This window comes from Nicotiana tabacum, chromosome 4 (genome assembly GCF_000715075.1).
Source record: "Nicotiana tabacum cultivar K326 chromosome 4, ASM71507v2, whole genome shotgun sequence".
NCBI lineage: Eukaryota > Viridiplantae > Streptophyta > Magnoliopsida > Solanales > Solanaceae > Nicotiana > Nicotiana tabacum.
Genome location: NC_134083.1, coordinates 48,486,940 through 48,631,118, shown reverse-complemented (window position 1 = coordinate 48,631,118; position 144,179 = coordinate 48,486,940). Strand labels below are relative to the sequence as shown.

The window sequence follows — 144,179 nt, the reverse complement described above, 5'->3', positions numbered from 1 at the left end:
CCAGCATTGGTTCCCGCCAAGGTATCATGAATGGAGCCAACAAATGCGTTGAAGGCCCCTACTTATTCTTCGCCGACTGAGCCGTCCTGATCTGACTCATCATCGTCAACAGTTTGTTGAGCATTGATTTGTGTGTTGGGGCATTGATTGTTCCAATGTTCCCCACCGCAATGACGACATTCTGATGGGGGCTTTCTCCCCTGATTGTTGTTGACTGATGCAGCAGTGTTGCTGCTTGAGGAAGGAGTCTTAGATTTGGATGCACCTCGATCTCCTCTGTTTCTGTTGGGGCCACCGTTGCTAGGTTGGCTCCCGTTGTATCCCCCTCGGACAGGCGTCTGGGGCCTATCCTTCTGAGTTTCCAACTGATAATCCCCAAGGCACTCTGCAGCTTGAATGGCCTTGGGCAGGGTATCTACCCGTTGTCTTTGCAGCTCCATACGAGCATGAGGTTTCAAACCTTCTATGAATGCGAACAGTTTGTCTTTGTCCCCCATATCCCGTATGTTTAGCATGAGTGCGGAGAATTCACGCACGTAGTCCCGCACCGACCTGGTGTGGCGGAGTTCACGCAACTTTCTCCGTGCATTGTATTCCACGTTTTCGGGGAAGAACTGCAGGCGTATGGCGGCCTTCAGTTCTGCCCATGTCTGGAGAGTATCTTCACCGGCCCTGATGGCTTCGTATTTGACTCGCCACCAGAGTTTTGCATTGCCTTGAAGATACATGGCAGCAGTTGCTACCTTTTTGGATTCTTCCAACTGTCCAACGGCATCGAAGTATTGTTCGATGTCGAAGATGAAGTTTTTCACTTCTTTAGCATCCCGGGCTCCGTTGTATGGCTTGGGCTCCGGAATTTTCAGCTTTTGTGGCATGGGGCCAATGTTCATGGCACCCCTGATGTGGTTTTCGCCTCTTTTGAGCAGGCTTTGAAGGGAAGCATTGACAACATTGAGCTGGCATGTCAAGTTGTCTATGGTTTGCTGCATGACGGTCAGTCTGTCTGCCTCTAGTTCCCGATGGGCTAAATCCTCGGCACGCTCCTGTTGGAGGTCCTCGAATTTGCCATGAATTTTGGTTGCCTCGACGACAGCCGTTTGCCGGTCTTCCTCAGAGTCTTGACTGATATTTGCTATGTCAACTTCGGCCTGCCGCATTCTGCGGTCCAGGTCGTCCAACCTTTGCACTAGGTTGGTTTTTAGATCAGGCAACGTATCCACGATGGGCCGTAATGCATCAACCGTCTCTTCTAGGTTCGTGATGCGATCCCCGTAATTCACCATGGTCAGAAATGGAGATGATGATGGCAATGAGTTCCCTCGTCCGATGTCGAGCCTAGGCTCTGATACCAACTGTTACGCGGCGCCTTCCTGAAGTTCCTTGGAAGGGCGACGTAAGGCTAAGTGTGAACACCTAATTTTTGACCACACCCAAATTCTATACTATCTAGTGTAAATATTTCTTTTAGGTCTAATTTTGATATTTTAAACTTTTATCTTACTCTTAATAGGTTTTATTTGAAAACAAAAATTAAAAAAATTAAAAAAAAATAATACTTCATGTTCATATATATATATATATATATATATATATATATATATATATATATATATATTTTCTTTTAATTAGAATTGTAATAAGTAAGCTATAGAATTTTCTTAGTATCATTTAAAGTACGTGTAAATATTTAGTTTTCCTATATTATAAGAAATGTTGGTTAATCTTCTTATCTTTATAATTTAATTTATCATTTTAAAATTAAAAAAACAAAAAAAAAATCTCTGATTTATTATCTTTAAAAATTAAAAAAAAAAAAAAAAACTCTCTCACGTCTCCTATCCACAACTAACCCCCACGATTCCCTCCTCCCATCCCCATTACCCACTCTCTCACGTATTCCCCCCACATATCCATCCCACACCCCAACTTCCTCACATGATAGAGCACACACTTGCACTCTTTATTTGGAAGAACCCAAAAAAATATAGTCCCGGCAAGTAACGGACACGATCACTTTCTCACAGACACTGTCTTACATAGACTCTATAAAATAACCCTTACACACATTATTTAAGGAGGGGGAGAAATCTAAAAAAAAAAAAAAGAAGGGTGGTAACCAAGGCAAGATTCAAAAGAACAATTTGGTTGAGTTTTGAAGTTCCGGTTATGGTTCTCTGTTGAAGTTCCAGTATCGTTTCTACTGTAGCTGAGTTTTGTATTTTGCTGGATTAATTTTCAAGCAAATTTTCGCCTAAAGGTCTGTTTCTTCAATTAGTTTTAGTTTTTGAATGCTTGGGTTATTTACTCTTCATAACTATGTGTGAATGAAGGTATAATTTTAGTTTATTTTAGTTTAACTGATTCTCTATCTTCTTTGTGTTAGGATTAAAGTTTCTTTCATGTCTTTCTCGTTGATGTTTATCCTTAATTTAAAACAAAGTATCAGCTATTAAGTTTAGTCATTTCTTTAGTTTAGATCTTTGAAATTTGAGTAGATAACATTTCTCTATATGTATAACTTTAAAGATCTTTTGAATTCACTGTCTTACTTAGTTTAACTAGGAATATAAGTCATAAAATTAATTTGTGTAATACCATATCCGTAATTTTCCTCTTTTATTAGTAAAATAAATCTTTTGATGTATAATGGATAGATATGAAGAGAGTAGGACCATATGAGGTTTAGCTTGGACCTAAAATGAAGGTCCGTTAATCTGATTTTTTCTAATATTGAGTAGGTTTTTTTTTTTGAATTTAATTATATTTTACTCTTCTAGTTCTTGCTAAGGTAGCCTAGTAATAATCACAAGAGGCCATATCATGCATTTTGGGCGAATATTTATTTCATTAACATTTTGTTTGTGTAGCGTTAAATGTATTTACTTTAAACGTGAATGTTTGAGCTATATTTGTATCTTTACTTGCTAAATTTTTTTTATAGTTAAGTATGACTTGACGGGGATGTAGATACTTATTGGATTTTTCATCATTATAAGGCCATTAATCACTTAGTTGAATTGGATAATTCAGGCCTCGAAAGTTCAAGTTACCCACGACATTTGGCGGGCAACAAGTTTTAATTGTTAGGACAAATTATGATATAATTGATTTTATAAGTGTTGATAACCTGTAAATCCTTATAGTTAAATCACACATTTTCTCCATAATAATATTCATTCCATAATTTCGGATTTACAATAAATCTCAAATTAGTTTAGAAAAAAAAAACTCTTAAAATAGCTAGAAGAGCTTTACACGCGTTTAATGCGCTAGAATGCTTTAGGCGCACTCTTAATTAATTGAATCATCATGATTATGTATACGTTCGCGTGACATAATTATGATTCCCAAAATTAAAGGCAAAGTATACATTCGCGCAACTTTGACAGAACAATCTTAAAAATAATAAAGTGTTATTAATTGTGTACACGTACGCGTGACATGATTCATGACACACCAAACAAAATGAATACACGTACGCGTGATTCGTTTCAAGATAATTCCATAATTATAAATAATCAAGAAATTAAAAGTGGTTTAAGATGAAAGTGCACAAAGTTCCCTAGAACATAAAATATCCAGAATTGGTTATGCCAAGTATAATTATTAAAAGCGACCGTGCTAAAATCACAGAATCCGGGAGTGCCTCACACCTTCCCCCGGGTTAACAGAATTCCTTACCCGGTCTTCTGTGTTCGCGGACCATAATTCGGAGTCAAAACTTCCTCGATTTGGGATTTAAAAATAAACTGGTAGCTTGGGACACCATAAATTATTTCAAGTGGCGACTCTGATTAAATAATCCCATTTCGAATAATGTCACTTAAATTGAAAAAACTCTCTTCTTCCCTATCCCTAGGGAAAAAGGAGGTGTAACAGCTCTGGCGACTCTACTGGGGAAAAGAACCCAGAACTTTTGGTTCAGGGTTCAGAATTTGAGCTTGTAATGTGATTTATACTTGGCTTTATTGATTGTATGATATTATTGTGTTTGTGGGCCTAATGTGCTAATTGTTGCTTATTTACCGCTTTGATACTATTTGAACTGTATTAAATTTTCTTCTTACGCCTCCCTTCTGAGTCTTCTGAATTTATGGTGCACACGTGCGCGTGGCCCACTTTTCTGTTAGAAGTCATACCAATTAGAACGAGGCTGGGTCAATAACTAGGCCGGGTAGACTTTCGTGCTCTCGGTACGTTACCCCCACCTCGGCTCGAGCTGTCCGCTTGGGTAAGCCAGGTCTAAAACACTCCCCTTAGGATTTAAACCTAGAATAACATAGCCTCATGCCGGATCCCTAGTAGGTACGTTTGTTTGCATCACGTGCATTTGACTTTGGGGACTCAACACAGGGGTTGGGTCCGTCTAGGACAGGTGTACCCGAAATTACAAGACCATCCTGATGCATCTTATGTGTTACTTGTGCATTATGTTTGATTTGGTTTGTGCATGTTGACCGGTTTCTAAAATAAAAATAAAAATATAAAAATATTGAGGGAAAACCAGAAAGAAAAAAATATGAGGGAGAAAATTTACCCGATTTTCGAAAATCTCGAAAATCTCAGTATTTACCCCCCAAAAAAAAAGAAGCCTGAATTTTTCAAAAAAAATGTCATCCTATTCCTGAAATATTTACGAACTACGCGGGTCTGATTCTCACCGGATGTGAGATACGTAGGCAACCTTCATAGGGTTCGGCCCCATTTTTATAAAATAACTAAAAAAAAAAAAGAAATGTGTAGTGTTTTTTTTAATCAAAAAACAAATAAGCAGACCCAACTTCGGTTAATCTCAAATCGTTCCTGTTAGGATAGCCTTAGAACATCTTCAAAATTGTTGAAGGGCTGTTCTCGCAAGAACGGACGTGTCTGTCAATTGGGAATCACTTTTGCCATAATGCCCTTCCCCCGGCCCTAAAGCTATCCTTGAAAGTAAGAAGGGGTCATAGTTGCAAAAATAACCACCCTTTCTTCGGTCACAATTGCAAAAATAGCCCCCATTTTCGTTGATTTTTCTTAAAATTGAGTTATTTACAAAAGATTGTTTGCAAAAAAGAGTGCATTGGTTCTGTCTCTTGAGACTAGTGTCAACCCTAACCTTAACCACCCACAGGTACAAAATGAGCACTGTCCAGAACACACCGTTCACAGTTGTAGACGAGGCTCCACTTCAGCTTCAGATGTGGTGGTATGATTTAGGAGAAGATGGTCAGAAATGGGTCACCAAGCATCTGGGAGCCCTCACAGATATTATAAAAATTAAACCACGGGACGATTTGATTGAGGCACTAGTGACTTTTTGGGACCCTGTTCACAATATTTTTCGCTTCTCCGATTTTGAGCTAACTCCCACTTTAGAAGAGATAGCTGGATATTCCGGGTTTGGCAGGGATTTGAGAAACCAGGAGCTCATATTCCCGAGGGCTCTTTCTGTACACCGATTCTTTGATCTTCTGAACATCAGTAAGCAAATTAGAAAGACCAACGTAGTCAAAGGGTGTTGTTCTTTCTACTTCCTATACTCTAGGTTCGGGCAGCCAAATGGGTTTGAAATGCATGAAAAGGGCCTTAACAACAAGCAGAACAAAGACACATGGCATATTCATCGTCGCTTCGCCTTCATAATGGCGTTTCTGGGAATTATGGTCTTCCCAAACAAGGAGCGAACAATTGATACCCGCATAGCCAGGGTTGTACAGGTCCTCACTACCAAAGAACATCACACTCTTGCCCCGATCATTCTATCAGACATTTATCGGGCGTTAACTTTGTGCAAGTCTGGGGCAGAATTCTTCGAAGGGTGCAATATTTTGTTACAAATGTGGTTGATTGAGCATCTCCGACATCACCCCAAGTTCATGAGCTATGGTCTGAGCAAGGACAATTTCATTGATAGTTACGAAGAAAGAGTAAAAGATTACAACTCTCCAGAAGGGGTGGAAGCCTGGATATCCTACCTAAGATCTTTAAATGCAAGTCAAATTGAGTGGACTTTGGGATGGCTCCCGCTAAGAGAGGTGATACACATGTCTGTCCTAAAAAGTCATTTGCTGTTGTTGGGTTTGAGAAGTGTCCAGCCGTATGCGCCACACAGAGTTCTAAGACAGCTAGGAAGGTACCAAGTAGTACCTAAAGATGAAGATTTGAGTGTGCAAGTTATTGAGCTACACCCCGAAGCCCCACTCCCCGAAGCTTTAATCCAACAAATTTGGAATGGTTGTCGCTACTTGAAAGATGATACTCAGGTGCCAGATCCTGTGAGAGGTGAGGTAGATCCGGGTTATGCTATATGGTTTAGGAAGAGGTCTCGCGTGGATGATGTGCCAAAGCCCAAAAGGCCCACAAAAAGACCACTTGTTCAAGCCTTTGATGATAAAATCCAAGAACGGTTGGCCTGGGGTGAAAGGGAAAAGGGATACAAAACAACTATTCATGCCTTAGAAGAAAGGCTGAGAAACCTCAATTTTGAGAAAGACTTGCAAGAACAAGAGGCCGAAGGGGAAAAGAAGAGTCTGATCCACAAAAATGAAGCCCTTCATGCTCAACTTCAACAGATGAAGAAAGCCTCTGAAGTGCCAGTGAGAAGTTGGAAAGACCAGAGAACCATTGCCAATCTGATGGAAAAGGTGCAAGATTATGATTCCCTCTTGGCAAAGACTGAAAAGGCGTTGGACAAAGCCAAGGAAAAGATCGTACAGCTAAATGAGAAGGCTGAATCAAGTAAGGATCACCAAGTAACAAAATTTGAAGAAGAGAGGGCTCAATTCGAGAGAGAGAAGGCCCATTGGGTACGTTCAGAAGCTCAGCTCCATGCACAGTTGGAAGAAATGAGAAGGTACAATAGAGAATACCAGCATGCAGATTTTGATAGGGAGATGGCTCAGGCGAGACTCGAGCAGGCTAGACTTCGGGCTCAGTTGGAGTCAGCCTTAGATCGTGAGGGCCACATAAGGGAGATAGCCACCACTCGCCAGCAGCAGTTACAAGATCGAGACCAGAATTTCCAGTACTTCAAAGAGCAAGTCCATAATTGGGCTGTTTATACCGCTCAAAGTTATGTGAACTGCCAAGGGATGGATTATGAGAAGTTTTTGGAGCATGCACCTACTTTTGCCCGTCATCTTGCAGCAGAGTTAGAAAGGATGTACCGTACATTAGGGGGTCAACCAGGGCAAGCCCCACCATGAGCAGATGTTCCAGTGTTTAAAAGCAAGAAGATTGGGGAGTTGAATTATAGTCGTAGTTGTTAGAACTTTTTTGATGTAGTAGTTATGTTTTAGTTTGAGTCATTGTTGAATCTTTAAAATCGTTGTCTTTTAGTCTTGTCAGAGTTTGGTAAGTCATTTTCAATGTAATGTCCTTTCTATTATTGTATTATTTCATTTTGTTAAAAAAAAAAATCTACTATTATTGTTTTCCCCTGAACTACGTAATGGTCTGATTCATGCGGCGTCATGATACGTAGGCAATCCTCATCGAATGCGATCATAACCATAATTAATCTAAAAAAATGAAAAAAAAAACTTGTTAAATTCAAGATGAAAATAAACCAATAAATCAATAAGCCGGGATGAAACATAAAACCTTCCAAGATCATTTTAGAAATGAAAATGGCATTAGGTGCATAACATATAATGTGTGATTAATATCTGCAAAATGCCTAACTCTAACATGTTTGTTGTTTGTCATTTTAAAAGATAAAGTAAAACAGAGGTGGTTGGTTTGTGGTTTAAACTGGCGACTCACCCTTACAACACGAGATCAAAAGGAAAAAGTAGAATGGCAAACAACAGTGAGAATGAGTCAGATAATGATGATATCCATGGACAATTGGTTGAACAAGGTTCAGGACTGGTTGAAGAAGTAAGAGTGTTGAAGCAACAATTGGCAGAGATGTACCAAGCATGGGTGAATGGACAAGCACCACCCTCACTATCCATAGGGCCTTCGGATAATCTCCATAATGTGTCAATTGCCACTCAAGTGCCTATCTCCATAACAAGTAACCCATTATACCAACCTGGATTCAGTCCGAGCATTAACCTTCCCACTATCCCCAGTACCTCCATTCCACGTCCTCCAATCGCATCTCTCACAAATGACCCACCTACTATACCCATTGTCCATACTTTCACTGTCCCTCAACCGGCTCTTGCTCAAAAGTCCAATAATGATCCACAATTGAATGCTCATGATGCCCAACATTACTCTCCAGAACTGACTTTAAAGGTTCCAGATTCATACAAGCACACTCCTCATAACGTGTTCCCAATTGAGATCGAAAAGCCCAAAAAGAATATGGAACAAGAGGAAATGACCAGAAAAATGAAGAGCTTGGAACAAACCATGAGAAACATACAGGGTTTGGGGGGCCACAAGAGTGTTTCGTTTAACGATCTATGCATGTTTCCCCATGTTCATTTGCCACCCGGCTTCAAGACCACCAAGTTTGACAAGTATGATGGGCATGGTGATCTCGTTGCCCATTTGAAGAGGTATTGTAACCAACTAAGGGGAGCGGGAGGCAAATAAGAATTGCTCATGGCTTATTTTGGGGAAAGTTTGACAGGAATTGCTTCAGAGTGGTTCATAGATCAAGACATCTCTCACTGGCACGTTTGGAATGACATGGCTCAAGATTTTGTCCAACAGTTTTAGTACAATATTGATATAGTGCCAGACCGCTCCTCTCTCGTCAACATAAAGAAGAAACCAACAGAAAACTTCAAAGAATATGCAATCAAGTGGAGAGAGCAGGCTGCTAGGGTCAAACCACCAATGAAAGAGGCAGAAATGATTGACTATTTTCTCCAAGCTCAGGATCCTGATTACCTCCATTACATGCTTGCCGCCATCGGTAAACCTTTTGCTGAGGCGATTAAGATTGGTGAAATAGTTGAGAATGGCATGAAGTCAGGCAAAATTGTGAGTCAGGCGGCCCTTAAGGCAACCACACAAGCAATTCAAAGCGGGTCAGGCAATTTCGGAAATCGAAAAAAGAAGGAGGAAGGATCCATGATGGCATCTGGGTTCGGAGGAGTTCAAAGAGGAATAACTCCTTCTTACGTGCAATTCCAACAAGGACTATCCAATTCTCTTCAACATTGTTATCCGCCTCAAGGTCCCCGATACTCAGTTCCCCTGCAACAATACACAGTGTTTAATGCTCAGGCTTATGCTAGGCCTCCCAATCACCAACAATGGCGGGCACCGATTCCACAAGGCTCCCGTCAACTCCGGCCGAATTTTCAGGCACCATATAATCCTCGTCCCCAACAAGAATATGTGAGAGAACAGGAGCCAAATAAAGAGTTCACCCCAATTGGAGAATCGTATACAAGCCTATTTCGAAAGTTGATGCAGTTGAAGTTGATTGAACCTATTATGCCGCGCTATGTGAATCCAAATTCAAAAGGTTTTGACTCAAATGCAAAATGTGAGTATCACTCTAACACCCAAGGGCATAGTACTGAAAACTGTTGGACATTAAAGAAAGCCATTGAAAATTTGATTGAAGCAAAGGCAATTGTGGTAACAAACAATGAGGATACTCCTAATATCACAAACAATTCGCTCCCAACTCATGATAATACATATTTTATTGGGATGATTTGTGATGATCGGGATTATAAGCAGTCTGGCAAGACAGAGATGGTTGTTAGAACCATAGGGTCAGAACCAAAAGTGATAGTGAGCCCGCCGCAATTGGCACCATTGATGGTGAAAGGTGCGAATTCTAGTTTGAACTTGGCATGTTCTAAAAAAATGATTCTCTATGTTCCTGGAAGCACAAAAAAGGTTGAGGTTCAATTGGGTGGGCCAAAACTTTACATCCCCGGGGGCATTCAAAAGATCATTCCGAATAATGGTTTGAGGAATATAACAAAGCCAGTCGTGATCCGACCTGTTGCCCAACTCATAGTGACAAACACAAAAGCTATTCCCTGGAATTATAACAAGACTGTCATGACATACAAAGGAAAAGAGATAGTTGAAGAAACAGGTGAAATAGGGGGCTTGACCCGCTCTGGAAGGTGTTATTCACCAGAGGAATTGAGAAAAGCTAAGCAAGCCAGAGAAGGTCATTTGCCAGTGAAAGAACCCGTTGCAGAAAAAGAAGCGGAGGAATTCCTTAAGAAGATGAAATTGCAAGACTACTCAATTATTGACCAACTAAGGAAAACTCCTGCTCAGATATCTTTGTTATCTCTGCTTTTGCATTCAGAAGAGCATCATCGTGTGTTGATCAAAACTTTGAACGAGGCATATGTCTCAGAAAAGACAACGGTGAATCAGCTAGAAAAAATGGCTGAAAGATTCTTTGAAGTAAATAGAATTACTTTCAGCGATGATGATTTGCCTGAGGAAGGGGCTGGCCACAATAGAGCTTTGCATCTTATGGTCAAATGTGAAGGGCACTACGTAAAAGGAGTCATGATTGACGGAGGCTCAAGTATAGATGTGTGTCCTCTTTCTACTCTACAACAGCTGAACATCGATACTAACAGAATTCGAACCAGTAATGTCAGCATCAGAGCTTTTGATGGTTCAAAAAGAGACACTATTGGGGAAATCGAACTCACCATGACAATCGGCCCGGTTGATTTTAACATTGTCTTTCAAGTGTTAGATATGGAAACTTCCTATAATTTTCTTTTGGGAAGGCCGTGGATCCATATGGCCAGAGCTGTACCATCCACCCTACATCAAATGGTCAAATTCGAGTGTGACGGGCAAGAAATTATTGTTCATGGGGAGGACGACTCATCCGTCTATAAAGACCCGTCCATTCCATATATCGAGGCCAAGGAAGGATGTGAATCTATCATATATCAAGCATTTGAGCTGATTGAGGTGGACCAAGTGGAAGAAGGAAAACCAATTCTGCATCCTTGTCTTTCAGCCACATCTATGATGGTAGCTTCGCTGATGTTGAGGAACGGCTATGAACCAGGAAAAGGATTGGGATCCTCTCTACAAGGAATTGTGAACCCCATTGCTCCATTTTCGAAGAAAAATACCTTTGGCTTGGGCTTTAAACCAACATCAGCTGACATAGACAGAGCCAAGGCCCGCAAAAAAATGGTTGGAATCTGTCCAAACCAATCCCTCACATTGCCTACTCTTTTGTCAAGCCACAATTTGAAGAAGTCCAAAATCCTTCTACTCAGGATGACATTGACGGAGTTTGCCAGGGTCGCAAGGAGATGTTCTATGAGATCAATATGGTTCAAGTTGGGGAGGGCCCTAGCCGTGCAAGTGTTCAACTGATTGGTCCAGATACTTCACTCAGCAACTGGGAAGCAACTCCTCTTCCCATCAGGAAGGAGTCTGGGTAGCCTGTTTTGTTATTTTTTTCTGTATTTGGAATTTTAAGGGTTGTAATCCAGATATTTTAGTTTAATTACTTTGCTGTGATGTTAACCCTTCTATCCTTTCAAATTCAATGAAATGAAGTTCCATTTTCGTAGTAAAATTCTATCTTTTTATTTCCCTAATTTTTGTTAATTTCTTATCATTTTCAGTTTCGATAATGCTGGCTTTAAATACATGACATGCACGCGGAATTCATGCCCAGATCTTAAAAAGCTGTTTAATCTCAAAATAATGAATCAAGAAGTTGAGTATGACGAAGATGAGTCTTTTAGAGAAATAAAAAGGGAATTGGATCAATTTGAGAATAAGCCTAAGCCTAACTTAAATGAAACTGAGGCAATTATCCTGGGAAGTCCTGAAGAAACTAGAGAAACAAAAATAAGCATTCATACTGAACAAAAGACGAGAGATGCCATAATTCAAGTTTTGTTTGAGTACAGAGATGTATTTGCTTGGTCGTATGATGACATGCCGGGTTTGAGTGCCGATTTAGTGGTCCATAAGCTTCCCGCATATCCTAATTTTCCACCAATCCAGCAAAAACAAAGGAAGTTTAAGACAGATATGAGTGATAAGATTAAAGAAGAAATCACGAAGCAACTAAGTGCAAATGTGATTAGGGTCGTCCGATACACTACATGGTTAGCAAATGTTGTGCCAGTGCCAAAGAAGGATGGGAAAATCAGAGTTTGTATTGACTATAGGGATTTAAACAAAGCAAGTCCAAAGGACAACTTTCCCTTACCCAACATTCATATCCTTGTTGATAATTGTGCTAAACATGAGATCCAATCTTTTGTGGATTGTTATGCCGGATATCACCAAATTCTGATGGATGAAGAAGATGCAAAAAAGACCGCCTTCACAACTCCATGGGGAACTTATTGTTATAGGGTCATGCCATTCGGTTTGAAGAATGCAGGGGCAACTTACATGAGAGCCATGACTACCATGTTCCATGACATGATGCACAAAAAGATTGAAGTGTATGTTGATGATGTGATCATTAAGTCGAGAACACAAGCTGACCATGTGCAAGACTTGAAAAAGTTCTTTGAAAGTCTACGAAGGTACAATCTCAAACTCAATCCAGCCAAATGTGCATTTGGAGTTCCTTCTGGGAAGCTTTTGGGTTTTATAGTTAGTCGAAGAGGCATTGAGTTAGATCCCTCCAAGATAAAGACCATTTGAGAGCTGCCTCCCCCGAAGAACAAAACAGAAGTCATGAGTTTACTCGGGAGGTTGAATTACATCAGCAGGTTCATCGCGCAGCTTACAACCACATGTGAGCCTATTTTTAAGTTGTTGAAAAAGAACGCCGCTATCAAGTGGACAGATGAGTGCCAAGAAGCTTTTGATAAGATCAAGGAATATTTGTCAAATCCCCCTGTTTTGGTCCCGTCAGAACCTGGTAGGCCTCTGTTTTTATATCTGTCAGTAATGGATAGTTCCTTTGGTTGTGTTCTGGGTCAGCATGATGTCACGGGAAAAAGAGAACAAGCAATATATTATTTGAGCAAAACGTTCACCACTTATGAGGCCAAATACACTCTTTTGGAAAGAATATGTTGCGCCTTAACCTGGGTCGCCTAGAAGTTTAGGCATTATCTTTTGGCCTATACAACTTACCTCATATCCCGAATGGATCCCCTGAAGTACATCTTTCAGAAGCCGATGCCAACTGGCAAATTAGCAAAATGGCAAATCTTGCTCACAGAGTTTGATATTGTTTATGTCACTCACACTGCCATGAAGGCACAAGCTTTGGCTGATCATCTAGTAGAAAACCCGGTTGATGATAAGTATGAGTCTTTGAACACATATTTCCCAGATGAAGAGGTTAATTTAGTTGAAGAAGTAGTCCAAGATGACAGTCAAATTTGGAAACTATACTTTGATGGGGCTATCAACATCAAAGGCTTAGGGATTGGGACAATTTTGGTATCACCTACTGGGCAACATTACCCTGCTACGGCGCGACTTTGTTTTTTCTGTACAAACAACACAGCAGAAAATGAAGCTTGCATCATGGGTCTGAACATGGCAATAAATCTAAATATGCATGAACTGTTGGTGATGGGAGATTCAGATTTGCTTATTCGGCAGGCTCAAGGTGATTGGGAGACTCGAGACATCAAGCTCATTCCATATAGACAATGTGTGGAGGATCTTAGCAAAAGGTTCAAGTCCATCGAATTCAGGTACATTCCCAGGTTTCACAATGAATTAGCTGATGCCTTGGCCACCCTGGCCTCAATGCTTCCATATCCGGGTAATACTCACATTGACCCATTAGAAATTCAAATTCGGGATCAACATGGTTATTGCAATACAATTGAAGCAGAACCAGATGGTGAACCATGGTATCGTGATATTAAACAGTTTCTGAAAACAAGAGAATATCCGGAACATGCTAATAGGGATCAAAAGAGAACTGTTAGGCGACTCTCTAATGGTTTCTTTTTGAGTGGGGAAATCCTATATAAAAGAACTCCGGATTTGAATTTGTTGAGATGTGTGGATGCCAAAGAAGCTGAAATAATTATGAATGAGGTGCATTCGAGAGTTTGTGGCCCGCACATGAATGGATATGTTCTAGCAAAGAAAATCCTTCGGGCAGGATATTATTGGCTTACTATGGAACGAGATTGCTTTCGTTTTGTTCGCAAGTGCCACCAGTGTCAGATTTACAGTGATTTGATTCACTCGCCTCCTTCAGAGTTGTATCCTATGTCGGTTCCTTGGCCTTTTGTTGCTTGGGGAATGGACGTCATTGGCCCAATCGAGCCAAAAGCTTCAAATGGGCACAGATTCATCTTGGTTGCAATTGATTACTTCACCAAATGGGTGGAAGCTATTACATTGAAAGCAGTTACCAAGAAAGCAGTAGTAGACTTTGTTCACTCCAACATTATCTGTCGTTTCGGTATTCCAAAAATCATTATTATAGATAATGCTGCTAATTTGAATAGTCATCTGATGAAGGAGGTATGTGAACAATTTAAAATTGAGCATCGCAATTCTACTCCTTACCGTCCCAAAGCTAATGGAGTTGTTGAAGCTGCGAATAAGAACATCAAGAAGATTCTTAGGAAGATGATCCAAGGGTCTAGACAATGGCACAAGAAACTGCCTTTTGCTCTTTTGGGATACCGGACAACTGTCCGTACATCAGTTGGCGCAACGCCCTACTTATTGGTTTATGGAACTGAAGCGGTCATACCTGCTGAAATTGAGATTCCCTCTCTACGAATCATTGTTGAAGCAGGGATTGAGGACATTGAATGGGTGAAGTCCCGATTGGAACAGTTGAATTTGATTGATGAAAAGCGTTTGGCGGCAGTTGGTTTTGGTCAGTTATACCAACAAAGAATGGCACGCGCTTACAATAAGAAAGTGCGCCCAAGACAATTCGAGGTAGGACAACTTGTTTTGAAACGTATCTTTCCGCACCAGGAAGAAGCAAAAGGAAAGTTCGCCCCAAATTGGCAAGGTCCTTACCTCGTCAAGAAAGTATTGTCAAAAGGAGCTCTACACTTGGTAGATATAGAAGGAAAGGTGACTGATATATCCGTCAACGCAGATGCGGTCAAGAGATACTATGTATGACATGGCTATGTTGGGGCATTCTTATATTTAGCATTCTCAGGTTGGGATGACGAAAGGCTATCATTCTCGCTACCGAAACACTGGTCAACCCTAGTTATCCCTTTGAAGCCTTGTTTATATTTCTTTGTTTTCCCCTCTTTTGGAACCAATGTACTAAAAAAAAAAAGAAAGAAAAGAAAACTCAAAAAAAAAAAACCATCAAAACAAGTTCATGTTATTTGAACTACGTTCGACCTGATTCCGAAAGGATACGTAGGCAGCCTCACTCTGGGGTTCGGTCACACCAAAATAAAAATCCATATTTTTCCAGTATTTAAAGAAACTGGGGCATGATTTTATTTTATTTTCGATGGTTGTTCCATCAAAATGGTTTCAAAAGTTGTAATTCAGTTGAATAGTTCTTTTTACCTTTCCCTGCTAAGACCTTCTGATCAACTTTCGAGAATGCTAAGTCAGTATACTACGGGTAATGCTTCAGCCATTGAAGAGAGAAAAAATAAATGAGAGAGTCTTATTAGTGAAAACCTTCACGGGCACTATAAGGCAATTGTGAGTTGAGAGAAAGGCAAATGAGAGAGGTCAATTGGTGAAAACCCACAAAGGGCATCATTGATCGATTTAAGGCTTCGTACATCCCGACACAAGCATGGTCAAGGCAAAGAACTTAGTTTCAAAGTTAAGTTTACAATAGATTTTGAGAATTAGACGGTTCAAACGGATCAGGCATCCAGTCCAAAGTGCATGTCATGTTCATTGAAGTCAGCATATTCCTCCAGATAAGTCCTTTCTTATTTTATTTTATTTTATTTTATTTTATTTTTTATTATTTTTTATTTTTATTTTTTTTTCTTTTTTTCCTAAAAGGGACACTTCTTGATTAAATCATAATACCTGTTAGTTCACCTTCTTGTTTTCGTTCGCATTACCTTTTTGAGTCCCTTTCAGTCTAATTTTGTCAAAGCAAAGCAAAGAAAAGGCCGCAAAACTGGTTACAGTTTTCCCGTTATATAAAGCAAAGATTGCTGGGCATAAACCGTATGGGCAAAGGCATAAAGCCATCTGTGATTTTTCCTGACGAACAAAAGGCTTGAAGGAATGAACAATGCTTCAAGGTTCAACAAAAGTTACTCAGTTAAAAGTTGTTTTGGGAGCAAGGTTGTTTGCATCATAAACACAAGTGGTGATAGGCGCAAAATAGTCTGGTTTTGATGTTGAGAAAGAAGATCTCCAGAAAGTAAAGACAGAATCTCCCGGCGATTTGTACGACCATCGACAGAGTCAACATTTCTAACAAGTGTAATGGACTCGAGGTCAAGTCACCCAAGAAATCAAGGCCACAAACTGACCACCATTTTAAAACTAACGAATCTTTCTTTGTTCAGAACAGGAACATAACAATTTTAGGAAACAGTTCGTGAAAAGACAAACACCACCAAGTGAAGTTCTCAAATACTTGATTTCCTTCCAATATACATGTAATCATGTTATTTTTAGTTTCATCATAGGGAATCAATACCCTATCTTTACCTCAGGGTACTACATCCCCTGGTTGCATTTCTTATTGCTAACATAGGGTACGACATTCCCTAGTAGCATCTCAGAGAGCCACATGCCTCATCGTTTTGCCAACATAGGGTACGACATTCCCTAGTAGCATCCCAGAGTGCCACGAGCCTCATTTTTATTGCCAACATAGGGTACGACATTCCCTAGTAGCATCTCAGAGAGCCAAGAGCCTCATCTTATTGCCAAACACAGGGTACTACATCCCCTGGTTACATTTTAGTGCCAACATAGGGTACAACATTCCCTAGTAGCATCTTAGAGTGCCAAGAGCCTCACCTTATTGCCAACACAGGGTACTACATCCCCTGGTTGCATTTCTTGTTGCAAACATAGGGTACGACATTCCCTAGTAGCATCTCAGAGAGCCAAGAGCCTCACCTTATTGCCAATACAGGGCACTACATCCCCTGGCTGCCTTACTTTCTGCCAACATAGGGTACGACATTCCCTAGTAGCATCTTAGAGCCACGAGCCTCATCTTATTGTCAACATAGGGTACTACATCCCCTGGTTGCCTTCCTTCTTATTAACATAGGGTACGACATCTTTTTTTCAATTCTTTATTCTGCAATAGCAAATATAGTTTAATGAATTTTCAATAACTCACAAAAATTTCCTAGAGCAAACTGGAGCAGAAAAGTTTTGTTCGTTTTGTTTGTTTCTGATGGCTTGCAGGTTTTTCTGCAAAGTATGGATTGGATGTGCAAGAAAAGACTCCATCTCTCGCCAGAGAAAGTGGAACGTTTGATCTCAATACCATCCGCAACCAGCTTTGACATAATGCATGCAGAGACATAGGATCTCAAGATCCATCTTCTCATCATCTGATCAAGAATCAAGCCTCGGAGAATATTTCATAATTTGTTACATCGAGAGCATCAAGTTTCAGTCTAAAGTCAATGAGGGAAGCAAGTCAAGAATCAAGACAAGACTCCAGATGACATTTAGATAGAAATTTTGTAACTCTTAGATTTCAAGAGTATGTAATTTTCTTTTCATTTTGATGTAATAGTAGGAACCGCGGATCTGAACCTCGACGGAACTTCACTCGACTCTCCCTCTAAGCATACTCCATCACTCTTCTTTCACTTGAACTATACGTGACCTGATTTTCTTATAACCCGGGATATGTAGGCTGCCTAAAACTAAGGCTCGGTCACATACCTTTCTTTTATCTTATTTTTTATTTTAAATAATAGTGAGGTCAAAAATCAGTCACATTGTTCATTTTTCTTTGCTTGAAAACACTTCATGTTTTCAAGCAAAGAGGGGCATGCTGTGAACACCTAATTTTTTACCACACCCAAATTCTATACTATCTAGTGTAAATATTTTTTTTAGGTCTAATTTTGATATTTTAAACTTTTATCTTACTCTTAATAGGTTTTATTTGAAAAAAAAATTAAAAATATATATTCACTTCATGTTCATATATATATATATATATATATATATATATATATATATATATATATATATATATATATATGTTTTCTTTTTAATTAGAATTGTAATAAGTAAGCTATAGAATTTTCTTAGTATCATTTAAAGTACGTGTAAATATTTAGTTTTCCTATATTATAAGAAATGTTGGTTAATCTTCTTATCTTTATAATTTAATTTATCATTTTAAAATAAAAAAAATAAAAAAAAAATCTCTGATTTATTATCTTTTAAATTAAAAAAAAAAAAAAACTCTCTCACGTCTCCTATCCACAACTAACCCCCACGATTCCCTCCTCCCAGCCCCATTAACCACTCTCTCACGTATTCCCCCCACATATCCATCCCACATCCCAACTTCCTCACATGATAGAGCACACACTTGCACTCTTTATTTGGAAGAACCCAAAAAAATATAGTCCCGGCAAGTAACGGACACGATCACTTTCTCACAGACACTGTCTTACATAGACTCTATAAAATAACCCTTACACACATTATTTAAGGAGGGGGAGAAATCTGAAAAAAAAAAAAAAGAAGGGTGGTAACCAAGGCAAGATTCAAAAGAACAATTTGGTTGAGTTTTGAAGTTCCGGTTGTGGTTCTCTGTTGAAGTTCCAGTATCGTTTCTACTGTAGTTGTATTTTGCTGGATTAATTTTCAAGCAAATTTTCGCCTAAAGGTCTGTTTCTTCAATTAGTTTTAGTTTTTGAATGCTTGGTTTATTTACTCTTCATAACTATGTGTGAATGAAGGTATAATTTTAGTTTATTTTAGTTTAACTGATTCTCTATCTTCTTTGTGTTAGGATTAAAGTTTCTTTCATGTCTTTCTCGTTGATGTTTATCCTTAATTTAAAACAAAGTATCAGCTATTAAGTTTAGTCATTTCTTTAGTTTAGATCTTTGAAATTTGAGTAGATAACATTTCTCTATATGTATAACTTTAAAGATCTTTTGAATTCACTGTCTTACTTAGTTTAACTAGGAATATAAGTCATAAAATTAATTTGTGTAATACCATATCCGTAATTTTCCTCTTTTATTAGTAAAATAAATCTTTTGATGTATAATGGATAGATATGAAGAGAGTAGGACCATATGAGGTTTAGCTTGGACCTAAAATGAAGGTCCGTTAATCTGTTTTTTTCTAATATTGAGTAGATTTTTTTTTTTGAATTTAATTATATTTTACTCTTCTAGTTCTTGCTACGGTAGCCTAGTAATAATCACAAGAGGCCATATCATGCATTTTGGGCGAATATTTCTTTCATTAACATTTTGTTTGTGTAGCGTTAAATGTATTTACTTTAAACGTGAATGTTTGAGCTATATTTGTATCTTTACTTGCTGAATTTTCTTTATAGTTAAGTATGAACTTGACGGGGATGTAGATACTTATTGGATTTTTCATCATTATAAGGCCATTAATCACTTAGTTGAATTGAATAATTCAGGCCTCGAAAGTTCAAGTTACCCACGACATTTGGCTGGCAGCAAGTTTTAATTGTTAGGACAAATTATGATATAATTGATTTTATAAGTGTTGATAACCTGTAAATCCTTATAGTTAAATCACACATTTCCTCCATAATAATATTCATTCCATAATTTCGGATTTACAATAAATCTCAAATTAGTTTAGAAAAAAAAATAACTCTTAAAATAGCTAAAAGAGCTTTACACGCGTTTAATGCGCTAGAATGCTTTAGGCGCACTCTTAATTAATTGAATCATCATGATTATGTATACGTTCGCGTGACATAATTATGATTCCCAAAATTAAAGGCAAAGTATGCATTCGCGCAACTTTGACAGAACAATCTTAAAAATAATAAAGTATTATTAATTGTGTACACGTACGCGTGACATGATTCATGACACACCAAACAAAATGAATACACGTACGCGTGATTCGTTTCAAGATAATTCCATAATTACAAATAATCAAGAAATTAAAAGCGGTTTAAGATGAAAGTGCACAAAGTTCCCTAGAACATAAAATATCCAGAATTGGTTATGCCAAGTATAATTATTAAAAGCGACCGTGCTAAAATCACGAAATCCGGGAGTGTCTCACACCTTCTCCCGGGTTAACAGAATTCCTTACCCGGTCTTCTGTGTTCGCGGACCATAATTCGGAGTCAAAACTTCCTCGATTTGGGATTTAAAAATAAACTTGTGGCTTGGGACACCATAAATTATTCCAAGTGGCGACTCTGATTAAATAATCCCATTTCGAATAATGTCACTTAAATTGAAAAAACTCTCTTCTTCCCTATCCTTAGGGAAAAAGGAGGTGTAACACTAAGCAACCGATGTCAGTGTGGTTGCTATGCGCCAACCGAGGTCCTCGCCGTACGCTAGACTAGATTATCAGTATCGTACGGAAAAACCAATGTCGTGAGCAATTGAGCAGTGAAAAATGAGCAACTGATGATGAAAGCTGATGATTGTATTGATGATGATGATGATGAAAGCTATTACAAGATGCAATGCGGTGTCGGGGGGGAGAGACACCAATACAGAGAATTGTTTGAATGCTTGAATGTTTGAATGCTTTGGTCCCCCTTAATAATGCTTAAAAAAATAAATCAAAGTTACATGAGTTGACCTAAGAAAGCTGTAGAAGCACACTGAAAATGAATGAAGTAAAACTACTCTATAATTACAATGAAAAGGACTTAGTCTTCTATGGAAGCAAAGTCCGATAGCAGCAACTTTGTCTTGAGCATCAGGGTCTGCGCGCGTATTGCTGTGGGCGCGCGTGGCACTATTTGGATCTGCCAGCGGCGGGGCGCTGTTGCTTGGCATTGAGTCTGCGCTCGCGGCATTGTCGGTGCGCGCGACGCTGATGGCATTCGCCAGCCGCTGGGGGCACTGATTATCGGTAGGGCGATAGAGGCGCATGCTCGCTTGTCACTTGGCGCTACTGAGACCACGGGGCCGACCGTGGCGCTAGGCGTTGGGAGGCTTGCCGGGACGCCACGGGGCGCGTCCAAGGGATCATGGGTCGATGATGGAAAGCAGCCCATGACATAAGATATGATGAAGAAGCAAAAGAAAAAGGTAGACAACCCAAATCAATCATTTTTGCTAACTCCTCGCGATCCTTCATTTTATCATATTTCATAAGTCCTCAAGTACTAGGGTTTAGAGCTCCTTGATTTTCATCTAAATCAAAGCCACATTCTATAAGATGAGTAATTCTCATATGTCTACTAAGTGTTCCAGTCCCCCCAAAACTTCCTCCAGTCTTATGTTTAAATTCATCTTCACAAATCTTGCATCTAACTCTATCAGTATTCTCTATTTCGTCAAAATATTTTCAAACTTTACTTCTCCTTCTTCGATTACTAGTCGGGGCCACATGTGGTCTACTACCAGTGCCACGACCACCACCCCTGCTACCAACTCCAATACTACTAGCTGTAAGTAGTGTCTCATCTTCAATTTCTAATTCATTATCTTTTATACCGTAATCTTCCTGTAATTGTTCATAATCTATATTATTATTAGGTGATGTTCCATAAACATGTGTAAAGTCATTTATATTACTACTACAAGTTGAAGTAGTATCTCTTTTTCTATTTCACTGATTATCCTGATTAGCAACCTTATTACAAACTCGTTTTGTAGCATTAAATATATTGTAAAAATTTAACTACTAATAAAAATTAAATATACAAATAAAATATTAAATAAGAGAAAGAGTTGGAATAAGTGCACCGAATTCCGCAATAAATTGAACACTTGATGATTTTTGAAGTCTTGAAATTGAATTTCGCAACTCTGATGTTACCACGAAGAAACGTTAATTGTTCAAAGTTCAAACTTCAAATAATACCATAAATAAAATTTCAAAAAAAAATGAGAGCCAAATAGTTGATTGCAATTTAGGTGAAAAATGAGAAAATGACAATTGAGAATTTGGGTTTGAGAATTGAGAGATGAGTGAAGAAATAAAGAATAGGGGGGGTTTCTATTTATAGTTTTTTAAAAGGTTAAATTAGTAAATAATAAAAGTATTATTTTGGGGGGAAAATGCCCAGAAAGGGCTATTCTTGGATATTAGCCGTTGGGCAACGGTCAAAATGGCAGCTGATCGTTGCCAACGGTCAACTTTATTATAAAATAAAATAAAATTTGAACTAGTCGTTGAAACGGTGCGGTTAAGCGGTTCCAAATTGACTTGACAGTAATGGGTCGTACCAGTCCGGCTAACCGGTATCAAAATTCTACTCGGCACAGGCCGGTTTCTATCCCAATCCAGCCCTGCTCGGCCCCCTTACTGTCGGGCCGGGCCGGGCCGGTCTAAAACCGGTCATGGTCGTTCTAGATCCGGGCCAGCCCGCCTTGTTTGACACCTTTATGCACTACCATATCCATTCCCCTTCTCGTGAGAGTTTTGCAACTTGCAAGGTGGGAGCTGCTATCTGTCCAGTTTAGATTTTATGTTTTTTATAGGTATTGTGTGTAAAATTCTCGTTATTTTATTTATTTATTGGAAAATTTTCTTCTCAATTATCAACTCCTAAAGATAACAAGAATCAGATAAAATGCAATTCCATACTTACTGGATCCATTGAGCCCATCGGAAGTTCCCTACCTTTATTTAATTTATAGAAAAGGGCCAAAAATGCCCTTGAACTATTTGAAATAGTTCAAAAATGTCCTCCGTTTGTTTTTGGTACCAAAAATATTCTCGTCGTTTATATTTTGGACCACAAATGCCCTTAAACCACTAGTCTTGCCATTGAAGGTAACATGGCAGTCCAACTGGGTTAGATTTGCTTACATGGCCATCCACCTAAGCAATCCAGCATGGCAAAAATATTTTTTCGGAAAAATTATTTTTCCGATTTTTTTTAAAATACAAAATCAACACTTATTCCGAAAAAAGTAAAAATATTTATGAAAAATTATTTATTTCGGAAATTTTTATTAAAATACAAAATCAACACTTATCCGAAAAAAGTAAAAAATTTCAAGAAATTTATTTTTTTCGAGAATTTTTTTACTTTTTTCGGAATAAATGTTGATTATGTATTTTAAAAATATTTCCGGAAAAATAAATTTTTTTAATTTTTTTTTTACTTTTTTCGGAATAAGTATTGATTTTGTATTTTAATAAAAATTTCTGGAATAAATAATTTTTTCGAAAATTTTTACTTTTTTCGGAATACGTGTTAATTTTATATTTTAATAAAAATTTCCGAAAAAAATAATTTTTCCGGAAATTTGTTAACTTTTTTGAGAATAAGTGTTGATTTTGTATTTTTTTTAAAAATTCCGAAAATAAATAATTTTTCTGAAAATTTTGTACTTTTTTCAGAATAAGTGTTGATTTTGTATTTTTTTTTTTTTTAAATTCCGAAAAAATAATTAGGTGGATGGCCATGTAAGCAAATCTAACTCAGTTGGACTGTCATGTCACATTCAATGGCCAGACTAACGGTTTGAGGATATTTGTGGTCCAAAATATAGACGGCAGTGATATTTTTGGTACCAAAAATAAACAAAAGACATTTTTGAGTTATTTCAAATAGTTCAATGACCTTTTTGGTCCTTTTCCGTTTAATCTATTATCATGAGCAGAAGAAAAAGTGCACAACTTCAACTACATGACATTACCAAATTGCATTATACAAGTTGACTGAGCCTGACTTATGCATCAGGGTTTTGACTATTTGGAGAAGAATATGTTTGATCAAGTTCTTGTTCAACAAAATGAGTAATTTTGTTTTCTAAGAAATTAAATCTCATATGATGGCATGTGAGGTTCTTTCCGTTAAAAAACTAACAGATGTTTGGATGGAGACTAAAAGTATCCACTTTATTAAAAAATGTAGACTATTAATACTCAATGTGAAAGAAATAAGATTATTTTAAGTTAAAGTCTAAAGATACTGGACTATTTTGGGCCTTTTCTCGATATAGGACAATGGTTAAGATATAATCCCTCTGTTCCAGTTTATGTGAATCTATTTCCTTTTTGGTCCGTTCCAAAAAAATGACCCATTTCTAAATTTGGTCATAATTTAGCTTAAACTTTCAATTCTACCTTTAATGGAAAGATTTTATAACCACACAAATACGCTAAGCCCCTTTTTGACTTGTTTAGGATCATAAATTCCAAAAGTCTTCATTTTTTTTAAATTCCATGCCCAATCAAACAAGTTCATAAAAATTAAAACTGATGGTATGATAACTAAACACTGAATTTAATTAAGAAAATAAGAAACTATTTTCCTCTACCAAACACACCTAAAGGGGGTTCTCTTTTGTATAAAATCGCTGGAGCTAAAGGAAAAAAATAGTTTGCACATAAGTTTAAGTTTCAGGTCAAAAATACTATATTCAAATAAATTCTGCATTGCAATGCTACATTCGCCTCTGACTATAGAATAACTTTCGGCATCACAAAATTCATAATCCTTTAAACCACATATGTAAGAAAGAAAAAACAAATACTAATTGGGCTTAAAATATTAGAACCAACTTCTACCAAGTGGTTAAATACCTGTTATTAGTTAAATAATTTTACTTGCTTTTAAGTTTTGAAAACATGAATCTAGAAGATTAAATGAATGAAAAAAACGTAAAGAAAACAGAAATAGACAAAAATCATACTTAAGTATTCAAAAAATAAAATAAAAAATGACATATAATACTACATATGACTTGTAAGTTGAGAAACCATCAAAGGTGTGATGGAGCAATAAATAGCCTCCATCCTTACTCAAAAGTCTTGAGTTTGACTTGTCATAATGAAGTTTTCTTTTGGTGGGGAAAATTTATATACAAAGTTGACTTTCTCATGCAAATTTAAATTCATAAGCCCAAAACGGTCATCGAACACCAGTTTCGAAAAGGAAAACTACCGGTTATATTCATTTATAAGTAGTTTATTATAAAAATTGGCCAACATATTAAATATTACTAATATTACCCAATTAGTTGTTTGTTGCTAAAAAAATGTCAAATTTTCGCTTTTTTGAGTGGGTATTATTAGAATAGGTTGGGTATATCTTAAGGAGTTTGAATCTCATTTTTTGAATGATTTGACGTAGTTTTGAGGTGGTTTGAATTGAAAATTCGAAGTAGAAGATGAATCATGAAAAAATATATTGTGTATCATATTGTGTATTATTTGTGTATCACATATGTATCATATTTGTATCAAATGTGTATCACACTACATGTATACTTGTGTGTGTGATACATGCGTAATACATGTTTTATACATTTGTCGTAGAAGAGTTTTTTGAACTCGATTTAACTACGAATTTTGTTACCAAATCAGTCCAAAATCTTCCTAAAAAATTGTATATGCCATTTCAATGAATTCCAACCATACCAATTGAAAAAGGTCTTTTTTACTTAAATTTTTGAAATCTTTTATATATATTTTTGTATTCCATCACCTTGTTTGCAACCTCATCCATGCAATTTTCTTTCCGTCTTGCATCTAATATTGGTGATCACGCTTAAAAAATATGAAAGGAGATCTTTGCGTGTGATTCTTGGAGAGAAAGAATCTTATTTAATTGGTATTTAATTTTTATATATGCTCGGCTAGTTTTGGTAAGTCTATAATTAATGACTAGAGGTTGTCAAGTTGAACTTATTTGGAACATTTACGTAAGATCTCCTTTGGAAAATCGAAAAAAAATGTTGATTGAGCATAACAAAACATGGCAGGATTTGTGGGCTGAAGTCCACAAACGGCTCCTTTTAAGAAGTCGGGAAAAAGACATTGTATAATCGCTCTCAAAATAATAGTATATATATGTGAATACCTAATTTTTGTACTATTTTAACACCTCCTAAAGTCATTAGTGTTTTGTTGCTTTAATTATATTTTTCAATTTTTGTGTCTTTGATTGCATATTCCATATCATAAAAATACCAAAAAATAGTTCTTTCTTTATTTGTGCATTTTAGGAATTAACTAACTATTCAATTGGTGAATTAATATAGTTAATTGATCATTTGAATAAGTTACTTAATTAATTTATTTGTTTGTGTAAATTTAGTTTAATAAGTAGGATTAAGAAAGAAATTGGGCCAAATTTGAAAGAGAAAGTGGCCAAAAGTGCAAGATAAGGGGCTGCCCTTGAAAGGGTCCGAAACGACGTAGTTTTGCCTCAAAACTACGTCGTTTCATTAAGTGACCCAAGATCAAATCTCGCCCATTGATCACCCCTTGATCTAATGGTCCATATTTGATCTCTCAAGAGGTATTTAAAGCCTCAAAAATCTGAAAAATTTCCTTATTTCCCCCATAACTCTTTCTCTCTTGTCTCTCTCTCTTCTCTCTCTTCTCTCTGCCGCCGCCGCCGCTGCCGGAAATCACCCACCGACGGCGGCCAACCTCCAAACACCCCCAAATTCACACCATGTAATCTCTACAACCTCCTCTTTCCATATCTCCAAACCAAATCCTTCAAAAAACCCTCAAACGCCTTGAATTTTAGATCTAAGAAACTTTAGCCGCCACTTTTTTGCCCAAAATCTTGAAGTTCCGGCCACTACCACCCCTACAATACCTACATCAACGGATAGAACTCATCAAGACCTACCTATTGATGTCAATTCCATCCCGAAAATCCGGCAACTAAAAATTCGGCCAAATTTCGGCGACCACCCCGAACACCCTCAATTGGTATACCCCTATTCTCATTTTCTTTGTCTATTTTTTCTAATTGTATTGTATTTAGTTTATGTCTAGCATAATTTTTGATTTTTTTATTTATTTATTTTTATTATTATTATTTATATTTATATTATTAGTTGTATTTAATCTATATTAGCTTAGTCATTCATAGTTATTAATCACTGACAATTAGTTATTCATTAGTTTTGAAATAGCTATTTGCTTAGTCATGATAGTTTATGATAGAAGTTTCAAGTGCTTAGTGAATTTGTTTTATTGGATTTGAGTATTTGAATTTTTGTGTTGATAAAAGCTGAAATTAAAGAAGGAATAATACAAGTTTGGTTGTTTTTACTGTGCAAAGACTTTGAAGTGCAAAACTCAAAAGTCATTGTGTGGTGACAAGTACAATACTTTTTGACAGCTTTTGAACAGTGTTTAGCACACAAAGTCAGTCTTTTGGACAGACTTTTGGTGAACCAAAATCTGTCCAAAATATCTGATTTATTGGCCTATTTAAAGGGCTCTTTACTCACTGAAAAAAAAGAGGACACTCTATTACACATTGTATCTTATACTGAGACACATCTTGGAGAGTTGCTTAAAGACATATATCTTTGAGAAAAATCAGCAGCTTAATACATATAACAAGCTGAAATTTCAGAGTTTTGCGAGGATTATTTGAGTGCAAAAACCTCGAGAAAAATAGAAAGATCCCTTAGGCAATTTGTGAAGTTGATACCTACCAGCTTCAAGCATCTTTGTTGAGTTTTCTGGGTTGTCTTAAGACTTGAGTTGCTGCTGTTTCTACTGTATTTGCTGCTGAGTTTTTTGTTGATGCACTGCTGTATTTTATTATTCTACAAATCAGGTAACTTTCAAATTCTTATATTACAGATTCTTGATAATAATAAGAAGGATTTGATCCCGGTTTGGTTGATGGAACATATTAGATCTGATTTTGTTTCAAGATGAATGTTATATTAGTGTTATCAGCATGTAAATCTGTTAAAAATTAGTTAAATTATCGTTTTCTTCTTTATATATGTGATTGAAATTGCATTCTGTTAAGATTACTTAGTTTAAGAAAAAGATAAAGACCCCACTTTTAACCATGTTTGTTTAGTTTGGGCTCTTTTCCGTGAGTTACTTTCATGGTTCATGTATAATTATTTAAGAGAGACTTCTAGCTTCAAATGTTTTGATGCTTTGAATTATAGTCAGCATAATGTTATACTTAATATAGTTCTTCTCTTTAGCATTGAAGTATTACCGTTTTTTGTAGTTTTTATATTTAGTCGTGGTTTTTATGTTGTTAATGAGTGTAGTTTGATTAGTGCCATGATTGGTGTAGATGAGTAGAAATATTATGTTAGTCCTTAAGAAATAGTTGGTTAAGAAGATAAAAGATAATAATTAGCATGTAAGTTTCTTTTATGAAAAAAATAATTTTTAGTTTGGACATCAATGTAAGAAGCAATTTGGGCTTAAAAGAATACTTGTTATTTTGTGTCATCGAGGCTCTTAAGCAACATGGGCCAAATAAGCTAAAATTTGTAGGCCCAATGACAATAGAAAGTAAGATGGCATTTTCTTTAAAACCAATAAATTATCTTTTGTTAAATAAAATAAGTGGTCCAATACCATAAAAGTTTAACATAAGCTTACCCGGGTTTAATGTCTTGCATTAGTAAAAATTATTTTTAATAATAATATTTTTTTCAGTCGAACAAGTAATAAATAAAAAAGAAGCGCTTTTTAATTAATTTAAGCGATAGGCAATTTTAGGCACATTTGAGATGTAGACCATGTGTTCATACACGGTCCTTGGTCGATATTTGTATTAATAAAGTAGTCATGCATTCCCGCTCCTTGACTTTTTAATATCAATTGTATTTAAACCATGTGTACCGACACGTTCTTTGTTTTAATACATATAATCAAATAACGATTTTGTGTGCTTGCACGCTCCTAGGCCAAAATTATTAATTATTAAGCAGCACTAGACAATAGTAACTTAAGGCAAATAATACACACTTTATCCAAAAATAATTCAAGTCAAATTTTAGTCAATAAAAGCGACCGTGCTAGAACCAAGGGATTCGGGGAATGCCTTACACCTTCTCCCCGGTTAACAGAATTCCTTACCCGAACTTTGTTTTCGCAGACCAATAATAATAGAGTCAAATCTTCCTTTGATTAGGAATTCAAATAAAAGGTGACTTGGAACACCAACAAAATCAATTCCAAGTGGCGACTCTATAAATAAAATAATCCCTACTCAATTTTGTCACTTTAATTGAAAAAATCCTTTAATCCACAAAATATTATTTTGCGGGTAGAAAAAAGGGTGTGACAAAATATGAAACAGTTTTTTCCATCCAAAATACCTCCTAAGTCCTAAGACAAGGACTTTCTACAGAAAACTGGACCAAAGGAATACATTTCACAAGAAAAAAGTCCAATTTTTCGCTTAAACTGATTATAGAAGGATCTGGTTCTTCTAAGTGTTCCTTAACCTACTATTGCTGAAATAGTAAATACGGAAAGTAAAAAACACAAGTATTTTACGTGGAAAATACCTGGCTCAAAAGGTGAAAAAACCACGACCTACTTCCTAATAGGATTTTCCTAAACTCTCCACTAAATCACCGAGCCAAAAACTGAATTTACAAAATACTTTTGTAAACTTAGGATTAACTCTAATCCCGTTGTGGCAACCAGCCTCTAACTGCTGCGACAACTTCAAGTTAACTCTAACTTGAATACTCTGAGTACCTATTACAATTACCTCTAGATAAAGCTGAAAAGTACAATATGAAAACGCTTACTACAATTGAACTTAGAGCTGGTTCTTCTATCTCGTTCATGTAGTTTCAGGTTTGCACACTTGAATCACACACGAATTGCTTGTAAAATGCCTTGCTATTTTGCTCTCAATTCACGTTTAACTTCTGCTTTTGTGCATCACTGTTTAATGAGAACATCCTGCGATTTATAGAGTTAGTAGAGTAAAAACTTCCTTGGTGGAAGAGTTGTAGTTGATCTCAACTTCTAACTCCTCCCTTATCTTGGATAGTGTTCTCTTTGAATAAGTAGTCCTTCTCCTCAATTATGCAACCTTTTCGATCAGGAGATATCAATTATACCAAGTTAGGCTTATCTCCTTCATGTACATCCCACATACTCGATTCTGCCCGTGTCTATGCACACAAGGGATGGACCTGGTTCATGCGTGAGCTTCCTTTGTCAATCTTCAAAACTAACCTTCACTTGGGCTAACATATATATGTGTGTGTACACACACACACACACACACACACACACACACACACATATATATATATATATACATACATTCTGTATGTTATATACAAAAATTATACAAATTTTATATACTTTTTCGACTAGCAAATATAAATAATTTTTGATGCGGGTTAAAAATGATAATACCCCGTTGAAGTCACCAACTGTATATTGTTCATGCTTTAAAAAGTTTTGCAAATATAATTGATGCTACACAACCTTGAAAAATAAAAAAGAATTATGTTGTCGCTTACGGACAAGTGACAATTAAGTTTAAAGTTTGCTTATAGTTCTTCTATAACTTTAGACCATCAAATCTAAAAAATTTAGTGAACTTGTCTAAAGAAACTTTCCAGACAACTTTAGATCTCTGTCTAAAGTTTGGTTATAAGTTTTTTATAGGCAGTCTCGTTTTGTCAACAACTTTAGACATCAACCTAAATGTTCGATGATCACCTATATGGTTATCTCTACTTCTTATTTTTTATCCAAATTTAGCTTAAGCTTTAGTTTTTAATTTATTGTCCAGTACTAAACTTGTCTTTGTCTCTTAATTACACCTGTTTGGATTAACTTACTTTTGAAAAGGATCCCAAAACATGAAATTAATTGAGTATTTATTTCTTGATTCAATTTAAAGTATTTCTTGAAATTAAAACAACCAAAACATGCATGAATTAAAATTTTCATGCTAAATTACGGAGATTAGGAGGAAAAAAAGAAAGAAGAAGACTGGAAAATAAATGAAATCGGCGATTTTCCATTGGGTCTATATATGTAAAGGCTGCTAAAACAAGATATAATTAGTGGTTTCAAAAGAGGACACATGTTGAACTTTCTGTGGATTGTTGTAGGAGAAGGCGTAAGGATTCAAGCTCATATCATCTCTGTTAGATTTTTCTGGTTACCGAACTTTATCACCATAATAATAACTATAGTATTAGAACTCGTGCGATGCATCGGTAACTATTAAATAAAATTAATTATAACAAATTATTTTATTTATTTATAACACATTAAATCTAATTATTTCAATTAAGTTGCATAATCAAGTATTTATAAATTCAATTATATTTAATAATAACACATTTATTTATGTTCGCTTCTAGTTGCAAAGTCAATCATTTTATAATTTTAGTTAAGCAAACCATTTTTCTAAGTTCTAAGTTTATAATCAACATAACCCAATTTACCTCAACCCTTTTTTCTGTCTTTTTAATTAATTAAAATCAAAGAGATTTTATTTTCTAGTCCTGTAACAGCGTCGAGACTTTGGTAGGGACTTCCAATTTTCTTCTTTTCATGACAATATTTTTCTCTACTATTCATATGACTGCAAAGAGTACGCCAAACATATAAATTACGATTAATAGCTTTCTATATAGCGGCTGACTTACATATTTAAATAATTTCTATTTTTAAAGTTCTGAAAGTCTCTAAAAAAAACATGCATTTTGGCAGTAATTTTTTCGCTCTACACACATTCAGGAACCATTTAGAAGAAAATTCACTCATGCCTAGTCTTAAAATCTCTATGATATAATATGTAAAATAATATCTAGCTCTTTATTGTGTGCAACTTCAAATGGAAAAACTATCTTCTTGTGGAATCTTTTTTAAGCAAATAATATAACACACTCGGTTTAAGTTCTTTAATTTGTGTCACCCAATCCATCATTATCATCATCTCGCTTACATATATGGTTATGATGCGATTTAAGATTTTTACTTTGAAAAGCTATTTAAGGAATACAGTCCAACAATCCTAACTGTTTCAACATGATATAACTAAGTTTAACCCTAAAAAGAGCCTCAAAACTATTTTAAGGAACAAAAATATATTTTGCCATAATAAACGATGTCCAGACTACAACCAATACTTCTTTTGTATAACTTATTTCCTTTTGTTGGTCGACATTAAAATGCTTTTGCTAGTTCACACAATAATGGACTCATATGATTCAACCGACTACCAAGTATGATGTGGTTCTATATAAGAAACAGAGAATACCTCATTCCATTTAAATATCTTCCCACAATAATGAGGATAGTTAAGTAATCAAAAAAGAAAAGTACAATTTAAGTTTCATATAGAAAAACAGAGAACACTTCATCTATTTCAAACATCTTCCGTAATAATGAGGATAATTAAATAATTATTCTAAATATGGATTAGAATAAATAATACCATTAAAAAAAAATAATTATGCTGAACTTCATTAAAGTCAATCGGTAGTCCAAATATCTTTATTTATGATCTCCTTATTCATGTGCATCGATATCCGTAAATCAAAATCTAGATTTATTTAAATTTAAAATTAAAGGTAAATCAAAATTTTACCTAATCTGTTCCTTATTTGTGTGATGAAATACTTGTAAAATTGATATGATTTTTGTGACTTTAATTATATAGATTTACATATCAGTGATCATATAGTTTTCTTATAGCAAGTCTCACTGATCAAATATTATGTCATGGGCTGCTTTCCAGCCACGTCTTGTGACGTCCTGGCAAGTCTCTCAACGTCCAGTGCCATGGTCGGTCCCGTGGTCGCGGCAGCGCCAAGTGACAAGCACGCATGTGTCACTGTCGTCCCACCGATAGTACTCGCCAGCGCCCAGCGGCTGGCAAATGCCAACAGGGTCGCGCGCACAGACCATCATGTTGCTAACAGCGCCGCACGCACAAATAGTGTCGCGGGAACAGATCCTGATGTCTCGCCAGCGCCCAACCGCAGGCAGATTCCAACATCGCCGCATGCGCAGACCCTTATGCCAAGTGCCAGCGCCCAACCGCAGGCAGATACAAATAGTGTCGCGTGCGCCGATCTGTGAACACCTAATTTTTGCCCTAATATAAAATTACTCCTAAAAAATCCAAAAACAAATATAGCTTTAAATTATTTTTCTATATTTTTACTTAGTTTGCTTTGTACGTATTCATGTTTGATGCATTTTTAAGTTACATTTTAAATCCTAAAGAAAATACAAAAATATTTTGATTTTTTTTTTAAATTTTAATTGCATAATCAATTGCATTTGTAAAACACTAAAATATCAAAAAATACATTAGTAACTCTACATGCATTCTTAGACTAGTTAATTAATTAGGTCATTAGTCAATTAGTGAGTAAAATATATATAATAGTTTAGCCACACAAATTGGTTTAGTCAAGCCCATCCCTTAAGAAACCCAATTTTCATGACCCGCCTGGCCCAACTGAACCTCCTCTCTTTAAGGGACCCTAACTCCCCTTCCATTATCAACAAAAAACGGACAGACCACCCCTTCCCCTAAAAAATCCCTAGACGCCTCCTCCTCGTTCACTCTCTCATTCACACCCACTCTTTCTCACAGAGAACACACACTCTTTCCCTCTCGTTTCTCTCTGATTTCATCGACACACACACGCAATTCAGGGAGCTAAAGGAAAAATCATAGACACACCCCAGATAGAAAAAGAAAAACTCTGCCTATTTCTAAAACCTCAAGAATCTGGAAATTTGGCAAGCTAAAAAGGGATCCCAAGCTATTTCAGTTTTCATTCATCTAAACTGATTTTTCTGGAAATTCAAATGACTTATTGAGCTGTGAAATACTGTCTGATTGTAGATTTGTCGGGTCATTGTTGCTGAGCTCTTCCCGTATCTTTTTCGGCCTTTATTTGGCTATTTTGAAATCTTCACTGGGCCATTGAGGTATGAACTTGATTTCAGTCATGTAATTGTTTGATTGAATGTTGTAATACCATGAATTTGCAATAATCTTCTCTGTTTCATGTGTTCAAAATAATTTCCATTATCACCTGCCAAACTAATTTATTGTTGAACTGCTCGGGTGCATGAAAGTAGTACAGATCCATGTAGGAAAGGTGCTATGATGTTTGAACAAGCATTCATATTGTAATTAATTTGTGCTCCACATGAACATAACTGTTTATTTAAAATAGGATTTGAAAGTGAGATTTTCAGGTTAATACGAGAATATAAAAGCAATCAGCATCAATCCAAGAATTTGATTAGTGTTAAATGGACTTGGAATGATAAAACAGGGGTGAAAGCGGCAATTCATGTTTTCTTAATCATATTCTTTGTCACTAAGTTTTTGTCCTTTCCTGCTAAAGGTCCAAATAAGCATTATTCATGAGATTAGGCGCACGTACACTGATTTCCCCAAAACAATTCCATAACTGATATCCCTATACATTAATGTCAAACCTTAAAAAAAAATTCTTTGAACATCGTAGCTTGCTTTAGGCGCGATTAATAAATCATTGTGACTATGGGTACGGTTCCCATGGCATGGTCACTATACGTAAATCTCATTCGGGTGTGCATTTCATGTGACCCGACCACAACTTTTAATAATAATAAAAAATAAATATGTTGTAAGTCGCGGGTGCGTTTCACGTGACGTGATTCACAATGTGTACAAAAACAAACGAGTGTGCGACATCGCGACTTGTTCAAACGAATTTCATAATAATTAAAAGCGGTTAAAAAGCTAAAATGCACAATAGGTTATAAATATGTATTAATCAGATAATTAGGCCAAGTATTAATTATTAAGCGGCCGTGCTAAAACCACGAAACTCGGGAGTGCCTCACACCTTCTCCCGGGTTAACAGAATTTCTTACTCGGTCTTCTGTGTTCGCGGACCATGAAATAGAGTCAATTTCCTCGATTTGGGATTTAAAATAAACCAGTGACTTGGGACACCATAACAACTATTCCAAGTGGCGACTTTGATAAATAAATAATCCTATTTTGATTAACGTTACTTTAATTGGAAAAACTCTCTTACCCCCATCCCCCTGCGGGAAAAAGGAGGTGTGACAGCTCTGGCGACTCTGCTGGGGAACGAACCCAGAATCTCTGGTTCAGGGTTCAGAATTTGAGCTTAGAATAACTGTTATGCTTGGCTTTCATAATTGTCTGATATTATTTGTTTGAGCCTAATGTACTAATTGTCTCTCTTTACCGCTTTGATATTGTTGTGAACTGTATATAAACTGTTACGAAAACCTTTTTTCTCTCTGAGTCTTCTAAATTTTCTGGGAAGCGTGCGCTTCGCGTGGCTTCTTTTCTGTTAGAGTCATATCCTAATTTTAGAACGAGGTTCAGACAAGTTGCAAAGCCGGTGAAACTTCTGTATTCCCGGTACGTTGTCCCCCCTCGGCTCGAGTTGTCCGCTCGGGTAAGCCAGGTCTAGAACAATACACTCAGGATTTAAACTTAAAATAACATAGCCTCATGCTGGATCCCTATTAGGTACGTTTGCTTGCATCACGTGCATTTGACTTAGGGGACTCAACACAGGGGTTGGATCCGTTTAGGATAGGTGTACCCAAAATTAAAGGACCATCCTGATGCATTCTTTACGTGCTACTTGTGCATTAATTTACTTGGCTTGTATGTTGACCGGCTTCTTGAGTTAAAATAAAAAATAAAAAAAATAGAAGAGAAAAATCCAAGAGTGAGGTAGGATAGTAAAACGCCTGGTTTTGACAATCCCGGTATTAAAAAATAAAACCCCGTTACTCTGTCAAAATTTCAAGAATTAAAAGAGAAAATCATTTCAAAACAAATCATATTTTTCTGTGCATCAAAATGGCAGAACTACGCGGGTCTGATTCTCATCGAATGTGAGATACGTAGGCAAACGTCATCGGTTCCGGCCCACAATTTTCAAAAAAAAAAAAGAAAAAAATTCAAAAATATTTTCATTTACTTCCTTCTTTAGAAAGTCTTTCTTTTAGACCCCAATTTATAAAAAAAATACAAAAATATTTTCGTTTTAATTTCTTCTCAAAATCCAAAAATATTTTTATTCTTCTTTCGAAAATTGAAAAGAAAATTCAAGATTCAAAAATATTTTCTTTTTTTTTCTTTTGAAGTATTTCTTTCATAAAATAAAAGTTTATTAATCCAAAAATATTTCCTTTCTTGTTTAGAAGTTTTTCTTTCGAAATTCCAGAAAAAAAAAATCAAAATTCAAAAAAAATATTTTCTTTCTTCTTTAGAAGTCTTTCTTTTCAAAAATTAAAAAAAAATAAATCGAAATCCAAAAATATTTTCTTTCTTCTTTATAAGTCTTTCTTTCGGAAATTAGAAAAAAAAGAGTTAGTTTATTTGATTTATTCTTGATCTTCCCGAACTACGCACGATCTGATTCATGTTCCCACATGATACGTAGGCAACCCACATCAGGTTTGATCGACCAAAAAAAAAATGAAAAATGAAATGAAAAAAAATGATGATGATAATAATAAGGACCGACTGAGTCCATTCTAATGTGTCTCTTGTTTTGAATTGTAAAGAAAGTTTGAGGTGGTCAGTTTGTGGTAAGCTGGAAACACAAGATCCAAAGGAAAAATGTCATTGACAACTGGCATCGAAGCTGTTACAAGTGCTCAAGAGACTCAGGGTCAGAGGGTTCAACAAGAGTCTACTGTGGTTGAGAAAAATAGAGTACTGAAGCAGCGAATGACTGAAATGTGTCAAGCATGGGCCAATGGCCAACGACCACCTTTTTCTATTCATGGTTTCCCAGAGTTCACATCCATCTCGACTACTACCACTCCTGTCTCATTGTTTGATCGATCCTATCCATTTGGGTTCAGTCTTTATCCCAACTGTACGACTACAACTGGAACTTCTGTTGCGCGCTCCCAAAGTGTGCCATTGACAACCAATCAGACAATCACTGTTGTTATGCCCGTTTTCACAACCCCACATCCAACAGTGGTACAAAAGAAAAAGTCGTGAGTCACAATTTGCTACCCAGCAAGAACAATACCATTCTCCTGAGTACCACTCGTACCTATTTGATCTTCCTTCAAAGATTGAGAAGCCTACCCGAAAGATGGCACAAGAAGAAATGACCCAAAGAGTGAAAAGCTTAGAACAAAAGTTGAAAAACATGCAAGGGTCGGCAGGTCAGAAGAGTTTTGCCTTCAAGGATCTATGTATGTTCCCCGGTGTTCGTTTGCCACTTGGTTTCAAGACTCCCAATTTTGAAAAGTATGATGGACACGAAGACCCCATAGCTCACCTGAAAAGGTATTGCAATCAACTAAGAGGTGTGGAGGGAAAAGAAGAACTAGTAATGGCTTATTTCGGGGAAAGACTGACAGGGGTAGCCTCTGAATGGTTTATGGATCAAGAAACCTCTTACTGGCAAGTCTGGGATGACATGGCCCAGGCCTTTGTCAAACAGTTCCAATACAACATCGATATCGCCCCAAACCGCAATTCCCTTTCAAACTTGAAGAAGAAACCAACTGAAAGTTTCAAGGAATATGCCATTAAATGGAGAGAGCAAGCGGCTAGAGTTAATCCACCCATGGATGACCACGAGCTAATCACTGTCTTCCTTCAGGCTCAAGAGCCAGATTATTTTCAAAACATGATGTCCGCAGCGGGCAAATCCTTCTCGGAAGCAATCAAAATTGGAGAAATGGTTGAGAATGGCCTTAAGACAGGCAAAATTATAAGTCAAGCAGTTCTCAAAGCTGCAACTCAGGCTGTCCAGATTGAATCTGATAATTTTAGTGATACGAATGAGAAGGATGAAGAAACCATGATGACAATAAGGTTGAGAAGAGGTCCTAGGAGAACATCTCGAAGGTATGAGCAGCCTCATCAGGTTTCCGATGACTCCCTTGAGCACTACTATCCACCTCAGAACCCACAATACTCTATTGCTCCACTTCAGTATGTTGTCCAGCCATCAAGACACCCCAGAAGGCGAGCACCAGCACCGCAAAATCTCCACCAGCCTTCACAAAATTTTCAAGTGCCCTATAACCCACATCCAAGCCAGGGGTATAGAGGGGAACAAAGGTTGAAAGATAATTTTACACCAATAAGAGAGTCCTATGCAGGTGTGTTTGAGAAATTAAAGCATTATGACATAATTGCACTTATTCCTCCAAATTATGTGGACCCACGTGCAAGAAGCTTTGACCCTTCTAAAAGGTGTGAATACTATTTCAATGCCCAGGGGTACAATGTTGAAAGTTGTCGGGATTTGAAAAGAGAAATAGAAAGGATAATGCAGGAAAAACTGATTGTGATCCAAGATAATAACACCTAGAATATCAAGCATAATCCTTTACATACACATGATGATGCACACTTTTTGGAGATGATGTGTGGTGACATGGAGTATGAGAATCCTCTCGGGAACTTGCCGACTGAAATTGGAGAAGGCCATGGTGATTCTGATGAGCAGATTTGTGGCTAAATGTCAAGCTTAGCAATTGAAAAGTCATTCCCTCCTCACTAGGAAGGAATCTTGGTAGCTTGTTTTGATATTTTTTTTATTATCTGGGTTATTCCAGGGTGTGATCCAGATTTTATTTGTTTTATTAAGTCAAACCCTTCTATCCCTCTATTTTGTTTGTGTGAGTCTTGTCTGTCCGTTTTGTTGCTATTTTCATTAGCCGGATTATTTTAGGGTTGTAACTCGGATTTTAGGTTGTTTGTCTTGTTGTTTACTCAAAGAAATACAATTTGTCCTTTTGTGTCATTCCATGCTTAGTTCTTTTCCCGCTAGTTTTAGTGATATGACATGCATGCGGAATTTTTGGCCAGATCTTAGAAAACTGATTTAAGTTTGAATTGGATAAATGAGAAAAAGGAACTTTTGAGGATGAATAAAGAGTTGAAACACTTTGGAATTAAGCTCGAATAAAATGACCCGTGGAGGTTAATGATCTTTACCTTCAAATCATTATGAAGGTCGGGTTTGAGGAAGAATCAATTGAAGTTTATTGGAAAGTTTGACATTAATGGGTGAAAAGTGTCTTCCGACCACGACACACCAAGAAGACAGACATGCTCATCAATGCTGTGTCGCGAAAGAAAACCATGATTGGCACTCTAGAGGCTAGGAGACACTTGTTCTACTACCCAAACACTTTATACCCTTTGTTACACCTTTTGAGCCTATGTTACTTTCTTTGACCACCCTCTTTTGGAATCAAGTTTAGAGTTAAAAGTCAAAAAATGAAAAAAAAAAAGTCCATGCCCCAAGAGTACAAACTGGGAAAACTCTTAGAAAGTTCAAGTGAAAAAGAAAAAGAACATTCGAAGGTCCATGCCCCTAGAAAATAGAAGCTGGGGCAGTTTGTTTTGAAAAAAAAAAAGAGAAGAAAGAAGGAAAAAAAGAGAAAAAAAAGACAAAAAAAATAGTTAGGTCAGATGTTTGAACTATGTTAGACCTGATTCCTTTAAAAAAGGGATACGTAGGCAGCCTTACACTGTTCGGTCCAACCAAATAAGAATTCAAAAAAAGAAAAAAAAAAGAAAAGAAAAAAAAGAAAAAGAAAGAAAGAGAAGAAAAAAAAGAAAGAAAAAAAAATACAAAAACCCCCAGTATCAGAAACTGGGGCAAATATTTTATTTCACTTTTGAAAGAGTCGATTCTAAGAGTTGTAAAGTGTACAACCCATCATATTGAGTCTACTTAGAGCCTCCACGCCGACCCTTCTTTCCAACCCTATCCAAAAACCTTCCAAATAAAGACCTCCCGATATGCCTTCAAGAATGCCAAGAGAAGCATGCAATGAGCAACGATTGTCACGTAACACAGAACACTGTCAGTTGCTCACACTATAAAGCAAAAGAAAAAGGAAAATAAAGAAGAAAAATGAGAGAGTCTTACTATGAAAACCCTCACGGGCACTGTAAGACGGCGGTAAGCAGAGATGAATAAATGAGAGAGACTTGTTGGTGAAAACCCCTCGGGGCACCATTAGTCGATAGTGAGTCGTGAAACTGATGCAAAGGATTGGCACGAACAAGCCCGACTTCAAAGTCATAAGAATAGTAAAAGGGAAGATTTGGTCAGTTTGATAGATCAGACCGTTAAGTCCAAAATGCATGTCATGATCATTAAGGTTAGTTACCGCAAAAAAAACAAAAAAAAAACTCTTCCTTCTGTCCTTCCGACAGGGGTATTTCTTGTTAATATTGTTTCTTCGCATTATGATGTCCTTTGCTTTGAGTCAGTCCTTGGCAAAACAAGCAAGAAAAGATTTCAAAATCTGCTACCAGCTTTTCAGTTGCAAAGTAAATTTGGCCAGCACACTCAGGTGTTACAGTCAACATGCCTTGGGGATTCATGCAAAGGCTCTCCCCAAAAGACTCTTTTCAGCCTACTTGGCTAAAGCAAGCAAAGATAACCTCAAGGTTAATCAGGGACTTTCGATTCTCTTTGACAAACAAATTGCTCAAAAAGCAAGAAGCCATTCAAGATATCAGAAATGTAACCTAATCAAAGATCTCTAGTTGGGATAAGGCTGATTGAGCCACAAATACAAATAGTACTGGGTGTGAAACAATCAGGGTTGATGTAAAGTAAAAAGTCTCTTGAAACTGAATCAAGCTGATTGAGCAAAAGCCAAGCTGCCCAAGACTCAAGGCCGCAAACCGACCACCACTTTTAAAACTGACAAAATTTTCTCTGTTTTGAAACAGGAACAAAACAGTGCAAGAAAAGTGGTTCAAAAGAAAAAAAGAAGAAGAGAGGAGCCGACAAAGGGAAGTTTCTCAAATCTTTATCTTTATCTGTCTTGCTAGTATGCATAAAATATTACCATTGCTCTTCACATTTTTCCTCCTAGGATAAAAAGTCCTAGTCTGATGGATTTTCTCCCAATAAAAATCTTAGTCTGATGAATTTTTCTCCTAAGATAGAAAACCTAGTCTGATGAATCTTTCTCCTAAGATAACAAAAAAAGACCTAGTCTGATGAATTTTCTCCTAGGATCGAAATCTTAGTCTGATGAATCTTTCTCCTAAGATAATAAAAAAAACCTAGTCTGATGAAGTTTCTCCTAGGATAAACGTCTTAGTCTGATGAATCTTTCTCCTAAGATAACAAAAAAAAAGACCTAGTCTGATGAACTTTCTCCTAGGATCAAAATCTTAGTCTGATGAATCTTTCTCCTAAGATAGAAAACCTAGTCTGATGAATTTTCTCCTAGGATCGAAATCTTAGTCGGATGAATCTTTCTCCTAAGATAATAAAAAAGAGACCTAGTCTGATAAATTTTCTCCTAGGATCGAAATCTTAGGCTGATGAATCTTTCTCCTAAGATTGAAAACCTAGTCTGATTAACTTTCTCTAGGATAGAAATCTTAGTATGATGAATCTTTCTCCTAAGATACCAAAAAAAAAAAAGACCTAGTCTGATGAATTTTCTCCTTAGATCAAAATCTTAGTCTGATGAATCTTTCTCCTAAGATAACAAAAAAAGAGGACCTAATCTGATGAATTTTCTCTTAGGATCAAAATCTTAGTCTTATGAATCTTTCTCCTAAGATAGAAGACCTAGTCTGATGAACTTTCTCCTAGGATCAAAATCTTAGTCTGATGAATCTTTCTCCTAAGATACCATAAAAAAGAGACCTAGTCTGATGAATTTTCTCCTAGGATCAAAATCTTAGTCTGATGAATCTTTCTCCTAAGATAACAAAAAAAGAGGACCTAATCTGATGAATTTTCTCCTAGGATCAAAATCTTAGTCTGATGAATCTTTCTCCTAAGATACCATAAAAAAAAGACCTAGTCTGATGAATTTTCTCCTAGGTCAATTTTTAGTTTTTTAAAAAAAAAGAAGTCTTGATTAAAAAAAAGGTCAATTTTTAGTTTTCTTAAGTTATCAATCTTTAGTTTTCTTGAAATCAGGGGTCCCGCCTGGAGAATAGGGTTAGTTTTTAGTTTAGTCAAACTTAGTTTATAGTTTTCCGCAAGCTCAATCTCAAATTTAGGAGACGCACTTCCTAGTTTGGGTTTTTCAAATTTTTATTTCTTTAGGAGACACATATCCTAGCTGAGTCTTCAATTTTACTCTCATCATTGCATCATTCATCAATAGCATAGGTGATTTATAGTTCTGCTAACAACAAACAAATCTTCCTTGTGCAAACTGGGGCAGAAAAGTTTCTTTTGTTTTGTCTATTTTGTTGTAGTATCAGGCGCCCACCTGGAGAATGAGGGAATTCATTTCAAGTTTAAGTCATCAGGCACCCACTTGGAAAATGAGGAAATTTATTTCAAGTTTTAAGTCATCAAGCTCCCACCTGGAGAATGAGGGAATTCATTTCAAGTGTAAGTCATCATGCACCCACCTGGAGAACGAGGAAATTTATTTCAAGTTTTAAGTCAGCATTAGGCACCCACCTGGAGAATGAGGGAATTCATTTCAAGTGTAAGTCATCAGGCGCCCACCTGGAGAATGAGGGAATTCATTTCAGGTATTAAGTTAGCATCAGGCGCCCACCTGAAGAACGAGGGAAGTCATTTCAGAATTTAATTCAAGTTAGAAATAGCAGAAGCTCGCCTCAAGAATACGAGCTGGCAGTCTGAGATGACCAAAGGAAGAAGTCTCAATCCAGAATAAAAAATAAAAAAAAGAAGTGAATCCAAAATGTAGAAGCCGATGAAAGATGTGAACTGCTCAAGACATGGCTGAAGTCACAAGCTTTTCATGTCCTGTCTTGATCCGAAATGCTGAAGAAGAAAGAACTAGCACCTGCAGCTAGCAAGCATCAAGGTTCAAATCAAAAGTCCGTGTGAAGAACCATTCAAGACTCAAGATCAAGCTTCAGAAGACTTATAGATAGGAATCTTGTAACTCGTAGCTGATAGGCTTAGTTAGTTTCTTTTTCATTTTGACTTTGGTGTAATAGGGAGCTCAACAAGAAAGACAGCAGCAGCAGTGAAATCACAGCTTCTCGATAGTCCCAGCTACCTAAACTTCCAGAACTACACTGGCCCGATTCCTTTATAGCCAAGGATATGTAGGCAACCTCCGAAGCAAGGTTCGGTTAAACTTTTCAAAAAATGCTTCCCATGGAGTATCCAAGCAGGCAAAAATTGCTCATAATTGCTCACTTTATCTTTGCCCGAAAACTCTTCATGTTTTCGAGCAAAGAGGGGCAGCTGTAAGCACCTAATTTTTGCCCTAATATAAAATTACTCCTAAAAAATCCAAAAACAAATATAGCTTTAAATTATTTTTCTATATTTTTACTTAGTTTGCTTTGTACGTATTCATGTTTGATGCATTTTTAAGTTGCATTTTAAATCCTAATGAAAATACAAAAATATTTTGAATTTTTTTTTTAAAATTTTAATTGCATAATCAATTGCATTTGTAAAACACTAAAATACCAAAAAATATATTAGTAACTTTACATGCATTCTTAGGCTAGTTAATTAATTAGGTCATTAGTCAATTAGTGAGTAAAATATATATAATAGTTTAGCCACACAAATTGGTTTAGTCAAGCCCATCCCTTTAGAAGCCCAATTTTTATGACCCGTCTGGCCCAACCGAACCCCCTCTCTTTAAGGGACCCTAATTCCCCTTCCATTCTCAACAAAAAACGGACAGACCACCCCTTCCCCTAAAAAACCCTAGACGCCTCCTCCTCGTTCACTCTCTCATTCACACCCACTCTTTCTCGCAGAGAACACACACTCTTTCCCTATCGTTTCTCTCTGATTTCATCGACACACACCCGCAATTCAGGGAGCTAAAGGAAAAATCATAGACACACCTCAGATAGAAAAATAAAAACTCTGCCTATTTCTAAAACCTCAAGAATCTGGAAATTTGGCAAGCTAAAAAGGGATCCCAAGCTATTTCAGTTTCCATTCATCTACACTGGTTTTTCTGGAAATTCAAATGACTTATTGAGCTGTGAAATACTGTCTGATTGTTGATTTGCCGGGTCATTGTTGCTGAGCTCTTCCCGTATCTTTTTCGGCCTTTATTTGGCTATTTTGAAATCTTCACTGGGCCATTGAGGTATGAACTTGATTTCAGTCATGTAATTGTTTGATTGAATGTTGTAATACCATGAATTTGCAATAATCTTCTCTGTTTCATGTGTTCAAAATATTTTCCATTATCACCTGCCAAACTAATTTATTGTTGAACTACTCGGGTGCATGAAAGTAGTACAGATCCATGTAGGAAAGGTGCTATGATGTTTGAACAAGCATTCATATTGTAATTAATTTGTGCTCCACATGAACATGACTGTTTATTTAAAGTAGGATTTGAAAGTGAGATTTTTAGGTTAATTCGAGAATATAAAAGCAATCAGCATCAATCCAAGAATTTAATTAGTGTTAAATGGACTTGGAATGATAAAACAGGGGTGAAAGAGGCAATTAATGTTTTCTTAATCATATTCTTTGTCACTAAGTTTTTGTCCTTTCCTGTTAAAGGTTCAAATAAGCATTATTCATGAGATTAGGCACACGTACACTGATTTCCCCAAAACAATTCCATAACTGATATCCCTATACATTGGTGTCAAACCTTAGAAAAAATAAATAAATAATTCATTGAATATCGTAGCTTGCTTTAGGCGCGATTAATAAATCATCGTGACTATGGGTACGGTTCCCGAGGCATGGTCACGATACGTAAATCCCATTTGGGTGTGCATTTCATGTGACCCGACCACAACTTTTAATAATAATAAAAAATAAATATGTTGTAAGTCACGGGTGCATTTCACGTGATGCGATTCACAATGTGTACAAAAACAAACGAGTGTGCGACATCGCGACTTGTTCAAACGAATTTCATAATAATTAAAAGCGGTTAAAAAGCTAAAATGCACAATAGGTTATAAATATGTATTAATCAGATAATTAGGCCAAGTATTAATTATTAAGCGGCCGTGCTAAAACCACGAAACTCGGAAGTGCCTCACACCTTCTCCCGGGTTAACAGAATTTCTTACTCGGTCTTCTGTGTTCGCGGACCATGAAATAGAGTCAATTTCCTCGATTTGGAATTTAAAATAAACCAGTGACTTGGGACACCATAACAACTATTCCAAGTGGCGACTTTGATAAATAAATAATCCCATTTCGATTAACGTTACTTTAATTGAAAAAACTCTCTTACCCCCATCCCCCTGCGGGAAAAAGGAGGTGTGATAGCTCCTGATGCTCAAGACAAAGTTGCTGCTAACGGACTTGTTTCTATCTCGTAGAAGGTTAAGTCCTTTTCATTGTAAATATAAAGTAGTCTTTACTTCATTTACTTTCAGTGTACTTCTACAACTTAGATAGGTCAAGTCATGTAACTTTGGTTTTTTTAAAGCATTATTAAGGGGTATCAATCATTCAAACATTTTAAGAAAGCAAACATTTCTCTGTATTGGTGTCGCTCCTCCTGACACCGCGTAGCCTTTTGTAATAGCTTTCATTTATTAATGCAATCAGCTTTCATTCTCAATTGCTCATTTCAGTTCTCTCAATTGTTCATGACATTGATTTTACCGTACAACACTGACAATCTCGTCTAGCATACGGAGGGGACCTCAGTTGGCGGATAGCAACCGCACTAATATCGGTTGCTTAGCCTTACGTCGCCATCCAAGAAATCTCAGGAAGGCACCGTGCAACTGTTGGTATCAGAGCCTAGGCTCGACATCGGACGAGGGAACACATTGCTATTACTACCATTTCTGACCATGGTGAACTATGGGGATCGCATCTCGGTCCTTGAAGAGACGGTTGATGTATTACGGCCTATCGTGGATACAGTGCATGATCTAAGAACCAGCTTAGTGCAAAGGTTGGACGACCTGGACCGTAGAATGCGACAGGCTAAAGTTGACATAGCAAACATCAGTCGCGACTCTGAGGGAGATAGGCAAACCACAGCCATAGAGGCAACCGAAATTCATGGCAAATTCGAGGACCTCCAACATGAGCGTGCCGAGTATTTAGCCCACCGAGAACTAGAGGCAGACAGAATGACTGCCATGCAACAAACCATGGACAACTTGAAATGTCAGTTCAATATTGTCAATGTTGCCCTTCAAGGCCTACTTAGAGGAGGTGAAAACCAAATCAGGGGTGCCATGAACATCGCCTCTGGGCCATAAAAGATGAAAATTCCCGAGCCAAAGCCATCCAACGGAGCTCGGGATGCTAAAGAAGTGGAGAATTTCATCTTCTATATCGAACAATACTTCGATGTCGTAGGAGAGTTAGAAGAAGCCAAAAAGGTAACAACTTCTGCCATGTATCTCCAGGGTAATGCCAAACTCTGGTGGCGAGTGAAATACAAAAGCCATCAGGGCTGGGGAATATACTCTCAAGACATAGGCAGGACTGAAGGCAGCCATACGTCTGCAGTTCTTCCCCGAAAACGTGGAATACAATGCACGGAGAAAGCTGCGGGAATTCCGTTAGACCAGGTCAGTGCGGGATTACGTGCGGGAATTCTCCGTGCTCATGATAAACATACGAGATATGGGGGACAAAGACAAACTATTCACATTCATAGAAGGTTTGAAACCTCATGCTCGTATGGAGCTGCAAAGACAAAGGGTAGATACCCTGCCCTAGGCGACCCAAGTTGCAGAATTCCTTAAGGATTATCATATGGAAACTCAGAAGGATAAGCCCCAACTGCCTGTCCGAGTGGGATACAATGGGAGCCAACCTAGCAATTGTGGCCCTAGCATAAATGGAGGAGATCGACGTGCATCCAAATCTAAGACTACTTCCTCAAGCAGTAACAGTGTTGTATCCGTCAACAATAATCAGGGGGAAAAGCCCCCTTCAGAATGTCGTCATTGCGACCGGGAACATTGGAGCAATAAATGCCCACATACACAGATCAATGCTCATCAGACTGTGGAAGATGGGTCAGATGACGACTCAGACGACGCAGAGCAAGTAGGTGCCTTCAATGCAATTGTTGGCTCCATCCCTGATACCTTAGTGGGAATCAGTGCTGGTAAACCTAAGAAAAACGCATGCCCAATCACCAAGAAAGGGAAACAGAAGGCGGATGAGAGGCATCCTACCACACAAGAGAGGACCTTAATGTTCGTCAAAATGAAAGTAAACGGCAGACCCATTTAGGCAATGATAGACACGGGTGCTACCCACTACTACTTAGCCTCGACTCAGGTGGAGCGTCTCGGTCTAGTTGTGCTAAAGAGTAGGGTTCGTGTCAATTCTATCAACTCACCACCTCATCCAAGTGAGTGGAATAGCCAAAGAAGCGCCAATCCAGCTTGGCCCATACAAGGGAATATTCGACCTACGCATAGCTATCATCAATGACTTCGAACTGATAGTGGGATTGGAATTCCTGAGGCAAACCAACACCATACCAGTACCATATGCCGACATGCTCTTGATGATGGAAGAAAATAGGGCCAAACCCCACATCATATCATGCATACCCATAAAAATGGCCGCTGAAAACATCTTGGCCATGCAGTCAAAGAAGGAAGTCAAAAGACTTGAACCTATGGTTCCGGCTATCCTCAACATCAAGAATCAAACATCATATCATTGGCCTCAGTGTGTGAAGACTTGTCAAGCATTCCAGAAGGACAAGTTGGATCGCTCAACACAAGCGGGACTCTTGGAGCCACCACCTGTCCCAAAGAGACCTTGGGAAAACGTTTCCCTAAAATTCAACAAAAGATTACCCAAGGTCGGAGATATTGCAACCATCTTGGTTGTGGTAGACCGGGGTTCCAAGTATGCCACCTTCATAGCAACCTTACATAACATATCGGCAAAATATATAACTCGACTATTTTTCTCTCATATTGTCAAATATTGGGGCCTGCCCAAAGGCATCATTAGTGGTTGTGACTCACGCTTCACGAGCAAAGTTTGGACCCACCTCTTTAGGTGCCTCTGATTCAAATTGAGTCACAAATCAAACTTTCATCAACAAACAGATGGTTAGACAGAACGATTCAATGACATGCTGGAGGAATATCTCCGCCACTTTGTAACCGGATCACAAATGAATTGGGTGAAGCTTCTGGATGCTGCTCAACTGTGTTTCAATTCACAAAAGTGCTCCAATATAAGTAAAAACGCTTTTGAAATTGTTACCGGACAGCAACCGCTACTCCCACAGACTGTGAATGCACCAAATATGCCAACATCTCATCGAGCTGCCAGTTTCTCGAAAGAATGGGAGAAAACTTTGGAGATAGTGCGGAGCTATCTTGTCAAAGCCCAAGAGAGGGCAATGAGGTATGCCGAACAAAACCTTCGCTTTGTCCAACATCAAGCAGGAGACAAAGTGATGGTAAGAATCCCAAAGCGGTACTTGTTTGCATAGAGGACCTGTGACCCTCGCCTGTTGCAAAAATACATCGGACTCTTGTCCATTGAAAGACACATTGGAAAAACCACATACCAGGTGAATACCCGAGCCTGGTGGAAAATCCATCCAGTCTTCCATGTCAGCCGCCTCAAATCATTTTATAAAGACATGGAGCATCATTCACAAAGCCACCTTACAAGACCGAGGGGAACAGACCTCCAAGCCAACAAGAGCCTAATCAATTATCTTCTTGCAGGTAAGGATCCGAGGACTTCGCCAACTCAGGTAGGAGAGAATGTCATGGGCTATTTTCCAGCCACGTCCCATGACCCCTTGGATGCGTCCCATGGTGTCCTGGCAAGCCTCTCAATGCCCAGCACCACGGTCGACCACATGGTCTCGGCAGTGCCAAGTAACAAGCGTGAATGTGCCTCTGTCGCCCCACCGATAGTACTCGCCAAAGCCCAGCGGCTAGCAAATGCCAACAGTGCCACGCGCATAGACCATCATGTCGCTAACAGCATCGCGCACACAGATCTTGATGCCTCGCTAGCACCCAATCGTAGGCGGATTCTAACAGCGTCGCGCGCACAAACAATGTCTCACGCGCAGACCCTTATGCCAAGTGCCAGCGCCCAGCCGCAGGCAAATACAAATAGTGTTGCATGCGCCGACAGCACCGCATGTGCCGATCCTGATGCTCAAGACAAAGTTGCTTCCAACGAACTTCATTTACTTTCAGTGTGCTTTTACATCTTAGATAGGTCAAGTCATGTAACTTTGGTTTTATTTTTTAAGCATTATTAAGGGGGATCAACCATTCAAACATTTCAAGAAAGCAAATATTTCTCTGTATTGGTGTTCTCTCCCCCAACACCGCGTAGCCTTTTGCAACAACTTTCATTCATTAATGCAATCAACTTTCATCCTTAATTGCTCATTTCAGTTCTCTCAACTGCTCATGACATTGGTTTTCCTGTACGGCACTTACAATCTCATCTAGCGTATGGAGGGGACCTCAGTTGGCGTACATCAACCGTACTGACATCGGTTGCTTAGCCTTACGTCGCCCTTCCAAGGAATCTCAGGAAGACGCCATGTAATAGTTGGTATCAAAGCCTAGGCTCGACATTAGATGAGGGAACCCATTGCCATTACCACCATTACTGACCATGGTGAACTATGGGGATCACATCATGGTCCTTGAAGAGACGGTTGACGTATTATGGCCCATCGTGGACACATTGCCTGATCTAAGAACCAACTTAGTGTAAACGTTGGACGACCTGGATCGTAGAATGCGGCAGGAAAAAATTGACATAGCAAACATGAGTCACGACTCTAAGGGAGATTGGCAAACGGCAGCCATAGAGGCAGCCGAAATTCATGGTAAATACGAAGACCTCCAACATGAGTGTGCCGAGTATTTAGCCCATCGATAACTAGAGGTAGATAGAATGACTGCCATGCAACAAATCATAGATAACTTGACAGGCCAGCTCAATGTTGTCAATGCTGCCTTTCAAGGCCTACTTAGAGGAGGTGAAAACCAAAGCAAGGGTGCCATGAACATCACCCCTGGGCCACAAAAGTTGAAATTTCCGGAGCCAAAGGCATAAACGGAGCTCGGGATGCTAAAGAAGTGGAGAATTTCATCTTCTACATCGAACAATACTTTGATGTCGTAAGAAAGTTAGAAGAAGCCAAAAAGGTAACAACTTCTGCCATTTATCTTCAGGGTGATGCCAAACTCTGGTGGCGAGTGAAATACGAACCTATCAGGTTCGGGGAAGATAATCTCAAGATATGGGCAGAACTGAAGTCAGGCATACGCCTGTAGTTCTTCCCCGAAAATGTGGAATACAATGCACGGAGAAAATTGCGGGAACTCCGCCAGACCAGGTTAGTGCGGGATTACGTGCGGGAATTCTCCGCGCTCATGATAAACATACGGGATATGGGGGACAAAGACAAACTATTCACATTCATAGAAGGTTTGAAACCTCATGCTTATATGGAGCTGCAAAGACAAAGGGTAGATACCCTGCCCAAGGCGATCCAAGCCGCAGAATGCCTTGGGGATTATCATATGGAAACTCAGAAGGATAGGCCCCAGCCGCCTGTCCTAGGGGGATACAATGGGAGCCAACCTAGAAATGGTGGCCCTAGCCGAAATGAAGGAGATCGAAGTGCATCCAAATCTAAGACTCCTTCCTCAAGAAGAAACAATGTTGCATCCATCAACAACAATCATGGGAGAAAGCCCCCTTCAGAATGTCATCATTGCAGCGGGGAACTTTGGAACCATTAATTCCCACATACACATATCAATGATCATCAGATTGTTGAAGATGGGTCAGATAATGACGCAGACGACGCAGAGCAAGTAGGTGCCTTCAATGCAATTATTGGCTCGATCCATGATACCTTAGCGGGAACCAGTGCTGGTAAACCTAAGAAAAACGCATGCCTAATCGCCAAGAAAGGGAAACAAAAGGCAGATGAGAGGCCTTCTACCACACAAGAGAGGACTTTAATGTTCATCGAAATGAAAGTAAACGACAGACCCATTCGGGCAATGATAGACACGGGTGCTACCCGCAACTACTCAGCCTCGACTCAGGTGAAGCACTTCGGTCTAGTTGTGCAAAAGAGTAGGGGTTATGTCAAGGCTATCAACTCACCACCCCAGCCAGTGAGTGGAATAGCCAAACAAGTGTCAATGAAGCTTGGTCCATACGAAGGAAGATTCAACCTACGCATAGCAATCATCGATGACTTTGAACTGATAGTGGGATTGATATTCCTGAGGCAAACCAATACCATACCGGTACCATATGCCGACATGCTTCCGATGATGGGTGAAAATGGGGCCAAACCCCGCATCATACCATGCATACCCATAAAGATGGCCACTGAAAACATCTCGGCCATGCAGTCGAAGAAGGGAGTAAAAAAACTTGAACTTATGGTTCTGGCTACCCTCAACATCAAGAATCAAACATCATATCATCGGCCTTAAATGATTGATGACACCTCTCAGTGTGTGAAGATTTGTCAAGCATGCCATAAGGACAAATCGGATTGCTCAGCACAAGCGGGACTCTTGGAGCCACCACCTGTCCCAAAGAGACTTTGGGAAAGTGTTTCCCTAAAATTCATCACAGGATTACCCAAGGTCGGAGATCTTGCAACTATCTTGGTTGTGGTAGACCGGGGTTCCAAGTATGCCACCTTCATATCATCCCCACATAACATATTGGGAGAAGATACAACTCGACTTTTCTTCTCTCATATTGTCAAATATCGGGGCCTGCCCAATGACATCATTAGTGATTGCGACTCACGCTTCACTAGCAAATTTTGGACCCACCTCTTTAGGTGCCTCAGATCCAAATTAGTCACAACTCAAACTTTCATCAACAAACAAATGGTCAGACATAACGGTTCAATGACATGCTGGAGGAATATCTCTGCCACTTTGCAACCGGATCACAGAAGAATTAGGTGAAGCTTCTGGATGCTGCTCAACTGTGTTTCAATTCACAAAAGTGCTCCAATACAAGCAAAAGCGCTTTTGAAATTGTTACCGGACAGCAACCGCTACTCCCACAGACTGTGAATGCACCAAACATGCCAAAATTGCCTCGAGCTGCCAGTTTCTCAAAGGAATGGGAGCAAACTTTGGAGATAGTGCGGAGCTATCTTGTCAAAGCCCAAGAGAGGTCAAAGAGGTATGCCGAACAAAACCTTCACTTTGTCCAACATCAAGCATGAGACAAACATTCTTTGTATTGGTGTCTCTCCCCCCGACATCGCGTAGCCTTTTGTAATAACTTTCATTCATTAATGCAATCAGCTTTCATTCTCAATTGCTCATTTCAGTTCTCTCAATTTCTCATGACATTGGTTTTCCCGTACGACATTGACAATCTCGTCTAGCGTACGGAGGGGACCTCGGTTGGTGGAAAGCAACCGCACTGACATCGGTTGCTTAGCCTTACGTCTCCCTTCCAAGGAATCTCATGAAGGCACCGCGTAATAATTATTATGCCATAATATTTTGTTTTTTCTTTTAGTTATTATTAGACTTTTGGTCTATCACATGTTTCGAAAAGAAATTTTTTCTTTCATGTTTACGTCAATGTCAATAGAATATTTTATACCTTTTTCTCCTACCTATATTTACTCAAAGTATTAATTTAAAAATTTTGAAGAACGTTTTCTCAAAAGGAAAAGCATTTGCATAGATTGTACTTAAAGCAATAATATAGAAGATAGAACATCTTACTATGATATAAAATCTATATTATATTAACTATCAATTTTGCCTAGGTTTAATATTAGTTTCTTATATTCTTTTCTCTAATTAATGCTTGCTTTATTTTTTTCACTCTGAAAAAAAAATATAGATTTGTCTAAGATCTATTTAGATTATGTATAAGATTCATTGTTACACCCTATGCGTCCCAAAATGTTGTAATGAATATGAGACTTGTTAATCATGATTTAAATAATTTTAAAGTCATAATATGGCTATAAATGATGTTTGGATAGAAAATATGAAGTTTGGGAAAATTCAGATTAAAGTTGCAGAAAAACCAACTAAGGATTTGCCATGTAATAGAGGTTTTTGAGAAATAACTTTTGTGTGCTTTATGAGGTCTTTTGGGGACATATTATATACCAAATTGAAGGTCTTGGAATGTAGTTATCAACGCACTTAATCGTTCATTCATACGACATCCATATAAAAAGATATAAGCATCGGAAGATGGGCGAATAAGAGGGTGCCAAGCTAGCACCTTTTGACTTTTCAAACGTTGATATATATGTCTTAACTCGTCTCTCTCTTAATTTCTACATAGAACCTGACCAGAGAACACCATAAAACTTATCCTTGAGCTCTCTAATAGTGTTTCGAACAAGATTATCATCTCGGGCAGGAAATCAAGAAGCGATAACATTAAAACGATCCCTACGACGTAAGTATCGCTATATCGCCTCTCTTTTTCTTTGTAGTTTGAATTTTGGAAGGTACTTCATAGTTAAGAAAATGTTTACTTTCTGTATTTAAGTGCTTAAATATCAAGGGAGGTTGATAAATTCATTTCCTAATAGTTAGAACTCATAGGACGGTGATCGAAAACCGTGAGTTCGAGTTATTTGACTTGTAGTAGACTGTTTTGTGGGCTGTTTCGTGTTGCCTTTGGGCTGTTGTCACGACCCAAAATCCAACTAGTCGTGATGGAACCTAACCCAACCCGTTAGGTTAGCCAATTACCAACTATCAAATTCCAATAATAATTATTAAAGTATTTTAAGTGAATAAAGGTTTTAATCTTATATAATCACCCAAGAACTGGTAGTATAAATCATGAGCTTCTAAGAATAGAGTTTACAAAGCGGAAATGAAATAAATACATAGTCTGTTTGAATAATATATAAACAGATCTTTTATAAATCTAAGGCTACCCTGAATACGAGGCAGCTACAACAGGAACACAGGTACATCTTCGAATCCCGCAACCATCGAGCACAGCAACAATATCAGCCAACATCTCCACGTAATGTGCAGAAGTATAGTATCAGTACAACCGACCCCATGTACTGAGTAAGTAACAAACCTAATCTTAGGTTGAAAGCAGTGATGAGCTTTTACCAAGGTCGGGTCAAAAACCAATAGTTCACCACAATCCATAACAACGTAAAGCCAATAACATAAGAAGTAACTCAGAACTAAAATGCTCAGCTAAATCATGATTTCTAAAAATAGTTCTTCCTTTCAAGTACATCAGTGAAAACCCAAATCTTTTACCGAAGTTAACAAAAATATGAGTAAGTTTGAAAACAGTAATTTTTCTAAAATCCTTTCAATAATAAATAAAATGTCTCATTTTCTTTCCAGATAACTAATGTAAAACCATGCATCACTATGTCCATATGTCAACATGTGTGAGAAATCATGAATAATGTGATACCGTACAGCATGAGAAAAACACATCTTTATGCATGTATGTCATGTGTGCATGTCAATGCAATGTATCTCAGAGATTGTACTCATGTACTCACACTCTCAGAGTACTCAATCTCACTGACTCACATTCTCTCTCACTATTCTCAGCACACTCAATCACTCAGCGCTATACAATACCTGATGCGGCGTGCAGCCCGATCCCTGTTTATAGTCGACTGCGCTCACTGGGGGTGTACAGACTCATGAGGGGCTCCTACAGCCCAAGCACTATAAGCACGGACAACTCACGTGCTATAATATTATATCTGGATCCGCACGGACAACTCGCATGCTATAATATCATATCTGGATCCGCACGGACAACTCGCGTGTTGCACGGACAACTCACGTGCTATAATAATATCTAGATCAGCACGGACAACTCACGTGCTGCACGGACAACTCACGCGCTATAATATCATATCTGGATCCGCACGGACAACTCACGTGTTGCACGGACAACTCACGTGCTATAATAATATCTGGATCCGCACGGACAACTCACGTGCTGTAATAAAGCCTATGAGGCCTGCTGTGGGCGGGCAGCCCCGATCCACATAATAATCCTCACAATCAGGCCCTCGGCCTCACTCAGCCATCAATCTCTCCAGTCTCTCTCTCTCTCTCTCTCTCTCTCTCTCTCTCTCTCATGGGCTCACAATACCATAAAAATAGCCAAAAAATGATGATATGATTCATCAATAAATAACAACAGAGACTGAGATATGATGTGTAATGACATGAATATGACTGAGTATAAATTTTCAATTTAAAACAAATAATTCACAGCAATATGACCTCTGTGGATCCCAATAATACTAGCTCATAGCCTCAACATGGTTTTTATTATACTTTTCACCTCAGTTTCTTTAACACATAAAACTGCATAGAAAATACTAATTTTTTTTTGTTAACTACAAAATTCCACAGAAATAATTATGTTACAATTTCTATAGTGCACGCCCACACGCCCGACACCTAGTATGTGCGTCACCTCCCAACAATTCACATAATACATATATTCAAGGTTCATACCCTCAGCTCCAAGATTAGAAGAGTTACTTACCTCGAAGAAGCCAACTCCAATGTTGAGCAAGTTAAACAATGCTCCCGAAGTTCCATTCTGTGCGTATCAACTCCTGAAAGGCTCGAATATAGCCACCATAAATTTGATTCGGTCCACACAATTTATAGGAATTAATTCCATATCAAAATGCTAATATTTTCCAGATATCCGAAATTACGCCCCAAATATCACCCATGGGGCCCACGTCTAGGAATCTGATAAAAGTTATAAAATTCGGAATCCCATTCAATCACGAGTCTAACCATACTAATTTTACCAAAATCCGACATCAACTCGACCTCCAAATCTTCAAATCTTATTTTCAAATAGCTAAGTTCAAACCCCCGATTTACACCTCAAAAACATGTAATCTAGTCGGATTATTCGATAATAATTCAATATTATGGAGTAGATATGATCACAAGTGACTTACCTCAAGTTTCCCTTGAATTTTCTCTCAAAATCGCCCCAAAAACCGTGCTTGAAGGTCCAAAAATGGCAAAACTCAGAACCCCCTCTGTTTTTAACATCCTGTCCAGGATTTTCGCATCCGCGGTGATTTCTTCGCACTTGCGGTCTTCGCACCCGCAGTGATTTCATCGCACCTGCGGTCTTCGCACCTGCGGTGATTTCTTCGCACCTGCGATCTTCGCACCCGCGATGATTTCTTCGCGCCTATGGTTTTCGCACCCGCGATGATTTCTTCGCGCCTGCGGTCTTCGCACCCGCGATGATTTCTTCGCTCCTGCGGTCTTTGCACCCGCGACAAAATTTTTTGCACCCGCAGTGCTTGGCCAGCCTATGCATTTTTCGCTTCCGCGACTAATTCCTCGCATTCGCGAGCTCGCACCTGCGGTCCTTTTTCGCGCAGGTGCGATCACACCAGCAGCCCAGCTGCTTCAGCTCCCCCTCCAAATCCAAATTCGATCCGCTAAGCATCCGAAACTCACCCGAGGCCCTCGGGACCCCGTCCGAACATACCAACAAGTTCCATAACATAACATGGACCTACTCGAGGCGTCAAATCATATCAAACAACATCAAAATGACGAATCGCACCTCAAATCAAAATCTATGAACTTTAAACTTTCATATTCTATATTTTGTGCCGAAACATATCAAATCAATCTGGAATGACTTCAAATTTTTGCACAAAAGTCATAAATGACATAACGAAGCTATTCAAATTTCCAGAATCAAATTTCGACCTCGATATCAAAAAGTCAACCCCCCGGTCAAACTTCGCAAAATTAAATTTTCGGCATTTCAAGCCTAATTCCACTACGGACTTCCAAATAATTTTTCGGATACGCTCCTAAGTGTGAAATCACCATACAGAGCTATTGGAATCATCAAAATTAAATTCCGAGGTCGTTTACTCATAAGTCAATATCCGGTCAATTATTTCAACTTAAGATTCCAACATGAAAATTCATCCTTCCAAGCTAACTCCGAAATACCTTAAAACCAAAACTGACAATTCACACAAGTCATAATACCTCGTAGAAAGTTATTCAAGACTTCAAATAGTTGAAAGGAGCATAAATGCTCAAAACGACCGGTCGAGTCGTTACAATCTCCCCCACTTAAATATATGTTCGTCCTCGAACGTGCCATGAGTTGTTTTCAAGCCACCAAATTACTATTCCATCTTATCACGCACGTACTCGGGGGGTGAATCCGCGTCACCCTATTCCATATGAGCTTGACAACATAATACTACTGAAAATCCTTAATTTAACCTTAGCTCAAAAACCTTGGAATTCAATTCCTAACTTTCAAAATTTCTTTTCAAGACACGAATCTTACATTTACACGCTGTATGAGTCTGAACAAGCTACATCGAGCCATAACTATAATCACGGATATAATTTACCCAGAATATTAGATAACTCGCCCGCTCGTAGCACAATTCATGATCATAGTAACTACTTCAAACCAACCAAGTACTAGCATTAAACCCCATATCGAACAAAACCTCATCCCCACACCTTCGTACACTGTTGATAATAAAAGAAACACGCTGAATCTCGTAACCCCTTATCAGATCAACAAGTCATGGATCTCTCGCCCCAACCAGAATCATAATCACTTGCTAAGACGACTTTAAATATTATACTCCCGAATATACCGAAATCAAACCTGATAGTACCCATTCTAGGCCCAATGACCTTATTTTATTAAACACAACTATCCCACGGATATGTCACATCAATATAACTCAGAGCCACAACTCCTGCCATCCGTGCACCAATTACGCAACAATTCAATGTACTCAGTCATGAAAAATGACTCAAATGAGAGGACTGCCCCGCAAGATTAACAAGTACCGCCACAACGAAATGTTGAAAATTCATCATACACCGTAGAACCATTACCGATTCTAACACAAGGTTCATACCTTAACATAACTTCGCTGCAATGTGTGACCTCATACAAACGTTGGTCCATATAATATACCCCGAGCCACCCTGCTCAAAATCAATAACCACAGAGAGGCAGATGACACAATGCCACACAAACTCGAAAGATCATAACCCATACGCAATCAATCATGCAATACCCAAATTCTCATCTCGTTCAAATTCCACCATAAGGCCCCCAATAGAACCGCACCATGTGTGCATATAACCAATGAACCACAACTCCTCGTAGCATAAAAGAGTAACTCACCGATCATTTCAGAGCACGAATAAGCTCAACATCAATAGAATGGCACATCCCTAAAAAGTAGCAGTATAGAGCCAACCAATCCGACTCGGTGTAGAATACACATCCTAATTGGGTCTACCAATGGACCCCCAAATCAACTCGGGTTACCCACAAATAGATAAAAATCCCTCCAAAAATCCATAATGACTGAATCACAACACATTCTATCATCTGGCTAGCTCCGGCCACAACTTCACAGTCCACAACCATGAAACAATCTGTTCCTGACAACTCATAGTCTCCAAATCCATAAAAAAACACGCACCACCATTTCTGGTCCCATTTCCACATCCCGAATGTCTAACACATCTCTCATACACGATCATCCCACGAGGAATATTTCTAAAATTCTTCTGTTCCACAAGGCAAAATTTGAACATCAGCAGTCGATCAACCGGCAAAAATGCCGCAATACCTATGAAATATCCATAATTCAAAATATAGTGCGCCTTCTGAAATGTACACTCTACTCACGCAATACCAAATAGTTATAGAATTCATCTAAACATCGAAAACGGTTCACGCCCTCTAAGAATTTATGACCTCCCTTTCAAAGTCAAATTGTGACCTTGCACACACCAACCTTAATCCCACACAACACACCGCATCTATCATGCCATCATTTGAAAAATACGAGAACCTCATAATCATTCTGAGTCACAAGTAAAATACATATTTGATCATCCAGAAGCCTTCCATTTGATCCCATCCGGTATAAAATCACAATTCTCAACATGCTCCTCAGGCCGGTAGGAAAATACCCACCTCAAACTATGGTAGAAAACCTCAAGAATGCTTTGGAATCCATTTGCACATAATCAGGCCATCAGAGTTGAATCTCTCTAAATCAACCAAGCCACACAGGTCGCCAAGCCCAGGTGTATTGCCATAAAGTACCTGTAGAAAACCCCCACATCATAAGCACCCAAAGAACCGATCATATCTATTACCATACTGATCCAACCTACTACCCGTTTGTCTTATTTTCTCCGAGTTTCTTCCGAATATGTCTTCAGATTAATACTTCTCCTTGCTAAAATGCCACGATCTTTAGCCACAGCTCACCCCACAAACCTAGCATAGAACCACAACGCCCTACGGCCCATAAGCAACTGTATTCTTCTTAAGCACCTTCAAAAATACTACAACTGTAACCCTTACTCTGAGAATACCTTATGTAAATTTAAAATTGTTCTTCTTATTTTCCTTATACAAAAAATGTAGAATCTATAGTCATGCAGAATTTTTACAAGTCCAGACATCATCAAATGAAAATCTCAGATTTTATCCATACGCAAGTCCGGAAACATTCTCAATTGCTATATATAATTCTCAAACCCACTAGAATTTTCTCGGGATTCACCCATTTTGCTCAAATATAATTGCACCGCCCAAATGGGCCAAAAGACATATGCCCCATTAGCACAACAACACTCTATTTTAACACCACATATCAAATTCATACTCCGTGCGCACTACATCATTCACCCATAATAACTCACTCATCCCACGATTTTCATATACTCATATGTGCAATATAATCCGTAACCAAGAATTTCCTTATTCGAGTCATCCTCGATCTCAACTTCTGCAAGTCATAACTAACCCACAAGTGTGCCTCAGACCAAAATTAAAATTTAACACCTAACCATGAAATCAAATTGTCAATAACAGACTCCCCCACTTGGCTTAAAGCCATAGATTAATACACTAAATAACTTACAATACCCATACTCTATTACTGTCATAATACCGTAGTCAGTACAACAAAAATTCTTCTCAAGCTCATACAACGCAAACCATAAAGATACCTCAATCGTCTGTTAAGCTCGCATTCATTCTCTTAACACTCAGGTCAATTTTCTCAACCAGATTCAAATTCAAATCCCCACACATACGCCCCACTGGCAAAAAGGAAACCCTCCACTCATATTACAAGGAACACACCTACGTATACTACTCTCCAGGAGATAACCCACCTGCTTAACCTCAAATTGGTATCTTGATATACCCTTTCGCAGTAACCATTACTATGCAATCACTTAGTCAATCTGAGTCCAAACTCATTAACCAGACATGAGAATTTAATTAACCCCAAAATCTAACAATGTGAAAGATCCTTCAAAATATTCATACTCGAGATTGTACGTCACATCAAAACGAAAATCAAGCACCCAATGGCCTTTCCTTTACATTTCAAGGAAACACTTCTCGTTACATTCAAATCATCTTAACACATCCCGTAGTTACATCATACTCATCAGAAAGTTATTCCACCGCTCATCGAGCCACAAATTCCATTGTAGGGTCATTACCGGACATATAAGTCCAATTGTACGAGTTACAGTTGAAGCTACCGAGCTCAAGCTACGGTCTAACCATGGCCTCAAGTTCTCTAGACTGGCCCATCATCAAAACACAAAATACTCACCTCGAACCCCGTTCATAGAATCACAAGCCGACGATGCACAGCTAATACTGAGCGCTCATGTGCGCATACAAATACGTGGAAGGAATTCAAAGAGTTTATGTCTCAAGATGAATCAATCTTGCACGATAAGGAAAGAAAGATAGGAAATATATATCCTAAATGCCATGTAGCCTCTCGAAGATAAGTATGGACGTCATCATACCGATCCGTAAGACTCTACTCGACACTTGCTCATGACTTGTAGAATCTATGAACCTAGAGCTCTGATACCACCTTGTCACAACCCAAAATCTAACTAGTCGTGATGGCACCTAACCCAACCCGTTAGGTAAGCCAATTACCAACTATACAATTCTAATAATAATTATTAAAGTAATTTAAGTGAATAAAGGACTTAATCTTATATAATCCCCAAGAACTAGTAGTACAAATCATGAGCTTCTAAGAATAGAGTTTACAAAGTGGAAATGAAATAAATACATAGTCTGTTTGAATAATACATAGTATGTTTGAATAATACATAAACAGAGGTTTTATAAATCTAAGGCTACCCTGAACACGAGGCAGCTACAACAGGAATGCAGGTACATCTTCGAATCCCGCAACCATCGAGCACAGCAACAACAACAGCCAACATCTGCATGCAATGTGCAGAAGTGTAGTATCAGTACAACCAATCCCATGTACTGAGTAAGTAACAAACCTAACCTAAGGTTGAAAGCAGTGACAAGCTTTTACCAAGGTCGGGTCAAAAATCAATAGTTCACCACAGTCCATAACAACGTAAAGCCAATAACATAAGAAGTAACTTAGAACTAAAATGCCCAGCTAAATCATGATTTCTAAAAATAGTTCTTCCTTTCAAGTACATCAGTAAAAACCCAAATCTTTTACCGAAGTTACCAAAAATATGAGTAAGTTTGAAAACAGTAATTTTTCCAAAATCCTTTCAATAATAAATAAAATGTCTCATTTTCTTTCTAGATAACCAGTGTAAAACAATGCATCACTATGTCCATCTGTCAACATGTGTGAGAAATCATGAATAATGTGATACCGTACAGCATGAGGAAAATACATCTCTATGCATGTATGTCATGTATGCATGTCAATACAATGTATCTCTGAGATTGTACTCATGTACTCACACTCTCAGAGTACTCAATCTCACTGTCTCGCATTCTCTCTCACTATGCTCAGCACACTCAATCACTCGGCGCTATACAATACCTGCTGCATCGTGCAGCCTGATCCCTATTTATAGTTGACTGCGCTCACTGGGGGTGTGTACAGACTCATGAGGGGCTTCTACAGCCCAAGTGCTATAAGCACGGACAACTCACATGCTATAATATCATATCTGGATCCGCACGGACAACTCGTGTATTGCACCGATAACTCATGTGCTATAATAATATCTAGATCAGTACGGATAACTCACGTGCTATAATATCATATCTGGATTCACACGGACAACTCACGTGCTATAATAAATCTGGATCCGCACGGACAACTCACGTGCTGTAATAAAGCCTATGAGGCCTGCTATGGGCGGGCATCCCCGATCTACATAATAATCCTCACAATCAAGCCCTCGGCCTCACTCAGCCATCAATCTCTCCAGTCTCTCTCTCATGGGCTCAAAATGCCATAAAAATAGCCAAAAAATGATGATATGATGTATCAATAAATAATAACAGACACTGAGATATGATGTGTAATGACATGAATATGACTGAGTATAAATTTTCAATTTAAAACAAATAATTCAAAGCAATATGACCTTTGTGGGTCCCAATAATACTGCCCCATAGCCTCAACGTGGTTTTTATTATACTTTTCAGCTAAATTTCTTTAACACATAAACTGCATGGAAAATGCCAAGATTTTGTTTTTAACTACAAAATTCCACTGAAACAATTATGTTACAATTTCTATAGTGCACGCCCACACGTCCATTACCTAGCATGTGCGTCACCTCCCAACAATTCACATAATACATATATTCAGGGTTCATACCCTCAGCTCCAAGATTAGAAGAGTTACTTACCCCGAACAAGCCAACTCCAATGTTGAGCAAGCTAAACAATGCTCCCGAAGTTCCATTCTACGCGTATCAACTCCTGAAAGGCTCGAATATAGCCACCATAAATTTGATTCAGTCCACACAATTTATGGAAATTAATTTCATATCAAAATGCTAATATTTTCCAAATATCCGAAATTACGCCCCAAAAATTACATGTGGGGCCCACATCTCGGAATCCGATAAAAGTTATAAAATACGGAATCCCATTCAATCACGAGTCTAACCATACTAATTTTACCAAAATCCGACCTCAACTCGACCTCCAAATCTTCAAATCGTATTTTCAAATCCCTAAGTTCAAACCCCCGATTTACACCTCAAAAACATGTAATCTAGTCGGATTCTTCGATGATAATTCAATATTATGGAGTAGATATGATCACAAGTGACTTACCTCAAGTTTCCCTTGAATTCTCTCTCAAAATCGCCCCAAAAACCGTGCTTGAAGGTCCAAAAATGGCAAAACTCAGAACCCTCTCTGTTTTTAACATCCTGTCCAGGATTTTCGCATCCGCGGTGATTTCTTCGCACTTGCGGTCTTCGCACCTGCAGTGATTTCATCGCACCTGCGGTCTTCCACCCGCGGTGATATCTTCACACTTGCGATCTTCGCACCCGCGATGATTTCTTCGCGCCTATGGTTTTCGCACCCGCGATGATTTCTTCGCGCCTGCGGTCTTCGCACCCGCGCTGATTTCTTCGCTCATGCGGTCTTCGCACCCGCGACAAAATTTTTTGCACCCGTAGTGCTTGGCCAGCCTATGCATTTTTCGCTTCCGTGACTAATTCCTCGCATCCGCGAGCTCGCACCTGCGGCCCTTTTTCGTGCAGGTGCGATCACACCAGCAGCCCAGCTGCTTCAACTCCTCCTCCAAATCAAAATTCGATCTGCCAAGCATCTGAAACTCACCAAAGGCCCTCAGGACCTCGTACGAACAAACCAACAAGTTCCATAACATAACACGGACCTACTCGAAGCCTCAAATCATATCAAACAATATCAAAACAACGAATCGCACCTCAAATCAAAATCTATGAACTTTGAACTTTCAAATTCTATATCTTATGTCGCAACATATCAAATCAATCCGAAATAACTTTAAATTTTTGCACACAAGTCATAAATGACATAACGAAGCTATTCAAATTTCCAGAATCAGATTTTGACCTCGATAACAAAAAGTCAAACCCCCGGTCAAACTTTCCAAAATTCAACTTTCGGCATTTCAAGCCTAATTCCACTACGGACCTCCAAATAATTTTTCGGACATGCTCCTATGTCCGAAATCACCATACGGAGCTATTGAAATCATCAAAATTAAATTTCGAGGTCGTTTACTCATAAGTCAATATCCGGTCAACTATTTCAACTTAAGCTTCCAACATGAAAATTCATCCTTCCAAGCTAACTCCGAAATACCTTAAAACCAAAACCGACAATTCACACAAGTCATAATACCTCGTAGAAAGTTATTCAAGACTTTAAATAGTTGAAAAGAGCGTAAATGCTCAAAACGACCGGTTGGGTCATTACAGTTGTCTATTTTTCTACTGTTTAATGGAGTTTTGGAGGACAAACAGTGTGGAGAAATACCACATAATAACGGAATGGTGGACTGGTCGTTCGTCGTTACATGTTTTTAAGTTGTTTAACTCTACTTTGGTTGTCGTTTTTTATATGAAGTGATTATGGTGTGTGGGCTGTTTTGTGGTATATTGTGATGGAGATAAGTTTAGAAAATGGTGCTTACATATTGTTATTATTATGTTCTTGTTGTTGTTGGTATATGGTATTGGAGGAGGAGGGCCTAGTTACAGGGGAGATGCTGCCCAAATTTATGTAAACGAGCTGCTAGTTTAAGTTGAGGACTTAGCCTTTACTCAGCACTGATTTTGAATCTCCTTATGATGTGGTAGATTGGATTGAGTTGTTTGAAGAATTTCTTGGGAGGTATTAAGGACTCAACAGAGTTAAGGTATGTTAAGGTTATCCCTTCTTTCTTTTTGGCATGATCCAAATGATACAAACGAAACGAGCAAAATACGCAACTTTCATAAATAACTCTATTCATAGAAATACTAGGAGTGTCTATATTCTTGATTACCCATGTGAATTATTATTATATCCTCTATTCATAGGTCTCAGAAAAATACGTATTTGATAAAGTTTGTCCGAAAGACATTGATTTTATGATATTCGAGAAATCTTATTAACGTATTTCTTATGTATTTCATGCATTTATACATGTGCATTGAACCATGACTACAAGGCTTTATATACGCGTATATTATATGTATATGGGATATGAGAAAAGGTTATGGCATTATATACGCACCACCACCTGATCAGCTGGTATACGTTGATGATTTTGCCCACAGTGGCTGAGATGATATGATGGGATGCCCTCAGAGGCTTGATGATGTTATGTGCGCATATACCTATGCATTGTATGGCATTGATACGCACATGCATGACATTATAATTTTTCATGATTCACACAGCTATTCAGAATTTCAGGTTGAGTTCTTTACTCCATGTTTCTTTCATGTCTTTTATATACTACTGTCATGCCTTACATACTCGGTACTTTATTTGTACTGACGTTCCTTTTTGCCTGGGGACGCTGCGTTTCATGCCCGCAGGTCCCGATAGACAGGTTGAGAGTTCTCCTAGTAGGCTATCAGCTTAGTAGAAAGTGTTTGTGCACTCCACTTGCCCCGTAGTTGCCTATTTGGTCAGTATGATTTGAATATGTATTATTTGGTATGGCGGGGCTCTGTCCCGATCTTTATGATATTTATGTACTCTTAAAGGCTTGTAGACAGATGTCATGTATACGGATACTGGTATGGCCTTATAGGCTAGTACGTCATATGTATAAGTCGGTATATCAAGTTGGGTCACTTTATATTGAGTATTTCCTCATGTTTTATTCTACTTATCTCACGACAGCCTCTCCGGCTCAATTACCTATGATAGTATGATACGAAAGATACGTTACGTTGGTACTCGGTTGAGTAAGGTACCGGGTGCTCATCGTGGCCCATCCGTTTGGGTCGTGACAGAAGTGGTATCAGAGCTGTTTTGTCCTAGGGAGTCTACAAGCCGTGTCTATTAGAGTCTTATTTATGGGTGTGTTGTGCACCACACTTATGAGCAGGAGGCTACATGGCATTTAGGATAATCACTCTTTCTTCTTACTCTAGATCATGTGGTAGAGCTAAGTTGTAAGAAATTCAAATTCCTAAATTCTATTTTATTCGTTATACAACGACATCTACATCCAGAAAGACAGTTGGTAAGAGATTGAATGTGGTTGCAAAAGAGTTTAGTCAGAGGAACTCGATTTTGGGTCATACTTATGATGAGTAAATGTAAGGCCTTCAGTAGATATGTGTGTACTACGACGCGTGAGCCTCTTGACAAGGAGCCCTAAGGCATGAATATCTATCTACCCTTATGGTAAAAATCAATAAGAGAATCAGAAGGTAGATACAAGTTTCAACAAGTAAAAGAAGCTAGGTGAAGAAGGATACAAGGTACCCAGTTAGTGAAGATTATCTATATTTACAATTCAGGCAGAGAAATATAAGCATTTTGAGTTACTTTCAACAATAACAAAGATATATTCACTTGACAACACCCATTTCAGTTATGCCTTGTGGGAGCTAACATATATAATTTAAGAGAATGATGGGATATCAGCATCCAACCGAGGTTAGAGTAACCCAAAATTGTGGAAGGATTATTATCATTAGCTCACATTTTCAAGAGATATTGCAAACGTGGTAATGGTTCTCCTTATGAGACACCCAGATGGTGCACTCTAGAATGGTACAATCAGATATGAATACTAGAATGTTCAGAAATTTTAGAAGATTGTCATTGGAATCCTAGAAGGGATAAATATTTACCTTTGTATGGCTCCCGTCCCTAGTAAAGAGAGAGTGTTAGGTGACCCGAAGAGCCATTGAGCTGAATCAAGGGGGGCTAAAAGTGAAGGAATGTTTTGAAGAAGTTTTCATAATAAGGTGATAAACAGAAATATTAGCAGGAGAATAAGAAGAAGGTAAATGAAGAATTATGAGTAAGATGTGATAAATGGATGATAACAGTAAATCAAAATATGACAGAACTACAGTTTCTATAGTCAATTGAAGGAAAAGACAAGAAGTTACAGGCCTTGAGACAATAAAAGAGTATAAGCCATAAAGTCATGTCCCCATTTTGAGAAATGAGTTGGTGACTCAAACGTGATTACCAGAAAGAAAGGTTAGACTCCTGGAGTAATAGAAATTAGTATGGGCTAGTGAATAAGATAAACTGAACATAAATTCGGGACCGAAGGATTTGATAATAGTTGAAATCGTGAGAATTTCAGAGGTCGCATTCCGACAATAATTGAATAGACAACAGAAGAATAACCTTTAAAGGTCATTTAGGAAGACGCTTCCCTAAAACAAATGTTGTGTGCAGAGTTGAGCTTAATGGACTAAGTGTGACAGTTACACTAGGTGTCACCTTTGTGTGTAAGGAATTAAATTATCCCTGGTACAAAAGGGTTACCGCAAGGCAAGTAAGAGTCCGTGAAGATGTGAAAATATGCCAAATATGAAGAAGTGAAACATTTATAGGTAAATCTTCATATCAATAAATGTTAGTACTCCCCTAAAGGGGGAAGATAGTATGATATGTTATTAAGTCGAAGTTATGTGGTTAAGGTAACTATGGAATAGTAAAGAAAGAATGTGGTAGAAAGGCGAAAGCAATGAGATTGTATTTATTCAGATCCTACAGATATGATACGACTCCAGAATATTATGTAAGCATGACGACGGGGAGAGGCAGAAAGGGTTCCATCACTAGATGTTATTAATAAATAAGTGCAAATGAACACCAGATACATAAGGAGCCAGTGTGCGGGGTAAGTTAAGACAAAGGATATAACCCATGAGAGATTACACAGAATATAGATATGATAATGGACTAACGTGTAGTTAGTAGTTGATTCAGGAAGAGCCTAGCCATGTCTAAACAAGAGGGTACCGACAAATCAGCAGGTTGTGCAAGATAAACATAGCGAAACCCAACATAGGGAATTCAGTCTCGCAAATATGATGATATCATAATCCTTGAGAAATATTCAGATAGAAGTTAGGGTTGTTAAAGGTATCGTATAAGTGTTACGGAAAAATAAAATGGTGCCACTGGGAAGACAGTCAAAAATTTTAGTTTAGAATCAACCTTATGAGCACAAGGGCGCGGAGGTAAGTAATTAAGGATAATTATAGGTGAGTAAGAACGTCAAAAAAATTCTTTCGGGTATACGATGTAATAAACTCGCAGCTTTACAAGAGTCAAAGGGTCTCTCTTAAGTACTACAAAGAAATACTAACTGAGGGAATAAGGAAGAAGGCTTCAACTTAAGCATAGTGACATAAGGAAGAATTGGTCTTGTAACAACAGCCTCACAACACCATTGTTTGCACTCCATAAGAAAGTTACATCTATCGTGGCTAATGAATGGGAAAAATAAAACCAAAAGATGATATTTGAGATCATATGAGTTACAGAAAATTCCAGTATTTGTGGGCAATGAGATAAGCCATGTATTCATGCAACAAGTGGCAGAACGACCATGAAAAGTAATTTCTTATGTTTAAAGAGAACTAAGAAAGTACAGGAAGAATTATCCGACCCACGATTTAGAGTTAGCGGTGATTCATGCACTAAAGATGTGGACGCACTATTTGTATGGCATTCATATTGATATCTATACGGATCATAAGATCCTTCAATATATTTTCAATCAAAAGGAATTGAATTTACACCAAAGGAGATGGTTGGAGCTACTGAAAGACTATGGCATTGATATTTTATACCATCCGGGGAAGGCGAATATAGTAGTCGACGCCCTCAGCCGTAGATCTATGGGTAGCTTGTCATATTTACAGCCAGAGAAGTGTGGGATAGCCTATGTGATTCATCAGCTAGCTAGTCTTGGAGTTTGATTACTGGACTCAGGTGATACCGGAGTTACTATTCAGGACACAACAACATCCTCTTTAGTAACGCCAGTATGAGGATCCTGTGCTAGCTCATTACAGAGATACATCCCCTCAAAAGGAGAATATACCATTTGAGATTACAGGAGATGGAGTCCTCAGATATCGAGGTCGATTATGTGTTCTAATGTAGCAGGGTTGCGCCAGCATGTTATGAGAGAAGCTCACTATTCTCGCTATTCTATTTATCTAGGAGCGACGAAGATATATCATGATATCAGGGGAATATACTGGTAGGACGAAATGAAGAAGGATATAGCAGAGTTTGTTCCTCAGTGCCCTAATTATCAGCAGGTTAAGATTGAGCATCAGAAACCCTGCGGATTATTACATGCTATAGAGATTCTGACTTGGAAATGGGAAGTGATTAATATGGATTTCATCATAGGCTTACCTCATACCCAACGTAAGTTCGATGTTATATGGGTTATTGTCGATAGACTTACAAAAGCAGCCCATTTTCTGTTTGTCATGACTACTTACTCAGCAGAGGATTATGCAAGGCTTTACATTAGGGAGATAGTACGACTTCATGGTGTCCCTGTATCTATTATCTCAAATATAGGTACTCAGTTTACAGGTAATTTCTGGAGGTCCTTCCAAAAAGGATTGGGGACTCAGGTAATTCTTAGTACAACAGTTCATCCCCAGACAGACGGTCAGGCTGAACGTACTATTCAGATATTGGAGGATATGCTACGGGCTTGTGTGATGGACTTCACGGGTAGCTGGGATGATCATCTTCCACCTATTGAGTTTGCATATAATAATAGTTATCATTCCAGCATTCAGATGGCTCCATACGAAACTCTTTATGGACCAAAGTGTAGGTCTCCTATAGGATGGTTCGAGATTGGGGAAACTAAGTTAGTAGGACCAGAGTTGGTACAACAGGCTGTTGAGAAGATTAAGCTTATAAGGGAAAGGCTATTAGCAGCACAGAGTCGTCAGAAGTCCTATGCAGTTAATCGACGACGAGACATGGAGTTTCAGGTAGATGAATGGGTATTCCTAAAGGTATCACTGATGAAAGGCGTTATGAGATTCGGTAAGAAAGGAAAGCTTAGCCCTCGGTATATTGGACCCTATAAGATTATACGCAGAGTAGGCCAAGTAGCATATGAGTTAGACTTGCCTTACAGTCTGTACATCCAGTATTTTATGTGTCTATGCTCCGTAGGTGTATTGGAGATCCCTCAAAAGTCATTCCATTTGACAATGTTCAGGTTACAGAGCAACTATCATATGAGGAATCTCCCATTGCTATACTAGATAGACAAGTTCGGAGATTAAGAACTAAGGATGTAGCTTCGATTAAAGTACTTTGGATTAACAATAATGTGGAGGAGATGACTTGGGAAACTTAAGAAGAAATGAAGACTTGGTATCCTCACTTCTTTCCACTTCCGGAGAAGGATCAGACTGAGACATCACAGCCTTTAGGTACGTATATGGTACTTGATTCTTATGTTAGTTATTGTTATTGGTCGTGTGAGGCCATTGGTGCTATTGATGATTGTGGCCCTGTGTGGCTTTGTATTGTTGGGTATTATGTGTGGCAAGTTGGTAGTAGTACCGTTACAGAGGAGACTCTGCCAAAATTTCTATCGATTTCTAGGAGTTTAGCATTCGAGGACAAATATTTCTAAGGGGGGAAGATTGTTACACCCTGTGCATCCCAAGGTGAAGTAATAAATATGAGACTTTTTAATCATGATTTAAATGATTTTAAAGTCATAATATGGCTATATATGATGTTTGGATAGAAAATATGAAGTTTGGGAAAAATCAGATTAAAGTTGTGGAAAAACCGACTAAGGATTTGCCCTGTAACAGAGTTTTTTGAGAAATAACTTTAGTATGCTATATAAGGTCTTTTTGGGACATATTATATATCAAATTAAAGTTTTTGGAATGTAGTTTCCAAGCACTTAACCGTTCATTCATACGATATCCGGATAAAAAGATATAAGCGTCGGAAGATGGGCGAATGAGAGGGTGCCAAGCTAGCACCTTTTGACTTTTCAAACGTTGATATATATGTCTTAACTCGTCTCTCTCTTCATTTCTACATAGAACCTGACCATAGAACACCATAAAACTTATCCTTGAGCTCTCTAATAGTGTTTCAAATAAGATTATCATTACGGGCACGGAATCAAGAAGCGATAACATTAAAACGATCCCTACGACATAAGTATCGCTATATGGCCTCTATTTTTCTTTGTAGTTTGAATTTTGAAAGGTACTTAATAGTTAAAAAATATTTACTTTCTGTATTTAAGTGCTTAAATATCAAGAGAGGTTGATAAATTCATTTCTTAATAGTTAGAACTCACGGGACGGTAATCGGAAGCCGTGAGTTCGAGTTATTTGACTTGTAGTGGACTGTTTTGTGGGCTGTTTTGTGTTGCCTTTGGGCTGTATATTTTTCTACTATTTAATGGAGTTTTGGAGGACAAATAGTATGGAGAAACACCACATAATGATGGAATGGTGGGCTGGTCGTTCGTCCTTATAAATTTTTAAGTTGTTTGACACTACTTTGGTTGTCGTTTTATGTATGAGGTGATTATGGTGTGTGGGCTATTTTGTGGTATATTGTGATGGATATAAGTTTAGAAAATGATGCTTACATATTGTTATTGTTATGTTTTTGTTGTTGTTGGTATATGATATTGGAGGAGGAGTGCCTAGTTACAGGGGAGATGCTGCCCAAATTTACGTAAATAAGCTACTAGTTTAATTTGAGGACTTAGCCTTACTCAGCACTGATTTTGAATCTCCTTATGATGTGGTAGATTGGATTGAGTTGTTTGAAGAATTTCTTGGAAGGTATTAAGGACTCAACGGAGTTAAGGTATGTTAAGGCTATCCCTTCTTTCTTTTTGGTATGATCCAAATGATACAAACGAAACGAGCAAAATATGCCACTTTAATAAATGACTCTATCCATAAAAATACTAGGGGTGTCTATATTCTTGATTCCCCATGTGAATTATTATTATATCCTCTATTCATGGGTCTCAGAAAAATACGTATTTGATAAAGTTTGTCCGAAAGGTATATTGATTTTATGATATTCGAGAAATCTTATTAACGTATTTCTTATGCATTTCATGCATTTATACATGTGCATTGACCCATGACCAGAAGGCGTTATATACGCGTATATTATATATATATATATATATATATATATATATATATATATATATATATATATATATATATATATATATATATATATATATGGGATATGAGAAAAGGTTATGGCGTTATATACGTACCACCACCTGATCAGCTGGTATACGTTGATGATTTTGACCACAGTGGCTAAGATGATATGATGGGATGCCTTGAGAGGCTTGCTGATGTTATGTACGAATATACCTATGCATGGTATGGCATTTATACACACATGCATGGCATAATAAATTTTCATGATTCACAGAGCTATTCAGAATTTCAGGTTGAATTCTTTACTCCATGTTTCTTTCATGTCTTTTATATACTACTGTCATGCCTTACATACTCGGTACTTTATTTGTACTGACATCCCTTTTGCATGGGGACGCTGCGTTTCATGCCCGCAGGTCCCGATAGACAGGTTGAGAGTTCTCCTAGTAGGCTATCAGCTCAGCAGAAGGTGTTTGTGCACTCCACTTGCTCCGGAGTTGCCTATTTGGTCAGTATGATTTGAATATGTATTGTTTGGTATGGCGGGGCTCTGTACCGACCTTTATGATATTTATGTACTCTTAGAGACTTGTAGACAGATGTCATGTATACGGATACTGGTATGGCCTTATAGGTCAGTACGTCATATGTATAAGTCAGTATATCAAGTTGGGTCACCCTATATTGAGTATTTCCTCATGTTTTATTCTACTTATCTCACGACAGCCTCTCCGGCTCAATTACCTATGATAGTATGATACGAAAGATACGTTACGTTGGTACTCGATTGAGTAAGGTGTCGGGTGACCGTCGCGGCCCATCCGTTTGGGTCGTGACATTCATTCAACTACTTCGATTAATTATGTTTTTATTTATAATTTTTAATTATTAATGTTGTCTTAAAATTGTCAAGTGGCTTTATTTTAGCTTGCCACTTCACTTAACCACATGCTTCACTACCCTCCTTTTAATATAATATAGATATATAAGTAAATATTTTAATACTATACATAAATCTAAAACATGTAGCTTATTGCATATGTAGTTATTTCAAGCTTAAATTTCCGTTCTCCTTTATTTTCAATCGAAAGTGTTGAATTTTAATTTTATTTTTAAATTTTTATGATCTATTTTTATGTCGGTAATTAATTTTATAAATATCTTTTTCTTAAATTCTAGAATTTAAAGGCAAAATTTAAAAGATTTATTGCATTATCCATTGCTTAATATTGTCACACTATTTATGTGATTTTTTATTAGCTTGCTACTTCATATCTTTGTTCGCTATTTCCGTTATAATATATTATATATAGATGAATATGGGTTTTCTTTCTATAAAAATAAAATTTCCATTTATTTTTAATATTCATTCTATAGTGTTTAAACTTATAAATAATATTTTGAGTATTAATTATTTACTTGATTTATTATATTATTTAATGTAGCATTAATGAGAAAATTATATGGGTCGATAATTTTCTTTTGATAACTCCAACTAAATCATTGTTTCCTTATATAATAACCCAAAACGTACAAAATCTTATAACCAAATTAAAATGATATCTAGTCAAAGACAATCTAATAACTATGTAAATTAAATTTGATCAAATCTTGTCTTAATCTTTATTAGATTTGTCTAAAATATTTTTAGATTATGTCTTAAAAGTGTCAAGTGGCATTTTCTCAACGTGCGACTTGGCTTAACCTCATGCTTCACTATCCTCCTTTTAATATAATATAGATATCTCAAAATTATTTTTAATAATATTAAAGTAGCTGAACTTTAATAATTATAGCAAAAGTGTTATTACACTTTATCCACTAAAATAATAAATTATAAAACTATTTTTATCACATTAAAATAAATAAGTTTTACCTACTTTAAATTCAGCCAAATTTACTATCATAGTGGAAATTTTTTTGTGACTTTATTATTATAATAGGTAAAATTTAATTAATTTAATGTGAAAAGAATCATTTCTTAACTTGACTAGTATTATAGTGACTTAAATGTTGTATGGATAAAAAACTATTTTATGACATTATATTATTATAGTAAGTATAATTCAAAAGATCATACGTGAATTTAACCACTTACTTACTAATAGTTTAAATTAATGTTTGAATATAATCTTTATAATATGTAGGTGAAACAATAGTAGTATATTTCTATTAATACCTCTTTAGATCCTAAGTCTATTAGTTAAGAACTCACTAATATTTCTTTATAATTGTGTTTAGTCTTTCACTTAGTCTGCATTAGGAACTTTGTGTCTCTGTTCGTGGGCGGGAAACTGACTGAGTTGGTTCTCTGCCCCGATTTTCTTTTCCATAAATAATGACTAGTCTTTACTCTTTAAGCGCCACTTGTTCCTCTGTCTGAGGTACCTTTAAATCCTTTTTCATGCTTCTGTTTTTCAATGTTTTAATTGGCTAAAAGCACTCAGTAGAGTCTGCTGCCAATGTTTGTTTTGCTGCAGTATAAATAGTTTCAATTAAGAGAAAAGGAAAAAGGAAAACAATTGTAGCAAAAAACGCATGTGGTCAGGCAAATTCATGCTAGTGATAGCTACAAATTGATGGAACTTCTGAATTTTTTTCTTTTTGGTTATCCTTTCAGTACAATGGGAAATTTAAGAGCTAACAATCTTTGGGATGCAATTAGGATTTTTGCCAAGAGATTTTACTGTGCCTGCAGGTTTTGCTTCTTCTTTATTTTTTAAACTACTTCTTTTCTTCATTGCATTTGGTTTATAGAATATTTTTAACTAAATCTCGCTTATGAAATGCAGTGAACGTATTGTTGATGTTCCAGTAGATGTCCGCAGAATCAAAACGGGTTTTGACCCAGAAATATCTCGCCTCAACTTCCAACTGAAGGATTTAGTAAGAACAAATCAAATTGTAAAAGCACGTCAACTGTTTGATGAAATGCCTTGCAAAAACACTTGCTCCGTGAACATGATGGTTTCGGGTTATGTGAAGTCACGTAATCTTTCTCGTGCGAGGGAGTTATTTGATAGCATGCTCTCTCGTAATGAAGTTTCATGGACTACGATGATTGGTGGTTACTCTCAGAACAATCAGCCTAAAGAGGCTTTTAGTCTATACACGGGGATGTGTAGGTCGGGAATTAAGCCGGATCATATCACCTTTGCAACTCTCTTGTCAGGTTTGGATGATACAACAACTTTAAAAGAAGTACTTCAGATTCATTCCCATATCATTAGATCTGGATTTAGTTCAAGTCTTATTGTTTGCAACAGTTTGGTAGATTCGTACTGCAAAACTTGCTGCCTGGATATAGCGTCTCGACTCTTCAGTGAAATGTCAACTAAAGATTCTGTAAGCTTCAATGTTATGATAACAGGGTACACAAAATACGGTTTTCGTGAAGAAGCATTAGAGCTATTTATGCAAATGCGGAATATGGGTTTTCAGCCTTCAGATTTTACTTTCGCAGCAGTTCTAGGTCTGAGTGCTGGATCAGATGATGTTACTTTTGGCCAACAAATTCATGGATTTGCCATCAAGACCAGCTATGTCTGGGACATATTTGTTGCAAATGCATTGCTTGATTTCTACTCGAAGCATGACTATATAGATTTCGCGAAGAATCTCTTCGATGAGCTGCCCGAGTTAGATGGTGTTTCTTATAACATAATTATCACAGGTTATGCATGGAATGGGCAGTATGGGAAATCATTTGATCTCTTCAAAAGGCTACAGTGTACAACATTTGACAGAAAGAATTTTCCTTTTCCCACGATGTTGAGCATAGCTGCGACAGAATTAAATTTAGCAATGGGAAGGCAAATCCATGCACAGGCAGTTGTGACAACAGCTGATTCAGAAGTTCAAGTAGGAAATGCCCTTGTTGACATGTATGCAAAGTGTGAAAAATTTGATGAAGCCAACAGAATATTTGCAAATCTGTCATACAGAAGCTCTGTTCCATGGACAGCCTTAATCTCAATATGTGTTCAAAAGGGTCTTCATGAGGAGGCACTCAAAATGTTCAAGGATATGAATAGAGAAAATGTTCATGGTGACCAGGCAACTTTTGCTAGCACTTTAAAAGCTTCAACAAGTTTGGCTTCAGTCTCTCTTGGGAAGCAATTACATTCTTCTGTGATCAGACTGGGATTGATGTCTAGTGTTTTTTCTGGCAGTGTTCTTGTAGACATGTATGCAAAATGTGGGTCCATGAAAGATGCAATTGAAGTTTTCAAAGAGATGACAGATAGGAATATAGTATGTTGGAATGCACTGATTTCGGCATATGCTCAAAATGGCGATGCTGAGGCCACATTTAGCTCCTTCAGGGATATGATTGAATCAGGTCTCTGTCCTGATTCTGTTAGTTTTCTCAGTGTCCTAACTGCCTGCAGCCACCGTGGGCTTGTCGAAAAGGCACTATGTTATTTTAATTCTATGGCGCAAGTATATAATCTTGACGCAAGGAGAGAACACTATGCAACAATGATTGATGTGTTATGTAGAAGTGGAAGATTCAATGAGGCAGAGAAGCTGATTTCTGAAATGCCATTTGAGCCGGATGAGATAATGTGGTCATCAGTTTTAAACTCATGCAGAATTCATAAGAATCAAGACCTTGCCAAAAAGGCTGCTGACCAACTTTTCAAGATGGATGCTCTTAGAGATGCTGCTGCTTATGTCAACATGTCCAACATCTATGCGGAAGCAGGCAAGTGGGAAAATGCGGCAAAAGTCAAGAAGGCTATGAGGGAAAGGGGAGTTAAAAAGGTCACTGCCTATAGCTGGGTTGAAATTGACCACAGAGTTCATGTATTCACTGCAAATGACGGAACCCATCCACAAACTGAGCAGATTAGAAGAAAAATTGACTCATTGGTTGAGCTAATGGACAAGGAAGGATACAAGCCTGATACAAGTTGTACGCTTCAAAATGTGGATGAAGAAATGAAAATAGAATCACTCAAATATCACAGTGAGAGGTTGGCCATTGCCTTTGCATTGATTAGTACTCCTGAAGGATCGCCCATTATCATTATGAAAAACTTGCGAGCGTGCGTAGATTGTCATGCTGCAATTAAAGTTATCTCTAAAATTGTTGGAAGGGAGATCACTGTGCGAGACTCAAGTAGGTTCCATCACTTTAGAGGTGGATCATGTTCATGTGAGGATTACTGGTGAGATATGGATGGATGATTCTAAGATCATTTCATTTGGTTTGTGCTTTCCCTCTGTAATCGGAAGTCATAAAATTTGGGGACTTCTTCAATTTATTCCTTGGGGTGATGATGATAATTAGGATTTACCTTAAAGGATGGGCTTAGCCCAATTGCAGTTCTTGGATCCAAACCTTGTGGTTGTTGAACTATTGCAATTATTATCACTCTAAATTGGGCATTTTAATTCTGCTATGAACAGCATGGAGAACCAAGTTCTGCTTTTCCCTGAAGAACACTCTACTTTTTTTCAAGAGCTCACTGGTTTTCTCCCTAAACCACGAATTATTCTTTCAACAATAAGAAGGATTTGCTGTCTGGAGATGGAGGGGTTTTGGTTTCTCTTCTTGGGAATGCAAACATGTACCAAGTCTACATCATTCTCATCTTCAAGAGGGAGCTGGTGGGAAGAATGCTTAAAAAGAGACTGGAGCTCGTAAAGAGTTCATAATGGTATATTTCTACCGCTTTGTGTTCATCAAAGACATCATAAGAGGTTGTCAGTAGACACCTATGCTTTGTGCAGGTAATTCTCTGATTGTTTATGTTAATTTTAATCAACAAACCAGAAAGCAAGTGAATGTTTGTGATTAATGAAAGAACAGAATATTAAAGGAATGACTAACAGAGAAAAAATCTGAAAAGAGAGAGCATAAGACTAATACAGAACAAGGATTACTTTTCATTGTAATCTAAGTTGCAATTTAGAAGAAAAACTTAACTACTAACTTCATGGTCCTGAATATCAGCACATGATCTACTTTAAAAAAAAACTAACAAAGATACTGGGAAAAGTAATACCTGCAGAATTCAAACTAAGTAACTGCAGTCAAAGTAACTTTAACTATTCACAGCTAAACTGCAGTCCTAAAACATAGCAACTAACACTCCTCCTTGCTTTAGGATCTGCAGACAACCAAGTTTCGATCTCAAAGACTCGAACTTGTCAACTGACAATGGTTTGGTAAAAGCATCAGCTAATTGATCATCTGATTTGCAATAAATGAGAGTCACCTCCCCATTCTTCTGGACTTTTCTCAAGAAAAACAACTTGATATTAAAGTGTTTCGTCTTTCCATGGAAAACAGGATTATGAGAAATAGCTATTGCAGCCTGATTGTCAACAAATATCTCAGTTTCTTCTTTCTGCTCAAGATGAAGATCTTCCAATATTTTCCTCAACCACAATGCTTGATTCACCGCAGCTGCTGCTGCCACAAATTCTGCTTCCGCTGTCGATTGAGCTATTGTATCCTGCTTTTTGGAACTCCATGAAAAGACACCTGAACCAATAGTGAAACAGTATCCAGAAGTGCTCTTCATGTCGTCAACTGAACCACCCCAATCACTGTCGGAAAAACCAGTTAGTTTGAGTTGTTCACAACTTTTAAACTTGATTCCAAAATCAGTCGTTCCTTTGACATATCTGATCACCCTTTTTGCTGCCTTTAAATGCACTTCACTTGCACAATATATGAAGCGAGATAGAATACTTACAGCATTGAGGATGTCAGGCCTTGTTGCTGTTAGATACATCAGACACCCAACCAAACTTCTGAAATATGACTCATCCACTTTCTGTGTTCCATCTTCTTTGCTCAATTTTTCTTTTTGATTCATCGGAGTGCTCATCTCTTTGCAGTCTTCAATGCAAAACTTTTTTAGTATCTCTTTTGCATATTTTTTCTGACAAATGAACACTTCACCCCGATCTTGTTTAATCTCCATGCCGAGGAAGTAAGACATAAGCCCAAGATCTGTCATTTCAAACACTTTCATCATTTCTTGTTTGATATCTTCAATTTGATATGCACTACTTCCTGTAACCAGAAGATCGTCAACATAAAGTGAAATAATTAGAGTATCATTTCCACAATATTTGACATACAAAGTGGACTCAGATAAGCTTTTTTCAAAGCCTAAACTGAGTAAATGGTCATCAATTCTACTGTACCAAGCTCTTGGAGCTTGTTTCAATCCATAGAGTCCTTTTTAAGAAGATAGACTTTATCTTCTTCTCCTTCTTTCACATAGCCTTCTGGTTGTTCTACATAGATCTCCTCCTGCAGAAAACCATTCAGGAATGCTGATTTGACATCTAACTGGTACATTTTCCATTTCTTTTGTGCTGCAACAGCGAGTAAAAGCCTAATAGTGTCAAGTCTCGCTACTGGTGCAAAGGTATCTGAGTAGTCCACATCGAATATTTGAGCATATCCTTTGACCACGAGCCTAGCTTTATGCTTGTTGATTGAGCCATCAGCATTAAGCTTAGTTCTGTACACCCATTTGACTCCAATCACCTTTCTGTTTTGAGGTCGATCAACTAACTCCCATGTTTTGTTCTTTTCAATCATGAGCAACTCCTCTTTCATTGCAACACTCCAATCTTCATTCTTCTTGGCTTCTTCATAATGAGCAGGTTCACAAATTGCAATGTTACTTCTCTGATAAACATCAGAAAGTAATCGTGTGCCTCGAACAGGAATGTGATCCACCAAATCATTTTGCTCATCTCTTGTGATACTTTGATATAATGTATCTGAAGCAGGCAACTTGAACTTTGAAGTCGGATCCTTTTTATCTGCATCGTCCCAGTTCCACCCTTCATCTTCCATAAAGTGCACATCTCTACTTACAACAATCTTTCCCGTTTGTGGCTGAAACACTTTATAAGCTTTTGCAACAGAACTATAGCCAATGAAGATGCCTGGAAGTGCTCTTTTATCTAATTTATCCCTCTTGATCTGTGGAACGTGAGTGAAGCACAGACATCCAAATATTCTAAGAAAATTCAGAGATGGTTTATAATCATACCATGCTTCGAAAGGTGTTTGATTCTTCAATGCTCTTGTGGGAAGCCTGTTTTGTAAAAAAAACAGCCGTATGAGCTGCTTGGGTAGATTCTTCTCATGTAACATGCATCTTGTCATCTCTAGGATATATCTGTTTCTTATTTCACTAACTCCATTTTGTTGCGGAGTATAAGGAGCAGTAAGCTGGTGTTCAATGCCAGATTCCTCACAAAACACATTAAATTCTTCTGAGGTGTATTCTTTTCCATTATCTGACCTTAGAACTTGAATTTTGCTGCCACTTTGGTTTTCCACCATTTTCTGGAACTTCCAAAACACTCTAGCTACTTCTGATTTGAATTTCAAGAAATAAATCCAGCACATTCTTGTAAAATCATCAATGAAATTCTTTGAGGACCAGATACATCTGTATGGATCAATTGCAGCTTGTGAGTGGCTCTCCAGGTTGACTTAGGAAAGGATTTCCTATTTTGCTTTCCAAACTGACATGCTCTGCAGTTTGGAATGGGATCATCGAACTCTGGAAGATCATTTGCCATCCTTTTAGATTTCATTCGCAACAGCCCCTCATGATGATAGTGCCCGAGCCTCTTATGCCAAACTTCTGTGACACTTTCTTTGACTTGAAAAACAGTTTGCTCCTCCTCCAACGGATTTAGTGAGAAACTCTTGCCCACCATTTTGACCTTGAATATCTCATGACCTGATGGATCTTCTATCACACATGCTTTGTTTACGAAGTGAAATCCGTATCCTTTCTCCATTAATTGACCAACACTTGGCTGATTTTGATCAATATCTGGGATATAGAGAACATCTGTGATAAACTTAGTTCCTGAACAACTTGCAATGGCTATGGTGCCCTTGCCTTTAGCAGGAATATACTCACCATTTCCAATTCTAACTTTCTTCGTCTCAGTGCTCCTTAACTCTTTGAACAACGTCTTATCGTACGTCTTGTGGTTAGTGCAACCACTATCGATTAACCAACTTTCACTTGAATCGCGACTTGTGAAACAAGTTGCAACAAAGAGTTGATCGTCTTCTTCTTGTTCAACAACTTGAGCTTCTACTTCATGTTGCTGAATTTTGCTTTTGCAAATTACAGCTTCATGACCCTGCTGATTGCGCTTGCTGCACTTTGCATCAGGTCTCCTCCAACATTTGAAAGGAGGGTGACCTTTTTTACCACAATGTTGACAAGGCGGAAAGTTTTTCTTCTTGCTTCTAGTCTTGATTTTGTTGTTGTTTCCAACATTCTCATTGTTTGCTCCTTGGATCTTTTTGTTCTGCTTCTTCTGGTTTCTTCTACTGTCTTGATGCTTCACTAGTAAGGCTCCATCAACAGCTCCTTCTTGTCTCATAACACGCCGTTGCTCTTGTGCTTGAAAAGCACTCAAGAGCTCTGCTAGTGTGATTTTGGACAAGTCCTTAGTATTTTCTAAGGTTGTAATGGTAGCCTCAAATCTTTCAGGCACCGTTACAAGGATTTTCTCAACGATCCTTGAATCGTTTAAAGTGGAACCCAACAATCTGACACGATTTGCTATGTTAAGAAGTCTGTCAGAATACTCCTTTATGGTTTCACTGTCTTTCATCCTTTACAATTCAAATTCACGCACCAAATTCAGCACTTGCATTCCTCGAACTTTTTCATCTTCTTCATATTCAGTCTTGAGATAATCCCATACCTCTTTTGCTGACTTCAGAGACATGATACGAGTGTTGATGGTGGATGAAACTGCAGCAAACAAGCATGCCTTTGCCTTTGACTTTCTGGTTTTCCTCTCCTTGTAATTTTTTATCTGAGCCATCGTGGGATTGTTTGGCAAGCGAGCAATCTCGTAATCATCTTCAATAGCCTCCCAAAGATCCAACGCTTCCAAATAGGTCTGCATTCTAACTGCCCAGATCTGATAACTTTCTCCATCAAAGGTTGGTGGTGCGATTGAAGAAAAACTTGTTTCTCCGTCCATGGCGTCCACATAATCTGCTTGCACTCACACAGGCCCCTCAAGAAAAACAGCTATGATACCAATTGTTGTTAATTTTAATCAACAAACCAGAAAACAAGTGAATGTTTGTGATTAATGAAAGAGCAGAATATTAAAGGAATGAAGAACAGAGAAGAAATCTGAAAAGAGAGAGCATAAGACTAATACAGAACAAGGATTACTTTTCATTGTAATTTAAGTTACAATTTATAAGAAAAACTTAACTACTAACTTCATAATCCTGAATATCAGCACATGATCTACTTTAAAAAAAAACTAACAAAGATACTGGGAAAAGTAATAACTGCAGAATTCAAACTAAGTAACTGCAACTATTCACAGCTAAACTGCAGTCCTAAAACATAGCAACTAACAGTTTACTCCCTCATTTCTATCATTTGGCAAAAGTTGACAAGAATAATATGCATCTATTCCAGTTTTTATGAAGTAGACAACAAGTTTGTTGTCTAAGGGGCATACATACATCTAAAGAGATGCATATGGAAATGAGATTGGTATCAAGTTGATTGTCATTAGATCCTACTTGTGTACATTTTTGGCCATTAATGTTTTTCTCTCTTGTTTCTCACAATGTTTCCTCCCCTGAAAGGATAAAAGGATCCCACTATGTCAAACATCTGTATTTCGCAGTGTTTCATCCATGAGATTCTCTATCTCGTAATTATAACAGTTTCATTCTGTTTAGGTCTTTGCCAGATGCATCCTTTCAATATTGTATCATCTTAGGGCTTGAACAGTGTCTACTAGCATCCTTTCCACGTGGTGGAGGTGCCTATGGGTGTCTACTACTCATCTCAACTTCGGCTGGTTCATATAAATTGCTCTGGCAGCTTAACTCATTCCCTTTTCCTACGGCCAATGAGTGGCCAGGGATCAAATTCTAGTCTGTGTAACACCAAAGTATATTGATTGGGTGAAACATATGAAAAGATTGCACAAGTGATCAGGAATTTCAGATTTTTGTTTTGACTTAGACTCACTTATCACGATGATATACCGACAGTTGGACTGAATTTGCTATAGCATAGAGAGTTCAAAGCTGATTTCATCTTCTAACGCTGTAATTAGTCTATAGGTAGGACACCCTTTAATCAGTATACAGATATTTGACCTGTTATGAGGCTGCCCATTTGACTTTGGCTATTCTTGAAGATTTTCACCTAGTTACCTTCTTTCAATTGATTGGACTATGCATTGCAATTCAACCAATTTGAAATTCCTCAGTTCTGCCTGCAACACTAAAACATGAACAAGTTTTGGAGTGCTTATATCCTAAAACCTTCTTTAAAGTATACGTGTTTTATGGAGTAGGCCCTTAAACTTGGAGATTTTCGGATTTTCTTGGAAATTTTCAATTGTTTGAGGAGACGATCAATGGTGATACGGAAACACAAATCTTTCTACCCTGGTATATCCGGTAGATAGGACCTCAAATGCAATTGTGGCTTCAGCTGTTCCCGTGCTTGTCGAGATCTTTCTTACTGGACGCATAGTTCAGTGCAGATTGTGTTCGCTTCTATAGCTTAGTTGCTGCCAGTCTCAGCTAGAGATTCTCATTGTGGAACCCAAATGCTCTAAGATTGATGTTTATGTAATATCGTATTTTAGTTACATTCTTATGGATGTATGTGATTTGTTTCCTATACATACCCTTCTTTTTATAGAGTTAGTTGCATTTGACCTTGCTCATGCATAGTCTCAATTTTTCGGTGTAGCATATTAGTTCACTTTTTTATCTATGCCTTCTGGGGAAGTACCTGGATAAAGGCGTCTTCTTGGAAAATTTTGTATTGCAGATGGGATAATCTATTCATGTTTATTCCCTGCTTCATTCAATCATCAAATCATAGTGCGTTTCTAATGCTTTAGTGGGTGGGTTGTTGCCTTGCCATACATAACTTTCGGCAGTATATACTGTTTTTTGCTTCACACTACCAGTCTACCACCTAATAACAAACTTCCCACTTGTTCCCTCCCTCTTATAAATACAGTCATCCTTATATGCCACTTGAAGTTTACATTGTGGAATGTTTGAACAAAAGAATCTGTTATCAAAACTGGTAGTTAGTGGAGTGCAGCAACGAATCAGTTCCATCTGGTAAAAAAGAATATAGTAAACAAAACGTGAGAAGAAAAGGCTGCAGGCTGACGACAGTGCCATGGCTACCACTAAAACATTAAACATTCTCTTGCTCGCTGTAATCCATGATACTAATTTAAACAATCTATCCAGAACTATGTTAATACAGCTTATATATAAAACTAAAGTGCCTCCAAGTTCTTGGTTGGCGCTTTTCCTAATAGACCAATGGACTTGAACCTTCTACTTCTTGACCCTAAAATTAAATAGCAATGCCATCCTCTATGATTGTCTTTTTGATCCTAGCTATGCTACTAAACACAGGAGTTGGTGTCAACTTCGCCGAAGTTTTCGAGTCGAGTTGGGCACCTGACCATATTACTGTGGTAGGAGACCAAGTTATGCTCACCCTTGACAATGCTTCTGGTGGTTACCAATATGTCTCACTTCATTTCTACTTACTCTCTCTTCCTAGTCTTTTATTATATTTTCTGTGTTTTCAAGGTAATATAATTATATAACCATTTGATATATTATGTTGATATTTACAAAGGCTGCGGGTTTCAGTCGAAGAACAAATATTTGTTCGGGAAAGCCAGCGTGCAGATCAAACTAGTTGGAGGAGATTCAGCTGGAACAGTCATTGCTTTTTATGTACGTAACCAAACCCAAACAAAATATTCATCAAGAGTACTCTTACATTGTTTCTTCAAACTATAACCAACATTATTGGAATTAATATGTGGTTGCAGATGTCTTCGGAGGGAGCTAATCACGACGAATTGGACTTTGAGTTTCTTGGGAATGTTTCAGGAGAACCATACCTAGTACAAACAAATGTGTACGCGAATGGCACCGGAGACAGAGAGCAGAGGCATAGTCTCTGGTTCGATCCAACAACGGACTTTCACACTTACTCTTTCTTCTGGAATCATCATACCATTATGTAAGTAGTTCTTACTTCAACCATCTCTAAATGTGTTTGATCTTTCCTTTAAATAATTTTAGAGGGTTGCAACTTTGACAATCAAGTAAATTTCTATAACGAGTTGGTAACCTGCATTGTCGGTGTATATAAGTTAAACCTCAACTAATAAAGAAGAATTTTGAATTTTTGTAGCTTTTCAGTTGATGACATTCCTATTAGAGTGTTCCAAAACAAGGAGAACAAAGGCGTGGCATACCCGAAAAATCAAGGCATGGGAATTTATGGATCATTGTGGAATGCAGATGATTGGGCTACACAAGGAGGGAGAGTGAAGACCAACTGGAGCCACTCTCCATTTGTTGCAACATTTCGAGCGTTCGAGATCGACGCTTGTGATTTGTCTGGTGAGGACACAGTTGCTGCCGGTGCAAAATGCGGCAAGTTAGCAGAATGCTGGTGGGATAAGCCAGCTGTGAAGCAGCTGAACAAGAGCAAAAAGCGCCAATTCAAAATGGTTCAATCTAAGCACTTGGTCTATGATTATTGTAAGGATACTGCAAGATTCACTCAAATGCCTAAAGAATGCTTGGACTAGACCAACAATTCAGACAGTTCGGCAAGCAACATGTTAATCAACGTCTAAATATGTTTATGTCTCGCACAATTTTAGTTTTCCAAATTTGTTGGTCCAATTTGCTGATCTTATTTTCTTTTTTGGCTTGTTATGCTATCTAACAATTCAGAAAGTTCGATGGTCAATAAGTAATTATTCAAAAGTGTTGTGTGTTTGAATCCAATCCTAACCACTAGTATCCACATTGGTTTTTTTTTAATAATTAACTATGTGAAAAATGGATAATAACAAATCTATTATAAGAAAAATCAAATTATGGTGGATGTCTACTCTTCCTCCATGATCTTCTCAAATGCTTAATGACATATTCAATGACATATTTTTGTGCTTAATGACATATTCAATGACATATTTTTCTTCACTTTTCATGCCTATATAAAGGTCTTGTAATAGATAAGAAAATACACACAATTGAAGAAGAAAATCTCTTCCTTCTCTCTATCTCCATTTCTTGTTCATGTTTTACTAAATTACTTTTATTTCATAACAACATGTCTTGTTCATATTTTACTAAGTTGCTTTTATTTTATAAAACGTTATCGGCACGAATTGCTATTTTATCTATGCTTCCTACAAGAGATAACAGAATTGTAGACTTAGCTTCGTTGAGGTCTTGACTTTTGTTAGTGTGTTATATAGAGTTCATCTTTCAATAGTTTTCATGTTTTGGGACTTTTCTTATATAACACTTATATGGCCATCAAACAGTAAGAATTGCCCTCTACGATCATTCTAAGCGTACAAATAAGGTATGCACATTTCTAATAAATAAGTCAGATGAGGTATGTACACCTAGTATAGATTATAATTAGTATACTCCTTCTGTCATGTTCTCACCTTTAACTCCAGTTTTAGTTACTTGGTGATACATGATGGTGGAAAGATCAACATACCAAGTAATTTTTCTAGAATTAATACTTTCTAATTGGACAATATCAGTTGATTGACTAGCTATATTTACTACAAAATCATGCTTGTATTTTAAAACTAATTCATGAAAGTGTGTTAGGTTGTCGCTTACATGATGATATCCTCTAAATGTATTTTCTATAATTTTATATAGTTTAGATAAATTGATCCTCTCTAAAAGGTTTTGTTAAGTTAGGCACCTATTTAACATAAAAACTATAGCTTTTATTGTTTGGGTGGTTTCTCTGCGGAAAGTATTGGATTACTTTATTTCACCAAACTTATTAAACATAACGATCAAAATGCAACACATGTAATTTGGTTTCTATTTGAGCTAATGTCATCTCGCGGAATTATTCATATGATAATTAAATACATGTGCTTCACACTTGTAATATGAGGTTGTATTTATTCTTTCACCAACTAATTTTATAGGTTTCTTTTAGTATGCGAAATATTTGAGCATATCACATGTACGCAACCCATTCATACTTTCATATCTTTGCATTAACTTTATGTGCAGTGTTTAGTAAAAATATTTTTTTCAATTGTATCTAGTGAAATAAAGAATTGGAAAGGCATGTCTTTATTTGCTACATCTCTTATATGACAAAGATAATATTCCAACGTATATATATGTTCTGACATTTTACATACTATGATAGATAATTATTAAGGTAATTTAGTAATAATATTTTTACCATAACATGATGTATTTCATTGAAAGCAAAATTGGCATATATCCTAATCTAGCATTTTTGTTGCAGAGGAACTGTTTCAAGATTGAAATAGTTATATATGTCTTCTTGAAAGTTAATTTACTTGTGCCTATAATTATGAAGTAATAATATTTTAAAGGTTCGAATGCGAGTCCAAGTGAATTTTGGCCTATTATGCCAAAGATTGAGGGTAAGATGATGGGTTCAAGTCCCAACGCACTATGTTGATGAAAAGGCGTTGGATTCAAGTTCCAACGCATTATGGCCTAGCATGCCTTTATATGGGTAAGACATTGGGTTTGAGTCCTAATGCACTATATTGATAATAATAATAATAATAATAACTAAATAAAAAATAATGTAATTTTCATGAAAAAGCATGAAGCTTGTCCCACTTGATTTGCTCTATTTTTGAAGTGAATGTGATAGCAGTGCATGATAAGTCTAAATAAAGACAAGTGATTGACCAATAAATGTGGGCGTGCGAAAGGCCAAAATAATAATAGTTATCACTATGGTAATTATAAAAGGGAGAAATTCTTTGAAGAGAATATGACTTGTGATAAATATTAAGATTGCATACTCATTCCTGAAATGTGACTTGTGATAAACATTGAGATTGCATACTCATTCCTGAAAGTGAATGTGAAAATATATATATGATAAAGATTATGCATAATAATGTACTTATGCATAGTTGGATAAATACTACAACTCACCTCTAAGGGAGGTTTGAGACAAAGAAAGATAATGAATATTATTGTGTAGTTACATGAATATATCATTGGTCGCATGCATGTGATGCGCCAAAAATATTTTGCCATGCCTTATGAAAGTTATTAAAAGAAAAATTAAAGTAAGAAATTATTTTGCTTGTGATGATTTTGAACATGACAATTATTATGATATGATTCTCTTTGTGAAGGAGACATTCATTATATGGATGGTGTGATAAAAGATCTTGCAGTACAAAAGCAGTTAAGAGCTCTGAAAGAACTAATTTGTTACTACCCAGATGAATGAAATTCTTCATGACATTAATATTGTAGTAAGTCTCAAAAGAAATATTTTGATTTACAAATATATTAGACAAAGTGGTTAGCATATTGAGACTATAAATGAAAAGAAGATTGAATATCTTTATATTACTATAATCATACCGGGTAAATATGAAAGGTTACCTGACTTTTCTTCTATTTGTACTACACAAGTATAAGCATGATGATGCATTCACAAGCCACAAGTAAACTAGAGGTTTACTGAAACAAATATTAGTTGGCATGACCGGTTGACCATCTCGGTTCAATTATGATGCGAAAAAAAAAATTAATTGAGAATTACATTGGCATATATTGAAGAAATATAAGATTCTTCAAGAATTCTCTAGTGCTGCTTATTTTCATGATATACCAGTTAAGGTTGGGATTGAATCCCTTGATTTCTGAAACGAATAAAATGTGATAAATATATGGGCCCAGTCACCTTCCATGTGGACCGTTTACTATTATATGATTTTAATTGATGCATCTATTCTATGGTCACATGTGCATTTGTTATCAACTTGTAGTTTGGCTTTTGCAAGATTGATTGCTCAAATTATTAGAACACAGTTCCACAATATAAATTATGATGATTTATCTTGATAATACTGATTTAAATCCAAGTTGGTTTAGCAGAAATTGTATGCCTCCAATTAGATCTAAACCATTGGTTATGAGAATAAAATTACCATAATAAAATTTGGCATGTGATGTATTATTTAATATACAACAGCAGTTGTGCGTATCTAGCCAAGTTATGATAAGTTCTCCCTATCACAATCGGTTTAGGGTCAGGAACCAAATAATTTCCATCTAGAAATATGAATGTGCTATATGATTTAATTGTTCCACCACAATGCACAAAGATGGATCCCTAAATAAGACTAAGGATATGTGTTGGTGATCCCAACAATAGGGGGAGAAAATGGACAGCTGAAAAAAAAATGCATATAATAAATTATTATGAGTATATCGAGATCCTCGTACGAGAAAATGTGAACTTGAAGTTCAAGTGATAATTCATTTGCAAAATATTGCTAGGCGTATTTGCTGACCCAAAGCTAAATGTCATATTCAACTGCTAATGCTTCAAATAAAATAAAGTTCATAATGAATAGAGTCCATAGCATGCATAAAGCATAATAGACTAATCGGTTCCAAAGATAAAACTCCTTGAAGAAGGAGAGGAGCAAATGTTCAAGATGGTCATAATAAGGAGGCAAGTGCTCTAGAAGAGCACCACGACATAACACTTCATAAGACCTCATGGGAGAGGCTCAGGTACCTGAAAATAATAAGATAAAGAGATCTCAATAAGTTATGTCTTTATTGGGTAATAGTAGAACCGATATAAAATGATCGTCGGCGATATTGTTAATTTAATGTAACTCTCAATATTATTTATATTGACGAGGATCTTGAGCTCAAATCTGTCATGAAATTTGGATAGATAAATAATTGGCCAAATAAAAAATATGCAATAAAAATTGCTTTCACATGAAAAATATGAAGTTGGACGGATAGTCCCAACACCTGAAAGTATAAAGCCAGCGAAGGTATAAATGTGTTCTTATGCAAAAAAAAAAAAAAGGTCAAGTCGATAGACATAAAGACGACTTGTGTCACAAGAAGATTTGTAAATATCCTGGCATTGATTATATAGAGACATGTTCTCCTGTGGTGGATGTCACCATTTCAGGTTTTAATCTGGCAATACAAAAAAAATGTGATATGCGTATAATGGAAATCATTGAAGGATTTAAATTGTTCTGAAGCATATTAAGGTTTCCAAGAAATTTATTAAATAAAACTTCAAAAATCCTTATACGGATTGAAACAATCAGGGCGCATGTGGTATAATTGTCTGAGTGAGTACCTGTTGAAAGAAGGGTACAAGAATGATTCAATTTGTCCTTGTGTCTTTATAAAAAGATCTGGATCTAAATTTGTTATAATCACCGTGTATGTTGATGATTTAAATATCATTGGAACTCCTGGGGAGCTTCCTAAAGCAGTAGAGCTTCCTAAAGTAGTAGACTATTTAAAGAAAGAATTTGAAATGAAAGATCTTGGAAAGACAAAATTTTGTCTTGGTCTACAAATTGAGTATATGAAAGATGGAATTTTTGTCCATCAATCAACATACACTAAAATAATTTTAAAGCGATTTTATATGGATAAAGCACATCCATTCCGACCTCATGAAAATAATGAAGAGTTTCTTGGTCCTGACGTACTATATCTTAGTGCAATTGGTGCACTATCTTTCTAACATTACAAGGTCTGACATAACTTTTTCAGTTAATGTCTTAACAAGATATAGCTCTGCTCCTACAAAGAGACATTGGAATGGAATCAAATACATATTGCAGTATCTAAAAGGGACTACCGGTATGGGATTATTTTATGGCAATGATTGCAGTCCTGATCTTGTTGGTTATGCCGATACTGGGTATTTATATGACCCACAAAATGTTCGATCTCAAACAGGCTATGTGTTTACATATGGAGGCACTGCCATATCTTGGCGATCGACTAAGCAATCATTCGTGGCTACTTCATCTAATCATGCTGAGATAATTGCTATTCATGAAGCAAGTCGAGAATATGTATGGTTGAGGTCTATAATACACCTTATTCAAAACAAATGTGGTTTGAAGTGTAACAAACTACCTACAATTTTGTATGAAGATAATGCACCATGCATAGCCCAGTTGAAGGGAGTATTCATAAAAGGGGATAGGACAAAGCACATTTCACCAAAGTTATTTTTCACACATGATCTTCAAAAGAATGGTGATATCAATGTGCAACAGATCTATTCAAGTGATAATATGGTTGATTTGTTCACCAAATCTCTACCGACGTCAACCTTCAAGAAACTAGTGTACAAGATTGGGATGCGAAGGCTCAAGGATATGAATTGATGCTCTCATCGGGGGAAGTTAATACGCGTTGTACTCTTTTTTCCTTACAAGGTTTTGTCCCACTGGGTTTTCCTTGCAAGGTTTTTAACGAGGCAACCAAAAGGCGTATTTCTAAACATGTGTACTTTTTTTCCTTCACTAGGATTTTTTTTCCCATAGGGTTTTTTCCTAATAAGTTTTTAACGAGACACATTATCTATGGACATCCAAGGGGGAGTGTTATAAAAAAAATCAAATTATGGTGGATGTCTACTCTTTCTCCATGATCTTCTCAAATGCTTAATGACATATTCAATGACATATTTATATGCTTAATGACATATTCAATGATATATTTTTCTTCACTTTTCATGCCTATATAAAGGTCTTGTAATAGATAGGAAAATAACACAATTGAAGAAGAAAATCTCTTCCTTCTCTCTATCTCCATTTCTTGTTCATGTTTTACTAAATTGCTTTTATTTCATAACAACATATCTTGTTCATGTTTTACTAAGTTGCTTTTATTTTATAACAAAATCAAATTAGAAGAATTACTTTTGTTTGCTTTTCACCCAAAAAAAAAAAAAATCACTTATACATAGTACTAGTAGTACATAATTTTGGAAAGAGGATAAATTGGGACTCAATAAATGGAAACCAAGTAGAATATTCCATTATCCTACCCGCCTTAAATCGTTTGACTGTGTATCTCTCTGCGGAGCATACAAATGAAGAGAGCAAAAAAGTAAAGAAATAGGAGAAACGAGAAGTAATTAAAGTAAAAGGAGATGAGTACAATTCATATGAGCAGTCTCACTATCGGCAGCATTTCTCAGCAGCAACCCTTTTCGCCATTCCCCTATTATAAATCAATTGACTCTACAAGAATCAAAGCATCGCCAATAGAAGCAGAAGCAGAAGCAGAAGAACTAAAAAGGAAGATAGAAATTAGAGTTTGCACAAACAGGACATGCAGGAAACAGGGATCTTTAGATACCCTTCAAGTTCTTTCCGGAATTGCTCCTCCCTACGTCACCGTTAACTCCTGTGGGTGTCTTGGCCACTGCGGAGCTGGACCTAACGTCGTCGTTTTACCCGACGCCGTCTTTGTTAAGCACTGTGCTACTGCTACTCGTGCTGCTGAAATTATGGCGTTCCTTTGCCTTGGTAAGAGGGATGACGTGGAAGGGGAAAGCAGGAAAAGCTTGGAGGCTTTAGCGTTGAGGAAAAGAGCTGAGGATGAAATGAGTAATGCCAATTTTTCTGAGGCTCATAGTTTGCTCTCACAGGTATATATTGGTTTCGTATTTTGATGCATTGCACTGAATCAAGTTTTGCTTAGTTTACATCTTAGAATTACTTTGAAGAATGTTATCTATCAAAAAGTTAGGAGGTGTCTGATTTCTTCACATCTGCCTAAGCTGGTGGGACTTGGGAGGTAACAGGTACCGGTGGAAAAGTTGAGCTGCGCGCAAGCAAGCCTGGACACAGCGGCGAAATCAGGAAATTCAATAAGGGTGTTCAAATTTGCCAGTGGGCTATGCAAGGGTGTTCAAATTCTTTTTTTTTAATCAATAGCAAGTAATATTTTACCTTATGCGTAGTATAATTTTTCGGCGAAGGGTGTTAAGTTGACCACCCTTGGGCCAACATAGCTTCGCCCCTGCCTGGACACTACCGTCATCCAAAAAAAAAAGGAGGTGTCATAGTGACACTGACCATTGATCTTTTTGGGCTGTCTTAACGGGATAGAGCGCATTGGAATGAATATCAATGCATTGATTTCCACTTTGATTAGTAGAATAAATTTGAGGCTATCAAAGTATGTCATGATAAAAATGGTGAAGAAACTAAAGCTTGAGGTGTGAATGTTTGAATTAACTTTCGGTTTCAAGGTCTCATACATTATAACATTTGATCCTTTCAAGGTTATCGAATTGAAGATTTTCTTACTATCAGACAGATATATATCACTAATGCAAGCTGATCGGGGCACCCTTGTTAAAAAGAAAAAAAGAAAAAATCTCTAGCTTTCTTGCAACATTAAGCAGTTACGCTGGATTACTTTGAACTTTGTTGTCCCTCGTCTAGTGCATCATAAAAGAAAAAAGTACCTATTGCGGCATTCAATATCCTTTCTCTAAAAGTTAATTAAAGTGTCTAGAAATGATGCTGTAGTCCTTTCATTATTTTCTATGTTGCCATCGTTACTTATGTTGTAGTTTTACATGTCTCTTTATATATGGCCTGTTCATTGTATCTAATACAAGGTTGGTGCCTAAGGGCACTGATGTTGCCATTTTCATGTGCAGGCTATTGATCTAAAACCGTTTGGAGGTGTTCATATTATGCTCAAAGACAGGTTTATTGTGTTTAAACTCTCTTCTTTTCCATTGGAAGTTAAGACATTTTGTAGTCAAATAATCAGAAGGATACCCTAAATCTATATCTGTTATTCAAATGATTGTCATGCAGCTTTAAGCAAAACCAACCATCATTATTCTGTCTCTTAAGCGTTTGTCCTTGCATTTTGGCTTTCATCTTCCTTTCTGGTTAAAATACTGAATTTTCTTAAAGTCATTTAAAAAATTCTTGGATTGCTAGATTCTGTTCCAGCATCCAAATTTATATTAATAATTTGTCACTAATGCCTTGTTGTCTAGATGGTCAGAATGCATGTGAACAACAAGATGCTGAAATAAGTATCTTCATTTAGGTCTGCTGCGGAGTTGGCAATGGGAAATTTGGCTGATGCACTTGAAGATGCTAAGGAGGCGTCGACTATTGCTCCCAATTATCCTGAAGTAATTTGATTATTTGTTACTTCTGCTACAGTATACATGAAAAGCATGTTTTGTGCTTAAACTCAATGCTAAAATTAGCTTATTTAACCATGATGTCACGATCCCCTACATGTCGACTTCAGAATGCAGCAGATAAAAAAAAATGACCGCATAATATCTGTACTCTCTTTCTGCTATTAGTTTAGGAAGAGAACAGTAAACTACTATATCTACTAATCCCTACTTACAAATATTTATTACTATTTGATTTTTACAGGGTTATATCTGCCAAGGTGATGCTTTGATGGCTGCGGACCAAGTTGATGCAGCCGAGAAATCATACTCCATGGCTTTAGTGTTAGATCCGTCCATCCGTCGTTCAAAATCATTCAAGGTGCAGTTCATGTCTGTTGAAATTCTACAGTAGAATTGGTTTAACATTTTGCATCTGTTCTGTATCGTAAATCCTATGACTTGGGCTTATTTTTTAAGGTTTACTTCCTTGCATTAACTTTTGGCAACACCAAACAAGTACAAAATGTTTTTTAAGACAATGAATGTGCTATTTGAGAAGTAATTAAAAATCTGATATAGTAGTTCATTTGTTAGTAGTGTAAATCCGGTTATGACATCGTAGAAGTCATTAGTGTAGCCAGTTGTGTCAATAACTAAATAAAGTTATGGGTAATATCTTTAAACAGATATTGTGGTTCCAATAAGATAAGGCTGCAAGCGCAGATAAATTGCCAGATTGTAGTTGCAGCCAAGAAAAATTTTACGCTTCATATTCCAAATTAAAACTAAAATTGGCGTGTCCAGGAAATGGCTCACAGTTTTTTGCGATGGCGGTAGTACACTTTCATGTTTTGTGGGATATAGAGAGATCTGCCCATGCACACCACAAAGCTGATCCATGTGGAGGGTGGTGTTTGTCAAAAATGGTTCTAAGCCTCCAAACTAATTATTATATTAAAGAATTATGGGCCTGAAGTAAATCTATCACCTCATTGATGCCCCCAAGTAGCTGAGTCCATATGCATACACACAGGTGACGTGCTGAGATGCTATTGTGGAGAACTATCCGTTCTTCACAAGATCTGGTTTTTCAACACTGATGTATCATCATCCTTAATGTTTCAGGCTCGGATTGCAAAGCTTAAGGAGAAACTTGCACTTGCGAATTTGGGATGAGGGATGTGTTGGTATGCTTTACCTAGGTAGGATCGTTGTCAACATAATTTCCCTGAAGTCTTGCTGAGGTAGAATAGGTTCAATTATGCCAAAATCTACAGAAGTGAACTTTCACTAATCTACATGGTTCTGTATTGTAGTTTATTGTCTAGTTTGACATTGTATACAGAACAATGTCGGAAAACAGGAGATTATTTTGTTAGTAACTGTTGGCTGGTATTTTTGTTATATATATGCATCATAAGTCAATTTATCAACCTACTTAAATCTTAGCGCATCTTCGACAGTGTTCACTTTTGCAATCTTGGAGATTAGGGCAGAGATTGAAGTTTTTTTCAGATGTCACATGTATCCTGCCAAAAGGTTGGAATAGAACATACACAATACAAGAGTTAAGTCTCTACTAAACTTACGGTATACTAGTAAAGCTATAATTTCAATCTAGTAAACATTCTGTTTCCCTATAATCAGCAATAGGGTGAGTTGAAATTAGGTCCACAAAGGAAGATATCAAACTTCTTGACCCTATCCCACAACTTAGGAACTTTCTTCCCATCTTCAGCTTTGAAATTTTCCTGTTGGTCACCCTTTTTCAGATTTCCAAAACTAAAGCTCCTAGTAATCCCAGCAACAACATCTTCAGGAACTTTAAAGCAACCCTTTAGACTAACTTCTCTTTTACCCTTCATCGATTTGGACGTGCTCTTCTTCTCTTCTTCATGCTTTACAAGCTGATCATAATACTCCTTGTTCCTCTTCTCCAGCCCGTATATTTGCCCTTGAAGATCCTCAATCTTTCGACTTAACATGCAAACCCTATGATCCTCCCTCATTTTTAATATGCACCTTGCTAACTCAGCAGCCTTCCTCTTCAAGAACAGAGATTCCGAAGATAACCCTTTGTTTTCCTCCATCAATGCAGCTACCTTGTATCCTAATCTAGCATTCTCGTTTAACAGTATCAACCTCTCTGATTCCAGCACGTCCAGTAAGCTTTTCTGCAACTCTACCTTCCTTAATGACTCATTGTTTTGCTTATCCACTTGATTAAGCTCGTCTAAGACGAAATCACATTCCACAGTTCTGAGCACCAAGTCAGCAACAATCATGTCTGCCTCAAATTTACCTTGTGTTGAAGGTGGAAAGGGAGGCTGATATGATAATGAACTCTCAGCATCAGACTCAATGATCTCCCCACCATTGTCTTCCTCATCACAGTTATCGTTCTCACTGAAAGTTAACGATGGTATAGGAGAAGAATATCGACGATTGTGATCATGGTTCTTGGCAAGTGCTTGACAGTAGCGATCTGCCAAAGAGACATAGCTGTTGTACAATTCTTGAAGTAAGGCTAACAGCTGTGGCCGTTTCTGGTAATAGGCGTCAGCACGTTCGGCAAAACTGTCAGCATTGCCTTTTTCTGGGATGTTCAGTGCCACCTTCTTCATCTTCTCATCCAAATCTAAAGAGAATAAAAAAACACCCAAATTCAAGTAGAGACAAATAAGTGAATGGTCTGTTTTTTACTTGGACAGTTGCAAGAATTTGAAATTTGAATTGCATGGTACATTGTTTTCATCTTCAGCCCATTTCTTCCCTATGTGCAGATTGTGACAAATTTGGACGTATATGAAAATGAAATCAGTAGTTTGAATCCAAAATAAACACTGGTTCTGGTCCTTGTTTATTAATTTTCAACTTTCTCCACATTTCTACGAATTTAAGAACATTGCTGTAACATGCAGCAAAATATTATTACCACAATTGCCAGCCCAAGTTAAAGATAGCATTCATGAAATCACAATTGCTTGTCTATCCCGAGTCCACGAGGTACAAAACAAGAATTTCTCAATTAAAAATGTTTTATTTCTTTGAGCAGGAAATTACTAATTAATCAGCAGTAAATTAAGAATCTTAAGCCTTACGGTACAGTGGTTTATCCATATGAGCATTATATTATTCCTTATATTAATTAACTCAAAGGTAGACTTCCAAAATGATCATTGCCATTGACAAATATAGTACTATCTGAGAAGAAACAATTTCTTCTTATACTATAATTTTCTAAAAAGCTTTTTTTATGAAAAACTCATATAGGCAAAAACTAAAGTAAATTGGGGATTATAACTCCAAAAATGTAAATTTTTCTAAAGTAAAAATAGAAATAGAATTCTCGTTCAAATTCGCTCCTACATTTATGATTTGACCATATAACAAGCTTATTCTTTAATAATGAACAAATATTTATTTTAAGCCATATTAGAAGAAAAAGCCCCGACATATAGGTTGCAAAATGAGAACCGTCCGTCAAATAAGCTACTACTACTAAATAAGTTTATTCGCATCCAATTAGCACCCATTCTTTAAACCGAAGACTTTCCTAAAGAGAGTACGGTCAAACCTTTCGTTTGTTCCGAATATTTTTTGTTCTTAGCGAAGTGCCGTTATAAAGAACATAATGGAAATTGGTTACGAAAAAGCTTGACTTTTATAGTGAAATGTTGTTATATGGGGATGCTGTTATAAAGAGGTCTGACTGTATTTTACTTCAGTAAAGAGGGGTATTCACTAGTCAAAAAACCTTATATAATCTTGTGAACCAAGCACATAAATTAGAAACAAAATTAGTAGCTGCATCTGAGAGTCCGGAACCAAAATGTGATTATTTTGGACTCAAAGAATCAAAATGTCGAAAAAAATATAGTAACCAAAATATATATAACGCCCTTTTAAAGGGCGCCCGTTTGCCCGTTAAGGTATAGTGCCCTTTAAAAGGGCGTTATATATATTTTGGTCACTATATTTTTTTTTCATACATTTTGATTCTTTGAATCCAAAAAATAACTCACATTTTGGTTCCGGACTCCTGCATCTGAGCATTCGAGAGAGCATAGGATTCTTGTACTCAAAAAGGATTAAAGCTACATTACGTCTAAGGTACAACAGATAAAGAAGATTCAGAAAAGAAGAAAAGATTCTGTCATTTAAAACCAGAAATCGTTTTCTTTCTGCAACACGGCATCACATAATAAAAGTAAATACTATATCAGTAGTCCCCTATTCCCCTCCATTTGAAAACGATTTTAGTATTCAAATTTTGAAAATACCTACCTAAAAAAAGTGTTGCCAGATTCTCAAGTCTTTAGACAAAAACCGCAAGAGACATAAATAGCAAAAGGACACAGCTTTTTGAAATTAACTTTCTGTTTCTATCATAAAATAATTCATAATCTGAGAAGAAAGTGACCCTTCATTTCAGAATGATACCCTTCTTCCCATACACATCCAAAAGAAAGGTAAACACTCTAGTCATTCCCTAGGGAAAGAAATGTTCACATCACCTAAATCACCTAAAATATAACGGACCCCACACCCCTACAATTACAATCAATGCTCCTTCTCTTTCTATCTTTCTGCCATCACTAGTCCAATCTTCATGTTTATTTTGGTACCGACGACTATAATATTTCGGGATTATAGTCTTCGAATTATAATTTTCGGACTAATTTATCCCCCGTATGAGACATGAGATAAAATAATCCTAAGTTTGATGAGATAACCATGAAGTCTGAAATTAAACTTACTTGACGGCATAGATAAATTTTATACAGTATAAATTTAAGCTAGTAACTTACGACCTCTAAAACTACAATATTGAGTTTTCCAACTTATGTTCTTACTACTAGTCTACTACTACGACAAATAAACAAATTATGGTATAACATTCAATATGCTTTTTAGAATAATAAATAAAAACTTGAAAAAAGGTTTTCTATGTGTCAAATATGGGTGTAAAATAAATTATACTTCAGTAAAAGCTTCAAATTACACCTTTATACTATGAAATATTTCAATTTTATCTTCTTCTATATTTCAAGGTCATTCATACATTTTATTTGCCCCTGACAGTATGAGATTCTATGTGTCAATACATGGAAAAAATCCAAATTTATCCTACTACTTTTAACTATAGTTCAAAATCCGGTAGTGTCACAGAAAAATAGTAGACAATTTTATAACGGCAAAGGTAGGAATGATACTAGAATATAGTGGATATTTGGGTATTTTTCTTACTACCTTTTTTTTTCCTAAAATGATGTTGGTGTACAATTAACAGAAGAGAAAAAGCAGAGTAAAAATTATCTGAATAATTTACCAGCAACTGTGCAAAGAAGCCAAGAGGGTCTACTGAAGCTTCTCCTTTTTGAATAATTTGAAGAAGCCATAGAAACAGGAGTTAAGGCCTCACCACCATGTTTTTTCTCTGCCTTCAGTTTTGTTTCCATTTCAGCTGGCAAAAATAGGGCCTACACTATTCAAAAACGATGTCAACTTATTTTTCCACTTATATCTCTTTCATCAATTAATGATAAGCAAATAACACATTAAAAAACTGAGGCTTTGTTGGCTTGTTGCAGTTTCATGAAAACATTGATATACCCCATAATAAACTAGAATGTACAGTACAATTAATGATCTGTTTGAGGTATCCTATGAATAAAGAACAGAACAAAAAAGAATAGAAGCAATATAATAGTAGCAGTATAGAAGCTCAAGAATATATATATATATATATATATAAAATGCAGAAAACGAGGTTAAAAGACCAGTTAAGAAACTTAAAATATGTAAATAATATTATTAAATGTCACTATGTTTTACAAAATTTTCCTTAATGTAGCTTCAACCCCCTTCTCCTGTTCACCTATAAGTTACAGCAGAGTTGGAGTACAAGACTAAAACCATGAGTTTGAGAACAAAATTTCAAGTGAGAAAACTAAGAACAAGCGCGAAGCAAAAACTTACCAAATAACAGAGAAACAGAGAGTATACGTTTGTGGGGGTCAAACTTAACGATGAGAAGAACAAACTTGAGCAGAACTTGAGTGATGAAAATAGGAAGAAGCTTACTGTAGTTGAAATTCTTGATCACTTAAAAAAAAACAGATAAAAGAAAAAGTGCTTCTACTACAAATCCAAATTATGGAGAATAAAGGTTAGATTTTTTTTAATTTGAAGTGATGAGTTACAGATATAGCAAAAGTTGGAGGTGACTTTGGGCTTTTCTGTTTTCTTGGTTTTGGGGGACTTTTTTTCTTTGGTTTGGGGATGAGAAGTCAAATAGTTTCTCGCTGGAAGCCCGCACACAACGATTTGATTTTTGGCGAATCAGTAGCTGCCACGTTATGAAGTCCGTGCAGTGTTATTTAATGCAGTAGCTGGGAACTGAGTTGATGGACAGGTCAAAGATGGGTTTTTCAGTTCTAATAGGGAACAGCCTACAGCTACTGGTTACAGCCCTATGTTATAGCCCGAAAAATGGAAAAAGGAAGAAAACAAAGGGTGTGTTTGGTATAATATTCCAAGAATTATTTTTTTGAAAAATAAGTAGTAATCTTATTCATTTTTCGACGTTTGGTACACAAATTAATGAAAATAACTTTTCAAAAGTATTCATAAATAATTTAGATACAATAAACATGAAGTCATAAACTTTCGAACCAATAACCTTCCGAATTCACAAATTTCATAAACTATCGAACAGCTAAACTTTCAAAACCACAAAATTTTGAACCCGTAAACTTTATAATTTTTAAACCCGTAAATTTTCAAATACATAAACCTCCGAACTCATAACTTTGGATCTTGTGAAATTTCGAACCTGTAAACCGAAAGATGAAAAAACTAAAACTGAAAATATATAAAATAAAATAAAATAAAATCGGGAAGGGGGAGGGGCGAGGGGTTGCAGAAAAACGAAAAAACAGAAATTTAAAATTACAAAAGAAAAAAAAAGTAAAAAAAAAATTGTGAGGGTGGGGGAGGGGGTGGGTGGTGCAAAAACAAGAAAAAACAGAAATTTAAAAATTATAAAAATAAAAAATACAAAATAAAAAACTTTTTCTGTGCGGGGGGTGGGAGTGGGTGGTACAGAAAAATAAAAAAATAGAAATTTAAAATTACAAAAAAAAAAAAATTTGGGGGAGGGTTAGTAGTGTTGGTGGTGACGAAAAAAAAAACTTTTTTGGAGAGAGGGGTAGGGTGGGTAGGCATGGGTGGGATTAGGTGGGTAGGGGTGGAGGTGGAGGTAGGTTAGTGAGGGTGGGGAATAGGGTAGAGAAGGTTGAGAAGGAAAATTGAAAAATATTTTCCTTCCTACCAAACACACCCAAAAACATAAATTATTGTCCACAAAAAAAACTTTCCTCATCTCATTGTATGCATGTAATTATTTTTAGCTTGAGATATTTGCATTGACACATTGTTTGAGGGATAAGGAATAACAATTTCGGGATAAAATATTATATTATTTTGTCTCATGTTTGATATAGATATTAACTAGTCTCGAAACTATTTTATACTAAAATAATGAGATTAGCTATCTTACATAAGGTGAAATAGTTAATCATGTGGTCCCATCCTGGTAACCAAACGATCCCCATATACTTCATTTATCCCAATTTATAAAAGATTTAGGGGTCGTCTGATACGCGAACTAAATTAATTCGAAATTATAGTCTTGGGATTATAATTCATAGGCTAATTTATCTGACCTGGAAGGTGCGATAAAATAATGTACCAAATTTGATGGGATAAGATTGGATATCCAGGATTAATTTTGGGACTAAGTTTATACTATGTTTGATTAACGGTATAAATTTATTCCGAAATAAATTTATACCGCCAACTAAATATAGTATAAATTTAGTACTACACTTTATCCCATCTTATCACGCGTACCAAACGACCTCTTAGAGTATGAGAGTTCAAATATCTAACTTCCGTTTGAAATTTGAGTATAGATTTTTTACTTTTTTCAAAATAAATTTACATATCTAACATGTATCTATATTATTATAAAAGCATGAATACAATGTTGGTTTACAAAAATAATCTTTTAATATTAAGTATAAAAACTCACAATAAAAGGATATAATCGAAATTCTAGACATTAGCCTTATAATCCTATTAGTTTAAATACATAATACTGCACGTTAGGAATCCTACACGATTACCTTTAGGAATCCCATTAGTATAATTACTTTCGGGCATATACATATAATACTACATGTTAGCATGTAAACCTAATACCTTTAGGAACACGTTAGGTTTCTATTTATATAACTACTTTCGAGGTAAATACATATTTTTAGCCATGTAATCCTATTACTTTTAGGATATATTTATTAAAAAATCCTATTACTAATTTAATTTGAAAACGTATTATATTGTCCTATTACTAATTTAATTTGAGAATGTATTATATTTTCAAAATTCATTTAGAAAAAGGATAGCCTATATTATTATAAAAGTATTAATACAATATTGATTGATCAAAATAACCCCAAAATATTAAACAGAAGAACTCATACGGAAATGACATAACTATAATAACCTATTTTTTTGTACTACAATAACTTCTATGTCAATTTTTTTAATATTTTAGATTTTAAAATTAATAAAATTTTGTCTATTAAATTTTTATTAAAATATGTAAGAAGGTTTAATAAAATCAGTTTCATAAAAATCCTTCGCATTGACAATAAATTACCACTCCATAATGTCCAATATCAAGAAAAAATAAAAGTAATCTTAGGTGGACAGCATAAAGCATTAAAATTAAAAATAAATCCCCACGATATTATATTTTATATTATTAAAGTTGAACTGCTTTCCTACTCAAATAATATTTTATTATTATTAATTTTTTGTGTAATATTCAAAAATATACCCCATTATTAAGAACATCTAAGAAATTATTTAAGAATACAAAAGTGTGATAAAGAAAAAGAAAAATGATTGGTAAGAGTTAATATTACTGATGATTTTGCAAACATAAAGATATAAAAGTGGAATGTCAGATCGAACTTTTTACTCTTTGAAAATAAAATTTATGGTGGATAAAGTTATAAAAACAATAGATGAACTGATATTACTAATCTAAATCAACATAAAATAAATTATTTCTTATGTTAAGATCAAATAATTAAATCCTTCAATTAATTATAAAGCAAGTGAATCCAATTTAATTATTTTTTAAATTCATCATGTGAGTAAAATTATTTTTCAAGTAAAAAAAATCTTAAGGTACATAAATTTATTCCATGAAAAGAGCGTTAGAGCTTAAAAAATTAGATCCCAAAGTAAAAAAAGATTAGTATAGTATTAAGAATCAAAAGGTAATATAAGTGTTTGAGGAAACACAATTAAAACTAAATCTTGAACAAGAATAAGTTTTCAAGACTATATTATAAAGAATCGACTCTGGTATAGCGGGATTATCCTTTGTAGATGCCTCTGAAATCGAAATAATATTCCTATGTCATACATTATTTGCAAACGTCAGATCAAGAGGCATGATACTGTTAGCAATAATAATAAGTGGTGTACTAGCAACGATTTTATTATGAGGTCGTACAACTCACTTTAGATTTGATATATATTTTTAAACAACTGAAATAACCATCACAAATATATCAAAGAAGAGCAATGGTGCTAAATTTCCAAGGAAAGCAAAATTGATAATATGGGAAGAAACGCTTATGGCTAAGCGTCAAAGGATTGAAACAATTGCCCATAGTTTTAGAGATAGATTGTATATCAATGAACCGTTTGGTGGAAAATTAATGGTTTGGAAGGTGATTTCCATCAAGTACTGTCAGTAGTTCCAAAATCGATGAAAGTAGAGACTGTAAAAGCTAACTTGCCAAAAATATACTTATGGCCTCAAATAAAAAAGATTCAAATGACACGAAATATAAAAGTAAGAACATATCCATCATTCAGTAACTTCTTTCTTCATGTCGGAAACGAAGAAGAGCATCTAATAAAAGATGGTTTGATTCCTCCAGAACACGTGGTTATCAAGCTCAATGGTAATAGTTGTACATTTAATAAGGGAAATGTTCCCACCATTAGATTTAAACGTAATTTGTACAAGTTATGTGATAGAAATTAAAGAGCTATCTTAGCCAGCAGAAATGAATATGCTGATCGACTAAATAAAAGGTTGATTGCTAAGTTTATGGTAAAAATAAAATATTTTTCAGTTTTTGATTCAGCAGAAGATGATACCAGCAATTACTATCAAGAAGAATACTTAAATACTTTAATACCAAATGGCCTTCTACCATACAAGTTTGTTATTTCTTACATATGTTAGTGTTACCGTATATATAATAGACTAAGTTAAAATTGATCTTCCATTGCATATAGGTTGATTTTGACGAAAAATATGCATGTCATGCTATTGAAAAACTTAGATCCCTCGAATAGCTTATGTAATAGTACACATATAGTATACAAAAGTTTTGACAATAATGTCATACATGCAAAAATAACTGGTCAATGTGCTTCCAAGTACGTGTTTATCCCCGAATTTAACTTCCATCTTCCAAAACTAAAGAATATCCTTTTAACTTTGTGGGAAAATAATTTTCAGTATGTTTATATTCTGTAATTATGTAATGACCCAACCGGTCATTTTAACTTTTAGAAACTCGTTCCCTAAAATAAAACTCTCCGAACATGCTTTTATTAATTAATGACTTGCGGGGATGGTTGTTTTTGGATTTGGAAGTGTGTGGGTTGAAATCGGAACACTTGGTTCCTTAAGTTAACTTTAAATGGACAAGTTTGACCTCGGTCAATATTTTGAGAAAACGACCCCGGAATCGGAATTTGACGGTTCCAATAGGTTCGTATGATGATTTTGGACTTGGGCGTATGTCCAAATCGGGTTTTGAATAACCCGGGAGCGTTTTGATGCTTAATAGTAAAAATTAACTATTTGAAGATTTAAAATTTTTTAAATTTGGTTTGGGGTAGTTTTTTGAGTTATTGAAGTTCGTTTGTAATTCCGAGTTTGGGAATAGTTCTGTATAGTGATTTAAGACTTACACGTAAAATTTCGTGTCATTCAGAGTAGTTTAAGTATATTTTGGCGCATTGGAAGTAAATTGAAGAACTTGAAATTCTTAAGTTTGAATCAATTTGGTTTAGGGTATAATTCTTAAATTTGATGTTGTTTTACGCGTTCCGAGAGTTCGAACGAGTCCGTTTTATGATTTCAAACCTGTTGGTATGTTCGGACGGGGTCCCGGAGTCCCCGAGTGGCAATCGGACGAGGCTTAGACCAAGTTGGAAGTTAGGTGCCAAAACTGAAGCTCCCACCTACTGTAAGAATCGCACCTGCGCATGGCCAGTCGCAGGTGCGACATTCGCAGATGCGAGATTTCTTCGCAGAAGCGGAAAAGAAATGTGAGGCCTGCCATCGTAGGTGCGGAATATTGGGCGCACCTGCGAACGCGCAGGTGTGAGGCTAGACGCGCAGATGCGAGAATTGGCCAGGCGAGTGGAACTCGCACCTGCGAGGATTTTCCGCAGGTGCGTTCCAACCTCCGCAGGTGCGAAAGGCCTGTTTGGCAAAAGCTTAAAAGAACGAGAATCCGTCATTTTTGCCCGTTTTCTCTCCACATTTGGGCGATTTCAGAGCTTTTGAGAAGGGAGTTTCAACTAGCAATTGAAAGGTAAGTTAATTCCACACCCCTTGAGTTAAATACATAGATTATAGGTAGATTATAACTAGTAAATTTTAGAAATCAAAGATTTAGATGAAAAACCTAGATTTTTATAAAAGTGAGATTTTAACCACGAAAATAGTTATGGAATTGGATAGAAATTATATATTTAAGTTCTTGAGATTATGGGTAACGTTTTCATCCGAAAATTTCCAGAATCCGAGCACGTGGGACCGAGGTGAATTTTAGAAATTTTATCATTTTGGATAAGGTAATTTATTTAATAGATAAATTTTGAATCATTTAGTATATATTAATTATTTTGTATAATATTTGGATAGTTTTGGATTTTAGGCGTCGAATCGAGAATTCAACGCGACGTGATAATCGGAAAGTGGACTTTGAGACGAGGTAAGTCTCTTGTCTAATCTTGCGAGGGAGAAATTATCCCATAGGGATTAAATTGAATAATTATTGCTAATTGCGGGGGCTACGTACGCACGAGGTGACGATAGTCCGTACGTAGCTACTATTAATGCTAAAGTCCGGGTAGTTTAGGACTCAATGCATGAATTACTTGTGTAAATTGTATTCTTTGTTTAATTAATATTAATTGATATATGTATGAATATAATGTGAATTGTTAGATAAAGATATTAAAGGATGAAAATCTCATATGCTTGATTTTCTGTTTAAATTAATTAATTGTTAAAAGAAATTGTTCTTCCTCCCGAATTTATCTTATAGAAAATATACTCTCCTTCCGGAGGTACATAAGAAAATGTCCTCCTTTCTTGTGGAGCGGGCCGAATGCCTCGGCAGGACAGATGCATCTATGGATCGTGCCGCACGTCCCTCGACAGTGTACAAGACACTCTGGATCGGTCCGTACGTCCTTGGCAGAAATCGTGCTTAATAATAATAATTACACGATACTTTAATAGTTTATTTCAGCTTGCGAAGCTAATTGATAAATTGGAGAATTCTTTGAATTTAATGAATTAATATTCCTGCTTGTTAAGGAATTGATTGTTATTCCTGTAAATGAGATTTAATTGATAAATTAGAAATTATTTGAATTTAAGAAATCTAATTAATATATTGAGAATTGTTGCATTTGAAGGAATTTGATTATTTCCGCTGGTTAAATAAATTATTGTAAATTCTGTGAATCATGCTGATTTAAATATTCTAGTTGTATTTCAATTATTATGATTGACCCATAGTGAGTATCAAAGTCGGCCATCTCGTCTCTACCACTTCGAGATTAGGCTTGATACTTACTGGGTACACGTTGTTACGTACTCATACTACACTTGCTGCACTTTTTGTGCAGGACCTGAGGCAAGTACTAGTGGGGGACCTATCGTCTTACACCCACGTTATCCAGGGGTATAGTGGTGAGCTGCCTTTCTGAGCCGTTCTGCAGCTACTAGTGTCTCTCCTTGTATTTTTTATTTTGTCTATTTTTATTTCAGACAGTATTTGAGGTTTTGTATAATCTACTAGATGCTCATACACTTGTGACACCAGGTCTTGGCACACACATTGGTAGAATTTGGTATTTTATTATTTTTTTGATTTTAAATTTTATCAATATATGCTTAATTTATTAAGTTGGCTTGCCTAGCTGTAGTGTTGGGCGCCATCACAACCTATAGGTAAAATTGGGTCGTGACAAATTATGTAATAAATAAAGCAAAAAGATAAACATTCTAAATATTGGACTATATTTACAACAATATATTTTCTTACACGAATAACTATATATTTCATTCTCAAGAGGAATATCAATATCGACAACAAGATTTCTGGTTATGGCAGAGCGACCAAAGTATTAGAAGGAAATATACACAAAAAAACATCATTTACATAGAAGTGTTAGGTAATATACCATCACATTAAATACTTTTAAATTACAATACATAATTATCTAATTAACATAACTAGATTGATCATTTGTGTAAATTCTGATGATGTCCTTTTATTTTGAATTCACATATTATGCTAATGTAATAATATTTTTCGGCATTTAGATGATTGTTGTATTATTATGCATAAAATTTCTCTAATTAATTTTGTTGTTTCTTCATATAAATAAATATTTAAACTATCACGTGTCATTATTAACGTGCAACGCACATAGATATTAGTATTTTTAAAAATTGAGAATATTCTAGTAAAAAAATGGTTTGATTCCCCAAATAATTATGCCTTCATATAAAACGAGACAGAGCGAATATTTTAATTTGTAAAGTTAACTTGTTCTAGTATATATTTATTTACAATTACTTAAAACTAATTAAGTTATGATGTCAAGTAAAATAGAATCAAATAATTTACTGTGAGAACGCAAAACTATTTCTTGCTGTCCTAGTACAATTGCTGCCTGTCTATTGCCTATATACAGGGGAAGGATAGTGTGATCAGATCAATGTCCTCTAAAGGCATATAAGAGATCGAATCCGAGATTTTTTGTCAAAAGAGAGTGTACGTGTCTGAGTGATTTTATGGCGTGCGTCCCACAAGTGACATTAATTGTGTGAGGCATCTTTTTACCTCACCTAATTGTGGACTAATATCTTATATATTTGGGTCTACAAAATTTTGCATTGTGAGACAAAAAAGAGGACTCATACAGCTAGTATTAGTTGTGTGAGGCACAAAGTAAACTTTGTCGTCTTTGCACGTTTTGTAAACGCTAGCAAATGGTTATCCTACATTATTTGGGGCATTTACACGAATGATCTTTTCTGAAGTCACTACTTAAATTTGTCTCAGAAAAAAAATATTCATCCAATTGCTTAAAGGTGAAGTGTATAGTGGCGTCAAAAGGAAAGTCATCCTATGCAAATAATCCAATTATTTGTCCAATCTTAGACAGGGTGGGGAAGTGCATAATTAGCCACTAATTAGAGTTGTATTTATTTTTAAGCCAATGTTTAAAATGTATTTACTCTTTAACTAGTACTTTAATAAACTTTTAACCGTCCGGACGAATATACTCCTGTGCTAGACATGATGTCCTTAACTTTATGAGTGTTGTGTAAATATTAAGGATTAAGTGTCATGAATTAGCACATTTTGTTTTAAACTTTAGGACATCTTGTCCTTAATTTCATATATGCAGTGTAAATGTTAAGGACATGGTGTCCTTAACTTCATGAGTGTTGTGTAAATATTAAGGACAAAGTATCCTGTATTTGCTCCTTCTGTTGTTAAACTTTAGGACATCATGTCCTTAACTTCATATGCGCAGTATAAATGTTAAGGACAAAGTGTCCTGTATTTGCACCTTCTGTTATTAAACTTTTGGACATTATGTCCTTAACTTCATGAGTGTTGTGTAAATATTAAGGACAAAATATCCTTAATTTCATGAGTCCTTAATATTTACACAACACTCATGAAGTTAAGAACACCATGTCCTTAATATTTACACAGCACTCATGAAGAAAGGGTAAAACCGTCTTTTCGTATTAATTTTAATAGAGTTGTGGCTATTTTTGCTCAGCATTAAAAATACTGGATAAGAACTAAATACCGTATATTAAAAAGTGGCTTTCCCATGCCACTTCTACTTTAACACAAGTTGGGTAAGGCCCATTTGCAGTCACCATATAAAAAGGTTTTGGCCAATTAGCAGTCGTAAGGCTAAGGCTGACATGTCTTGATCCCGAAATAAGTAAATGTAGAATCTGTTTGAAAGGTAATTTGAATTAGCGGTCGGAAATCATTGTCACTCGTTAAGCCTCCCAATATAATTGATTTCAAGGAGTGAAAGCCAGTATCTATATTTGGTTAAATGAAAGAGAAGTTGCGGACCAGGCAGCCGCATCCTTCTGTGGCATTAGACAAGAATCAATATATAGTTGTGGCCGTGTGAGAAGCAACTGCTAGTCAAAATTTCTCTTAGCAATGCATTAGAAGCGCACTGGATATTTTTCATTATCAGATGGTATAACATGTAATGGACGTCTTTGAAACATGTTCATGCGTACAAGCATTAACGCAACAAACCGAAAAAAAATCAGCGTGGACTTAAGACGGGGAAAAAGGACTCCACTGAAGAGCAAGAAAACAAAATACATGCCTGTGTCAAAGGCAGTCAACTTCTTACACGTAAACATTAGCAAAAGCCAAAAAGTTCCTATCACGTAATACATGTTTCTACAACATGCTCCATTTGTTCCTTTGAATACTGAAACAGATCAAGATGACCTTGCGGAGTGGCAAACATCGTGGATAGTGGATGCTGTCCGAACCAGTCCAGGCATTGAGCAAGAGAGTAAAGCATACAATCCCATCACAGATGGAGTTACTCCTGGGAATTCCCATATCGGCATTTAATTTCTTCCCCTTCTATAAGCCTCTCTACTGAGTCTAAAGGAAGGCCAACCAAATCTAGCGTCTTCTCCCATACCTTGTAAGAAGTTTCGACATTATGTGCTTCTTCAGAAGCATTTGTGGGACGACAATCGTGAGAGATGTAAGCACAGACTGGCCAATCATCTGCTTTCAGCATTTCACAATACTCGGATATTTGAGGATCTGTAGCTGCAAACAAGGTACTTCTAGCGCCTGCAACAACCGGATTAATTTGAGTACGTTTTACACTATACGCATGGGGATGCATTAGGGAAACAATTAGACTGCACGTTCCAAATAATCAAGCAGTTATTTGGGTTGAGACACCGCTACTACTTAATTTAACTTTAAGCAACTTGTATTGTCTTTCAAGCCCCTTTTTTTTGAGTTCATTTTCTCATTTTTCCATTTTGGTCAAATTAATCTTAGTTTGTTCGCAGTCTTCTTTCCTTATAAAAAAGTATCATTTACCACTGCAGAAAACTATCAAACTAAGTTGATATGCTCGACTTAGTAGTGTATGGAGTCAATGAAGTACATCCGACAATTATGCTGTCATACTAGGCTTGCAAGGAAATTAGGTTTCCTGCATTGTTTTGTCTAGTTGTTATTTCTTCAAATTTCTACCGTATTGGTGACTACCGGATGATTGATTGAATGAAGAAACACATGGTACAAACTTTGGAATCGTGCATTTGCGACTCTTTAGAGAGGCTGTTGTAACGTCATACTCCCTCTGTCTCAAATTATCTGTCATGTTTCTTTTTTACACGCCCTTTAAGAAAATATTAAATAGGAAATGTTTTTGACTATTTTAACCTTATTTATATCTTAAGATATAATCTCTCTTCATTTAATACTTACTCATAATTAAGCTACTCTTGAACTTCTAAAATGACAAATAATTTGAAACAACTATTTTTAGAAATCATGACAGATAATTTGAGACGGAGGGAGTAACTTATTTTTTTCGTTTTTGGAAACTAATCATAACTTTTAAGTAGGGACACTCCGGTAAACAGCAAACTGAAACTGCTATGAGGTTCGTGCTGTGTAGTTACACAAGCCTAACTTCCTCAAGTCAAGGAACCCCCACCCCCTCCACCAGGTGTTACTGAAAAGAGGAAATTGGCTCATGGGAACAACAACAACAACAACAACAACAACCCAGTATAATCCCACTAGTGGGGTCTGGGGAGGGTAGTGTGTACGCAGACCTTACCCCTACCCTGGGGTAGAGAGGTTGTTTCCAAATGACCCTCGGCATCCTTCCCTCCAAGAACTCCCCACCTTGCTCTTGGGGTGACTCGAACTCACAACCTCTTGGTTGGAAGTGGAGGGTGCTTACCATCAGAGCAACCCACCTTGGGAACAAAACGGGGGAAAAAACTTGCAGTCTGAGCCTCAATACTCTAACATGCGACACAACGTAAAGAAAGATATGAGACGTTTTATTCTCTTTTCCTTTACTGCAAGAACATGCAATGTACACAGTGAAACTTTAAACGAGAAAAAGTACTAGGAGTTAAGAATAACATACCTTCTTCAGCATTAAATATAAAATAGGGTATTAGACGATAACCCACTTGCAGAAACTGAGGAAGATCCCTGGCCTGCAATTTTTGTATGTGTAAACTCGAACTTTAGTATTTGTAAAACGATATCATAGAAAAGGAATGAAAAGAATGGAAACTAAAAAGAAGAAAACCAGGTCCAAGAAATTTAGATTTTTTTTCTTGTTCTTTTTGAGATAAGAAGGGGAGCCTTGGCGTAACTGGTAAAGTTACTGCCATGTGACCAGGAGGTCACGAGTTCGAACCGTGGATACAGCCTCTTGCAGAAATACAGGGTAAGACTGCGTACAATAGACCCTTGTGGTCCGTCCCTTCCCGGGACCCGCATAGCGGGAACTTAGTGTACCGGGCTGCCCTTTTTTTTTAGATAACTGAGAAATCCCCAACCAATTGGCACAATGGTTCGAAACTCGATAATGGGCTGCCCCTCTATCCTTCCCTACTTAAATACCATGCTTTTGTCCGTGGCAAGGTTCAAACCAGCCTAGTGAAGGGGAGATCACATGACCTAGTCAACTGTAAATGAACTTGAAACTTGAATATATAGTTTAGGGAAACAACAGAATTATGGTAAATTTAACCATTTGAATAATCCTTACTGTCATATTATCCCGTCAGAATACTCAATTCTGGAGATTACAAGCTCAGATTACGGTTAAGGATATTTCAAAATCGAAATATGGTTTAGATATTCATCATAGAAATTTGACAAAAAACCCTTATATACCACCCTATAACCCATTATATCTTCCAAGGATAAATGCTCCCCTAAAGAAGGTGGCCACTAAAAGAAGGTTTATGGTATACATTACAAGCTTTATGGTATACATTACAAGCTTAACACATCCTAACGCATGAAGCAAGAGTTATCTTCTGCCCTTTATCAGCAAGAATCTATATATTCCAGATATAACATGGATGTCTCGTATGCTGAGTGATATTGTCGAATGAAATTGTCCAACATAAAAAATTTCGACTTGCTTAGTGTTCAAACTTTAGCATTAAGAAGCCTTAGAGGTCGGCGGTAAAAGCTAACAACTAGTTAAGAAGTACTAAAGTGCTAATGTGCCATATATTACAGATTTATGAACTGTTATAATAGATTGAAAGTGTATATACACTGGGACCTTAATGTATAAAGTCAGAAATGTTACAGAGAGAAAATAGGGAGGAGGCCGTAATATAATGAAAAACTGAGGCGCATCAAAGAATGACATCAACAACTGGCCAACAAGCTGACTCAAGAGATACACTTACTAAGTCGATTTATATGAAGATCAAGTCTACTTAAATGTCTTACATTTACGAAAAGGGGTTTGGTTCAGCAGTAAGAAGGCAATGGCGGATGTGCGAATAGGGCGCATGTCACAAGTTTGAATCATATCACTTACCAGATAGCCCTGTTTCTCATCTTTATTTTTTATTTCAAATTTCTTTTTTCTTTTCAGGGGTCCAAAAGGCTAAAAAAGAGGTACTTAAGAGGGAATAGGGTAGAAGAGCGGGCCCATACTCTCTGAATTTGTGGACCAACTAGGGATAGGGCAGCTAACTCACATGGAATTTTTTGATTACAAAAGAGAAAATATCTTACACCGGCACGTCAAGACAAAGACTTAACCAAAAAAAAAAAAGGGAAGAAGAAGAGCCTACAATTTAGTGGCAGTCAAATCATAAAAAGGAAATAGCTGCAAGTTTGCAAATTTTATTTGCAAGAATTGGTGTTGAAGGTGGAAGCTAGAGGAGAGTTTTGGGATGAGATAAAGAAAGCAACCATTGCTTATGAGAAGAAGACATTTTTGAGGTCATTTACAAACTTCCAGATATCTACATGTCTCAGTTGGGTACTAATAGTTAGTGTATTTGCATCCTTAACTTCATTTACTTCTCATGCTATAGGTAGATGGAACAATATTGGGTTTCTTTTTCTTTTTCAGACAATGTGGTCACTCTTGGAAATTGGAGTTAATTATCAGTATAGATAAAGATAAGGCACTGAATTTTTTATCTGTTACAAAATCAAACTGTGAGCTTAATCTGAACAAGAAAGGTGTGGCAGCATTCTTAAGTTTCTTCCTTGAGCAACTAAATATACGACAAGCTTGAAAAAATTTCTACTAACAACTGAAAATCCACCAACACAAAATTTACACCAAGCATAAATCTTCCAGAGGCACCGCATGAAGCAAGAATTCACCTCACCTCAATTGGTTCTTTTAGCATTTAGAGCGGAACATGTTAAGGCGGATTAGTGAATGTCCATGTTTAATTGGGACCAGAACCTCTTCTAGAGAATCTTTTAAATCGAAACAATATGAGGCTCCACCAGTGTTATCAAAAGCGAAAAGCGCAAAAAAGCTCTAAGGTCTTTTGGGGCTTTAAGCGCAAAGCGCAAATAAAGCGTGGGCATTAATGAAAAAAGCGCAAGTGGAGAAAAAGTAAAAATATGTATATACAGTCCAAGACCAATAATTATAAGCATGAATAAATTGAAAAAAATTACGATAAAATGAAATATCAATTGTTTAGTGTCGTCTTGTCAAAATTACACGCATTGGCAAGGAAAGTATGTCTTAGAGCCTTGATGCAACACTGAAGTGCCCCCAAAGCAAGGCGAAGTGCTCAACATGTTTTGAGCCTCGCTTCAGGGCTTAAGCGCGCTTTAAGCGCGCCTTTGACAACACTGGGCTCCACAAGTCAAATATATATGTGGACTAAATAGTGGAAGGTGACCCTCTTTCACATGAACTCATTTACATGTACGTATCGGACACGAGTACACATAAGGATCCAGGACGGGTAAGTCTAGCTTTTTACTAATTTTTAGTGTATATTGAAGGACCTGCACTAAGTACCCACATTCTTATCACACACGTTCTACATCAAGACAAAGGCAGGAGCTCAATGACATAACAGATGGCAACTAGAGAGAAAAAAGATTAAGTTTTTTAGAACTTACAACATTGGTTAGAACAATTCCAGGAGTAACACAGACTACACTTATGCCAGCTTCGGCAGGTAGCCTCTTGTGAAGGACGCTACTGAACATAATCTGCAGTTTTAACCACAGAGGATTAGTTACTGGAGCGCAAATCAACAAAGCCAGGACATTCTTTTTTTTTTCATAAATCAAACGGAAACCACATAGAAAGGAGAAGGAAATAAGAGCTTAGCGTCCTAAGTTCACTTCTATCAGAAACCCTAGATGATTTAATTTTATAGCTGAAATGATTACTAATAAGAATCTACATAAAGTGTACTTTTAATACTTGATCTTTTGCTTTCATGTCCCTTGCCTGGTGTTCAGTGCTGATGTAATGTGTGCAAAGGCTTCCCATATTACATATCACATTGATGATTAGAAGTGCTGAAAAGTTGAAAGGCTGGATAGTTTGTTTTCCTTTCCTGTCCAGTATTTTCAATCCAAGCCAAAATAGGAAAAACCGCAAGCACCACTAGGCCGGGTCGTCGGTTGAACGTCATTAGGGTCCGATATTCATTCCTTACTCAAACAAAAATTAAAACCAGTGTGGGTCGACTTTCTAAAAGAATTTGCACATGTGTATTAGCGTGACTTTCTACAAGCAAATAAACATCTCCCTACAGAAATCAATTTTCAGTAACAACTTGTGGAATTAAGAGATTACAGATTTCCAGTAATGGCTCTCAATTGACATGCAATAAAGCTACAAGAGACGTGCCTTTTGATGTTTGCATCCCAAATTACCAAACAATAATGTATTCTTGTTCCTTGATAACTCTTTGATGGGTCCCATCCAAGATATTCAAATTGCGTTTTTGATCACTAATCAGGATGATCATGTATGATAGCAATCACCTTATGCCTAATGGATGTCAACAATATTGGAGTGAATATGGGCTAGTGAAATCAAATACTAGTATTTCTATCAGCATAAATTGAGTAGATAGTAATACAAGATGTGTGCAGCTTAAGAGTCCTATTCAAAAGAATTCTCCTCTCCACAAAACCCATCGCTCATCTAACACATGGTGGAGTATCATGTTTGATTGTTAGTTAGAAGAAAATACTCCAACGTTTAAAAAATAACCTGTTTCATTAAATGTATAAAAGTATTGTTTGCATTTTGCTTGTCACTCCATGCGGTCTAACAACATGCATCTTCTTTCAGTTGCATTTATTGGACGATATCCAATAAATATTCTCTATACAGCTCTAGACTGAGATTTACAGTATGCTCCTTAACTACAACTGTACTATTATGCACAAAAACTAGTGAGATTGTGCTAAAACGATACAGAATGCGCAACCTTCAGTGCACTTGGCAGCTGTGTGAGTCAGATCAGGCAGACCATGGAAGGGGCGTTATATGGCAAAATTAAGGTTTCTAAGCTTTATTTAATAGGCAGAACGTAAGCTTCGCGAATCATGGAAAAAACGGAGTATAACTACGCAGCCACTTGTGTTAAGGTGCTTTAGTGCAGTGGTCGAACAGGTTGTGGCATCTCAATTAACAATAACAGGACAAGCAAAAAACCTTTAGCAGGTAATAGCTAATAACTTTTTAGATAATACCTGAGCAAGCTTACTGCCTCCATATCCCACTACACTGGTGTACTTCCTCTTTCCAGATACAACATTCATATCTTCTGGATCAACAAACCCAACATAGTGCATCTACACAGGCGAAATAAACTATATTCCTGTCAGCTGGCGTGACAATAGCCATACACTGAAACGGGAAACCTATTCCAGAATCCAACATAGTTGCCAAAAAAAAAAAAGTTATCCTGCTTTTGGTCTTTCAACATATTATGATGCAATCACTTAAATCAAAAGACATTTATTTCCTAGCAACTAAATCTACCCCTCGAACTTCGATACTTGGTTTTGTTGGAGAATAGACTTAATGGTTATTACAGCAGAACATCTACTTCGTCCTTTATATTTCACTTTCAATCCCAAATTTGGCATGATTATAGGGTTTATTAGCTACCACGTCTTTTTTTTGTCCTTTTCATATCCACTATAAAGATTTATGTCATAAAACCACCTATTCTTTATTAGCTACCACGTCTTTTTTTTTTTGTCCTTTTCATATCCACTATAATGATTTGTCATAAAACCACCTATTCGATCATTATGTAGCATAGTCCAGCAAGTCCTAATAATGTGCATCCCTTTTTTTATTCATTTGTAATCTTAACGCATACACCAGAAATCTTAAAGGACAAAGATCCAGGCCAAGCAACTTCAATTTCCCAAGCAATAAAATACCTTCTTTGCTCAGACTGTTCATGAAAAGGCAAAGGCTTCCAAAAAGAAAAGGACAAAAATAATGAAGTACATGCTGAACCACCTACTCTTTGCTGTCTATTGTTGCTTCAACAAGCTTATGCTTTATACTATCCCAAATTAATGAATACTAGATAACCGTTTTCACCAATGCTGAAACTTCAATTTGCAACTTATTTTAACGTATCTCGTGGATATCATGGAAAGATAGGAATCATTTAAAGCAATAACTTAGTGCAAAAGGTGAGGAGAGAAGCAGTTGAGTATATAACATATCCATCTAGAACGGGGGCATATTGCTAAGACTTACCGTAGAGTTCACGTTAATAATTCGGCTGGGAGAGCCTCTAATAAGTGATGGTAAAAGCAATATGGAAAGCATCGCTGGAGCTAGATGATTCACTTGCATGTGTTCTTCATACCCATCTTTTGAAAACTTCTGTGGTTCTGTAGAAAACAAAATGATTCATTAGCTTTGTTAGAAGACTCAGAAGCAAAGTCTTACAAGTTTCCAGATAAAAGCAAGTCCATTCACTCAGCTATCATTCATTCAGTTTCCATCAATAGGAGAAAACAGGTTAAAAGTTGTATCGTATTTCTATTGCCAACACTATGTATGTCCATGCTTAAACTGCTAAATAGACCCACACTAGCCAAGCTTTAGTGCATTAGCAAGAAAATATGGCAAAGCAAGCAAAAGCGAGAAGTCAGGCTAAGGCACTGCATTAATACAGGACAGGAGACCAGCATAGAGTTTTCTTGTTACCTATGATCATGATCAAGAGTTCTAGCACATCCATTTAATGTAAACATGATGAACATTTAACTGTAGTTCTAGAAAGAAAAAAAAAGGTTCTAGGAACATATCCGAAGGTGCATATAAAATGTCAATCATAAACTTATAGTTGTTAAGATAACCAATTCCACAGATACAACTGTAAACTGTGTTTTAACCAAGAAATATAGACTAATCGTTGCAACTTACTCTAGGGTAGTAGGAGAACAATTTACTTTACACTTGCACTATATCACCATGCTTGAGTGAGCTTATAAGACGTAAGCATGAGAAGGTGATTATCCAGTTAAAGACGCAGATGCTGCTGCTACAGGCTCTTCCCACTTCAGAAATAGATATGGGACATCCTTTCGTTTTATCCAAATCAACCAAGTAACTAATCAAATAGAATGTCATTCAGAATCTCTATAGAATATTCCATCCAAAGACTAGAGCCAAAAACAAACCTTTCTGGAGTTCTTATTTGACATATATCATAAAACCAACTTTTTTCGTATTTACCAGGTAGCACTAGCGAATTCAAAACGTAGACCAGTCTGAAGCTAGTGATGTCCCATTTAAGATTCATTATCATCTCAACTCTAGAAACATTCTAGAAGAATATATATAGAGAGAGAGTAAAAATCAATCATTGATGTGTTTGGTGTCACGAGTTTTTGATAAACACTGATTTATCACATTTACAGATTTAATACCTTGCTTTTCAGAAGTTGTCCATAGTTACACGGAAACAGATCTTTATAGATGCTCCACATAGACCATAGACTTCTAAACTAAGACAACAAACAAAAAAATTGACCACATGATGAAACTTCTAAAACATGCAAACACGCTATAGTATTTGAAAAGATTAAAACTGGATATCAAGCCAATATGCTTTTATGACACAGCTGAAACCTAATAGTTGTTCTCAATGTATTATAGCTCCAATAACGCACAAAAAGAGTGGACATTTTGGTTAACATCAATTAATAAGAAGAAACTAAAATAGCACTAACCTCCTATTGAAAATATGCCAGCATTGTTGATGAGAACATGTAATGGTGCCAAGCGGGCATTCCAAGCTTCTGCGAATTGTGCAACAGAATCCAAAGAGAGAAGATCAAGCTCCATGACCTAGCAACAAATGTGAACCTTATTCAATTAGGAAAATTCTCTCATGAAAGTAGAAGAGATTAACTAATAATAGCTTCAAAATCTTGAAACTTAAACATTTGTAATAAATTAGAAAGCTGTATACTTCTTCCTAGATGTATTACTATTAAGTGAAAGACGACATACCTCAATGTTGAGTGGAAGGCCCTTGCCAGACCAATCTTCCTGCCATTTCCGTATTAATTCCTGTGCATTTTTCGTGTTCCTGACAGCCATAACAACATGTGCTCCTGATTCTGCCAACTGCCTGTCTAATGCAAAAGCAAAAAAAATTGTACATTAGAGCAAAGGTATTAAAACTTGTTCTTAATCTTTGTATCTGGAAGATGAGAGATAAGAGATTAGCGGTATCAACAAGGTAATGAAGATAATAATATAAAGAAAAGGCACATTTCATCTAACATAATTATTATACATATTTTTTAACGGTGGTGTCCGGGCAACTTGTGGACACGTCGACTATTCCACCTAGTACCTGCTACCTACTACTAGCACAAGTACCAGGTAACTCAACTCACCTCATCTAGTGTTTCTTTGCCTCCGCTGAGATTGGAACGTGAGACCTCAAGGTTCACCTACCACTCATACCCTTGGGTGCTAATATGGTATAATATCATTGGCATCATCGCACCCACCTCACCTAGCCACTACTAACACACCCTTGGGTGCTAATATGGTGTAACATTATTCACCACAAAGGACGTACGCATCAAACCTCGGGAACCAGGATTCAAATTGCACCAAAGACAATAAGCACTAGGTGATTTGTAACAATTTACTAGTGCAGTGGTCAAGGTGCGTGCAATATACTTTAAAATTGGCGCAGAATCTCAAAATGTGTTCAATCCAATAGACAAAATCCAAACAGAAACGGCGAAAGCAAAGTGGAAGAAGCAGAAAGTAAAGCATACCGAGCGATTTCGCGGCCGATGCCGCTGGTAGAACCAGTGACGATGCAAGTGAGATCATTGATAGGAGGGAGAGGCATAGGGTTGTGCAAGTGACTAGCCGATATCCTTTGAAAAAGCATCTCGAAAACCAAATAGAACCACCCTCTTAGCCATTCCATCCATCCTAATGCTTCCTTCTTCGCCGTGTTCAAGGGCTGCTTAGCTTCTTCTTCTTCTTCTTTAGAATTCTTAATCTCCTCCACCTTCGCCATTATCTCCTTTCCTTTGATTCTACGCAGAAAGATTCTCTCCCGAACCTGCTCCGCAACTGTCGCACTTGCTGTCTTCTTTTCTATTATTTATTGCCTTTTGTCTTTTTCTTTGGCCATGTGACTCTCACGTGAGTCATATTAAGACTGATTAGATCATAGATCCGTTCAACCGTTGTTTACTTCTCTCTTTTATTTTTTAAAGACTGATTAGATCATAAATCGCAAAGTCTAATTTTATGGTGATTAGTAGATTAGATATTTATTTTTGGTGAATGTTATGAACCTGAGCTAGTCATTTCTAGGGGACGATCTGACTAACACACCAACTACGGCAAATTAATGGATATTAATATTTTATATTTATACGAGAAAAATATATCTAATCAATTAAATATGATGAAAAAAGTAACCTTCCATTTACTAGGCAAAGGAAGAACTTTAGGCAAATATAGCTTTAATTTAATGATATCTCAAAATTAAAAGAGTTTCGATAATCGTTTTATTTCCCATTTAGATAACTTGTAAACAAATGATTATTATGGCTTTCTTAGAAAGCCCTTACGTTGACATTCATCAAACAAGGGTCCCGTAACTAACAATACGGGTGCAGTCATACACTATATTTGTGCCATTTTTTAATTTTTATCTTATTTTTTAAAATTATTGATTTGATAGCCATCTCACAAAAAAAATCATAATAATATGACAATTACACCCCTGACAAAAGATATAAAACGATCTCCCCCTCTCCTCTCAACAATTTTATAAAAAAATCAGAAACTTGTCCAGATTCATCTTCAGAATCACACTTGCATGAAGTTGTTTCACCTTCGTGCTAATGCATGCTGAAGTTATTTATCCTGCAGTCTACAGTTTTGCCGTCTACAGTTTTGCCATGAATTTTATCTGAAACTTCAGTCTAAAAATGCTGAAGTTATTTAGTTCGTTTGCTAAAATTTCAGACTAAACATGCTGAAGTTATTTAGTTCATTTGCTAAAATTTCAGACTAAAATTTCAGACTAAACATGCTTAAGTTATTTAGCTCATTTGCTAAAATTTCAGACTAAACATGCTTAAGTTTTTATCTTGTAGTATGTAATTTTCTAATGAGTTTTTGCTAATGCATGTTGAAGTTATTTAGTTCATTTGCTAAAATTTCAGACAAAACATGCTGAAATTATTTAGTTCAATTGCTAAAACTTCAGACTAAATATGCTTAAATTTTTTAGTTCATTTGTTAAAACTTTAGACTAAACATGCTTAAGTTTTTGTCTTGCAGTATGTAATTTTCTAAAGAGTTTTTACTAATGCATGCTGAAGTTATTTAGTTCATTTGCTAAAATTTCATACCAAAACATGCTAAAGTTTTGTAACGCAATCTACAATTTTGTCCTGAGTTTTATCCGAAACTTCAATCTAAACAAGCTGAAGTTTTTTTGTTTATTTGCTAAAACTTCAGCCTAAACATGCTTAAGTTTTTGTCCTGCGGTTTGTCAATAGTCTTTTATTAGAGAAGGGCAAAATCGTCTTTTTTAAAATACTTTTAACAAAAAAATAGATACGGATACAAAAAAATAAATAAAATGGATATAAGTTAAAAAGGAATGACCAAATAAGGCGCTCCATGCAATTACTTGATTATATATTATGGCATACAATGTACTTACAAACAAAATTGAAAGATGGAAATTATTTACCAACTCTAGTGGTCTAGATAGTAGTGGTAATTTGTTCTATATGATGTTCCAAATTGGTCTAAAACCTGTGTCTTGGGATTGGGAAGGCTGCCATAAGATATATATTCTTTCATGTGTTCACGATGTGTTCATTGCCCTATAATATTTCATGCAATTCGACACATGTAATTTTACATTTGAGGAATCAAATGACGGCTTTGCATCATCTTACAGTGAAAGTTATGGATGGATCGAGACACGAAAAAACAGATAAAAGAGTAAAATGAAGATGTTGGATAAGGACTTGAGAAACCTTGTAATTAATCACTCGCCTGCCACACCTAACACTAATATTTCCACATCTTTAGTGGCCCATGGAGTTATTTTCATCTCCACGTTTTAAATACGTATCCATCCCACCAGAGTCATTTCCATATTGTGGATCCCCCACACGAGCAGGATTATTTCCATAAACTGCAGTGTCATTTCGCCTTCCACACTATGGTTGCCCTACATTGATTGTCTTCTTACCAACAAAATGAAATGGGACAGGTATGGAAAAACAGGGGCGGGGGACAAAAAGAATTGCCACTCAGCTAACTTCTACTACTATCTAGCAACTACCACTCTTTTCCTTCCCAGATGTGTCTATAAGAATAAATTGTCACACGCGAAGAGATGGCATAGAAAGATCGATTGCACTAGTCACACGCATACAACACAGAGAGAGCAAGCACTAATGCCATAACTTGGGAAGTCAGAAGTTATGGCAGCAAAACGGACCCAAAGAAACATTTTACGAACAATGACTCCAAATCAAACATATTTTAACAACCAGAGTTCAAACGATAAAAGGGTGTGGTTGATTTATACCCAACCCACTGAAACTTGAAAAATATACACTACTAGTCAAGCCATCAAGCAATCCAGAAATGCAGAGGAGCCCAGATCCTGTTTAATAGATAGACGTTCATACAACAATTAAAGCATTTGATTCAATGAAACCATGTTGAATATACATATAGCAGAATACACAATCTAAATAGAAGTCAGGGCCCATGCAATTCTGTCATTCATGAGGACACACGGTTTCAATTCGCATCCCGTGAACACAAAAGATGCCACCAACCTCCGTACTCCAACTGACAAGAAATTATTTCCCCCTACATAGAAAAAGAAAAGAGTAAAACAGTCAGAGATCCCCCCCCCCCCCAAGGGTGGAGGTGAAGGAACATCAGAGAAAGAAGAAAGATCACAACAGAAGATACATATAGACATATAGTAGCTATTTATTTATAAAAAATATGATTGTGCATCAGATAATTAGGAGAGCAATGACATACGTGTTCATCATCAGTGTGATATTATCGCCTTTCAGAAGAATACGCCCTGCAAAAAAATCAGAGGTTAGAGACGCAAGACACATCGAAATATTATTTTCCTTGGTAATTCTAAGAGGGGGAAGAGGTCAAAACAATTTTACCCACCCAACTGTTTTCTGCTTTTCTTCTTCACATTGACTTCCTCAGCATCATCCAGAACCAAATTCATGTACTCATCGAAACCCTACACAAATCAATTACCTATTAGTAAACAAGTAGTCACATGTTTATTCACAGCCCACATAGTGTAGCGTGGAAGTATCTAGATTCGGCATGTTCCGGAGAAATTAACACTTCAAAGTTCTACAAGTCAATCAGTACTAATCCCTTGATCAGACAAGTCATCTGGCCAACAGGATTTAATCCAGGTGCAAGAGGCAAAGCAATATTCAATACTCTTAATTTATCAAAACAAAAAGTATGCAAAAGCAGTAATACAGAGGCAACACATAATTACCAGGCCGCCTTTTGTCAACAACCAAGCACATAGCTTTAAATTTTGCAGTTATAAGGATGAAGAATATATAAGTGGCACAATGATCAGATAAACAGATTTTAGCACTTAAAAAGACCAAAATGATAAAAAATACAGATCAGAATAACATTTACACTGCTTGCTCCAACGGGTGTGGCTTAGCAGCCAATAAGCTGGAGCAAAGACCATGTGAGACTAGGATTCAAATCCTAGCAAAAGCAAAAAAAGCTAGGTGATTGTCTTCTCATATGTCCAAACCTTGGTGGACAGAGTTACAAGTACATGGTGGAAAATGTGAGGTGCGTGAAAGCAACTTGACACCTCTATTATGAAAAAAAATAAAAATAACATTTACACATCTTGCAAAGAAATAGAAAATTTTAAAATGGCCACTAAGCCACACATCTACACCAAGTAACAAAAAGACCAAATGATCAGCTTCATAATCACTTGTCAAAGATTATCATAGAGGTCTTAAGATATAACACGTTCCCCAAAATAGTAACCGCTCACTATAACAAGCTCTGTAACATGAGGCAACAAACAATAATGAGGACAAGTCAGCCAGTATTACATTAGAAATTAGAGTTACCAATTCAAACTACTGGGAATTCAGTCCATCCCAAATTCAAGTTACAGCTACTAGTGCCTCAAGGAACTAGAGTGGGAGTTTACCAAAGAATATGCCCTTTCTTCGCCAATACAACTTTGCAGGTATACATCATGTGTAACAGGCACCAATTATGGATTTGTTACCCCAATGCACTACCAATAGTTCAACCATGAGCTTGCTACAGCACATATGAGCTTCTAATGACGGCCTTTATTGGGTCCAGTAGGACCAGTATGAGTTTCTATGCACAGATCCTGTGTTATAATAGCCAATATGGGTTGTGATCAAATCTGTATTAGTTATTACCAATATTTCTATCATGAACTTGTACAGCATGCATGAGCCTTTTTTATGTCAACTGATAAATATTGCAAGACATTTTGCATACTATCTGAATTGCACCCATCACTACATATGAATGCGATTGACGTGTGACATTAAATTCAGAGAAAGAATATGATGTGTGGCTTCCTAAAAGCTGGATGATATTTTAGGATGATATACCTTGCCTCAACCATAAAAATCTCTTTTATCTTGTTTCTTTAGTTCTCCTATCTACTGAACATTTTGAAAACTCAGTCCTTCTCATTCTACTAAATCAAACGTGGCTCAGCTTAAACCAGGTATAGACTCATGAAAGTTCTACACAAGATCAACCTAACTTACACCATAAGATATCTAATCATGGTTTACATTAGCCATTAAAAAAAAGACTAGTTTAAAGCTTTGTAAACAATTCTGACATGAGATCATTAAGAGGTTCGAAATTCACAGACAACAACAACATATCCAGGATTATCCCACACCATAGGGTCTGCGCCGAATGGGGAGGATAGTGTGTACGCAGACCTTACCCCTACCTTGTGAGGATGGAGAGGTTGTTTCCAATAGACCCTCGGCTCGGGAAAGCATAAGCACCACATTAATGAAAATATAGACAAGGGACAGTACCAAAAAGCTATATAAAAATAGAATAAAAAACAACAAGATAGTAAGGTGATCAACAATGAAAGAAAACAACGGTTAGTCATAAAAACCTATTACCAACAGAAAGCGAGACTGTGTGCCAATACTACTGTTATGAACACTCTAGACTACTTATTCTACTACCCTAATCCTCGACCTCCATACCTTCCTATCAAGGGTCATGTCCTCGGTCAGCTGAAGTTGCGCCATGTCTTACCTAATCACCTCTCCCCACCTCTTCTTTGGTCTACCTCTACCTCTCCGTAGGCCCTCCAATGTCAACCTCTCACACCTAGAGGCCCTCCAATGTCAACCTCTCACACCTACTCACCGGGGTGTCTGTGCTCCTCCTCACATGACCAAACCACTTAAGTCACGCTTCCCGCATCTTGTCCTCAATAGGGGCCACACACACATTGTCGCGAATAACCTCATTTCTGATCCTATCTAACCTGGTGTGCCCGCACATTCATCTTAACATCCTCATCTCTGCTACCTTCATCTTCTGGACATGAGCGATCTTGACTGACCAACACTCAGCCCCATACAGCATCGTTGGCCTGCCCACCACTCTGTAGAATTTACCCTTAAGTTTCGGTGGCAACTTCTTGTCACACAAAACACCGGAAGCAAATCTCCATTGCATCCATCCTGCTCCAATACGATGTGTGACATCTCCATCAATCTCCCCATCCCCTGAATAATAGATCCAAGGTACTTAAAACTTCCTCTCCTAGGGATGACCTGTGAGTCCAGCCTCACCTCCCCTTCCCCTCCTTGAGTCTCGCCACAAAACTTACACTCCAAGTATTCTGTCTTGGTTATGCTCAACTTGAAACCTTTAGACTTCAGGGCTTGCCTCCATACCTCTAATTACGCGTTCACACCGTCTCGCGTCTTGTCAATCAATACAATATCATCTGCAAATAGCATGCACCACGACACCTCCCATTGGATGTGGCGCGTCAGTACGTCCATCGCCAGAGCAAACAAAAAAGGGCTGATTGCCGACCCTTGATGCAACCCCATCATAACCGGAAAATGGTCCGAGTCCCTACACACCGTCCTCACTCGGGTCTTTGCTCCATCATACATGTCCTTAATCAACCTAGCGTAGGCAACATGCACACCTCTAGCCTCCAAACATCTCCACAAAACCTCATTCGGAACTTTGTCGTACGCCTTTTCTAAGTCGATGAACAACATATGCAAGTCTTTCTTTCTCTCCCTATACTGTTCCATCACAATCTCCTCACAAGGTGGATGGCTTCTGTAGTCGAACGCCCCGGCATAAACCCGAACTGGTTCTCGAAAATAGACACACTCCTCTTCACCCTTAGCTCTACCACTCTCTCCCGGACTTTCATAGTATGACTAAGCAGCTTGATACCCCGATAGTTATTGCAATTTTGGATATTTACCCTTTTTCCTATATACAGGAACCATCGTGCTTCATTTCCACTCTTCGGGCATCGAAACTCACGGACCAATAAAGTAATAAACTAAACAACTCTACCACTAGGAGTCAATAGTGGTCCATCCCTTTTGGCTCCCTTAGTGAGACAAGCCTCCAACCTTGAGGTTGGAGGTGGTCCATGTGGAAGGTCTGTTCCAAATGTGTGCCAAGTATCATCATCCAGATTATTCTGGCTAGTAAAAAAAAATAATCATGCATTCCAAATATAAGCTAGAACCTCGAACAATTATCTACATTATTATACACGAAAAGGATCTCTGAAGTAGCATGTACAATCAGGACCTTTTTAGATTCTGCATAATTAAAATGTTGTTATAAATAGCATAAGTTATTAGACCTCGAAATTGCTGCATACCTTTGTTTGTTCTGTAGTCCAACAGGTAACTTGCAAAACTTCCTCTCTAATTTAAAGGAAGCAGTGGGCAATTAACTGACTAGTTACGTTGTTTTCACTTCTGTATTTGAGGAAACTATTTGGGAGAAAACATGAAACAGATCATGCTACATTCACATTCCAACTACTAAATTAAAAAGTATGAAAAAGACAGCTTACGATAATACGTCCTTCAATCCTCAGATCTTTCTGCTCGAAAAGCCATATCTGAATGCGAGCTTTCTGTAAGCAATTGCACATAAATTGTAGGAACATGAGCAGAGCATCCATTAAGTAATGTAGTAGAAAATAAAAATTAAGCATAAACAAACGCGGAGAAACTTACACTCTGAAGAAACCTGAAAATCAGGTTCTGCAACAAAAAGAGAAAACAAACGAACAAGAAAACACGTTATCCAAAATCTTAGTACCGAGTGAAAACTGGGAAGTCCTAAATTAATCATTCAAATATGAAGGAACTTACAATGGGCTGGGTCATAATCCTTTGAACTTTGGTGCTAGCCATGGCTAAGACTCCTGTTTCTCCGACGAAGTAAAGCTCGCTCTGCGGTCAAAGAAAGCAGCTAAACCCTAGCAAATACCCTAATACTTGGATGCGCGAATCGAAATGGCGCCTAATACCGTAGACACATACAAATATAAATTCGGGTTTGGGCTCGCGGAAAACGCCGCTTGCGTCTGGGCTTTTCTTTTCTGTGCACTGCTTCGGCCTGTCTCGTTCCTTAAAAAATTGCAAAAATATGACACTTTTTGAGGTGTCTTTAATTTTTGACCCTCTAGTCCTATGGGTGGACTTTAAGATCAAAAGTTAAAAGTATTGTCCATAAGGCAAGCGAGAGATAATACTTGTTAACTTAAAGTTCTGCCCATAGAACAAGCGGGGACGAAAATTCAAGGAGCTATTATCACTTCTAGCCATCCGAAAAAAACTAATGACAATCGGTAGCCATAAATTTCAATATACATTTTATAGCCCAAAACTAATTCTAGGTCTAGCCACCGAAATTGACAAACCCAACTATCACGGAAACACAATGTTGAGTTGCAGCAAGAACCCTATCTTGTCCTTCTATAGTCGCCACCATCAACCCTTCTCTCTCTCTATTTTCCTTCATTTCTCTTTCAACCTGGCTCTATATATCTATGTGTGTGGATTGAATTGAATTGAATTGATATATGTATAGAGATTTGGGGTGTTTGAAATTAGGGGTTGGGAGAAAGGGGAAGGAAAATAGGTCCTCGATCGAAGTGAGGAGGGAAAGAGGGGAGAAAGAGGACTAGAATTGTTTGGTGGGTTTTGGGAGTTGCAATTTCGAAAATTCAAATGTGGATTGTAGCGTCCATTTCAGCAGCTGCTGCCTTCGTCCTTCCAACTTCCAAAAATAGATTTTAGTATTATTTTTGAAGTATTTTGCTTTTTAAAATTTTAATTTTTTATCTCATGCATAGTATTCACTATACAAAATATATACAAAGTAGACTGTCACTATACGAAAAATATACTAAATAGACTATCACTACACAATTTATATATAATCGACTGTCACTATACAAAATAGAATGTTACTATACAAAAAATATACAAAATAAACTGTCATTGTACAATTTATATACAATAGACTGTTACTATGCAAAAAATATACAAAATAGATTGTCGCTATACAAAATATATACTAAATAGACTGTCATTATACAAAAAATATACGAAATAGACTGTCACTATACAAAAAATATACAAAATAGATATTTCAGGCTATTAGATGTAATATGTTTGGGCCGGAGGGCCATTTCGTATCAATGGGAAAAAATATGGGCTATTAAAATTTTGAAGGGTTATAGAGGATAGTTTTCTCAAATATATACTACAATTTGATTCCTCGTTTCTGTTGGGCCTTGGCTATATGGCTCATTCGGGAAAAAATTAAGTTTCAAGAAATAGTATGGCACTTGGATGTCGCCTCTTCGCCACCTGGGACTGTAGTATGTTACAAGTGTTTAGTTGTTCCTCATGAAAGTGATGTTTGAGCTGGATTCAAAACATCTTGTGACAATTTGAGTATATATCGTGTTATCTTTACGAAGCAAGAAACATCTCAGCATAAAGAAGAAGAAAAGGCTATTAGAGTTAAAAGTTATATACATTGAGAAATTGACTTTTTATTCGTGAATTTATGTTCATTATGTAAATATCCTAAGATATAAAGATATGAGACCAATATACCAGGTTCTAGTTCACTGCCCACAGCCCACTGGACCTCATGATAAGCTGGTTGCCACCTAATTACAGAAAAGTTTATGGTATACTCCGCTGATGAGTAGCAGATACCCAACCAAGAACAACGATTTAAGAACCACATATTAAAGTATAACTTTACATACAAGAATACATTTAAATCTCAAAAGAGCTTATAACTTAAAATCTCTATCACAAATTAGCTGTATTAAGTCATTGCTTTTGGTGGACAAAATAAAACTACGTTGTGTGAAAGATGACTTGCCCTTTTTCATGCAATTTTTATGAATCATAACAAAAGATCGTGGAACAATTGCGAGCACTCGTGCAACTAAACACGCTTCAACATGCAATTTTCTGATTTATGTTTGATTAAAGTAACATTGTCTATTTTACATACAAGTATGATCTTGGAATGTATTTACGTAAATTCCATCAATTACAACATACAATTCCATTTAATTACTTGAATATTAATATATACATTGTGAGCTTTCTGTTTTATGTTTGGTGTATTCTTTGTAGTTAAATTTATTCTTAGTTTGGTTTGTTGCTCCAGGAATATTAATGATTTGAGCAGGGAACTTGAGCTTTATTTCAATACTTCTACGTACAAGGAAAAACAAACTGAAAATGTCCAAAAAATATGCTACAGAGGCAGGAGAATAAATAGCATCAAAGTTAGTTATAAACTGTGCACGCTTCAACTCTAACAGTTCCATTGACGAATCGACCCAATCCAATAGTCAATACGCCAAATTATTTGACTCCAACATCAATAATGTCACTTAAAATGGGACCTAAGAGGTACTTTACAGATATTTTAAAAAAAGGTGCAAAATGCTATTGAAGTTGCACTCATCTGCATATTTCCCATATTTAGCTGTTCATTGATAAGCTCTGTTTTAAAAGGTAAAATTGGGACTCGCCCCGGGGAGCACTCGTAAAACGCCCCTGGGCTTATGTGTGGGGCTTAGTTCCGTGAGACTTACGCCTCGATCGTCGGGACTTACGCCCTAGACACGCCCAACGCCCAGCGTAGTGGGCTTGCCTGATAGAACTTTATGCAATTGTATGTAACTAACCTTGTAAATCCTCAAATTTTCTTAATAAATCGTTGACTATTCAAAATTACTTTTTTCTTAATCATTAATCATTAAGTTGAGAGTATTTTATGTCATAATTAAAATAAAAATTATTGCATGTTATCCACTAAGACTGCTATCATAGTAAATTTTAAATAACTCTTTCATTTAAAAGTATTTATTTATTAACTTTTGTTATGTCTTTATTATATAATAGTCCATAATTTTTTTATAATTATTTTTCTAAATATTATTTTTTTCACGTTTACGAGATACAATACTTATTAATTTAATAGCCCAGTATTAGCTAGTAACTATTTACAAATAATTACTTAATTAGTTATCATGGTATAGTATGGTGAATTATGTGTCACCTTATTAACTTGTTGAAACTTAAAAATAAATGATGCTAGAGAATCATATTTAAATTGTGAATTATGTATTTATATAAATTCTCTTTCAAATACAAAGCATATTAAATAAAAGGAGTATTTAAAAAAATATCAAATTATAATATCGAAATTTTTTCAAGATTCATTACTCCTTAAGAGATACATATGTTAGACTTTTCGTATTATTCATAGTTGAATTATAATTTATAAATATTTTAAATAGATTATTTGTTATAATTTTTGAAATTAGTAAAATTTAAGGATCAGTGGGACTTACGCCCCATGTACTCGGGCTTACTCACGACACCACCTTTTAAAGCATTGTTGTTAAGTACCCTACATAGAATTAGTTGAGGATTTAAAAATACACGTAATTGCTTTATAGTTTATAATTAAGGACGACGACAACTAAGATGGTGACACTAATAATATCATATTAACGTGTGAATGGAGCAATTGGAATTAGTTACTGATCTTTTGTATGTTCAAACCGCTTTGATTTGTATATTTTAACATTTCTTTTTCAAAAAAGAGAGTCTTATTATATAAAAAGGAAATTTGAAATATATATTAAAAAAGAAATTTTAAAATATATGTTAACATATCTCCAGCACACATTACTCTTGGAGTCCTACTTATATTATAGAGGCGGACTTATGCTTTGAGAAGAGGTGTCACTAGCTGGACCCGTTAACTTCGGCAAAAATTCAGAATATACAAGTGTATATATATTGAAAATAATCATATATTTTGCTTGGAACTTTTAAGATTGAACTGGATGGGGCACTGGTTGAACAACTCGCTCATGTGCTTGCCACCTTCAAATCTTAGGTTCGCCTCTGAATATATATATCAAGAAACTATATATATATATGAAGAAACTATAGTAATGCATACAATTTATTGAGTGAGCATCCAATTTCACTAGCAATTCCAGATTAAAAGTAGTCCTACAACCCACGATTTAAAAAATTTGGGTTCAGCACAGCACACACAAAACAAAGTAAGAAAACAAAATATGTCACCAGAAAATGCTGCAAGTGATAGTACTTTACATAAACAACAAAGTAAAATCAATCTGAATTGAAGATGTTGCAACACTCGCGAATTATTTCAAGACGTATTGAAGTACTAGTGATGATGAGGAGAAAAACTCTTCTTTTGCTGGCCTCGCATTGTATAAGTAATTAGATGTATTGAATTGAACTATATGCATAATGATACTAGTTCTAGCCAGTAATTAAGCAATCTGAGTTTAACTTAACGGGCCAGATTATTTAGCATATATCGCTGATCAGATTCTTGCCTCTGCAGTATTCTCTCATGGTTGATCTTTTTAATGAAATCGTCAAATTTCTTGTTGGATTCCTCTGCACTTACAGAGATGTCCCCTCTTAGCCCCCCCTATTCGAGACATCGATAAAGCATCGTTAAATGTCAATGACTTTTTCAGCTCCTTTTTCTTGTTTGTAATTGCCTTCCATGTCGCCTCCAATGAATCATCCTCTAATTCCTCCTCTTCTTTGCTTTGAGTCTCCTTAAACTCTTCAAACTTTTGTTGCTTTGTCTTTATTTTTGTAGCAGTGGTAATCTGTGGCGGATGTGGTGAACGTGGTTTCTTGATTTCACTGGCTTCACTCAAATGAGATATGTCTGAAAAAGTACATGCTGTTTGTATACTATCAATTTCAATGTCTTTCACACTGCTAGACATCTCATCTTGAATATCTTCTAATACTGAAGGGTGGGAATTATAACGGCTGAAAAAAGACATAACGGTGTCCATTGCAATTGCTGAATTAGTTCTATTCGGCATGTCCACTTTTTCATGATGTTGTGGCTGAGTAATCTGAATACCATCAGCATCCTTTTCATTTAGAAAAACATTGAGAAAGTTCTTTATTGGGTGTTGAAATTTGGAGAAAGTCAAGATAAGGATGACAACGGAATTGATAAAGAGGCAGATATATAGTGGAGATGACAAGAAGCTTTTCAAAGAATTCAAACTTTCCCTCAGATTAACAAGAAATATGTCAAATAAGTAGCGGGGGTTTATAGCTTTTTTGAGCATGAAAAAAGTAGACACAAGTCCTGTTGATAAGAGAAGAAGCTCTATGGTTAATATTGCAGTTCGGGCCATGCTTTTCTTCTCTGATAATCCATAGTTAATCAAGGCAGCCATGGACAGAGATGATGTAGAAGTTGGGAAAAGAGCAAGAAAATACTGTTTTGTTCAAATCTAATGGAGGGCTGAGATATTTACAAGAAATGCATATTGAAAAGACAATTAGAGAAGTGAGAGAATTAAGTTGATGATAGGACTTGGGGTTTTTAGTTTGCTGGTGCTGAATTCTTATATCTTTACAGGATAGACATTAGAGATAGACACATATACTGAGTATAATAATAACAACATAGACCCACATAGAACATCAAATAAGGCTGATGGAAACCTTTTTATAAGGTGACAATGATTGCATTTCTTGCCCCGCTCATCTACCTTTAACTTAATTATAGCTTGTTTGACCAAATTTAATTTTTTGGACAAGCTTTTAAAAAAAAAAATATTTTTTTGAGTAGAAGTAAAAACAGTTAATACTTCTGAGAAAAATATATTTTAAAAATACTTTTTAAAAACTTGGTCAAATATTAATTGTTGCTCAAGTATTTTTTAAATTAATTAGCCAAACACAAACTCTTTTCAAAATAAACTGGTTTTTGAAACTTGGGCGAAACTACTTATTAATCTCCATCATTTCTCATTGTATGCTTTCTACTTTTCTCTTTCTTTTTCTATTTGTGGGGAAGGAGAAATTGCGGGCAATTAAGGGTGAAATGAGGTAACTCCCATTAGTAAATAGGTAAAGGGTTCAAGTTGTACATGTGATAGTTCGAAATTGATCAACTTTGACTTTGATTAAACTTTTACTAATATAATGTTACTTGACCTTTAAGAAAAAGTCGTTTTCCCCCTTGACGCCTAATTAATTAGCTTCAATTTGAATTATAGTTAAAAGTTAAGAATTTGGACGTGTAAAGTTCATCAATTTTAGATTATTAATGGAAAGTGCAAATACTAGACACTTGCAACGATAACGGTTAGTATGGAGTAGAAGTCAAAGAAAAGACATAATTGAGTTTTAGAATGAAACAGATAGATTCAAGAATTGGAAGTTCTCCACTGGACCCTTAACCACATCAACAGGGTCTTAATCTAGTTAATTAACTTTTAATTAATTTATCTAGCTAGTACAAGAACAAGATTATTAGAAACTTGCTATCATCTTAAACAATTAATAACATAGTTTTAAGACATTGTTTGCTCTAAATTTCTCATGTTTGATTTGTAGCTTTCCGTATCTCTTCATCAATCTTATTTCAGTGAGCAAATCCAAATAGATCGTGTTGCTCAAGACGTTTTCCTGGATAAGCGTATATTAACTACAATATATATATATATATATAAAGAAAACTTTAAGGGAACTTAAATTACTTGACTCCAGCCTTGCTTATTATATAATTTGAGTCAAGCAAGTAATTAAAATCAACAAACTTATACAAATAATCAGTCTTTCTTTATTCTTACAACTGTAGAGATATCCCAAGCCAGTCAATACTATTACTATACTTGTTTGCTGATGTGCTTTCTCTGATATCTGAAGTGACATATAGTATAGATAAAAATATCAAATAGCACAATTATAGCATTTGCAAGCATGTCACAGATATATCAAATGGCCATGACAAATTATAGGATAATTTACACTTTTCTATCATGCTAATTGTCCAGCTGTCCATCTTTCATATTATCTATTAATAGAACGGATCATCTTTTGAAAGTTGGCATTTTCAAATTATAAAGGGGCGGATGTATAGTAGTCCGATCAAAAATATTACACGAACATATATATTCTCATGTCCTTGTCTATGAAATTCAAATCAAATCAAGGGGCCAGATAACTTGTCGCTCTTCCTGTTTTGATTCAGTTGAAAAGAAAAAACAAAGGTAAAGGTGGCAAAAATCCCATTAATCTGTGGCCTGACCTGCCTTGGTATTGGGGAGCACAATTTCCCCTCTATTTTGATGAGTCTATTTTAATTTGGATTTATCGCAAATATAAGATGTTAACTTAATAACAAAACTCCAAGAAATGAAAAAATGGAATACTTCAAAATACAATGTATTCCATTAGTTGCACCATTTATGTGATTATTCTCTTATTCCTTTTGCGAGAACTGTTGCATTGAATTGACAGGAGGATTGGCAATCTGGGAAATAGATTATTAATAGTGCTTTCACCTTAGCCGCAGGTGACAGTAGCACATGATAATCGAACGAGGTGAAAGCTGATTGAGTAAGATTGTGCTTTGTTGTTATTTTTAATTATTGAAGGTTGACAACACCGACGACTAAATGTTTATCTAATTTATTTATTAAAAATCTGACTTTTATTCGTAAGTGATGGAAATCATTGTTCATCTCCTTTTCGTCGTGAAGATAATTTCCTTGGCAAAATTTATATTTCCAGTACATTAGACTATGTGGATAATTGTTATCAGAGGTGTTCATATTGTGATACCTTTATCTATTCGGCAAACGTATTCAAGATCGTTTATTTACAGATATAGTCCTGTGCCTTTTTTGGGTGGGTTGGGGGTAGGCACGGCATGGGGGTGGGGGTGGGGGTTAGGCATTTGTATCTTTTATTTGGCTTTTTGGTTTCCATTCGGTGTTAATACCCGCATTAGGGCTGGGAGGCATCTACCTCATCCCGATCACAAGGAGAGGTTTAGTATGATGGGGGTACTTTTTGAATTTGCATCGGAAAATCTCAGGGTAAAGCGCTCCCTAACCGACCCACTCCCAAAAATTAAACCCGAGACCTCTGATTAAGGATGAAAGAGTTACTTACCACTCTATAATAACCCTTTCTATTTGTTGAGTAATGTGTGTTTGGTATGACATAAAAAATATCTTCCGGGAAAAATGTTGATTTTTTCTTGTTTAATTTCGTGGGAAAAAATGCATCGTACCAAAATAAAAATTTAAGAATATTAATAGTGAAGTAGCTAGTATAATATAACTATCACTGAAATTATGGTCTATACAAGTTTTTTATGAACTTGATTATACATTTGCCTTAGAAGTGAATGGCAAAGTTTAAATTTGTTGTCAGAATTATGTCCTTAGTCTATGCTTCTACAAGAAATCAACAAATCAAATGATGTTTCCTATTATTATGATTATCGGAAATATAAGCTATTAACTTAATAACAAAACCACAAGAAATGGAAAAATGGAATACAAAATATTCCATGAATTGCAACATTAATGTGATTATTCTGTGTCTTTTCGTGAGACTATTAATGGTGCTTTCACCTTAGCCGCAGGTGACAGTAGCACATGATAATCGTACAAGGTGAAAGCTGATTGAGTAAGATTGTGCTTTGTTGTTATTTTTAATTATTGAAGGTTTTGACAACAACGACGACTAAATGTTTATCTAATTTATTTATTAAAAAAATGACTTTTATTCGTAAGTGATAGAAATCATTGTTCATCTTCTTTTCGTCGTGAAGATAATTTCCTTGGCAAAATTCATATTTCCAGTACATTAGACTACGTGGATAATTGTTATCAGAGGTGTTCATATTGTGATACCTTTAGCTATTCGGGAAACGTATTCAAGATCGTTTATTTACAGATTTAGTCTAGTGCTTCTTTCTTTTTTTTTGGGGTTGGGTTAGGCATTTTGTATCTTCTATTTGTTTTTTATTTTATTCGGTGTCCGGTATCCGATTGGCGATTGGGACGCGATTAAATTCAAATTTGCATCAGAAAAGTCCTATAGTAGGGTTAAAACGTGTTATAATTCATAAGAAGAATGAAGAAAAAGCTTGTAGCTGAATTTTCTGTGCATTCAAAATAAGCACTGCACATGAATTTATATAAAAAGAATGAAGAAAGAATGTAATCCTATTTGTACACTTGTCACCTATCTACGAGCTAATGTGTAACTAACTTAGAAAAAGAATATTCTTCAAAAAATAAATCAATCTAAAATACCTATGGTGCAAATGGAGTGTTTTGACACCAATACTCTTCCTTCTAATAAAGAATGGCTAGGATTAGATCTATCATAAACTTAAATAAACGGTGGTGATTGAGGCAGTGTGTGCTATCTCTTTAAACGTTGTAAAATCCGAAATTTTGACTTTGTGTCTGCTTTTTTTTTTCATTTGTTCTTCTCCATCTAAAAATCGTTTCTTTCCCGAATCACCATCGGGCAACAACTCATCTAAAATCCTAATGCCAACATCTCCCTCAAGTTGGAAGGTGGAGAAACTACCCCCAACTTGCCCAAAATAAGCCGATGGTTAGGGCCAGAAAAGGGGCTTTGTAAATACGTCAGTGATCTGTGAAGTAGAGGGTACGAAAGACAAGGAAATGAGACCGGCAAGATATTGATGCCGGACAAAATGATAGTCGAGATCCACGTGTTTGGTACACTCGTGGAATACCGGATTGCGAGCGATATGAATCACCACTTGGCTATCTGAGTGAACTTACACCGGTAAGGAGGGAGAAATAGACAGATCTTGAAGAAGCCTCACCAGCCATGTGATTTCTGAAACAACACGATGCATTGAGCGATATTCCGCTTCTGCTGAAGATAAAGAAACCAAAGCTTGTTTCTTTGACTTCCAAGAGATCGGAGCTCCTCCCAAAGAGATGAAATACCCACTGATAGAGTGCCTAGAATCTGGGCATCGACCCCAATTAGAGTCACAAAAGGCCAACAAATCAAAAGAAGATGCAGATGACATGAATAATCCTATACTAGGATTTGTGAGGAGATAGCATAGACAACGCATGTCAGCTTTAAAATGAGGTACTCGAGGAGATTGCATGTACTGACCGAGGTATTGCACTACAAAGGAGAGGTCAGGGCGAGTATGAGTGAGGTAATTCAACTTGCCGATCAACTTTCGATAAATTATGGGGTCAAATAGCAAGTCCCCAACATCCATATGAAGCTGACAAGAAGGATCAATTGGAGAAGGAGCCGGTTTCAGATTTAGACAACCAAATTCAACCAGTAAATCCAAGGTGAACTTACGTTGACTGAGTATTATTCCCTGTGGTACTCTAATAGTTTCCATGTTAAGAAAATAGTATGTTTTTCCTAAATCCTTAATTTGAAACTCAGAATCAAGAAAATATTTGAGTGAAGTAATTTCTGAAGGATCATCTCATGTTAAAAATATATCGTCCACATAAACATCAACAATAGTAATTCTACCTCCTAAATTCTTAAAGAATAGTGAATAGTCATTAAGAGAGTATGAGTATCCCTTGAAGTTCAAGGCTGCAGTGAGCCTGGCATACCATTGCCTTGAGACTTGCCGCAGTCTATAAAGCGATTTCTTGAGTCTACACACATGATGAGGTGAGGGAGAACGCATACCAGCTGGGAATTTCATGTAGATCTCCTCTTGTAAGTCACCACACAGAAATGCATTATTGACATCTAATTGAAAAATGCCCCAGTTTCTTGTAACTGCAACTGCCAATTGACACCTGATAGTAGTCATCTTGACTACTCGTGAATAAGTTTCAGTGAAGTCCACTCATTCTCTTTGAACCCCTCACAACCAAACGTGCCTTGAGCCTTTCCAGTGATCCATCATGCTTATACTTTACTTTATATACCTATTTGCAGGGCAAAGCCCTCTTATCCTTTTGGTAATTCTACCACTTTCCAAGTGTGATTTGCTTCTAAAGCCTGAATTTCTTTAGACATAGCTTCCACCCATCCGAGATGTAAAGAAGCTTGTGAATATGATGTAGTTTTAGAGATAAAGGAAACTGAATTTAAAAGGGACTGATTTGAGTGTGAAAGAGTTGAAAATGATAAGGTAGAAGGGGTAACAGGGAGGTAAAGAAACCAAAGGAAATATCAGTAAGAAAAACCGAGTGACAAATGTAATCATTTAGATAGTTAGGTAAGTGATGCTCCCTAAGGGATCTTCTAAGGGCAAGTGGGGCATGGGTAGATGACTGACTGGAAAGGTGAAGAGACTGTCCTGATAAAGGACTTGGGCTAAGAGAGGGAATGGCTTCAATGGGTGTATGGTTATAGTGGGAGCTGGGTGTTCTGAGAGGAGAAGGTAAACTAGGAGAAAGTAGATGAGGAAGGTGCTCAGAAGCAGGGGAAAGAACCTTTCTGAGAGCCTGAAGGTGACTGAACAATAGAGTTAGGAAGCAGAGTTAATGAAGATAGGTCAGTAATAGGCATTTGTGAGTTAAGAGGAAAAAGATGAACATTATCTCTTGAAGAAAATGGAAAGGTATCCTCATATAAAGTCACATTTATGGAAACAAACACCTTCCCAGTGTCTAAAGCAAGTAACTTGTATCCCTTTTTCCCCATAGGATACCTCAAAAAGACACATTTAACTGACTTGGGATCCAAATTTGTTCTATGTATAAGGAGTGATGAAGCATAACAAAGGCATCCAAAAGATTTGAGATTAGTGTAGGAAGGTGGCGAACCAAAAAGAACTCCATTCGGGGACTTTCCTTGAAGAAATGTAGAGGGAAATCTATTTATTAAATAAGTTGCAGTCAACAAACACTCCTCCCAAAATTGAATTGGTAAATTTGATTGATATAACTATCACGACCCCAATTTTCTTCCGTAGGATGTCGTGATGACACCTAGTCTCTAAGACTAGGTAAGCCTAACAATTTGCGAAATAAATAAATAATAAACTAAACTCCAATCTCAACGCTTGATATATAATATAAAACTTCAAATCCATAATTACAACATCCAAAACCCGGTAGAAATAAGTCACAAGCTTCTAAGAGTAAGTAGTAAATATCTCTATACATCAAAGTCTAAAGAGAATAAGGGAAGCAACATAATAAGGATAGAGGGGGACTCCGAGGTCTGCAGACGCTGGCAGATATACCTTTAAGTCTCCACGTACAGTCCAACTCACTGGTATCTGGTCTGGTGGGGAGAACATGGATCTGCACAAGAAGATGTGCAGAGTGTAGTATGAGTATTTCACAACGGTAATCAGTAAGTGCCAAGCCTAACCTCGGTAGAGTAATGACGAGGTCAGGTCAGGGCCTTACTGGTTTAAAAGGAAAGTAAGGCAGAAGATATAATAATATTGGAAATGACTGAAAATTTAACAACGGGAAACCTCAGAAACTAATAGCTCAGGAAATAGAGGAAAACAACAGGGGCACTCCCGAGGTACCGCCTCGTAGTCCCAAATATAAATATGCAAGACATGGGGATCATCCGAGGAACCGCTTCGTAGTCCCAAAGTAAAATGCAATACAGGGGGATCTCTCGAGGAACCGCCTCGTAGTCCCAAAGTAAATATGCAGTACAGGGGGGCCTAAAGTAAATATTTAGTACAGGGGGATCTCCCAAGTAAACGCCTCGTAATCCCAAAGTAAATATGCAGTAAAGGGGGATCTCCCGAGGAACTGCCTCATAGCCCCAAAGTAAATATGCAGTACATGGGGATCTCCCAATGAACAGCCTCATAGTCGAAAAGTAAATATGCAGCAGGTAATTGAAGGAAACACGAACTTTTAACAAGAATCTTACAGTTAAAGATTTAATTCAAATCAAGAAAAATAGGTAATTCAACTAAGCATGTTGCACAAATTGCAAGTAAGAGTTAAAGCACGTAGACATGCGATACTAGGCTAAACATGATCACTACATATGCTATGGCAACTCAGTTAATGCATTTTAAAAGAAGATTACTCAGTTAAGGAAATTCAAAAGATGACAAATCAACAAGAACAAAATTTTTCATATTTAGCCCGTGTACGCACTCGTCACCTCGCGTACACGGCGCTCACATATCACAAATTTTTACAACAGTAACAAATCCTATGGGGATTTCCTCCACACAAGGTTAGGTAAGTCACTTACCTCAAATCTCGTTCAATCAATCGGTAAGGATGTCTTTCTCTCGATTTTCCAACTCCAAATAGCCCAAATCTAGCCAAAAACAATTACATCTCATGAATAAAACTACAAGGAACTAATTTAAACCATAAATTTATGACTTTAGCAAAGAATCAAAAAATCACCCCAAAAAGTCGACCCGGATCCACGTCACGAAATCGGATAAAAGTCACAAATTACAAACACCCATTCGAACACGAGTTCACTCATACCAAAATAACCAAAATCCGACACCAAATCACCACTCAATTCCTCAAATCAACTTACCAAATCCCTAACCTCCAACTCCCAATTTCCACCTTAAACACACATAATCTAGGTGGGAAAATCAATGGGAAAACAAGATTATTGATAAAAAATAAGCACAAGATACTTACCTCAAGAAATTCCTCGAAAATGCTCTAACAAATCGCCCTAGACCAAGTTTGCAAAGTCCAAAATGACAAAAATCACGAAGCCCTTCGGTTTTAAATACTGCCCAAGCTTTTCGCACATGCGGCCAATTATCCGTACCTGCGAAACCACTTCTGCGGCCGGTGATTCGCTTCTGCGGAATCAGCTCTTGGCACTCATTCCGCTTCTGCAGTCCAAATCCCGCTTCTGCGGGTGTGCATTTGCGCAAACATGCCCGCTTCTGCGGACATGCCTTCTCACACTCGTCCGCTTCTGCGAATAATCTTCCGCAGAAGCGGCCTTTACACCGCATCTGTGACCACTGGACAATTCCCCTAGCCCCGCACCTGCGTCCCATTGCTCGCTTCTGCGGGCTCGCTCCTGTGGTCAGCCTTGCGCAGGTGCGATTACACCAGAACCAGCCCAGCACCAGAAAATCTTCTAAGTCCAAAAATGATCCGTTAACCATCCGAAATTCACCTGAGGCCCCCAGGACCTCAACCAAATATACCAACCAGTCCTAAAACATCATACGAACTTAGTCGAGCCTTTAAATCACATCAAACAATACTAAAAACCAAATCGCACATCGATTCAAGTCTAATGAACTTTAAAACTTCAAACTTCTACATCCGATGCCGAAACCTGTCAAATCAAGTCCGATTGACCTCAAATTTTGCACACAAGACATAATTGACATTATGGACCTACTCCAACTTCCGAAATCAAAATCCAACCTTGATATCAAAAAGTCCACTTCCGGTTAAACTTCCCAAAATTCATCAAATTTCCAACTTTTACCAATTGACGTTAAAATGACATATAGACCTCCGATTCAACATCTGAACACGCTCCTAAGACGAAAATCTCTTTACGGAGCTATTGGAACCGTCTAAACTCTATTCCAGAGTCATCTTCACATAGTTCTAACTATGGTCGATTCCTACGACTTAAACTTCTATTTTAAGGACTATGTGTCCCATTTCACTCCGAAATCAAAGACAAATCCTCCCGGCAAGTCACAAAACCCAAAAATAAAATAGAGGAAGCAATAAATAGGGGTTCGGGGCTAATACTCTCATAATAACCGGCTGGGTCGTTACATCTTCCCCCTCTTAAAATATTTATTCGTCCTCGAACGAGTATAGAGACATACCTGAAGTGGTGAAAAGATAAGGATAACTGTTGCGTATATCATGCTCGGTCTCCCATGTCGCCTCCTCAATTGGATGACCCACCTCCACTGAACCTTCAAAGAAGTGATGTTCTTTGACCTCAACTTTCGAACCTGCCTGTCCAAAATGGCCACCGACTCCTCAACATAAGATAGATCCTTGTCCAACTGGACTGAGCCGAAGTCTAACACATGAGACAGATCACCGTGATACTTCCGGAGCATGGAAATATGAAACACTAGATAAACTATAGAGAGACTAGGTAGTAGTGCAAGTCTGTAAGCCACCTCTGCAACCCTCTCAAGGATCTCAAAAGGCCCAATATATCTAGGGCTCAACTTACCATTCTTCCCGAACTTCATAACACCCTTCATGGGCGAAACTCAGAGCAAGACCCGCTCACTAACCATGAATGTAATGTCGCAAACCTTCCGATACGCATAACTCCTCTGCCTGGACTGGGCTGTACGAAGTCGATCCTGAATCAATCTAACTTTCTCCAAGGCATCCTGAACCTAGTCTGTACCAAATAGACTAGCCTCGCCTGGCTAGAACCAACCCACTGGAGACCGGCACCGTCTACCATACAAAGCCTCATACGGCGCCATCTGAATGCTCGACTGATAACTGTTATTGTAGGAAAACTCCACAAGTGGCAAGAACTGATCCTAAGCACCCCTAAAATCAATCACAAATGCACGAAGCATATCCTCCAATATTTAAATAGTGCATTCGGACTATCCGTCCGTCTGAGGGTGAAATATTATACTCAACTCCACACGAGTACCCAACTCACGATGTATGACTCTCCAGAACTGTGATGTAAACTGCGTACCCTGGTCGGAGATGATAGATACCGGGACGCCATGAAGCTTGTCGATCTCGCGAATGTAAACTTGAGCCAGCTGCTCCGAAGAGTAAGTAGTAACCACATGAATGAAATTAGCTAACTTGGTCAATCTATCCATAATCACCCAAACTGCATCGAGCTTCCTCTGAGTCCTTGGGAGCCCAATAACAAAATCCATAGTGATCCGCTCCCATTTCCACTCTGGAATCTCTAACTTCTGAAGCAATCCACTCGGTCGCCGATGCTCATACTTCACCTGCTGACAATTTAAGCATCGAGCCACATATTCCACTATGTCCTTCTTCATCCGCCTCCACCAATAATATTGCCTCAAATCCTGATACATCTTCGCGGAACCTGGGTAAATAGAATACCACAAACTGTGAGCCTCCTGGAGAATCAACTCACGCAAACCATCTACATTAGGCACACATAGCCTGCCCTGCATCTGTAATACACTGTCATCTCCAATAGTGACTTCCTTGGCATCACCGTGCTGAACTGTGTCCTTAATAACAAGCAGTTAAGGGTCATCATACTAATGCTCCCTGATACGATCATAAAGAAAAGACCGAGAAGCCACACAAGCCAACACTCGGCTCGGCTCGGAAACATCCAATCTAACAAACTGATTAGCCAAGGCCTGAACATCTAAGGCTAAAGGCCTCTCTGCTACTGGTAGATATGCTAAACTGCCCAAACTTTTTGCTTTGTGAATCAAGGCATCGACCACTACATTGGCCTTCCCGGGATGATAGAGAATGGTGATGTCATAATCCTTAAGCAACTCCAACCATCTATGTTGCCGCAAGTTAAGATCCTTCTATTTAAATAGATGCTATAGACTCTGGTGATCGGTGAAAACCTCACAAGGAACACCATACAAATAGTGTCGCCAGATCTTCAAGGCATGTACAATAGCTGGTAACTCAAGGTCGTGGACAAGATAATTCTTCTCATGCACCTTCAGCTATCTAGACGAGTAGGCAATCACCCTACCGTCCTGCATCAACACTACGCCGAGACCAAAGAGTAACACATCACAATACGCCGAATAGGACCCCGATACAGTAGGCAACACTAACGCTGGGGCTGTAGTCAAAGCAGTCTTGAGCTATTGAAAGCTCTCCTCACAATCCTCGGTCCACCTGAATGGAGCACCCTTCTGGGTCAATCTGGTCATAGGTGCTGCAATAGATGAGAAACCCTCTACAAATAAATGGTAATACCCCGCCAAGCCAAGAAAACTTCAGATCTCCGTAACCGAGGATGGTCTGGGCCAACTCTGCACTGCTTCAATCTTCTTCGGGTCTACCTTGATCCCCTCAC

General features: G+C 36.9%; 7 protein-coding genes and 1 pseudogene across 12 annotated transcripts; 5 read left to right on the top strand and 3 right to left on the bottom strand.

The window, feature by feature from the left end:
* Nucleotides 1-5,120: 5,120 nt before the first annotated feature.
* Nucleotides 5,121-7,187, top strand: LOC142179905 (uncharacterized). Its single transcript, XM_075250797.1, has 3 exons — nt 5,121-6,578; nt 6,627-7,053; nt 7,129-7,187. The coding sequence occupies exons 1-3, from the start codon at nt 5,121-5,123 to the stop codon at nt 7,185-7,187; spliced, it is 1,944 nt and encodes a 647-aa protein (XP_075106898.1).
* A 6,217-nt stretch (nt 7,188-13,404) lies between these two features.
* Nucleotides 13,405-17,327, top strand: LOC142179904 (uncharacterized). Its single transcript, XM_075250796.1, has 3 exons — nt 13,405-14,056; nt 14,645-14,728; nt 17,227-17,327. Exons 1-3 carry the CDS (start codon nt 13,405-13,407, stop codon nt 17,325-17,327), a joined length of 837 nt encoding a protein of 278 aa, XP_075106897.1.
* A 56,595-nt stretch (nt 17,328-73,922) lies between these two features.
* LOC107761063 (putative pentatricopeptide repeat-containing protein At2g01510) lies at nt 73,923-83,385 on the top strand. Of its 4 annotated transcripts, XM_016579231.2 has the most exons (4): nt 73,923-74,034; nt 74,271-74,348; nt 74,443-77,389; nt 82,380-83,385. In XM_016579231.2, exons 2-3 carry the CDS (start codon nt 74,275-74,277, stop codon nt 76,826-76,828), a joined length of 2,460 nt encoding a protein of 819 aa, XP_016434717.1. In that variant the 5' UTR covers nt 73,923-74,034; nt 74,271-74,274; the 3' UTR covers nt 76,829-77,389; nt 82,380-83,385. The 4 variants fall into 4 exon arrangements, with proteins under 4 accessions (XP_016434717.1, XP_075107919.1, XP_016434716.1 ...); XM_075251818.1 differs by lacking the exon at nt 73,923-74,034 and having other exon boundaries at nt 74,041-74,348; nt 83,006-83,385; XM_016579230.2 differs by lacking the exon at nt 73,923-74,034 and having other exon boundaries at nt 74,041-74,348.
* Nucleotides 77,058-85,453, top strand: LOC107761064 (xyloglucan endotransglucosylase/hydrolase protein 9-like; annotated as a pseudogene). The gene is made up of 5 exons (XR_012708658.1): nt 77,058-77,316; nt 84,099-84,200; nt 84,328-84,428; nt 84,527-84,720; nt 84,895-85,453. The product of XR_012708658.1 is annotated as a xyloglucan endotransglucosylase/hydrolase protein 9-like (transcript).
* Nucleotides 85,454-91,569: 6,116 nt separating this feature from the next.
* LOC107800305 (uncharacterized) lies at nt 91,570-95,146 on the top strand. The gene is made up of 5 exons (XM_016623455.2): nt 91,570-92,202; nt 93,226-93,275; nt 93,630-93,717; nt 93,974-94,090; nt 94,837-95,146. The coding sequence occupies exons 1-5, from the start codon at nt 91,702-91,704 to the stop codon at nt 94,885-94,887; spliced, it is 807 nt and encodes a 268-aa protein (XP_016478941.1). The 5' UTR covers nt 91,570-91,701; the 3' UTR covers nt 94,888-95,146.
* Nucleotides 95,147-95,206: 60 nt separating this feature from the next.
* LOC107800304 (kinase-interacting family protein-like) lies at nt 95,207-100,135 on the bottom strand. Its single transcript, XM_016623454.2, has 3 exons — nt 99,694-100,135; nt 99,044-99,194; nt 95,207-96,349 (listed from the first exon to the last, which is right to left on the bottom strand). The coding sequence occupies exons 2-3, from the start codon at nt 99,171-99,173 to the stop codon at nt 95,355-95,357; spliced, it is 1,125 nt and encodes a 374-aa protein (XP_016478940.1). The 5' UTR covers nt 99,174-99,194; nt 99,694-100,135; the 3' UTR covers nt 95,207-95,354.
* A 9,231-nt stretch (nt 100,136-109,366) lies between these two features.
* LOC107800303 (dehydrogenase/reductase SDR family member FEY) lies at nt 109,367-119,807 on the bottom strand. 2 transcript variants are annotated; one of them, XM_016623453.2, is made up of 8 exons: nt 119,484-119,807; nt 118,699-118,819; nt 118,416-118,533; nt 116,932-117,068; nt 115,902-116,003; nt 114,306-114,398; nt 111,316-111,388; nt 109,367-109,988 (listed from the first exon to the last, which is right to left on the bottom strand). In XM_016623453.2, the coding sequence occupies exons 1-8, from the start codon at nt 119,732-119,734 to the stop codon at nt 109,726-109,728; spliced, it is 1,158 nt and encodes a 385-aa protein (XP_016478939.1). In that variant the 5' UTR covers nt 119,735-119,807; the 3' UTR covers nt 109,367-109,725. The 2 variants fall into 2 exon arrangements, with proteins under 2 accessions (XP_016478939.1, XP_075107917.1); XM_075251816.1 differs by having other exon boundaries at nt 118,699-118,823; nt 119,484-119,788.
* Nucleotides 119,808-122,334: 2,527 nt separating this feature from the next.
* Nucleotides 122,335-127,339, bottom strand: LOC107800306 (uncharacterized). Its single transcript, XM_016623456.2, has 6 exons — nt 127,182-127,339; nt 127,044-127,070; nt 126,878-126,940; nt 122,899-122,977; nt 122,755-122,800; nt 122,335-122,574 (listed from the first exon to the last, which is right to left on the bottom strand). Exons 1-6 carry the CDS (start codon nt 127,221-127,223, stop codon nt 122,565-122,567), a joined length of 267 nt encoding a protein of 88 aa, XP_016478942.1. The 5' UTR covers nt 127,224-127,339; the 3' UTR covers nt 122,335-122,564.
* Between the last annotated feature and the right edge of the window lie 16,840 nt (nt 127,340-144,179).

Excerpts from the sequence above, each read along its gene's own strand:
- LOC107800305 (XM_016623455.2), top strand. The coding sequence starts at position 91,702 with ATGAGTACAATTCATATGAGCAGTCTCACTATCGGCAGCATTTCTCAG. Across the intron at positions 93,276-93,629 it reads CATATTATGCTCAAAGACAG|GTCTGCTGCGGAGTTGGCAA; the intron begins GTTTATTGTGTT and ends ATCTTCATTTAG. Across the intron at positions 94,091-94,836 it reads GTCGTTCAAAATCATTCAAG|GCTCGGATTGCAAAGCTTAA; the intron begins GTGCAGTTCATG and ends TTAATGTTTCAG.
- LOC107761063 (XM_075251818.1), top strand. The coding sequence starts at position 74,230 with ATGGAACTTCTGAATTTTTTTCTTTTTGGTTATCCTTTCAGTACAATG. Across the intron at positions 74,349-74,442 it reads AGATTTTACTGTGCCTGCAG|TGAACGTATTGTTGATGTTC; the intron begins GTTTTGCTTCTT and ends TATGAAATGCAG.
- LOC142179905 (XM_075250797.1), top strand. The coding sequence starts at position 5,121 with ATGAGCACTGTCCAGAACACACCGTTCACAGTTGTAGACGAGGCTCCA. Across the intron at positions 6,579-6,626 it reads AGAAAGCCTCTGAAGTGCCA|GTGCAAGATTATGATTCCCT; the intron begins GTGAGAAGTTGG and ends CTGATGGAAAAG. Across the intron at positions 7,054-7,128 it reads GGCTGTTTATACCGCTCAAA|CAGAGTTAGAAAGGATGTAC; the intron begins GTTATGTGAACT and ends GTCATCTTGCAG.
- LOC107800304 (XM_016623454.2), bottom strand. The coding sequence starts at position 99,173 with ATGGAAACAAAACTGAAGGCAGAGAAAAAACATGGTGGTGAGGCCTTA. Across the intron at positions 96,350-99,043 it reads GCTTCTTTGCACAGTTGCTG|ATTTGGATGAGAAGATGAAG; the intron begins GTAAATTATTCA and ends TATTCTCTTTAG.
- LOC107800303 (XM_016623453.2), bottom strand. The coding sequence starts at position 119,734 with ATGGCGAAGGTGGAGGAGATTAAGAATTCTAAAGAAGAAGAAGAAGAA. Across the intron at positions 118,534-118,698 it reads GCCTTCCACTCAACATTGAG|GTCATGGAGCTTGATCTTCT; the intron begins GTATGTCGTCTT and ends ATTTGTTGCTAG. Across the intron at positions 109,989-111,315 it reads TATATTTAATGCTGAAGAAG|GCGCTAGAAGTACCTTGTTT; the intron begins GTATGTTATTCT and ends CGGTTGTTGCAG.
- LOC142179904 (XM_075250796.1), top strand. The coding sequence starts at position 13,405 with ATGGGTCTGAACATGGCAATAAATCTAAATATGCATGAACTGTTGGTG. Across the intron at positions 14,057-14,644 it reads TGTTCGCAAGTGCCACCAGT|GGATTGAGGACATTGAATGG; the intron begins GTCAGATTTACA and ends TTGTTGAAGCAG. Across the intron at positions 14,729-17,226 it reads TTTGGCGGCAGTTGGTTTTG|GTTTTTCTGCAAAGTATGGA; the intron begins GTCAGTTATACC and ends GATGGCTTGCAG.
- LOC107800306 (XM_016623456.2), bottom strand. The coding sequence starts at position 127,223 with ATGGCTAGCACCAAAGTTCAAAGGATTATGACCCAGCCCATT. Across the intron at positions 122,978-126,877 it reads GGATTGAAGGACGTATTATC|GGTTTCGATGAGTACATGAA; the intron begins GTAAGCTGTCTT and ends TGATTTGTGTAG. Across the intron at positions 122,801-122,898 it reads GAAAAGCAGAAAACAGTTGG|GGCGTATTCTTCTGAAAGGC; the intron begins GTGGGTAAAATT and ends ATTTTTTTGCAG.